This window comes from Nicotiana tabacum, chromosome 18 (genome assembly GCF_000715075.1).
Source record: "Nicotiana tabacum cultivar K326 chromosome 18, ASM71507v2, whole genome shotgun sequence".
NCBI lineage: Eukaryota > Viridiplantae > Streptophyta > Magnoliopsida > Solanales > Solanaceae > Nicotiana > Nicotiana tabacum.
In genome coordinates, this window is record NC_134097.1 from 92334886 (window position 1) to 92479064 (window position 144179).

The 144179-nt window shown below is 38.4% G+C and overlaps 3 protein-coding genes across 5 annotated transcripts in view; all 3 read left to right on the forward strand.

Moving 5' to 3' along the window:
- Positions 1 to 20782: 20782 nt before the first annotated feature.
- Positions 20783 to 65134, forward strand: LOC107781286 (phospholipase SGR2). Its single transcript, XM_075237060.1, has 22 exons — positions 20783 to 20997; positions 21428 to 21678; positions 22901 to 23001; positions 23295 to 23480; positions 40866 to 41021; positions 41348 to 41419; positions 41504 to 41656; positions 44752 to 44802; positions 47739 to 47909; positions 48848 to 48997; positions 51027 to 51092; positions 51195 to 51743; positions 51836 to 51890; positions 52027 to 52148; positions 52480 to 52552; positions 53152 to 53254; positions 53334 to 53427; positions 53513 to 53575; positions 54293 to 54341; positions 54529 to 54632; positions 62425 to 62471; positions 64286 to 65134. Exons 2-22 carry the CDS (start codon positions 21474 to 21476, stop codon positions 64521 to 64523), a joined length of 2808 nt encoding a protein of 935 aa, XP_075093161.1. The 5' UTR covers positions 20783 to 20997; positions 21428 to 21473; the 3' UTR covers positions 64524 to 65134.
- A 1510-nt stretch (positions 65135 to 66644) lies between these two features.
- Positions 66645 to 68193, forward strand: LOC107781283 (uncharacterized). Its single transcript, XM_016601970.2, has one exon. It carries the CDS (start codon positions 67251 to 67253, stop codon positions 68157 to 68159), a length of 909 nt encoding a protein of 302 aa, XP_016457456.1. The 5' UTR covers positions 66645 to 67250; the 3' UTR covers positions 68160 to 68193.
- A 65650-nt stretch (positions 68194 to 133843) lies between these two features.
- Positions 133844 to 144179, forward strand: part of LOC107802092 (biotin carboxylase 1, chloroplastic-like) — a 10566-nt gene continuing 230 nt past the window's right edge. Inside the window, exons 1-17 of one of the 3 annotated variants that reach the window (XM_016625533.2) lie at positions 133844 to 133906; positions 134195 to 134294; positions 135074 to 135399; positions 135540 to 135681; positions 135810 to 135908; positions 136045 to 136101; positions 138401 to 138472; positions 138982 to 139071; positions 139971 to 140030; positions 140319 to 140504; positions 140635 to 140727; positions 141097 to 141178; positions 141818 to 141924; positions 142571 to 142646; positions 143412 to 143458; positions 143545 to 143607; positions 144170 to 144179. The exon at positions 144170 to 144179 is cut by the window's right edge and continues 230 nt beyond it. In XM_016625533.2, the coding sequence (XP_016481019.2) occupies positions 134238 to 134294; positions 135074 to 135399; positions 135540 to 135681; positions 135810 to 135908; positions 136045 to 136101; positions 138401 to 138472; positions 138982 to 139071; positions 139971 to 140030; positions 140319 to 140504; positions 140635 to 140727; positions 141097 to 141178; positions 141818 to 141924; positions 142571 to 142646; positions 143412 to 143458; positions 143545 to 143607; positions 144170 to 144179 (1567 nt within the window). In that variant the 5' untranslated portion in view covers positions 133844 to 133906; positions 134195 to 134237. Of the gene's footprint in view, positions 134066 to 134194; positions 134295 to 135073; positions 135400 to 135539; positions 135682 to 135809; positions 135909 to 136044; positions 136102 to 138400; positions 138473 to 138981; positions 139072 to 139970; positions 140031 to 140318; positions 140505 to 140634; positions 140728 to 141096; positions 141179 to 141817; positions 141925 to 142570; positions 142647 to 143411; positions 143459 to 143544; positions 143608 to 144169 lie in introns of those variants that run through there. The other 2 variants (XM_016625532.2, NM_001325712.1) reach the window with 2 other exon arrangements.

Here is a 144179-nt window from a genome sequence, read left to right on the forward strand (position 1 = left end):
ACCACAACAATGTGTTTATTTACAGTCTTTGTATCCATGTCTACTTTAGTGCTTTTTAAATTAGTATGCTTATGTCCTACTGCATGTTTCTGCTATGAATCATCGCTCCCTATTTCCCTTTATGTGCTTTGAGTTACAGTTTAAAACATGGCAATATGCAAGTTATTGTCTATGGATTGAACTTGATCCCTTAGAGGATCCTAACCTCTAAACAATGTGTTCTAACAAGCTTATGGGTGTGCCAGCATTTCCCATTGTTGGGTATGCCCACTAGCCTCTCCTTGCCTCCTTACCACCTCCCCATTCCCTATACCCCTATGTGTATTAATGTAAACAGTTTCCCTTCCCTTTTCCCCTTTTCAGAATTTTGCACCTGCACTTGCACCCTCTCTTAGTCTCTAAGTTCTGCCCCCCTCTTGTGAGCCTTGCCTCGGGACCTTGAGTTCCTTCTGAACTTGGACACTTGAAGGCTGGCTCTTCCACACTGCACTATGTCTTCATCTATAATGCATTTGGGCGTGAGGACTGCCCGGAGTTCATATGAGGCTCTTAGGAAACTCTGACGCATCCAAATGGGAGAAAGGCTTTGAAATAAGATCTCTTGGAGTTGGTTTACTTCATACTTTAGACAGGAAGTCTGAATTAGGCTCTCCTTGGTTGTACTTTTTCTGATTGTATTTTTTCTTTACTTTACTCTTTCTAGGTTGTAATAACTTTTTAATAAAATTCTCGGGGATGGCTAGTGAAAAGGGAGGGGTAACTACGTATGCAAAAAGGGGTAGATAACCTGCCTATAAGAGTTTATGAATTTCTGCATTCTCATGTATAGATATCATGTCTATAGGAATCTTGCATTCCCATATAGATACCATGCCTATAGGTTATTTCTGAATTTCTGCATATCATATAGATATCCTGCCTATAGGAATTTCTGAATTTTCTGCATATCATATAGATATCCTGCCTATAGGTTCTTTCTGAATCTTGCATATGCATTTCTCATTAGGCAAACATGTTTATAGGTTTTAAATAATCAACCGCAATTAGATATCATGTCATAGGCTTTAAATGAAATTCAGCATCTAGATGCCATGCCTATAGGATTTTTTCATTTTTTACTATGTTTATAAAAGTGTCCAAAATTGACAACACATAGAAAGCATGCCTATAGGAGCTTTAATCGAACCTGAACCGCTTCACTCGCTTATAAGTCTAAAACCAGTAACAATGACGCATGCTCTTTTGCTAAAACTCGCTTTTCTTTAATAACAGACGATTTTTCTTAAATCAGTATGTATTCATGTTTACTTCATTGTTTCTGGAATCAGTAGATATCATGCCTATAGGGTCTTCGTCTAACACTTAGGCAAGCCATAGGGTGAAAGTTTATAAACTGAATCAGATTTTATATGCTACAACCAGCAGGCAGGCCTGATTCAGGCTTCTTATCTAAACTATGTAATAAATCAGTTCGCCTCGATCCTTTAAGTTTAATCAGACCCTAAACAGTATGTGTAAGTCATGCTAATTACTTGCTTTTCTCTGCTTAAAGGAGGTCTGTTTGAGCCTTTTCATTTGTTTATATGCTTTCACATACTTGCCATATATGTTTTGTTTGTCGCCTTAGTATATATACCTTTTGAAACCACAAGTAAGCCCAATATCCCTCCCCTTTAGGATTAGTAGTCCCAAATGCCTCCGGGACTGATAGGATTGAGGCGGGTAATAGCATGCAATAAGTAAACGAGACCATTCCGCGCTTTAATACCTCAACGGGGTAGGAAAGGGTAGATATGGATCTGATGACCACGCAATAACATCCGTGTAGCCCCTCATTGAGGAGTGATTACCGGATGTTGTGTGGGGTGATCCATATTATTTACAAACCTAGGACCCCTTTTCCTTTATTTATTTGTTTCGTTGTTTAATTTCAAACTATTTTCTTTAAAAAAATTAGCTTTTCTTTTATTTCTTTTAACTTCACCTATTTTGTAACCATTACGTGAAAATCCTCTCTTGTTTGAAGTTCTTATTTGCCTACGTGTTATTTGTACCTAAAGTTACAATAATGGTTTGGCCGGGAACCACACTAGTGGATCTTGAGGGGTGCCTAATACCTTCCCCTTGGGATAATTTCAAGCTCTTACCCAACCTCTGGTTGTTCAAATCAAACCTTTCTTAGTGTCCTAATGCACTTAAATCATTAAGTGGCGACTCTTCAATTCAAACCCAATTCTCGAAAGGGAACGAGTTGTCCTCCCAAATGTCATAAACCCGATTTGCGAGAAAAAGGAGGCGCGACAAGTTGAATTGAAGTCTTTGTAATAGAGTCATTACAAAGTGGCTTGTAATAGAGTGTTTACAAGTTAGTGAAGTTGAAAGCCTACAAGTGTAGGTCATGGTTTTTGTCCCCTTGAGTGGGATTTTTTCATGTAAAAACCCGTGTTTTATTTACTTACTGTTTCATTAGTATTCTCAGTGGAAACTCATAAAGGACCAGGTACTCTATAGTTTGGTGGACTCATATAATCTATCAATTGGTATCAGAGCAGGTTCCTCCTATCAGGCTAACACCTAGGAAAGATCTGTATGGCTGCTCCACCAAATTTTGAAGAAAGTCAATCTATGTACAGACTACCCAGGTTCAATGGGCAATACTATGGGTGGTGAAAGACAAGAATGCATGATTTTATGGCTGAAGATTCTGAGTTGTGGGATATCATATGTGATGGTCCTTACATCCCAACAAAGGCACTTGCAGAACTTCCATTCTCAATGCCAACAACTAGAAAAGAATACACCGACGCAGACAGAAAAGCTGTAGAGAACAATTTTCGTGCCAAAAAGATTTTGGTATATGGAATATGACCTGATGAATACAATAAAATTTCTGCTTGTGAAACTGCAAAGGAGATATGGGAAGCTTTGGAAACAACACATGAGGGAACCACTCAAGTAAAGCAATCTAAGATTGATATGCTCACTACCGAGTATGAACTCTTTAGGATGAAGGATGATGAATCTATTCAAGATATGCACACAAGATTCACCTCCATCATAAATGAGTTACTCTCACTTAGTGACTCCATTCCTAGGAACAAGCTAGTGAGGAAAATTCTCAGTATCCTGCCCAGTTCTTGGGAAAGCAAGGTGAATGCTACTACTGAAGTAAAGGACCTGCATGAGCTGACCGTAGACGAGCTGGTTGGAAATCTGAAGACCTATGAGATGAAGAGGAAGATAGATACTAAAAGAAGAGAACCAAAGAAAGAAAAGAACCTGGTACTCAAAGCTGATAGCAATGACTTGAGTGAGGAGGACAATGGCATTGCTTACTTAACCAAAAGATTTCAGAAGATGGTCAGAAGAAATGGAGGAATACTGAAAAAGGGCAGCTCTAGCAAACTAAAGAACTGTGATCTCTGCCATAAGTGCAGAAAGCCTGGGCACTTCATCAAAAACTGTCCTCTCCTAAAGCAAGAGTACTCCAAGTACAACCTTGAGAAAGTAGCCAAGAGGAACCTGATTCCTGACAAGGACTTCAAGAGGAAGACATCTATTGACAATGTGGTGAAACAGGCTCTTGCAGCATGAGGAGACTCTTCTAGTGAGTCTGAATATGAAACTGATGCAGGTGACAGCTCCATGATAGCAGTTGAAAGTGAGGAAAATGAATATGATTCAATATTTGCTTTGATGGCCCAATCAGATGATGATGAAGACGATGACAATAGTGAGGTAAATTTCAGGGATGTTCAGAGAAATCTAAAATCCTACTCTCCTAAGAAACTCATGTCTTTAGCTAGTGTATTGATTGATGCCTATCATAGTCTTATGGAGGATAAGGATGCCTTGACCTTAGAGCTAGGAGAAGTTGAACAATCTAAAGAAGATCTGGTAGTGTGTGTAGTTGATCTGAAGGAAACCATTTGTGAGCTGGAGAAAGAAAAATTTGTTTTAACCAAAAAAATTGCTAACATAGAACATGAAAGAGATGACATAGTGGTTGTAGTTGTTGACCATAAGGAAACTATTGAAAACTTCATAAACGAAAGAGAAACCTTGATGAAAAGAGTGACTGAGATTAAGGAAGAAAGAGATGATCTCTTGGTAGTGATTGCAGACCTAAGGGAAACAATAGAGGGACTAGGGACTGAGTCAAAACCTGGAAATTCTGGAAAAGGAAAAGAGGTAGCAAGTTAGGAAAATATTAGGCTTGAAAACGAGTTGAAGGTTGTGAGAACTAGTCTGTGTGTTGAATCTGAGAAAAACAAGCATCTCCGGATTGAACTAGAAAGAATAAAAAATGATCTTGAAAAGTCCCTAAAGTGGACCTGGTCCTCAAAAGCTATCACTGCCATGTACGTTCATAATGGTGGAAACAGGCAGGGAATAGGGTTCCAAAGAGAGAAAACTCCTTACAACCCACATAGCAAGTATGTTACTGTACCAGATAACTGGGTGTGTACCCACTGTGGGAACAATAGGCATTTCAAGGAAAATTGCCAAGCCAGGGTCCAGTCCTTTCAGAAAAACAACGTGTTTACTGAAAATATAACTACTAAAAAGGGACCAAGTTCCACCCACAAAAGCGCATATTACTTGCATGGACTAAGAGAGCTCTTATTCATCCTCTTGCCTACTACAAGGGACCCACTTGCTTGGGTTCCTAAAACTAACTCTTGATCTCCTTGTGCAGGGAACAATGAAAGGAAGCAGTCAACAATGGTTCATGGATAGTGGATGTTCAAAGCACATGACTGGGAACATCATGGAGTTTCTTTCACTAAAAGTCCTGCAAGGAGGGAGTGTATCCTTTGGGAATGGAAAGAAGGGGTACATTCTTGGAGTTGGAAAAGTCAGGAAATCACCCACTTACTCTATTGAGAATGTGTACTATGTCAATGGTCTTAAGTACAATCTCTTGAGTGTCTCTCGGATCTGTGATAAAGGAAACAAGGTGGAGTTCTTATCCAAGATATGTATAGTTACTAATCTGGTAACTAGTAAAGTGGTACTTGTGGCTAAGAGATACAAGAACATCTATGTTGCTGATTTCGAGTCCATACAAAGTGGAGATCTGAGTTGCCTGAAAGTTGTTGATGATGATGCTGAACTCTGGTACAGAAGATTGGGGCACACAAGCTTCTCTCTTCTGAACAAACTAATTCAGAAGGACTTGGTCCATGGTCTGCCTATGTCAAAGTTAAAAGTACAGAAAGTATGTGATGCTTGTGCTAGAGGAAAGCATGTGAAATCCTCTTTTAAGTCTAAAGAGGATGTAAGCACCTCAAAGCCACTCGATATTTTGCATATGGATTTATGTGGCCTTATGAGAGTGCAAAGCAGAGGAGGAAAAAGATACATATTTGTGATAGTGGATGACTACTCCAGATTCACATGGACTCTGTTTCTTAGAACTAAAGATGAAACCTTTGAGGTGTTTGTGGCTTTTGTGAAGCAAATCCGGGTGAAGATGGAGTATAGAGTAGCATGTATTAGATCAGATCATGGAACAAAAGTTGACGATGCCAAATTTGATGAGTTCTGCAATGAAAATGGCATTACTCACAACTTCTCAGCTCCAAGAACCCCCCAGTATAATGTAGTAGTGGAAAGGAAGAATAGAACTCTTGAAGAGGTTTGATATGGAAGCATCAAAAGTGATAGACACTCCAATTGCAACGGCTACTCGACTAGACATGGATGAAACCGGATCTCCTGTGAATCAAACTATGTATAGAGGCATTATTGGGTCCCTTATCTATCTCACTACCAGCATACCTAATATTGTCTTCAGTGTAGGGCTATGTGCAAGGTTTCAATCAAATCCCAAGGAATCTCATTTGAAGGCTGCCAAAAAAATTCTGAGATAGCTTAAGGGAACATAGGACCTGGTCCTATATTACCCCTCAAGTGACAGTTTTAATCTCATTGGGTATGTTGATGCTGACTATGCAGGTTATCTTGTGGACAGAAAAAGCACTTCTAGAATGGCTCACTTTCTAGGATCATGTCTCATCTCTTGGGGCACAAGGAAGCAAAACTCAGTGGCTCTTTCAACAGCTGAAGCAGAATATGTAGTTGTAGCATCCTGGTGTGCTCAACTCCTATGGATTAAGCAACAACTGGAGGATTTTAGGGTATTTACTGAGTGTGTGCCTCTTCTACGTGATAACACCAGTGCACTCAACATGGCCAAAAATTCAGTTCAACACAAAAGAACCAAGCACATTGATGTGAGACATCATTTTTTTAGGGACAATATGGAGAAAGGGTTGATTTGTATGAAGTTCTGCAGCACAGAAAACCAAATTGCAGATATCTTCACCAAAGCATTGAGTAGAGAACATTTTGAAAGAAACAGGGTGAAGCTGGGGCTATTGAAGCCCAATTGAGAACCTAATTCCTCATCAATTGGCTATGAAAATCACCTTCAGATAAAACTAGCTAAAGTGTTTTCTGGCCAAGTCTAACTCACTTCAATATTGTTGCAGGTAAACACGCATGATGAGTATATATGTTGTAGATTCATTGCATGGATGATAAAAGAGGATTGAAATTTTCAATAACAGGTCAAGAACCTGGTTCTTGTACCAAAGGTTAGTAGTTCTGCGCATTCTTTAATACACATCTTGAAAAGATACAAATATCAATTGTCATGTCATCCACCTTTTTAGACCCTGCTATCATGTCCCTTCACTTCAAATCGTTCCATCTCCCTCTGAAATGTTGCATTTTTCCAGGCACAATCGCCGTTTCTGAACCGGTTCCTATCTCTCTCTTCATAATTATCCACTCTCATTAAAACCCTTCTCCTTTCTTCACATACCACAATCATCCATTAAAACTTCTCCAAAGAACCTTATCTCTATCTCTTCAATAGCTGACGCAAACTCTGAAATCCCTGCCTCAATCGTCTCTAATACTAAAAAAACCATTGAGTCCTCCGTCCCCAATGAGTCTTCTGTAACCACTCCTGTTCTTATCTCTAAAATCACTCCTAACCCAAATTCCCAATCTCCCTTCAGTTCTAAGTTGACTATCCCAGAAACCCCAAAAATTGTTGATCCTTCTTCTCTATCTTTTGAGTTTCCCATTGATCAAGGAAAAAGTGGAGAACAAGGTAAAAGTCATGAGGTCACAGAGGTTTCCGTCATTATTGCTTCAGATTCTATGATGGCCATGGAGCCTATTGAGGAAGAAAATATCGCGACCATCTATGTGGTATCTGCTGATGGCGTCTTACATGAGATAATTTCTTAGAGGAACGAGATACAGGGTATGTGGGAAGAAGGATCCATGGTGGCTGTTGAGGGCTCTGCATTAGTAGAAACTACTGGGCCCTCTCGTGGGGAACCTGACCCCTCTCCGTAGGAAACAGGTCAGGGTTCTCACTCCCGGACCAGTTATGCTCTTGCATTTGCTATTGCTCCCTTGGACATTCAAGTCACTAAGATGAGGTTTAGTGATGAGGAGGATCTAGACAACATTGCTCTTGATGCTTTCATAGTCAAGCAAAGGGTAGTGTCCACTCCTGAGTCTTCTACTAAGCGACCTACTACTAGGTTGCAATCAAAGGTAGCTTATGACTCTGCCCTTTAAAAGAGCAGAAAAAGCAGTAAGAAGAAAAAGAGGAGATTGGTGAAAGACAATGTTATAGTGTGTGATAAGGCTCTTCTTGTGGTAGAGGTTGAGGAGGAAACAAAAGAGGAACCTAGTTCCCTAGTGAGAAGGTCTTAGAAGAAGAAAGAATCTGCTTCCATAGAGAATGTTACAACCCCCAGTTTAAAGTTGAAGGATGTTGTAAGTGAGTTCTCTGTTTCTGATGAGGATGTATTAGTCAAGTCTAAGGGAAAAGCAAAATCAAGTGGTGTGAAGTCTGGCAAACAAAAGTCTAAAACAGTTAAGGAACCTGGTTCTATGAAAAAGATGAGCAGTGAAACTAGTTCTACTTCAGAATGGTTAAGGCATCAAAAGGTCCTACTGGGTCGCACTTTCGACCCAGTAATTTCTAATATGGCTGGTATGCATCAAGTTCTTACAATGGTTGAGTTTCAACGTTAGGGGAATTTGTTCCAAATGGATGCACCCAAAGTGTATGAGGATGAGGTTCAAAGCTTTTATGACAACCTCTTTCCCATTGATACCGACCATATCTGTGCCTTGGTGATTGAGGTGGACATTGTGTTTGACATGAGTCTGCTTGGGGATATTCTAAAGGTCCCTATAGATGGTGTGTCTAGTGTGAAAGATGCATGTTAGTATAATTTTTGGAATGTTATGGTAAAGGATAATGCGAACCAAAAGGGGGACCAGATTCACAAGAAGGCATTACTCCCTATTTATTAGTTGCTCTTCGAGTTGGTGAACAAAGTTCTGTTGCCTCGTGCTGAGAGGAGGTCTATGACTTCTAAGTCTGACCTATTTCTAATGGAGCAACTGGATGGCTTTAACCCTGTCAACCTGCCTGCTATCATGATCAAACACATGCAAAAAGTAGCAACCTTCAAGGATGGTAATCATGGTCTTCCATATGGGTTTCTGCTTATACAAGTGTTTAAGTTTTTCAAGGTGTCGCTGGGGCAAGTCAAGGTAGGAACCAAGAAGCAAACCTTCTCACAAACAACGTTGGAAGAATGTGAGTGCATCAAGAAGAATGGGGGGGTTTGGCAGTACATCAACAATCTCACAGCTCATTAATGCTCAAAATAGAGCAACTGAGGAGATTCGACAGTTGAAGGCTAGGAATGCTATCCTAGAAGGTCGGTAGAACCAAGGGGCTTCGGAGTCAAATAAGGAAGTGGCTCGTTTGACAAAACAAAATGCTGATCTCAGGGCGTAAGTGGAGAACCTGAAAGCAGAACTGCTAATGAGCAAAAGTTGGCCAATGCCCGAATAGTCCTAGTTCTCCAAACTCTTGTTGCAGCTTCCAAGCCCTCTATTCCTAGTGCCCCCTAAGTATCCTCTTCAGTGACTAGTTTCGGGATTGTCTCTTTTAGTTTTTATGACTTGGCAGATGTTTTTTTGTTTCTTTTGTTTTGATGTGGTTGGGATGTATCAGTACTGCTCTCGCTTAAAAAGCAAAGGCATATGTTTTATATATAAAATCTATCCTCTTTTATTATCTTATTGCTTGTATTCTCTGTTTCTCTTCTCTATAATGTTATGTGCACATATGTGGCATGAATTAGTTAGGCTAGACTTCTTTATGTTGTTTGCCTGCTTGTGTATTTTTAATAATACCAAAAGGGGGAAGTATAATTGAAACAAGGATCTAATTAAGGGGGAAGCATAAATTCAGGGGGAACTTGTGAAGTTCTTGTTACTTCATCTGGTTATCTTTGCTCTAAATACATGTTATCAATGTCTAAGTTTGTCATCATCAAAAAGGGGGAAATTGATGGGTTTTCAATATCTTTGCCTTATGTTTTTATGATCTAATAAATTTACTGTCAAGAACCAGATAGGGAACCTGACACACTTGGTACACATTACAAATGAACGGATTCCAGCCTGGACTCCAGCTAATGTGAACTGCTGTAAGTGTATAAAATAGATAAACAAGACAAGGACCTGATACTTTGTGTTTCCCTGACAGCATTACGAAAGTCTACTGTGCACAGCTAGAAAGTGACTGCCACAAAAACAGTGCAACAGTTTTGTAGTCACTTGCCTTTGACCTACCAAGTGCTTACATCATTCAAGTGATGTCATCAAGGGTGTATTAACAAGAGCGTTATAACAAAACATCACCTGAACACTTGAGAATTCACTTCAAGCATTCAAGTCTTCTGCAAACAGTGAACTCAATTCTCAAGAGCTTGAAGAACAAAGTTAAACGCTACTATGGACCAGTTCCTAAATCTAGTATTTTGTTGTCCTTAGTTGAGTTGTAACTTTGTGATTGTTCTTATTGTAATTCCTAAATTGCTTAGGAACCCCTTTGTAAAACTATAAACTTTCTGAGTTTGTGTTGTGACTAGAGTTAGTCATAAGTTAAAGTCTTTGTAACTAGTAAGTGACAAAGTGGCTTGTGGTAAGAGTATCATAAGTTAGTTGAGTTAAAGTCTTTGTAATAGAGTCATTACAAAGTGGCTTGTAATAGAGTGTTTACAAGTTAGTGAAGTTGAAAGCCTACAAGTGTAGGTCGTGGTTTTTTTCCCCTTGAGTGGGATTTTTCCACGTAAAAATCCCGTGTCTCATTTACTTACTGTTTCATTAGTATTCTCAGTGGAAACTCATAGAGCACCAGGTACTCTATAGTTTGGTGGACTCATATAAACTAACAAAAAATGATATATATATTGGTCCAGTCACCCGCCATGTGCACCATTTACTGTTATATAATTTTAACAGATGCATCTATTGCATGGTCACATGTGCGTTTGTTATTAACTTGCAGTTTGGTTTTTGCAAGGTTGCTTGCTCAAATTATTAGAGCACAGTTCCAGAATATAAATTATGATGATTTATCTTGATAGTGCTGGTTTAAATCCAAGTTGGTTTAGCAAAAATTGTATGCCTCCAATTATAGCTAAACCATTGGTTATGAGAACAAAACTCCTAGAAAGAAATTTGGTATGAGGTATATTATTTAATAGATAGTAGCACTTGTACGCATCTAGCCATCAATTTATGATAAATACACCCTATCATAATCGGTTCAGGGTCAGGAACCAAATAATTTTTATCTAGAAATATGGATGTGTTATATGATTTGATTTTTCTACCACAATGCACAAAGATGGATCCCCAAAGAAGGTTGGGGATATGTGTTAGTGATCCCAATAATTAGGGGGAGAAAATGGGCAGCTGAAAAAGTGATACGTGGAATGAATTATTATGAGTACATCTAGATCCTCGTACAAGAAAATGTGAACTTGAAGTTCAAGTGATAATTTATTTACAAAATATTGCAGAGGCATTTGCTGACCCAAAGCTAAATGTCATATTTCAGCTGCTAATGCTCCAACTAAAATAAAGTCCATGATGGACAGGGTCTATGACACGCATAAAGCGTAATAGACTAACTGGTTCTAAAGATAAAACTTCTTGAAGAAAGAGTGGAGCAAATGATCAAGATGGGCATAATAAGGAGGCAAGTACCTCTATAAGAGCACCACGACATAACACTTTATAAGATTTCATGGGAGAGACTCAGGTACCTGAAAATAATGAGATCTCGATTAGTTATGTCTTTATTGTGTGATGACGAAACCGATGTAAAATGATCATTCGACGATATTATTGATATAATGTAGCTCAATATTATTAATATTGACGAGGATCTTGAGCTCAAATTTGTCATGGAATTTGGACAAATAAATGATTGATCAAATGAAAAATGCACAATAAAATTGACTTTATCTAAAAAATGTGAAGTTGGGCGGATAGTCCCAACACCTGAAAGTACAAAGTCAATAGAGGTACAAATATGTCCTTGTGCAAAAAGTGAAATAAAAATCAAGTCGATAGACATAAAGACGATTTGTGGCACAAGATTTTCATAAATATCCTGGCATTAGTTATATGGAGATATGTTCTCTTGTGGTGGATGAAATCGTTTCTAGGTTTTAATTAGGCAATACATGAAAAACTTGATATGCGTATAATGGAAATCCTTAAAGGATTTACATAAACTGAAGCATATTAAGGTTCCAAATAAACTTATTAATAAAGCTTCATCAAATTCTTATGTGGATTAGACCAATCATGGCGTACGTGATTTGTTTTTTGTGTCTAGTGCAATTGATGCACTAATGTATCTTGCTAGAATCATAAGTATAACAATATTCTAGCGAGATATAGTTTTACTCCTATGTATATTGATAGAAATACAATTAGTGTTATATTGCAAAAGGAATCCTTGATACAGATTTGCTTATTCTAACAAATGCTGTCAAGATTTTGTTGGTTATGCAAATGCAAGTATTTTTCTGAAGTTCGTTCTTCAAACAATCAATTTGCATGCGAGGGTTGCCATATTATTATTATTCTACAAGGCAGTTGATTGTTGATACTTATTCAAGTCATGCCAAGATAAGCAACTGATAAAGCAAGTGACTCAACACATAACAGACGTGTGGCTTTTCTTTGAAGAAAAGATTCCAATAATATTGAAGATGATGTTGTTTGTATAGCTCAATTTAAAGAAGGTATATAGAAGGAGACATAGTGAAGCAAATTTCACCATAATTTTTTTCCAGATGCATGATCTTCAATAGAATGGTGAAATTGATATTCAACAAATTCGTTCATGTGATAATTAAAATGCAAGATTGAAATGCAAGATTGATAATTTTGCTTCACTATTCAACAAATTGAGAAGTTGAAATACAAGATTGAAATGCATTGTCTTCAAGAAATAAAGTGATGTTTTCATCAGGGGGAGGCAAATACGTTGTACTCTTTTTTCCTTAGCACAAGTTTTGTCCCAATAGGTTTCTTGGCAAGGTTTTTAACGAGGCAGGAGACAATGAGTATTACATGATATGTGTACTCTTTTTCCTTCACTAGGATTTTTTCCTAGTAAGGTCTTAACGAGCCACATCATCTTTGGACATCCAAGGGGGTGTGTTATGAAATACTTGATTATGGTGGATGTCCATAACTCCTAAGGAGTGACACCCACTACTCTTCTCCATTAATCTCCCACTACTTCTTACCATTATGATTGTAACTCCAACACCTCCATGATCTCAATAGTTAATACTATGTTCATGGCATCCCTTTGTATTACCTAAAGATCATCCTATAAATTGAGGATTTGGGTATCACATTGTACACACTTGAAAAACACTTCAATACATGGAAGAAATAAGAATCTCTATTCTCTTTCTCTCTATATTTATTGTTTTTCCTTGTTTTATATTATTACTTTGAGCTAAGCTTTTAAGAGTTTTCAAAATATTTTAGTCCTTACCCTTCAAGTTGAACATCATGTAAAGAAGAAGAGTGATTTTTTTTTTGAATTTGGTAAGCGAATGTTTTATTCAAAGCGTGTTCTAATATTTAGTTTAAAATTATTGTTTAACTTATTTGTGTTTAAGTAATAAATTCTAAAAGGAAAAAAATTATAAAGTAAAATGTTAATGGATAGCCCTAGATATGAGGACTGCTTGTATATTTCAAATAAGAAAACACTTAATTAGCAAAATTTTAATTATAATCAAATTCTTAAATATTAGAAAGTAGAATGATTATTTTATCTAGTGTGAAATTAATATTTAAACGGTAAAAAAAGCGAACATCATTTCGCTAAGGGTTTTCGTGCTTTTAATATAGTACTAGTAATAAAACCCGTGCTATGCGCGGATAGTACTTTTGAAGCATTACCCACCATCAACTTTAAGTGTTATTCCCTCTTAAATATGCATAATTGGACTAATAGTTAGTGTCGCAGGTAAAGAACATTCCTTCCTCATTTAAAGGCACTGACATAATTACCAAGCTATTAATAACCTCATCGGGTATTTCATGAAAATAAACCTTGCAATTAAACACCAAAATAAGTTATACTCTATATAAATAATCATGTCAGCATCAAAATGTCCGTAAGAAGGTTTGAGAACAAAATCAAATAGCAGAACACCATCCAAGCTAGTATCAAAATGAGGGGCTTGTACAATAGCACATTGAGAATCCTGACATAATGTTCCACTAAACAGATAATAAGGGAAGTATTTGGGGCATCTTTATATAATGAGAAAAGTATATCAATACAACCATTTTTCCCTAACTGAGTCATGATAATCTAACCAAGAGTATTAGACACAACTTTGAATGGAACTATACACGTTGTTGCTGGAGGAGGTGGAGCAAGCCTTTCAGATTTTACCTCATCCAAACTATATGGAGTATCTACAGGGATTATCGAGATGTTAATCTTATTCAAACAATGTATATCATAATGGGACTTCAATATCCCATACATAAAGGTTACACTTTAGGACCCTTTCCCCATTTTATTATACTGGGAATGTTGTCCCATTTTATTGGACTTTAATATCTCATACAAAAAATATATATCAAAAGTTTGAAGTCACACAAACACAAGTAGATACAGAAATCTTAAATACACAAAGATACTTATTCAACACTTGATTCATTCACTTAACTCACATATAACATTCATAAGTTCCTTCTCATCATTCTTTGATGATATAATAGTGTAAACGTTCCCATGCGACATTAATGCGATATTTCAAAATATATGCAGTTGCACTTCTAACATAAATAAAGTTCATATCACAAAAAGTCAACTAATTTCAGATATTAAAACATGATTCTAAATGGTAGAAACCAAATTAAAATACAAATAAAAGTACTTCAAATTGTACCAAAGTACTTGCTAATGCAAGTGTACAAATAATGTCATTTAAAATGAAGTAAATGCAGCCATTTGTGGATTTTTCTCCTGTTTAATTGCGGGAGTTGCCGAAGGTCTTTCGGAAACAGTCTCTTTACTCCTTCGGGGTAGAGGTAAGGTCTACGTACACGCTACTCTCTCCAGACCCCATTAGTAAAATTTTATTGGGTTGTTGTACTTGTTGTTGTTGGTGTTAATCACTCGTTTAACCTTGTTACTTGAAAATTGTGCAAGATCATCATCAACCTCTACTACAGATGATCCATCCTCTTCTCTACTTCTCTTGGCAGAGGTCTTTGCAGGAGAAGTCATCTCATTATCAGCCATTAAATCCTACAAAGAAAAAATAAATTATTAAACCCATATTGTAGATAAGAAGCTATAAAGGTTAAGTTTGAATTATTCACCTTGAAAGTTGTGTCTGCATCATATGTTGTTCATACTTAAAATCAGGGTCCTATTAAGAAAATAATAACATAATTAATTTAAACTTGATAATCGATTATATAAAATCAATGAAAAAATTGGTATATTATGAAGTATTTAAGTAATGATCACATGCAGTGAATGTATCTACTTGTGGAGAATGACTATATTGTTGTATAAGGTTATCGTCCTTGTTGATTTTAACAACATTATAAACTTTCGCATGCACTTTAATGTTGGAACTCTTAACGGTCACTTTAAACATGATTTTTTTGTCAAGAATATCATACAACTCCACTGGATAAGAGCACTCATTAACAACACCAGATGTCTAAGACCGGATTAGTGTTAGAAGTGCTAAAACAGAAAAAAAATTAAAATAAAAAATACATCTACTAATCCATCTCTTAAATCGATAGCCTACTTTTCATGCTGGTAGACTACATTATGTCGTTTTATGCTATGCTTCTTATTTTGTTTCATTATCCAAGTTAATTTAATAGTAACAATATCATTAGTCTACACGCAATTGTTGCTGCCAAAAAATGGCAAAAGGAATGGTATCAAAAAAAATAATAAAGCTCTTCCTTTTTAGTGATATAACAAATGGTGAGTTCTAATAAATATAAGGATGTATTGAAGGTTCAAAGTTAATTTTTACTATAATTTTGCAAATTTGCCATATTTACCTTAATTGAAAAAATATATTAACAATTAATATAAAAAATATCGCTATTGAACTTTCATTTAACTCATTAGCAGACTTCCCAATGAGGTTTGTTGCTTCATGATCCCAAAGCAATCAAGATAAGCCAGTGCGATCCATTACTTGCACTTGAAGCTTGTACCCGAAAAACACGTTTAGAATAAGAAATTGAAACTTAAGTTTTATTTAATTTTTTAAATAAATAGAGAAGCTTATCAAACCTATGAGTGACAGAACTATCAAGGCGGTCACATTTCTTGCAGTGAAATTTACTTTTAATTTTATTAACCTTCTTCGAGCATCTCCTGCACCACAAATATGACCATTCTTTTTCAACTTGTAGATTCACTACAGTCGCAACAATCTAAATTTGTCCTTTCTGAAAATAAGAACTAAAGTTGTAGGCAATGTAATAAGCAAATTTACTTGTTGGAATATCAATATAAATGCCAAGGAGCATAAGCTGTGAAAATTTCATTATATTCCATTAAAAGATGATGTCCAAAACCAATAATCTTAGACATGAAAAATGATCTCCAAAAATGTTCTCGCGCGTGAAAAATATTCTTTAGAACAAACTACAAATGATTTCAAGTATACCAAAATTGCAGATGAAGAGTTAGCTTCATTCACAATTTGAGGTATCTCCATCTAGACCATAAAAATTAAAATTGCAGTTGATTAAATACACACATAACCTAATAAATTCCATAGTGCAAATCAGAAGATGGATATTGTAGTCAAATTACAGAAAAAATAAATGCAACTAAAAAAGAATGCACCTTTTCGTCTTGAATAATTAATTCAAGGGAGACGGCGTTGTTTGATTTTTTGCAGTATAGAACATGCCACAATCTCACTACTTGTACCTTCAAATTCTAAGTCATCTTGTTAGTTGATATATCGCTGACATAGTCAAATTTTGCGTCATATTTTGCCTTAGAGAAAATTGATCAAAGGATTATCTGTACTAAAAGTATATGCTCGGTGCAGCTATATATATACTGAAGACAAACCCTAAGTAGTAGTTAAATTCAAAAAAAATAAATTGCTATATATATGTAAAGTATATAATATATATTCGCATAATCTTTTTACTTGCTATAAATAAGAAACAAAATACGTGTGTTTAGGGGCATTAACTTTATGAAAAAGAAATTTCCATAAAAAGAGCCGAAAAATTCAAAAAAATTCAATTGCTATATATATGTAAAGTATATAATATATATTCGCATAATCTTTTTACTTGCTATAAATAAGAAACAAAATACGTGTAATACTTGCTCAAACATACCTCGAATTGGATTTTGGTTGGAGATGGTAAAATGTAATAGTTGATGGGAAATTGTAATTCTTTTCCAAGTAGAAATTCCTTAATTTTAGATAATAAATATTCTGACCTGATGAGGTGTTACTCATTTATGATTTTGTATAACATACCCTGTTTTTTGTTGCTTAGTTTCTTTTCATCTTTCGTGACAAAGTGATATAACAACAACAACAACAACCCAGTATAATCCCACTTAGTGGGGTCTGGGGAGGGTAGTGTGTACGCAGACCTTACCCCTACCCTAGGATAGAGAGGCTGTTTCCAAATAGACCCCCGACATCCTTCCCTCCAAGAACTTCCCACCTTTGCTCTTGGGGAGACTCGAACTCACAACTTCTCAGTTGGAAGTGGGGGTTGCTTACCATCAGAGCAATGCCTTTAATATGGGATAGAGATAACAATGGTGGGAATTGGGAGAATTGGGAACGTTAGAAAGGGATAGAGATAAAGAAGCTTGCCTTTAATATGAAAGACGATACTTTTGTTGAAAATGTGGTGCTTCTGCAATTTTTAGTATTTTTAATTTATTTAATTGAAAACAGATTATGTAATGGAAATTTTCTAGAAAAGAGGCGATAAAATTGGGTTGAAATAAGTTACCAAATATCTTGTTAATAGATTGTCACTTGGCTAAATGAGAAGGCAAACTTTCTTGCTTTAATATATATAAATTTTTTTAGTATTCTTAATTTATTTAGTTGAAAACATATTATGTAATGGAAACTTTCTAGAAAAGAGGCGATAAAATTGGGTTGAAATAAGTTGCCACTTGGCTTTTTACTAACTTGCCACTTGGCTAAATGAGAAGACAAACTTTCTTGATTTAATATATATATATATATATATATATATATATATATATATATATATATATATATATATATATATATATGTATATAGAGAGAGATATTTGTGATATGATTTAATATTTGAGGTGTAAGATGAAATACTTGAGCTTAGAGAATGATTTAGAAAACGAATAGAAATTATTTTGAAGAATTAGAACCTAGAGTTTATATTTAAGGTGAAAACTTGAAATGGGTCAACCTAAAGCTTAAAGTTCCGGGAAATTTAGGATGATTTGAGTACTAACTCACTGCCTATCTATGATATACCCGAGTTTGCACATATGAAGTCAGAGTAAATTTTAGCTCATAGATTTTTTTGCTAGATTAATAGTAACATTTTTTTTGCTAGACTAATAGTATTGGATAAAAAACTAGAAATAAATTACATTATAAAAATATTTTCTTATTCTTAATTTATTTTAATATATCTGATTAAAGGCGATGTTTTTATTTAATTAACAATTAATATAGCGTAAAATACTATTTGACAGGAAATACTTAGAGCCCGTTTGGATTAGCTGATTGTAAATTGCTGATAAACTTGAAGTGCTGAAAAGTATTTTTAAATGTCGAAACTGATTTTTTTTAATTAAGCATTTACGTGTTTGGATAGACGTGCTGAAACTAATAATAAACAGTTGATTTGTTTGGAAGAAAAGTGTTGCTAAGTTATTCTTTTATTAAAATGACTAAAATACCCTTAATTTTTTTTATAAAAAAATGTAAATTAAGAAGTGCCTTTGTAAAGAAAAGGATGAACAACGAATATGGAACGAAGAGAAAGTTAGAAAATTTATTTTGAGAAAAGTATATTGTGAATTAAAAATATTATTAAGAATAAACTAGTAAAAGCATTGGGTCACACGTCATATTGGGTCGGTTATCCACAGGGGAGGGGAGATCGACGAGGATGTCACACACCGTATTAGGGTAGGATGGATGAAGTGGAGGTTAGCATCCGGAATTTTGTGTGACAAGAGAGTGCCAAGAATACTCAAAGGTAAGTTCTATAAAGTGGTGGTTAGACCGACCATGATGTATGGGGCCGAGTGTTGGCCTGTTAAGAACTCACATATCCAAAAGATGAAAGTAGCATAAATGAGGATGTTGAGGTGGATGTGCGAGCACACTAGGATGGATAAGATTATGAATGATGATATTCGGGAGAAGGTGCACGTGGCTCCCATTGATGACAAGATGCGGGAAGCGAGACTCAGATGGTTCGGGCTAGGGGTGTTCATGGTTCGGTTTGGATCGGTTTTTCCCTAAAAAGAAACCAAACCAAGTAAGTCGTTTTTTCAAATATTAGAACCAAACCAAACCAATTAAGTCGGTTTTTCTCGATTCGGTTTATGTCGGTTTTTCGGTTATTTGTCTGGTTTTTCTTAAATATAAGATATACAAAACCAAACACATATTCCGACAACCACATTTTCAATGTAACACTATCAAATCAATTGCCTTTGAGAAATTTATTATTTACCCAAATATATTGATGATAATTGAATCAAATAGTGATGAATAATTTAAGGACTCAATTAAAAATATGTTATTTTTAACACGAAATGGACTCTTACACTAAACAAAAGAAAATTACCAATCAAACTAGAATGTAAAGGTAAAGAACTATATTAAAAGTGCAAACTATTAACATTTACCATAAAGTTTTTGAAACTTTGTATAACAATACACACACACACACACACACACATATATATATAGGTGTAATAAAATTTGAAATAGCTACTTCTATAGTCGGTTTGGTTCGGTTTTTTCTGATTAAAACCAAAACGAAACCAAATTTGATCGGTTTTTAAAATTCAAAACCAAAATCAAACCAAACCAAAAAATATCGGTTTTTTTGGTCGGTTTGATTTGGTTTTCGGTTTGGTTCGGCTTTTCGGGTATTCATGAACACCCCTATTTCGGGCATATGCAGAGGAGAAGCCCAAATGCTCCGGTAAGGAGGTGTGAGCGGCTGGTTGTGGAGGGCATGAGAAGAGGTAGATGGCGGCCTAAGAAGTATTGGGTAGAGGTGATCAGGCAGGATATGACGATGCTTCAGATTTCTGAGGACATGACACTTGATAAGAAGTTGTGGAGGTCGAGTATTACGGTTGTAGGCTAGGAGGTAGTTGAGTCTTGCCTTACTTTGTACATTTGTGAGCCTAGTCTGGTATGGTTTTTGCCTAAGTTAACCAGTGGCAATGTCGTGTCTTACTATTTTCTTTTTTCGGTGCATGACCTATTTACTAGCCATCATTTTTGCTTTGCATTTTTCTTATGCATTTTATCTTCCTATTTTTCCTATGATTTCTATAGTGAAACTAATATTGTCTCCTTTTGTCTTTTTATTCTCTTGAGCCGAGGGTCTTTCGAAAACAACCTCTTTACTCCTTCGGGTAGGGGTAAGGTCTGTGTATACACTACCCTCCACAAACCCCACTAGTGAAATTTTACTGGATTGTTATTGTTATTGTTGTAAAAACATTGGTCAAACTAAAATTGCTTATAAGCCAGTTTAACAAGCTTATAAGCTTAGCCAAACACCATCTCATTTTTGAAAAAAAAAATCAAAAGCAGTTTTGTTTCATCTTTGGACACTATAATTTTTTTCTCTTCGTATTGGCGGTATTTGTTTATTATAATTTTTAATTTACAGCTTGTTTGGATGGTTGTTACCAATTGTATTGTATCGTATTGTTACGTTAAATACAATGTTTGTTTTGATTGTTACATAAATTTTATTGTATCATATCGTTAAATCCGTCGTTACATACCGACGAAATGTGCCACTTTATGTAATGACCGATTCGGTGTGATCGCATCGTTACCTTGTCTTTTTCTCTCAATCTCACCCTTCAATATTATTAAATAATTTTATTTTATCATTTTTCTTACCTCTTTAATAATAATTTTATCATGTATTACAATTTTTCTTTATAATATTATAAGTTTATTCTTTGTATTGCTAGCTTGTGATATCACGAACCGATGTTAAATGACACAATCTATCCAAACATTGTATTTATGAAACCATAAACCAATAAATTATGAAAAGATACCTAACAACCATTCAAACAAGCTGTTAATTTCCTAATGGGGTTTAACAGAATATTCCTTCTAACCAAGCCCCTTCTCGTTATTTCTTGCCTTTCCACCCACCGTTCTTCTCATTTCGATACAATTCCATTTTCTTCTTCTTCCACACGACTCAATTTCCTCTTTTAAATTCTAAAATTGACAGAAAAAAGAGTTACAATAATATTCCTCTATAAGAAGAGAATCCAGAAAACCCTTTCGTCGTTCCTTTCAGGTAAATTTCGTCACAAAGTCTAGATGCTATCTTCAATTCAACAATTCCCGTCCAGTTTCCAACTTTCAATGTCCAAAAGCATTTTTTCTGTTGAGGGGGATGGTTTAATTCATGCCCTTGAATCAGTTAATCCTTTGTTTAATGAATTTGCAAAACAATTTCAAGAAATAAAGAAAAGCTCAAGGTTTTCAGCTGGGCAAAACCTATAATTTTTCGAGTTGATATACTTGACTGAGATTTCTGAATTGTATTTTGCTAATACCGATGATGCATACTGTTAAGTTATATGCACTGACAATGTAATAATTTTTATGCGTCAGTTTAATTTAACATGTTATAACAGGTTATTAAATAAAGTTGACTACGTTTTAAGTGACCTTATTGGGTAGATATTTTCTTACACTGTGATCTTAAACTCTTTCTTTTGAAGGTATAGTTGACTGGTAGAAAGGTGTTTGGACTTTGGGAGGTTGAGGATGGCATCTGTTTCTGGGTCTAAAGGTGGGGTGGTTGATGAAACATCTCCCGACTTGTTGAAGAACACGCCGTCAAATATTAGAAGGTTAGCAGATGAAATTGAGCACTTAGAGGGTAGGCAAAATTACCTTGCTCAGACTACAAGTCCCTCAGATGGTGGTGATGTTCGTTGGTATTTCTGCAAGTTGCCTTTGGCTGTAAATCGTATGTTTTTGCTCGAACTCTAAACCTTTTAGGTCCAAATGTTGGCATTCATCTTTGCAAATCCATCTTATAGTCATTTGAGTGCTTTGGTTTGATCTCATTGAATTTTCTTGCTGTTCGGTTCTCTGCTGGTTGAAGCAGTGACGAAACTAGGAATTTCGCTAAGGAGGTTCAAGATTTAATATGTAAAAATAAATAATTTTTGATCTATATATGCAGTATATAGATTTTTCTATATACACAATATAATTTCGGACGAAGGGTGTTTATGTGGCTCCGCTACTGTGTTGAAGTGCTTGTAGTGGATGTAGGATGTGGGACACATTCTCTTTTTTTGGTTAAGTTAGTTAAAAGGTGAAAATAGAACACAATGGAATACCACTAGCTGGAATTACGGCTTAGTTGTGTTGTTACACTTACGTTTGGTCTTCTGTTTGTTAGGAGACTTGTATGACAATGTATCATGTGAAATTTATAGAATCCCTAGCTTTAGAGAATTCATAACCCTAAAATACCTTAAAAACGGATTGTTAAAATGAAATAGGCCTGAATAAAGCTGAATGGATGTGCAAAATTCATATTGTTGTAGCCAAGTTTTGCACCGAGGCATAGTCGAGTAATTGAATAATTGAATTGAAATAGAAGGGCGTTGATACATTGGCTCAAAGGAGGACGGCCACGTATTTGGCTCATGATATCATTCCGCTTTGAGACTCTACCTTAGGAACAATCAGATGAAAAAGCAACTTGCTAGTTTTTTCTTCTGTTTATGCTTTTGCTGTTCATTCTATGGTTCGGAAGATTTGTTCTTCTCCAAATGTTGCACTCCTTTTGAAATCAATTTCTGCAGCTTCAAAATAAAAGATGCCAGGACTAAAAAAACATACATAAGCTTTCTCAGTAGAACACTGCAGATTCTATAAGTCAGCTGTAACAGTAAGTGAAATTAAAGCATAGATTCAATGTTCTGCTATGGAGTTCATCATACAATCAGAAACTTTTTTTAGTTCACTATCATACAATCAGAAACATTAATCCTGACGAGTCAGCTTGTAGTTTCTGGTATAAAATGTATTCATGAGTCAGAAATTCTGCAATAAGACGCAGATCTTCTTTAAACTTTTAAGTCTAATTATTATAGCTTTGTCAGTTACTATGAGCATGAGCTGTCGTATTCATGTATAAATCTAGGTTGTCCTTTGTGGATTTCACTTTTGCACAGAGCCAGCTGCAGCAGTCCCCCAGGCAGAGATAGTGGGGAAGGGTGATTACTTCAGATTTGGCATGAGAGATTCTCTTGCAATTGAAGCTTCATTCTTGCAGGTAATGTTTTCTGACTGGTGTTTTGTTTATTAAGACTTAAGAGTACTCCTCATCTGTAAAATAATTAATCTACGACCCAGTTAGTACATCAATTGTTGGTCGAGATAAATATTTATTGCTCCATATTTACTTCACCTCTGCCTGATTATGCAAATTTTAAGTTTAAAAATGGTCATAATGTACTTCCCCCCAAAAAGGAAGTAAAGAGCAGATAATGGTAAGACTTGTGTGGCTATTAAGTTTGAAATATCTTATGTTGATATATGAGCCATTAATTAGTTTGCACTCTGTAGAGGGAGGATGAGCTGCTTTCTTGTTGGTGGAAAGAGTATGCAGAGTGCAGTGAGGGCCCAAAGGGGGCACCAGATTTACTTAGTCCTGCATCAGAAAAATCATCTTCCGAGAGCTCTCAATTGGGTGAAGAGTATTCAGTTGAAGAAGAAAGAGTTGGGGTCCCCGTTAAGGGTGGCCTCTATGAGGTATCCTTTGTCCATACCTTCTCTCTCTCTGTGTGTGTGTGTGCACGAACAATTGTTATCGTTTATTAGTCCATCAAGGGAAAGTACATTTTGGACTGGCATAATGACTTGTGAAAGAAAAAAAAAGAACCTGTTGCAGTAAAGAATATAGACCTACTAAGAGGAGAGAGATAAGATAGAAGTTATACAGGTGTTTGCCAATGGCAAAGATCTTAGAGTAGAACATGATATATGTAAATTTTGCATGAAATTAGCATGGACTGTCGTTTTTACCTAGTACTCTTATCTGGTTCAGTAATTTGGCTTTCATGCTGCATCTGAGATTAACTGGAAGGGTTAAATTAAGAAGCAAAAAACTGGAAGGGTGTAAATACAAAATACAACTTGGTCTTACCACTTGAAGCATGAAGTATTGACTATTTACAGTTTAGTTAACCATTTTCTTAATATGTATACTTTGGTGGATGCACAGTTGAAAGACTTGTGCATGTGATTTCTGTAACTGAAGAATATAAACTTATCAGATGTATAAGATATTTTATGATATATGACTATAGATTCTTGAATTTCAGAGATGAGGAAGTTACTTTTACCTGCATTTTATGTCTTTGGGGGTAGAAGCAGTGTTTTTGAGAGCGAGAAGCGCAAAAAAGTGACGGGGGCTCGCCTTGCTTCAAAAGCGAAGGGAACCGCACGCTTCATTGAAATGAAGTGCAATTCTTAAAAAGCATAAAGTAAACCTTGCAAAGACACAATATAAATAATCAAAAAGTTCAATGTATATCCCTATTAAGATATAAGAAAAACAAACATAATGAAATAAATTGAAATCAGCAACACCTTAATTAAATTAAATTTAATGACTGAAATCAGTAACATTTCAAAGAAAAAGGAAAAAAACTGAAAAAATAATAATAATTAAGTTTAATATACTAGAATCAACAAAGCAACAACATTTCAAAATATAATAATTAAGTTTATAAATTGAAATACACACAAAAATTAATAAATAATGGCTAAATAAGAAGAATAAAAGGAAAAAAAAGGACCGCTGGAACCCTAGCAGTGAGCAGCAGTGGACGCGACGAGAAGAAGAAGAAAGAAGAGAGAAAAAAAGGTGAAGAAAAAAGGAGAAGAAGAAGAAAGAAGAAATTACCTGGACGGACTTTTGGAATTTTTTAAAATTGACCCCTTTTGACTGAAGCGATCGTGCGTCGCTTCTCTCCTCCGGTGTTGAAGTGATCACTTTTGAAAATCATGTCGCCTCAGCTTCAGAAAAGCGATGCACTGTCGCTTAGCGTCACTTTTCACTTAAAGCGATGAAGCGATTGCTTTTTTAAACACTGGGTAGAAGAATGACATTACAGCAGTTCTTGAAAAGTTGAGTTGCTAGGAAAAACATCACATCATGGTTTAACTTTGAACTTTTAATTGAATTTGAATTCTTGAAACTTGCAACAGTTATAAAAAGTTCTATTATCTGGGAAAAGTGTATCAAGAACATCACCTCACATTCTAAAAAGGGTAAATATTGTGTCAATAAAGTTATGGGCCGATTTCTACTTCTAAGGAAAATAAAACTGGTCGAAGGGGGAATTATCGTGGGTCACACAAAACTGAAGACAGTCGACGAGGCACTAGGGTAAAGACGAATGAACAAAAGGAACCGAAAAAATCTACTATGCTTTCGAAGGAAGGATTTGAATCCAGCCGCATGTCTCGTTCTCGGGGGAAACCCGAGACTATAAGGGAAGAAGTATGACAGCTCCGTCTTCGCATCCGGCGGGATTCTTTGCCGATTTCTAACGCCGGCGAGGTTGTTTCAGGTGGATACGACTGGGTGGGCCTCATAATCAAAGGATTGAGGTGGAGGGGTCTACCACAGTTTCCAAGGTGATTTCTACTGTTTCTGGTTGGAACAGTAACTCCGTCGAGAATAATTGTCAAAATTTAAATGCCAGCGAGGTCTTTTCGGGTGGAAACAGAGCGGGTGGGCCTCAGAATGATGGTATTGGGGTGGGGGGGCCTAAAGCTCAAGTCTGCAAGGTCATTCCTACTGTTTCTGGCCGGAATAGTATATCCGCCGATAATGGAATTAGTTCAGGAGGCTTGGAGGTGGTTCATTTTGAATAGGGGTCACGAGGGCGATCCACTTTTAACCTATAAAGGACTAACTTAACATAGTACTTAACACTAACATGTGACCGCTTACGTGCCCTCTCAAACTTAAGGTGAGAATCAGTTTAGGTTTGCTTATTTTGAAGCATAGACAGGTAATAATCGCTTGCAAAGTTCTGAATTCCGATCGTTCGAGTCTTACTGATAAAATTTTTGGTTGCGGAAATCTTTTTGAGGAAATTTTAAGCCATCAAAATTTTGTTGAAGAAGTTGCTATAAATAGTGAATAGGATAGTGGCCGAAAGCGGCCATTTAAGAGGCAATATCGCCAATTGATTACAAGGAAGATGCGCAGGGTGTTGGAATGGTTATTGGAAATAAGAGTGGCTCAGCTAGAACAGTCACCCAGAAAAGATGAGAATAATAATATCATAAAAGTGCAGAGCAACTTTGACTGGATAGGGGAAGTCTCTTATGTCTCCACCAGGATTGACGAAGCTTTGATATCATATTATAAAACTAGGAGAATTGAAAGAATAAATAGATAATGTGATGATAGTGAATTGTGCAAGACACCTATTTATAGATAAAGGATACAAACCACATCTTATATTACTTACAAGTACTAGCTTAACATCAACACTTTCTTTTTAAGTCAGCTTAACAGGAACACTATGCTAACTTTAACATTCTAACACCCGGTGCCGCACTGGCCCGAGCGAACCACTCTGTAACTCCTTTTTCTTTTAACTATCATGGGCCAACATGGCCGCAACTCGTAATGTACAATTGTAAGTGGGCAAATGTTATATCAATGAACCATCATTCATAAAATATGAATACATATGGGCCGTCAAGGCCTATGATATACTGTACAAAATGAACTTCTGTTTACAAAGCCTCTAAGATTATTTGACATCAAATGGGACGGGGTACCGGCTGACCCATAAGTATGTAGTAAAACTCTGACATGATGACTCATAGACTCGGCTGCACTCCGAATGAGGTGGAGTCTTACCGATCCTTTGCTGAATGCCAATCTCGTCTACTAATAGGGATCATCAAACTGATTGTCTATACCTGCGGGCATGAAACACAGCGTCCCCAGGCAAAAGGGACGTCAGCACGAAATAATGTACCGAGTATGTAAGGCAATATACTGAAAGCTGAAACTGAACTGATAATATAATAACTGCAAGTAGCTGGAAGTCAAAGAAAATCTGAAGATATGCTTACCTGCTGATACTGACTCAACTTTCTCAATATAGTAAGTAAAATAGTTGTTCGGCCCTATAAGGCTTGGTATATATATATATATATAACTGCTCTGTCGTAGTAGGCTTGCTCATACGCGCTCGACCATACTAGACTCTGTATCTCGACCATGCTGGGCTCGCTCATAGGCGCTCGGACACAGTAGGTTCGGTATATAACTTACCATCTGATCAGAGGTTGCCCAATAGGGGCCTGCCCATCGATTATAGCTCGATGGTAATGAAAATACTTTAATACTGTATATATAACTCTCTACTCTCTTGACTGGAAGAAGGAAATACTCAATTGAATATGAAGTCCCGATAAGGAGAATATTGTAACTTACAAAACTAGAAAAATATACGTAACTTGCGAGACTAACAAAATATACGTAAATTCCGGGATATGAATTTTTCTTTATACCTCGTTATCAAACTTGTGTAATGATGAATCATGCCAAAATGAAAGAAAAGCTTAGCCTTAACATACTTTAATTGTACATACGAGATCGTAGAAGGTCGCCTTCTTTAAAGCTTCCCTACATCTTACTTTAATTGAGATAATTTGATAAAAGGAACCTCCGGTTAAGATTACCGTTCGTCTTTGTGAAAATAGAAAGAAGAAACATGTGTTGGTACCAAGTGAAGCATGCTTGAGACCCCTTTTATTCATTACTACTATATTTACCAAAACATAAAAGAAAATGTACTCAATCCCTTAAGAAGGTTGTCACGCCATCCATCGTTGGGAAGAGCCACCCGGTTCACACATTATCCACCTTTGGAAAGAACCGTAGCATTAAGAAAATCAAAGGCTTATTGTTCACTCAAAACGTAAAAAAGAAGCTATCACTATTCATCGGGCCATAACTCTGGCATCCAGCGGTGGATTGTCGCAATTTTGGTGTCAAAAGAAGCATCTACTCTTTGCGCACAATCCCCAATTGGTTTCATCCCCAAATTCATAACTAATTTTTCCAGATCTTAATTTTTATTTTTGCGATTACTGTAGCACGCAGAATTTTTTGGTTAGATTCTTCTGCTTCTTCACGTCAATGGAGTGTTGAAGAGTTTCATGACTGCTGCGTCCTCTCCCAGCCTTTGGCTGTGGGAGAGCCATCTATTAAACCAACATATGCTGCTCAGATCCAATCCAAATCACCAACATAAATTGCAACAAAAACAGTTTTGAAATCGATTCAATATGTACATGGCGAACCAACTGTTTGTTTTACCATGGAGGAAAGATTTGAATTTGCAATGGAGGAGGGATTACACCAATCTGTTGTTTTTAAACTCTCCTCGGGTGCACCAGATCTCAAAGAGCTGAGAATCTTACTTCCAAAACATCTAGGAACAAAAGGTCGATGCCTCGTAGGTTCACTCGCACCAAGGCAAATTCTGTTAGGTTCGATCAAAATGAAGATTATGTACAGGCTTTAGCTCGTGCAGTAAATTACTTATCATGGAATGGCGAAGAACACCAGTATAGAGTCTTTCCATGGACAATTGGATTTAATCCAAATGAGGAAACTACAATGGCAGTAGTTTGGATTTCATTGCCGAATCTGTCACCGGAGTTATTTGCAATGCGTTCGGTGTTATCAATCGCTTCTGCTGCTAGTAAACCTATTGCCATTGATAAAGCGACGCAACTTAAATCCAGACCAAGCACAGCGAGGGTAAAGGTAATCTTAGACCTAATGAACAAGCATCCCAAGCGTGTGAGGATCCAAAGCTTGGATAAAATCTCTGGAAAAATCATTGAAGTGTTTCAGGAAATTGTTTATGACAATATGCCTTTGTACTGTAACTGTTGCAAACACCAGGGCCACGACGAGAAAACATGTCGATATATATCGAAAAAGACTCACAACCCAGCTGCGATTGATGAACTTGAAGTTTTTCAAGAACAAACTACTGGGGAAAAGTACACTGGTGATTTACGTCAACTTCTGAATGAGAAGAGGGGAGTGAATGAAGGGGATCGATTTGCTGGAGAACAAAATAGTTTGGCGAAAAAGAAAATGGGTGAAAATCAAATTGGGATTCATGAACATGGTGAAAGTTCAGTCAAGATATCACATATAGGTGGTGTTCCTAGTACTACTGTAGTGCATGTTGAAGCAGCTAATACTTTAGTGAATAATGCTGCTTTGAAAGCAACTTGGGATCGAGCTGCAGTAGTGGAAGCAGTGGAGAAATCAAACGTGCAAAAACTGAGTGATGCTTCAAAATTTGATATGAATCCTGGGCTACAGGGAGGTGTTGAGCTAAATAAAGTTTCAGCTGTTATTACTTCTAAGGATGAAAAACGACCAGTTCATGTAGGCTCACAATTGGAGGGTAAGTATGCAACAATAGCAGTTGTAGAGCATCATAAAAATGCTGGACAAGAACCAGCTACTGTTGGTTCTAAGCTGGAGGCAACTGTTGATCGACATCCTGTTGGGATTGCTAATCATAACGCTGCAATTGGTGATACAAGGTTGAAGGATATCCCTGCCTCTACAGATTTTACAAGGATGTACTCAGCTACTGCTGGTGCGTTGAAGGTTGCTGCCGATCGAGCGGATACTTCTAACAAGCCTGATATGGTTCAACAGCAGTTTGGAGCATCAGGTACAGCTGCTGATGTACATAAGGAGCAACAAGAACTGGAATGTGTTGGTGTTGAACAAGCTAAACACTCTCCAAAAGGTGTAAGGCAACAACCAGCTGCACACACACTTGCTGATGATCAGCAGAAAACTGCAGAGAAAATCTCTGACAAAACAGCTACTGCCCAGAACTCTGATAATGAAAACATTGGGACTAAGAGCGTATTGAGGGAAAATCAAAATGGGAAGGTGATCGGGGATGTTAAGAAAGCTGACATGAACAAAAAGGAAGGAGATTGGAGCTTGGTAACAAATAGGAAAACACCCACAAAGAGGCAGGTCTCACCAAAACAACAGAATAAAAATGTTCGAGGAACAGACTTCAATGTTGGTTCCAGCACAAATAATTTCGAGGTTCTTAATGGGGGACTCTGAAATTGATGCAAAAGGTGTACTTGATAGTGGAATGTCCAAACATTTAGTTCCAACGCCCAGTAATGAACGAGGAGGGCAAGACAGTCACGACTTGGCTGAAAATTTGGGCTTTCGACGAAAAGACTCCAACAACAATTTGGGGAATGAACTTATAGGCATCCAAGCTCACAGTTCCAAAGTTCCTACACTACATTTTTCCAATCCTCAGGTAGAACAAATAATCAAGAATGCTGAGAATGAAATGATGAGGAACTCCACAATGGTTAAACAACCTTTGGTCACATTAAATACCTCTGTATTTGATGTTCCATCACAATCAGTTGAATCCTATGGCGAGTTTGAAGGTGAAGCGGGGCAGCTTATTCTGTCAACTGGAAACAATGATGAATTTATCCAAGCAAAGGTGATCAAATCTAAACTTTGGTTACAACAACGTGAAGAGGATGACGAAGACGAGGATTGGGGTGATGGTCATGCAGGGTATTCATCTGAAGAAGCTGATGAGGAGGTCGATCAAGAGAGTGCAGGTGAAGATCTTGACTGTCTAGCAATGGCAAAATATGATGAGGGACCAGCAGCAAGTCATAAGAGCAAATTGAACATCAATGCTCCAATTTTTTTGCCCAGAAATTCTCCAACTGGAAGCTTGAAGCGAACTGCAGCAACACATACAAAGCAATTAGTCCCAGCTGCAATTGATCAAACAGTAGCTACAATAAAATCTGGGCAGCAGCATACTGTAACAGATAATCCAATCTTCGATGCAATGGAGCAGCAGCTTAATCAAAATGATCCAGTTATTAAACCTACTGTTGATCGTCCATCAACAGTAACAGCAATTTCTGGGCAGCAACAAATTGTGACAACCACTCCTATTACACCAGCGGAAAGAAAGCTATTGGATGCAATGGATGGAAACAGTGTGGTAATTCAAGAACATGTTCAAGACATGCAAAATCGGGTGCTTGTGGGCAGAGATACATATGAAATAGGTGAGGAAGATGATATTCTAAATCAATGCAGGGCAGAGGCAACAAGAAAAGGTGATTTGTCACCTATGCATGCGGAAAAAATAGGAAATCTCATACAAGGAAAAATAGTTGGGACGACAAGGTTAGTGATTTTTTAAATGTTAGGCGACTTCCAATGAGAGTTGCCAAACAAAAGAAGGCCGCCCCAACTACATCTACAAAGTCCAATCGTTCAAAAAAGAAATCATGAATTTTGAATACATCTTGAAGAATTGGGATTGTGATGAAAAAGAGTTACAAATTGAAGAAATTACAAGTTCGGACAAGAAGGGACAACATTTTAATTCCTTCATCATTTTATTCTACCATTATATTAGTATTCTCATTTGTAATATCATCACAGAGTATGTTATAAACTCTATGATGATCATTGAATATTTGGTACTTTTCAGTTCTTATTTTTTACATGCATGTTAGTAGGTGAGGCTATTTAAAGCCTCAATAGGAATAGTAAGGTAAGGTTTAGCCCAGTTCACCTTGGTCCTATGCCTTTGGAAAATATCCACACGGCTATGAGATTATATGCCCTCGTGAGACTTTGCCGGCAGCTACCCCATGAATCCTCTACATGAGTCTGCCATCATAAGGCAATGTGAGGCGCAGAGGAGTGATTATATAGCCAAGGCATATGGGTAACAAAACCGGTGCTATTGTCCCCCTTATTTGTACTTTTCCGAATTGTTGTATTTTCTTTTCTTTTTATTAATAAAAACTAGCCCTAGGCGCTTGCCTAGCGGATTGCCAAAAAAAAAAGAAGTTATACTACTAAGGCAAATCAAACTAAAGAAGCTATGAAATAAACTACAAAAAGCGAGATGAATGAATATACAAACTAAAGTCAAATGAATATATACATAAGGGAAATGAACATCTACATCAAATGGGAAGAATATAAACATACCAAAAGGAAAATAAAGATGAAAGGAAAATAGTATCATAGTTATTACAGCCCAAATGTCAAATACTCAGAATAGACCACCGCCAGATGAAAAATAAGAATTGTCCCCAATGCTTAACAAAAATAAGAACAGGGAAAGGGTAGAGAGTTAAGAGAACTCCCTATGTGGTCTCAGTCTGCATAGGATCATCAGCAACCTCAGCTTCAAGCTGTATCTCATCATCACCCGGCTGAGGGACAACTAGGTTGCTGAGCATCTGGATCATCTCCTCAGCAGTGTGGGAAGTGGCAACCGGTTCCTCAGACTAGCCGGTTGCTGCTTCTGGTGCTGTCTGTGCTGTTAGGACTGCCTGTGCTGCTGGGGTGCTGTCTCCATGAGCAGGTCCAGTGGTAGATCACCGGCGGATGTAGTCTTCTCAATCTCTTTTCTCAGCTTATCCACCGATTTCTTTGATGCCTGAGATCTCCGCATCTTCTTGACATGTTTTCCCAAATCCTCAATAACTTTCCCTTGTGCCTCCATCTTATCCATGATAGTCTTCTGGTCAGCCATAATCTTCTTCAAGGCTTCCTCCACTGACGGAGGTACCTGTGGCTCTACTGGGGCTGAGGACTGTGTTGCAATAACACTGGATATATCAGTCAGCTTTGTAGTAGCTGCCTGTATCCAGTTGTTGAGACTCGTCAATGTCTGGAGACTTGCAGCGCAGTCTGAGGATAGGTAGATGAAGTGGCACTAGTAATGGAATTGATACTCTAGAAGAAGCTGGTGGACCGAAGGATGAATATGGTAGCATGCTGCTATCCCGGTGGAAGTACTGGCTGCTGTGGAAGGCTCAGAAATTGAATCAGTAACATACTATGAGGGATCGTCAAATTGATTGTCTATACCTGCAGGCATGAAATGCAGCTTCCCCAGGCAAAAGGGACGTCAACACGAAATAATGTACCGAGTATGTAAGGCAATATACTGAAAGCTGAAACTGAACTGATAATATAATAACTGCAAGTAGCTGGAAGTCAAAGAAAATCTGAAGATATGCTTACCTGCTGATACTGACTCAACTCTCTCACTATAGTAAGTAAAATAGTTGTTCGGCCCTATAAGGCTCGGTATATATATATATATATATAACTGCTCTGTCGTAGTAGGCTCGCTCATACGTGCTCGGCCATACTAGGCTCTGTATCTTGACCATGCTGGGCTCGCTCATAGGCGCTCGGCCACAGTAGGATCGGTATATAACTTATCATCTGATCAGAGGTTGCCCAATAGGGGCCTGCCCATCGATTATAGCTCGATGGTAATGAAAATACTTTAATACTGTATATATAACTCTTTGCTCTCTTGACTGGAAGAAGGAAATACTCAATTGAATATGAAGTCCCGATAAGGAGAATATTGTAACTTACAAAACTAGAAAAATATATGTAACTTGCGAGACTAGCAAAATATACGTAAATTTCGGGATATGAATTTTTCTTTATACCTCGTTATCAAACTTGTGTAATGACGACATTATGCCAAAATGAAAGAAAAGCTTAGCCTTAACATACTTTAATTGCTCATACGAGATCGTAGAAGGTCGCCTTCTTTAAAGCTTCCCTACATCTTACTTTAATTGAGATAATTTGATAAAAGGAACCTCCGGTTAAGATTACCGTTCTTCTTTGTGAAAATAGAAAGAAGAAACAAGACTTCGTTTCTTGTACTTTTTGATTTTTGAAAAGAAGTGAAATGCTGATTGCTACTTATTGATTTATAATTGTTAGAGATAGCTATGTAATTGTCCCACATTGGAATAGGAGTAGTATCCCCTTTGTATAGAGTAACTATAAATAACACCTCTTGTATTGCATCACATACAACAATATCAATATATCATATTTTCTCTCGTGCCTTCTCAAATGGTATCAGAGCTATCGGGAGAGATTTATCGCTGTGCATAAATTCCAACGATTCCGGGAAGTAAAATCAGTCATCGGAACCCTTTTTTTCCGGCGACTTTCAAAGTTGTTTTGCGTCTGCTTTGTCTCGGTCAGTGTTGTGCACAAAATCCAACACTACCACAAGAGTAGTCACTGTCCGGGGACCAAATCCCAGTGAAAATCTCCGGCGGTACTGTAGCTGTCCAAAGAAAATTTTCCGGCGAAGTTCCAACGTTGCGTGGGCCACCTTCCGGCCATTTTTTGGCGACGACTCTTCAGGACAGATTGTTTCCCTTGCAATTCCGAGCCTACCCATCCAGGTTACACCAAATTCCGACCACTTTTTTATTTTTCCGGCATGAATAGTGATTTCAAAAAGTTGACTTCCGGCCATTTTTTGAAAAAGTTCCTTCAGAACAGTTGGGTCTTCTGGTAATTCCGATCCTACCCCTACTGTTTTTTATTTCATTCCGACCACTTTGAATATTTTCCGGCTGCAACAGTAACTTTCCAACTGCTACAGTAGTTTACTATTCTGGTTCAGTGTTCCTTACTCTATTTTCAGTGGATTACAGTTGATTATTTCTCTTATTTGGTAATAATTTACAAGATGTTTTTGGGAATTGATGTTTTTGGGTCTAAAAGCATGAGTTCTGGAAACTCTAATGTTATGATTACCTCGGAACCTTTAATGGGAGGTTCAAACTACTTAGCTTGGGCTTCATCTGTCGAGTTGTGGTGTAAAGGTCAAGGTGTGCAAGATCATCTGATTAAACAGTCTAGCGAAGGAGATGAAAAGGCGATAGCGCTTTGGGCAAAAATTGATGCTCAATTATGTAGCATCTTGTGGTGTTCTATTGATTCTAAGTTGATGCCTTTGTTTCGCCCATTCCAGACATGTTATTTGGTTTGGGCAAAGGCTCGTACGTTATACACTAATGATATATCTCGCTTCTATGATGTGATATCACGGATGACAAACTTAAAGAAGCAAGAATTAGATATGTCTACTTACTTGGGTCAGGTACAGGCAGTCATGGAGCAATTTGAGACATTGATGCCAGTTTCTGCTAGTGTGTCAAAACAACAAGAGCAGCGACATAAAATGTTTCTAGTTCTTACACTCGCTGGACTTCCTCATGATCTTGATTCAGTACGAGACCAGATTTTGGCGAGTCCGACTGTCCCTACAGTTGATGAATTATTCTCTCGATTACTTCGCCTTGCTGCAGCACCAAGTCACCCAGTGATTTCTTCACAGATACTTGATTCCTCTGTTCTTGCATCCCAGACAGTGGATATTCGGGCATCTCAAGCTATGGAGAATAGACGAGGAGGCGGTCGTTTTGGGAGATCTAGACCCAAGTGTTCTTATTGTCACAACCTTGGACACACTCGCGAAATGTGTTATTCCTTAAATGGCCGTCTACCCAAAAATGCCTACGTTGCTCAGAGCGAGACTATAGGTAACCAGGGCTTTTCTGTATCTAAAGAAGAAAGCTCCTTCAGTATCGAGCAAGTAAGCAAACATCTCCACAAGTAGCCTCAGTTGCCCAGACTGACACTCCTATTGCTGGTAATTCTTTTGCTTGTGTTTCCCAGTCTAGTACTCTTGGACCATGGGTCATGGACTCAAGCGCTTCTGATCATATCTCTGGTAATAAATCACTTTTGTCGAATATTGTATATTCACAGTCTCTTCTTACTGTTACTTTAGCCAATGGATGTCAAACTAAGGCACAAGGAGCTGGACAAGCCAACCCATTGTCTTCTATCACCCTAGATTCCGTTCTTTATGTTCCTGGTTGTCCTTTTAGTCTTGCATCTGTTAGTCGTTTGACTCGTGCCCTCAATTGTGGTATATATTTTATTGATGATTCTTTTATTATGCAGGACCGCAGTACGGGACAGACAATTGGTACAGGTCGTGAATCAGAAGGTCTTTACTACCTTAACTCGCTCGGTCCTTCCACAACATGTCTAGTTACAGATCCTCCAGATCTAATCCACAGACATTTAGGACATCCGAGTTTATCCAAACTTCAAAAGATGGTGCCTAATTTATCCAGTTTGTCTAGATTAGATTGTGAGTCGTGTCAGCTTGGGAAACATACCCGAGCTTCCTTTACGCGTAGTGTTGAGAGTCATGCAGAGTCTGTTTTCTCCTTGGTTCATTCTGATATATGGGGTCCTAGTAGAGTCAGTTCAACCTTGGGATTTTGTTATTTTGTTAGCTTTATTGATGATTACTCAAGATGTACTTGGCTTTTCTTAATGAAAGATCGTTCTGAGTTATTCTCTATATTCCAGAGTTTTTGTGCTGAAATCAAAAACCAATTTGGTGTCTCTATCCGCATTTTTCGCAGTGATAATGCCTTAGAATATGTATCTTCTCAGTTTCAGCAGTTTATGTCTTCTCATGGAATTATTCATCAGACATCTTGTCCTTATACCCCTCAGCAAAATGGGGTTGCAGAAAGAAAGAATAGGCACCTTCTTGAGACTGCTCGCACACTTCTAATTGAGTCTCGTGTTCCGCTGCGTTTTTGGGGCGATGCAGTTCTCACAGCTTGCTATTTGATTAATAGGATGCCCTCATCTCCCATCAAGGGTCAGATTCCACATTCAATATTGTTTCTTCAGTCAGCCTTATACCCTCTTCCACCTCGGGTTTTTGGGAGCACACGTTTTGTTCATAACTTAGCCCCGGGGAAAGATAAGTTAGCTCCTCGTGCTCTCAAGTGTGTCTTCCTTGGTTATTCTCGTGTTCAGAAGGGATATCGTTGTTATTCACCTGATCTTCATAGGTACCTTATGTCAGCTGACGTCACATTTTTCGAGTCTAACCCTTTCTTCACAACTGATGTTACTTCTGCTGACCACCATGACATATCTGAGGTCTTACCTATACCGACTTTTGAGGAGTTTAGTAATCCTCCTCCACCTTCAACCACAGAGGTTTCACCCATACCAACTTTTGAGGAGTCCAGTGTTATCCCTCCTAGTTCCCCAGCCACAGGAACACCACTCTTGACTTATCATCGTCGTTCGCGCCCTACATCAGGCCCATCTGGTTCTCGTCCTGCACCTGACACGGCTCCTACTGCGGATCCTGCTCCTAGTACACCGATTGTACTTCGAAAAGGTATACGGACCACACTAAACCCTAATCCTCATTATGTTGGTTTGAGTTATCATCGTCTGGCATCTCCCCATTATGCTTTTATATCTTCATTGTCCTCGGTTTCCATCCCTAAGTCTACAGGTGAAGCATTGTCTCATCCAGGATGGCGACATGCTATGAGTGACGAGATGTCTGCTTTACATACAAGTGGTACATGGGAGCTTGTTCCTCTTCCTTCAGGTAAATCTACCGTTGGTTGTCGTTGGGTTTATGCAGTCAAAGTTGGTCCCGATGGCCAGATTGATCGACTTAAGGCACGTCTTGTTGCCAAAGGATACACTCAAATATTTGGGCTAGATTACAGTGATACCTTCTCTCCAGTGGCTAAAGTGGCATCAGTTCGCCTTTTTCTATCCATGGCTGCAGTTCGTCATTGGCCCCTCTATCAGTTGGACATTAAGAATGCCTTTTTTCATGGTGATCTTGAGGATGAGGTTTATATGGAGCAACCACCTGGTTTTATTGCTCAGGGGAGTCTCGTAGCCTTGTATGTCGCTTGCGTCGGTCACTTTATGGTCTAAAGCAGTCTCCTCGAGCCTGGTTTGGTAAGTTCAGCACGGTTATCTAGGAGTTTGGCATGACTCGTAGTGAAGCTGATCACTCTGTGTTTTATTGCCACCCTGCTTCAAGTCTATGTATTTATCTGGTAGTCTATGTTGATGATATTGTTATTACGGGCAATGATCAGGATGGTATTACTAATCTGAAGCAGCATCTCTTCCAGCACTTTCAAACTAAGGATCTAGGCAGATTGAAGTACTTTCTAGGTATTGAGGTTGCTCAATCTAGCTCAGGTATTGTTATTTCTCAAAGGAAATATGTGTTAGACATTCTTGAGGAAACAGGGATGACAGGTTGCAGACCTGTTGACACGCCGATGGATCCGAATTCTAAACTTCTGCCTGGACAGGGGGAGCCGCTTAGCGATCCTGCAAGCTATAGGCGGCTGGTTGGTAAATTAAATTATCTCACAGTGACTAGGCCCGACATTTCTTATCCTGTGAGTGTTGTAAGTCAGTTTATGAATTCTCCCTGTGATAGTCATTGGGATGCAGTTGTCCGCATTATCCGGTATATAAAATCAGCTCCAGGTAAAGGATTACTGTTTGAGGATCGAGGTCATGAGCAGATCGTTGGGTACTCGGATGCTGATTGGGCAGGATCACCTTTTGATAGACGTTCTACATCTGGATATTGTGTTTTAGTAGGAGGAAATTTGGTGTCCTGGAAAAGTAAGAAACAGAATGTAGTTGCTCGGTCTAGTGCAGAAGCAGAATACCGAGCAATGGCTATGGCAACATGTGAACTAGTCTTGACCAAACAATTGCTCAAGGAGTTGAAATTTGGTGAAATCGGTCGGATGGAACTTGTGTGCGATAATCAAGCTGCACTTCATATTGCATCAAATCCGGTGTTTCATGAGAGAACTAAACACATTGAGACTGATTGTCATTTCGTTAGAGAAAAGATACTCTCAGGAGATATTACTACGAAGTTTGTGAGATCGAATGATCAACTTGCAGATATTTTCACCAAGTCCCTCACTAGTCCTCGCATTGATTATATATGTAACAAGCTCGGTACATATGATTTATATGCTCCGGCTTGAGGGGGAGTGTTAGAGATAGCTATGTAATTGTCCCACATTGGAATAGGAGTAGTATCCCCTTTGTATAGAGTAGCTATAAATAGCACCTCTTGTATTGCATCACATACAACAATATCAATATATCATATTTTCTCCCGTGCCTTCTCACAATAATGAAGGAAAAGAAAGGATATGATGCAACATTAATTATCCTTGGCGGTGGAAACCTGTCTAATTAGATAAAGAGAGAACTTTTCATACATGTTGGACATGTGTCACCAAAAGTTAATGCTTACCACCTTACTTTATGCCAAGTGGCAACTACAAGGACATTCTTATCCACAATTTCTTAATTAGCTACAAAGATGCCACCTAGTTAAAAAAAAGGACTTATGAGTCGCTACGAATTCCTTCCATTTGTGGCTATCTTGCAAGTTTTAACTTTAAGAGCCATCTAATTGGTATTGTATGGTTGCCACGTGGGGATGGGATAGGAATTTGGTGTTGAATGTGAAAATGCTATACTTAATTGTCTAACTTCTTGTTCATGTGGCAATGTTTGAACAGTGGCAATGTTTGCAGAGAATGATCAAGTTCTACTTTTTGCTATTCTAATGACTATGAGACAACTATTTGACAAATGTTTAAGATTTGACAACCTCCTTTGCATAAGCTCTACGTGTAACTTCAATGCTTAGCAAGCCTTCTCAAAAAGTGACACCACCTAGTATTCACTTATTAGTCATACATTACTTTAGTTGTCATGGTCCCACGTGGACAAGACAATTCTTAAACTTACCCACAATTTTCTAAGATGCCACCTCCATGATGACTTGTATTAGTCACTTGTTGCTCCTTACTATGTAGTCACGTGGTGACATCCTAGTCACCTTGCAATCCTCCATAAATCATCATCCTAAAGTACTACTATAAAAATATTTTTAAGAAGAATTATGGTACTATATCAAAATGTATCTAACAGTATCAAGGTTGTTAAACTTACGGGGTCTTACAATAATATTGTCACAAATCCTCTATAACCTCATGAATGACTTTAATCCCTTTTAAGCTCGTATGGATATTACGACTCATCCTAGTACTAAAGTACGGGATGTCATACTACTAACATTAAAGACTTCCTTTCCATTCTACACGTGTAATCTTCTAGGTGCACATCTAGTGACTCATAACCAAACTTTACACGTGTAAACCATGCACTTTAAGTGCTATGACTCATATATGTACACTTAGTGCCACCCTTGCTCATATTAATTCCATGTGGCAGCCCATTAATGTTCCTCTTTAAATGTGTCATCCTTTGGTCAATCCTTTCATTACATGAAGACACCACATATTTTTGCGTGTATGGATATATAACATTTACTACCACTTGTCCACATCCCACATGGCTTATGTCCCACGTACCGCTTATTCAATAGTCCTAATAAATTTCTAGTCTTACACTACAACCTTCCAATTAACCAACTACACACATAATTAATTCTAGCACTCAATTTTCTTAAATACTAATATACGTCATATACTTTACTATTATGATCATGTGGTATAGCACTAGTCCATAAATATGGGGTATTATAGCTTGGACCTTATTTCACCTCAAAATGTCAAACTTCGACGATACTCAATTTCTTCGATTCGTTTACCCTCTGATCTTCATGACACTTATCACTTGTTTGGAATATCACAAATACTTATAATCTCAAAAATAGTCTTGTCCATGAACTTAAATAAACTATCTTATGACAAATCCAATATAGAAAAGTACGGGATGTAACACTTCCAAAACTTTGTGGGTGTCTTAATAGAAAAAGGAGAGGAAAGAAAATAGTTTGTGGGTGCATGCATGATTAGCTTATTGCTTCTATTGTGGTAAATCCACTTCTGTTTCTTCGCTCGTGCTAAGTAGACTACTTTCCAGAATGAAGTCTTGAAACTCTTTGTGACGGTGATCAAGATTGGCACTGCATTGTGTCGGACCTTGGGAAAGGCCTATGATTATGTGAATTGGTAATTCTTGGATTTTTTGATGATGAGATTGGAATCAGTGAATTTTTGGTTCAATAATGAGGTCCCTGTTAGTCTTGATGATCGAGTATCATTTGTAGTGAATCATATCTTTTTTGTAGTCCACTGCTCTTTTTGTGTACCACTTGTATAGTGGTAATTTCCCATGATGTCAATATAACTATTACTTTATCGATAATAACAAAATAAAAATCTTCTTGTTATGGTTCTCTAAAATGTCTTGCAGGCTTCTCCTCTCCCAGATCCTCTTCCTGCTTTAAAAGAAAATAAATTCCTGAATAATGGATATCCTCATCATTGCAGGTAGATTTGGTAAAGAGACATTGTTTTCCTGTTTACTGGACCGGAGAAAACCGTCGTGTCTTAAGAGGTCACTGGTTTGCTCGTAAAGGGGGTTTGGATTGGCTTCCGCTGCGTGAAGATGTTGCTGAACAGTTGGAGTTTGCATATCGCAGTAAGGTAATCGGCATCACTAAGAGTGGCACATCTTATGTATGCTCATCTGATGTTGACTGCAAAAATTTATATGTAACTGTTCTAATGTGCGTTGTTTCTACATGTTCCATTAGTGAATATCAGGCAGCATGCGGCAGATGTTGCGCTTCTACTACTTACTGCCAAAAATAAAATGCATGTGAAAATTGTACCTTGTTATCTGTTCGTTTACTAATCCAAGATGTGCAATTTTCTTTTTGAATAAATCTTTTACTCTCCTTTTCATTTTTTCTTGACCATCCAAAATTTTCCCTCAATACAAGTTGATGAGTTTTAGCTGGCTGCCACAGGTTTGGCATAGAAGAAGCTTTCAGCCATCAGGGCTCTATGCAGCTCGGATCGATATGCAGGGCTTCAGCCCAGTATGAGTTTGCTGAATTTATGGAGCTTTTGCATTTGTTTTTTGAGTCGTACTGTTAGTGATGCACTTGCTTACCACAATGCAGGGACTGCATGCTATTTTCACTGGAGAAGATGATACTTGGGAAGCCTGGCTAAATGCTGATGCGTCTGGTTTCTCTAGTGCTATGGGATTTGGGGGGAATGGCGTTAAGTTAAGGCGTGGATATGCTACTCCTCAGTCATCGAAACCAACACAGGCACTCATTTACACACTATCAAGTTTACTACTGTTGGTTCTCTTTGTTCTGATATCAAGTTTACCGATGTTGGTTTCCTTTGTTACTGATGATCTTATGGTGCTCAGTCTCATTGCATCTTCTCTTTTTTAAGTGGCCACGGTGGGGGAGGAGTAGCTTGAAAGACTTAAATTGTTTGATACAAATGCTATAAAAGGAAGAGAGAAAATGTCCTTGCTTCCCCCTCCAGTTAAAACTGGAAAATAAAAAAGAAAGTAAAAAAAAAAAGGTTCAAGTGAAATAGCTAGTATTTGGGAAAATTTGGGTTGGGACTGCATGCATGTAGACTTGATCACTTGGTTCATAAAATGTTATATTCCATCTATGCTGGAAATTCAAATGAGTGTCGTGAAGCTTGTAGCAGCTTTCTGATTGCAAAAAGCTGCTGGCTTGGAAATTGCAGAAGCTAAGTTAGTAGGAGGAGGTAAGTCATGCTAATATCCTCCTTTGTGGGTCTTCTTGTTTTTATCTGTCGATTGTGAGAAAATGATAAAACAGAGCTTGTATTGAATTAATTATGAAAGCCATACAGAAGGGCTCCTTGCATAGGAGTTTACACTTTAGGACTAAGAAAAGTTTATAATGTTGTAAATTATGTAACAGAGAAATTAATTAAATAAGGCATACTTAATTTGAGATTTCTACTTATGATAGGAGTAAGAAAATTTATAATATTGTAATTATGTAAAAGAGAAGGTAATTAAATAAAGAATATTTGAATACTGAGAGTTCTACTTATGATAGGGTTGACAAGAATGTTAGATATTATTAACCTGAACAGATGAAACAAATCTAGAACATTTTAACATATACATCACCATTTCGTTTTATGTGACCCTTGTTTGATTGAGTATGGAGTTTAAGAAAGAAAAGAACTTAAACATGCCATAACATTTGTGTTGCTATAAGACTTCTGAACCTTGTGGTTTTAAATATAACATTACATTTGTTTGGCTATAATGCTTGTCATTAAGGGTAAAAGGGGAAGTGTAAGTTAAATTGTTTCCAAAGTTAGAGTGGTCATTCTTTTTGGAAGAGAGTAATAGACTGAAGAGCAAATAGTGTTACATAAACTGGAATGGAGGGAGTAGTTGATTCGATTTCTTGACTTCTAATACTCCCTCTAAAACTTGAGATAATTAAACAACTTGAGTTTGCGAATCAAAACTAAAAAGTGGAGTCGAGTATGACAAGAGGAGCTACTGTTTGAAGATGTGGCACTTGTGATTAGACAATGATATGACGATTGATTGGATAGTTGCGTGGCCATCGTTGAATTGTGTGATCAGTGCATCTGAAAGTTTTAGCTATTAGAGAGAATTTTAATTGATTTATTTTATGTCTATACTGCCCCATCGTATGGTGCGCGATTCTTTTTATTGGGCCAAGCACTTGAGAATATTTTCTTTTTCTGTTTATGGTTGACACTCTCTCCAATAGCTTAAGTTTTTAGATGAGTTGATCACATAATTCAATGTGGTACCAACAAAATAGAGGTTCCTGAATTCAGTTCTTATTTGTCCCCATTGACAAAATATTACGAGCTGCTTGGCCCAATAGAAAGAATAGGGTCAGATGTAAGTGGGTGTGTTATAGACGTAAAGTAAGTAATAGAAGTGTCCTTTTAAGAACAATTAAATGGATAGTGACATGGCGCTGAATGGCTTATGTGTCTAAGGTGACACTGACTAGACAATGGTGTGTTGTTGAACGGCAGCACTATGCTGACTAAAACGGATTAATCAACTTAACAGGTTAACGGGTTCAGACAACTAACTTGTCTTGACAGGTTAGCTGTTGGGTGTTACTTGATAGGTTAGCTGAAATTGATGGATAAATCAACCCTAGACATATTTGCAATTCGCTGCCATAAATTTAGGACGGCGTAGTGGCTAGAGAACACCAGAACAGTGATGGGGATGCTAGAGTCATCATTGGTAAGAAGAGTAGTGTCACTCAAATGGTCATACAAATTAGGTGAGACTACTAAATTTGTGGAGCGATTGTGAGTTTTTTAGCAGGGTAGGCAGAACAGCTTAAGTCTCTCTCAGAATTGTAGAGGCCCTGATATATTTTAAAGTATAAGAGAATAAAAGAGAGTACTTTCATAGAGTTGATTGTTAACAACATACACGAGGCTTTTTATACAGAAGCTTAGGCTATTAAAGATGAGGATTTTTTTTTCAAATATCGGGGTACCTAATTATCACGATAGTTGTTTTGATGGGGGAAAAAGATCCTATTACTACTTATATGAAATACAGATGTATTTATAACTTTAGTATTTTGGCTGAATGAATTTTTGGTAATTTTCATAACAGATACCCTGGACTTGTTGGGCTCCCTTATTTTGTTTAAACAAGTTCAGATTTTTGTGATGTTTTTGGTATCTTCTTGGTACTGTTATTGCATACAAAATTACAAATACTTCACCTTATCAAATAAAAGATACATCACAATTCAGGAGAACATCCTATAGTATTAACCTATATGCATAGAGTGATTCTAGAACCAACATATACTTATAGGCTACAACATTCTCTTGACTTTCATTGGCTTGTACTACTAAATTAGTTGCTAAGATGTTTTTAAGGAAGGAATAATTATTTGCTGGTTCAAGTGAGGAGTTAGAGAAAGGTTGACAAGCTTTAAAGAAATTATACACATACATGAACAATAATCCGGTCAGTCGTGTGTTTACGTCTGTGTTTAGCTTTTGGATAGTGAGGATTTATGTGGCATGCCACAACTAGCTTGGGATTGAGATTATTTTTGTATATTGCTTTTGGATCAATTATTATACTAAAAAGCCTTCACTATGACATGCATATGCTAAAGTTTTATTATCTCGAAAAGAGATTTGCTTTTCCTTTTAGTAGGTATCTTTCATGTGTTCTTCAGTGGTATCCTTGATAAGAAGTTGTTTATGAGCCTTTTGTGCTAAGATCATTTAGAGTGCACACTGACTTTGGTGCACAGGGGGGATATTTAGGATTTAATCTATTTTCTCTTGTTCCTCACTGCTGAAATTGCACTCATGCATCTGTTTCTTTTAGGACGAATTACGTCAACAAAAGGAGGAAGAAATGGATGATTACTGCTCACAGGTAGTCCAAATGCTTCCTGTTCACTATACAAGTGTATGTGTTGTGATTATATAACTCATCAAGCAAATGGCATATAAACTAGGGAATACCTGTCTTGACCTTAAAATATTAACCTATCATGTAGGCTTGTATTAGTTGTTCTTGATTGAGAAAGTAGATATGAAAGGCATCAAAAGTACTAAGTTAATGGTACTTGGTACTTTGAAAATTGGTAAGATTCTTATGGTTTGGCAGGTTTTGCCCCTCTAAACTAAATTGCGACCAGTCACTTCGGTTTGCAGGATCAAGAAAATAACTAATTTTAAATGCTAACCTCACTCAGTGAACTGTAAATACTCCGTTCTATTATATTAGACTATGCTGTGAGTGCAGTAAATGAGTCTTCTTTCACTACCTTTTCTTAAATTATTACGAAATAACCATAATGTGGCCTTTTAAACTGTAAACTTATTCGAAATCATGTCAGGAAATACAATAACAAGTGTATTATGTACTTGACCAGCATAAATAGACGGTCAGTTTCTTTTGACTCTTGTGTGCATATTTTGGGACATTCTTTTTTAAATATAAAAGGATAACAAAATCAGGACATAAGGAGCTATACTACATTTATTTTGTGGAAGGGGAGCCTTGGCTTAACTGGTAAAGTTGCTGCCATGTGACCATGAGGTTACGGGCTCGAGCCGTGGAAACAGCCTCTTGCAAAAATGTAGGGTAAGGCTGCATACGATAGACCTTTGTGATCCGGCCCTTCCCCGGATCCCGCGCATAGCGGGAGCTTAGTGCAACTGCACCGGGCTGCCCTACTACATTTATTTTGTAGGACCTCTGAAATTGCTTTTCTTTGCCGGTTAGCAATTAAATAACAAGTTTGGAAATTACCTTTATGGTTGTCCTTACTAATCTTTAAGTTTGTGTGAACTTCTTGGAATATTTTACCTTGCTAGGCTCTTATGTTAGACCCACTCATGTTATTTACTATATGTTCATTTGCAACTGAACTGTGCAGCGGTTTTATTAAGTATTCAAGGATCTTTTCTTTTTCTGTTAACATCAGATCAGTTTTTGGCTTCAAACACTGGGATTTGGTCAAACAAAGTCATGAAGTTATTGATAAGGCAAATCCAGGAACTGTGCAAGCTCGAGAAAAATACTAGGCTAAAGTAGGGATTTGATCTGAACATAAACCTTGAGATTAATAACCAACAAGTACTTCTGTATTGATACGGAAGATGATCATAGCTGCAGTGCACTGAAAAATATTGCACCACTAACTCCTATCTTATCCTAAACCATAACAAACTCTGTGGACCCATCATCATCCTGTGCTTACAACATAAAATTGCATGACCTGTTTTAATTCCTAAGTCCCGCCAGTTTATAGCAGCAATATTTCCCCCATAAACCAACCGTTTTCCTCAAAGTTTGAATAAGAAATTTTGTACACAAAGAGTGGAAGTTCTGCCTTGTTGCATGCTCTGGTGTTGTTGACTACCATTGAACCAAGACTTTTGGAACAACCTTGTTCCCTTCTTGACAAGCCGGCAATCAAGGATGGCAATGGGTTGAGGGCAATGTGGGCCAGTGATGTTAATAACAGGAGGGTAGTTATTTTGAGCCATAGTTTTATGGCAAGGTTTGGGTTGAGAGACATGGAAGGTAGGGAGAAGAAGCTATAGGGCCAACTTTCTGCAAAATTTGGTGAGAGTTGTATTTTGAAGCGAGCTTATGAAATGGCTTTTGTGTTATGTAAAGGCATGTTTTCAGATCCGAGCCATTGAAATGAGGGAATTCCAACTTAGAAGAACGAGTCAACATGGTGTTACCTTGCTGGTAACATGAGCTGTGCGTCATCTTGCTCTCTGTGTGCACATGGCATCGCTCTTCGAGAACAAGTCTTGCCTGAAATTCCAGGGGAAGCTGGCTCCTCAACTCTATCTAGTCTTGCTCAATACCTTTGAACTCAACAAAGGCTTGCTCCATCTGATTTTGCCTCAAAAGCAAATTCTGCAGAGAGTTTTTGTAACAAATCTGTTAGATCTTTCGTCTCCGACGCTATTTACAATCAATACCAACTGAGCCAAGGACCTCTAGCTCTGATACCAAATGAAAAAACACATTTAGGAACTATGTAAGCTCGAGAAAATGCTAAGCTAAAGTAGGGAATCAATCCGAACGCAAAGCTTAAGAGTAATATCTAAGAGCTAATTGTGTATTGATCTGGAAGATGATCACAGCTTTAGCACACTGAAAAATGTCTAAATTGGCTGATATGTGCTATGTTGCATCGCTAACATACACCGTTATTTTATCCTACACCATAACAAGCTCTGGGACGGGTCAGCATACTGTGCTTACAACATAAGAGCTGCATGACCTATTTTAATTTTTCAGTATTCTTGCATCAGTTATTTCCCTTAGGGAGAGAATGCTACATAGTAAAATGACCACAGAAGCAAAAGTTCTTTTAGAAGTAAAGGTTCATTTATTTAGCTAGTTCAACCTCTGTATACGGTCTTGTGCTTTGCCCTTTGCCTATCTCTTCATCTTTGTGCATGAATTCACATTATCTTTTTATTAAAAATGATGATAGTATATGTGAAGAAAAGACGAACTAATCTTGTCCATTTTCATTGAGGCGGTTCTATCTGCATGATATGTCTTTATCCATATTCTTTAGAATTTAACAATTACTTGTTTAATCAATTTTCCCCTAACTTCATTTTTGTTTTTGTTTTTCCTTTTTCTTTGCTGATCAAGTTAGTCGCAATTCTTAATGTTTCCTGAAAGAAGTTATCCATAAACTTGTTCGTGATCTAATTGTAGATACCAGACTCTCATCTTTTCCACTTTTGACATCCTTAAAGAATGGTCTCCTTATTAGTTCTAAGGTAGCTTTTTGGTACAACCTTTATATCTGGATCCTGCTGGTATAGGTCCCTGTTCGACATCTGGTGTTCATGGTTCATGGTATTGGTCAAAGGTTGGAAAAATCAAATCTTGTGGATGATGTTAGTGACTTTCGTCATATCACGTCAATCCTTGCTGAACGACATTTAACCTCGTACCAACGTGGCACTCAGAGAGTCCTCTTTATCCCATGCCAGGTAAAGCTTTCATAGTTGGTCTATTAAATTTCTTATTTTGGGGTATGTTGTTATGAAAACAATCATTCGTCCTTGTGATGGAAAGAGTTCAGAAATTGTTTTTGACGCTACCTTGGACTATAACTATAGAGATCTCAACCATATTTTGTTTTATAAAACTACTTTATCGGAAGATCTCAATCAATAAAAGGCATCCCCGATTTGCTTGGAAGAGCCTTCAAAATGCTCCCAGGCACATTTCCCGAGTCTAGTTCCTTTTAGCTTTTCATGTCATTCGAGTCAACTTTCAAGGAGGATATTTCAGTAACTTGACCGGAATCTTTAGGTTTCATAATCCAAAGTTAAGTTCAACATAATATGGGAGAAGATACCATTTATTACAACTCAGGTTTTAAATCTTATGATTTTTAGAAATAGCTTGGGGCAGGAAGTATGGTTTGTTTGGATCCAGCATAGCAGGAATTTTATGAAGCAAGTAACGAATGTTTTATATAACAATGAGCATTAGAAGCATCTAAAATTAGTAAGTAGAATCATCTACTGGACATGTGATTCGGGGCCTAGCGATCTGAGACCATTTGTGATCTGCCCTCTGGTTGGTGGTCTTCCTTGAGATCATAAAAGGCTGAAGTAGGCCAAATCGAGGGTACCAAGGTTGTTTATGCTTAGTGGTGCTCAATAGAATTATTTCTGATTATCACCTTTGCTGCAGCTCTAAGATTTCCTGTTATATTCTTTTGATTTAACATTTCTTGTTAATTACAAGAATGCCTTTTCCCCCCTTGTCCCTTAGCATGTTTAAGTTTATCTTCTGCATTCCTGTTATATGATATTTTGGGTTTTTCTTTTGCATAAGTCTGTCCATTGCTGTTTCCTGTTGATTTGTGAATGTGAACTAACACCAGTTGTTTTTATGTTTCGACTGTGGGTACCACCAGTGGAGAAAGGGCTTAAAGCTTAGTGGTGAGACCACAGTTGAAAAAATTACTTTAGATGGTGTGCGAGGATTGCGTGAGGTGTTGAGTGCAACAGTGCATGATGTGCTGTATTACATGAGCCCCATTTACTGCCAGGCGATTATTGACTCGGTACCTCAAATTTGATTTCTGCTGTTCAAGTTTTCTCCCGCTGTCCTTTCCTCTTCCTGATGTTGCTTTGCTCTTTTGTTTGATTTACTGCCTATTTTCTTCTTTTCAAACTGGTGTTGTCTTTCTTAAATCCTATCCTAATAACAACTTAACTGGAAAAAAGAAAGAAAAATTCCGCCGTAATAACACTATTTACACTTGGCAGTGGTTCACTTCCTGGCTGTTGATATGTGAACCAACTGGTGCACATAACCTACTGCTTTCCTATTAATTGTAAAATGTCAGGAAAATAACTGTGCTCTTATGGTCTTATATTTGTTAAATTTTCAGAAGATGGGTAAATTAATATAATCGAAAAGGGTCATATTTGTCCCTCTACTATCGAAAATAAGCTCCATCTACCCTCCGTTTCAGTTTCTTAGTATAGCTACTCCTACCGTCATACTTTTAGACCGTATTCACCCCTCACCCGTTAAATCCTTCATCCCAACCTAAAAAAATACACGTGGCTAATCCTGGTTGGATAAAAGAACCCGCCAATCAAACCCACCCTGAAAGGAAATATCTGATAATATGTATCCCTATACGCCCGTTCACTTAATAAAATTTTATGCTTTATTAAGAAAAAGGGAATCCCTTTCTTCTTTGAATCTCTACTGTATGTTTAGCTTTCTTAAATATTTGCTGTGATGGGAGGAATTGCCCAGTAGCATTTGTCATGACGAAATCCTGCATATGCCGGATGACTAGTGTCAGTATATTATCTTCCAATGTTGCAAAGAAATAGTTCCTTTTTAAATGAAACGATACACGTGTAAATCACTCAAAGAAGTTATAAGTTAATATATTCTAAACTATTTACTGAATTTTAACTACAAATCATAATATAACTTATACAACAACAACAATAACATACCAAGTATTATCCGGGTAATACAAATTGAGAAAGTAACTTATATTTGAGAAAATTTTCTGTTATACAAATAATGTTGCTTCTAGGAAAACTGAGTGGGCACTAGGCATGCAGGATAAATCTTAATGCTGGAATAGAAATGTGGAAAAAAATATATCAAATGTAGTTTATTCTAACTTGAGGGATCGAAGGTTCTGCTTGTCAAAAAAAGAAAAAGAAAAAAAGAGAGAGACATGTAATGGAACAGCACTAAAGGCACCACAAATGATTCAACCAGTTTTACCAAATGAAAATGACAAAATACAAGGCTTCCCAAGCGTAAGGATAGTGACACAACTAGAAAGTGACTCTTAATGTCCTTCCTGCGGGACTTAGGGTATTGCATGAGTAGCATGACTTTCTGCAAAGAATTTGGTCACGAGCCTTTTATTATGTTTTATGAATTATCTATATTTACCCCTCATTTTGCTGTGTCGTTAATGTTTGGTTTCAATACCTATAAAGACATCCAAATGCACCGCTCTATGGGTGTGTGTAACCATGATGATTGGAAGTGTTAAATGGGGATGAGGTCATGAGGCAGACCTAAACTTGCATGGAAAGAAAGTTTGTCCCAAAAGATCTTTAATCTCTCAAAATCCATGCAAACTTGGCAGAAATAGAACAGAATGGAAGCAAAAGATCCATATAGGCGATACCACCTAGTTGGGGTTAAAGCTTAGTCACTATAATAGACTAAAATTTGGTTCAGCATTTGCTAGGATTTTTTTAGTTTAAGATTAATGTGTTAGTAGAAATTGTAGTAAACCTCTAATATTAACTGTTGAATAATGAATACTGGAAATGGAATGGTTCAAATTGAGTGAAATGGACAATCATGTAGCTTGAACCCAACTTCCTACGGGTTGAGGCATAGTTGTTATCCTCTTCGTTTCTGTGAGTACATTCTGTAGATGCCATTTTAGCATATTAACCCATTAATTTTCCTTTGCTTCATGTGATATGCATTAGCACTCATTATGGTCTATCAACTGCCTACTTTTAAATGTCTTTGGAACAAATCAATAAAAATAATTTTCATTAGTGTCTGGAGCTAATTGTTTATTCTCTATTCAGGTCTCCAACCAATTGAATAAGTTATACTTAAAGTTTCTTAAGAGGAATCCCGGTTATAGCGGAAAGGTATAGAGATGATTGAACCTGCAAAGTTTTCCTTGCTTATTGTTTAAGAACTCAATGTAAACAGATCATATTAAAGATATTAAAATTTCGTAAAATTTTCAGATTTCCTTATATGGTCATTCCCTTGGGAGTGTCTTGTCATATGATATCCTATGCCACCAAATAAAACTTTCCTCCCCTTTTCCCATGGAGTGGTTGTACAAAGAACAAAATGAGAATAAATCATCTCAGCCGGATCAGAGCAACCTATCTTTCGACCACAACTCTGCCTCCAGTTTAGATGATGAAAGCTTTACTAGGGGAGAAAATAAGAGTAATCTGTCAGATAAAGACAAAATGAAGGCAGAACCTAGTTCCTCAGACCCCCTGGAAGCTTGCACAGAGGATTTCTGTCATCCAGTGGGTCCTCCTGCTTCATCAGACTCAGACGAACCAGTTGCAACCGATGATTTCAAGCAATCTAATGATTCCTCAGCGACTGAAAATTATCGTGAGCCTCCTATTGATTGGACACATAATATCTATGAGAGGGACACGATAATTGATGCCGAGAAAATGGAAGATGCAATAGTTGAGTTTGATCAAAAGACAATTGATGAGGGAGCATCTGAAAGTGACAAAGATAGAACAATCAATTCACTGAGGGAAGAGGTAGTGTGACATTTCATTTTCTGCATGAAATTTCTCATTTGTTTTAATCTGTTATATCTACTTATTTTTCTTCGTCAATGAGACTGGCCCAGATTGATATGCTGAGAGCGAAAATCCAAGAGTTAGAATCTGAGTATGTAAAGAAAGGTACGGCTACACAGAATAAATAACCATTTATGGAGCTTGTTTTTTAACTTTCCAAAACTTCAAGCATATTTTCCTTGAGTATCAAAGTAAATGAACTTTATAAATTTCCTTGGAATGGGATGTGTAATGTAAGCAGAAAATGGAGGAACAAACACAGTTACAAGAAATCAATCTACTTCTGAAAGGCTTTCTCACGAGGAGAGTGATTCACCGAAGAGTTATACTCCACAAATAAGATACACAAAGTTGAAATTTAAGGTAATACTTCTCCATTGTAAGATTCTACTATTTTCTGGGGTGTGTTTGGCTAGTCTTGGTTGGACGTTGCAGTTGGACTTTCAATGTTCTTTAAATGCTTCCAGAATAAAGTCGTTAACCTTATTGAACTAAATGCTTGTATTATGCTTTCATCATTTCTCTAGTAGAAGATGTTTTGCTATATAGTGTAATTATCAATTTTCTTTGAATCCATAAACTTGTTTCTGATAATTTGATCTTTTAATTTTCGCGATTATTCTCCGTCCATTCTAGAAGCTCCAAGACATCTTCTAACTTTGGCTGTTCCGTTCTTTGGTTCTTTTATGAGAAGGTCGATACATATTTCGCTGTTGGATCCCCTCTTGGTGTATTTCTTTCTCTTCGCAATGCTCGTATTGGGATCGGTAATTCTTCTGCTGCCTATATTTAAGTGCATGTTGATTTTATTGCTTATTTTTACTCTGAATCTTGTGGAGGCAGTGGGGTATATACTCTGTACTTCTGTGATGAGCCTCTTGAATATATTACCAGTAAGCCTGTAAGGTTCTTGTCTGTTTGCATGAATGTTTCAGTAAGACATCTAGTGTTAGTTTTCATAGATCAAGTAAGTTTAATTTAACTAACATCAAAATCTGCTGACCTGTGTGCAGTATCAACCTAATCTTTATTTATCATGCAGCAGAAAGATTATCCTTCTTTTTACTTGTGTAACATTAAAAAATGTTTGTCAACTCCTCCTGGTGCATTGTGTTGCCTTTAGTTTTGCAAGTTCCAAGTATCCTATGGATCCTATAAACTCTGTCTGTTGGGGGTGGCTGGTGTCTTTTGATGCCTTGTTTACTTTATATGGGAGATATCTTAACTCATTTTCTTTTGGTACTAGGCAACTCAAGTTTGGAGTATGAAATATGCCAGTTCTTTTCTTCTCTCTGTTAAAGATGGTGGTGCATCTGGTTGCACTTAGTTATCATTTTTTATTTTCTGTTTTATCCTGGTATGGCAGGCAAGGGGAAAGATTACTGGGAAGAGGATAACATACTCGAAGAGATGCCAGCTTGTCGACAAATGTTCAACATTTTCCACCCTTGTGATCCCGTGGCATACAGGTTTCATAGTCGACATTGTTGCTATGTTTTGTCAATTTTTTTGTTAAACAAGCTCATGCCTGCTTCTCTCCTAGTTCAGATTAGAACCACTTGTCTGTAAAGAATATCTCAACAAACGCCCCGTCATAATACCCTATCACAGAGGTGGGAAACGACTGCATATTGGTTTTCAGGTAAGGCCTCCATAGTTACATAATTAACGTGTTAGGTTCCTTCTACCATCTGTATTAATGTGCATCCTGTTACTGTTTGGTGCAGGAATTTAAAGAAGAAGTAGCTTTGCGTTCACAGGCTTTTGCAAACAATATAAATTCTGTAAAGGTGTGTTTTTAATTTTTCTCCCTAGTTGTTTGTGTTACGATACATGTACGTAAGGGTTGTCTGTTTAATTGAGATGATAAGATTTGATATCACTCATTAAGAAGTTTGATGTCCTGTAACCTTGCAAAGATAGACACATGAAGAGTTAAATCTTCGGCTTGCTGCTAATGTCTTATGCTGGTTGAATTACAAATGACCTTAACAAATTTCAGAGAATAGCTGTTTAAAGCAGAGATCCTCGTATGACCTTACGATATCAATGAATGGCTGGTTAAACTAGAGATCCTTGCTGACTTGATTGCTTGAAATGGAGAACAGTTATTTGTTTAGTTTTATATCAGCTTATTGTTGAAACCATGAACTGAACGACTTGGATTATGCTTCTATAACTTGATACTCTCCTTCCAATTATCATGCTGAAAATGTGTCTTCTTCATATTTAGCTTTTTATGACATGCTTTTTTCCCCCACAAGTGCGATGTTTTGAATCTTTAAATATCATCATATCTGTAGGGGAAATGAGGTTTCCACGTTTTCTTTTTTCGTCCTTATTTGGTTGGTGTGGCATGAACTCATCTGTCATTCAAAGTCATTTACAAAGATTGGTGGATTTGCTCGTTTTATTGTTTAGCCTTATTTTCTATGGTTAGTTTATGGTTTTCGATTATGTCTCATGATGCCAATGAGTTTTGGATCTTAATGACAATTTTTAATCAGGTAAAGGTGATTACTCTTTGTCAATCAAGATACAACAATGGCGAAGATGGTAATAGAAGCAAGCATTTCTTATTCGTCTGCTTTCTTCATTTTAGATTATAGAACTTCCTCTTCCTTTTTCTCAGTCACAGAAGCTATCAGCTCTGAATCAAGCTGGAGCCTCCATCTCCCCAAAAAAACAAAAACACACTTTAGCTTCCTATCTTTCTAGGTACTGATGTGGCACTTTTTTGCAGAGGAGTCCCAAGAGTACCAGGAGAAAGAAGAGAGGTCGTATGGTTCAATTATGATGGAGAGATTAACTGGAAGTGCAGATGGTCGAATAGATCATGTTTTACAAGTAAGTTCATTCGCCATTAGACCTTGAAACAATTGTGCAATTAACATTTTGTCTTCCCAGCTTCTTGTGCAATTGAAGGCTTAATATTTTGTGTGGGGTCTTTCTTTCTACATGGCTATTCTTCTTGATTTTTCTACCCTTTCATTGTTTTCACTGTAGCCGTTCTAGTCATTTGGTGTTCATACTCTGTTATGTATGCTTCATAGATGCGGACACCAATGGCTTGTGTTATAAACCAAAGAAGTTCTATATTTCATATCTAGAAGAGAAGATTACAAGGCCTATTTATAATACTAATTCACCTAATCTATTAGTTGCCATACACCTAATTACACCTACTATACAACTCATATACATGTGCTAGCTATGATGTAGTACATGTGTATACATGTGCTACACAACTTGTATTACACCTACTATACAACTCATATACATGTGCTAGCTATGATGTAGTACATGTGTATACATGTGCTAGACAACTTGTATGTCAACACTCCCCCTCAAGTTGGAGCATATATATTGATCATGCCCAACTTGTTACAGATATATTCAACTCGAGCTCCATTCAAAGCTTTTGTGAAAATGTCTCCCAATTGATCTCCAGTTCTAACATGACCTGTAGAGATGAGCTTTTGTTGAATCTTTTCACGAACAAAGTGACAATCTATTTCAATGTACTTAGTCCTTTCGTGAAATACAGGATTAGAGGAGATATGAAGAGCAGCTTGATTATCACACCATAACTTTGCTGTCAATGTAGTTTGGAAGCCAACTTCACTTAATAGTTGATGTACCCATACAACCTCACACACAGATTGTGCCATAGCTCTGTATTCTGCTTCCGCACTAGATCGAGATACGACATTTTGTTTCTTACTTTTCCACGAAATCAAGTTTCCACCAACAAAAACGCAATATCCTGTCGTGGATCTCCTATCGGCTTTTGACCCTGCCCAATCTGCATCTGTGAAACACTCAATGTTAGTGTGTTCATTATTCTTATATATTAGACCCCGTCCTGGAGATCCCTTTAGATAACAAAGAATCTGCTCCAGAGCCGCCCAATGCCTGACTGTTGGGGAAGACATAAACTGACTCACAATGCTGACAGAGTATGCGATATCGGGACGAGTTACTGTAAGATAGTTCAGTTTCCCAACCAATCTCCTATATTTCTCTGGATCTTCGAATAACTCACCGTCTTCTTTCACGAGTTGTGTGTTAGGAACCATTGGCATGCTGCATGGTTTAGATCCCAACTTTCCAGTTTCAGCTAACAAGTCAAGAGTATATTTCCTTTGGGACAAGAAGATGCCTTTCTTGCTCCGTGTAACTTCAACTCCCAAAAAATACTTTAGTTGCCCTAAATCTTTCGTCTGAAATTGAGTGTGAAGGAAAGACTTTAGAGTTGAAATTCCTGTAATATCACTTCCAGTAATAACGATGTCATCAACATATACTACCAATAAAAGAATACCATCATCAGACTTTTTATAAAACACCGTATGATCGCAATTGCTTTTCTTCATCCCATATTCTAGAACAGCCTCACTAAATCTGCCAAACCAAGCACGGGGACTCTGTTTCAGCCCATAAAGAGATTTTCGAAGACGACATACCTTTCCACACTCCCCCTGAGCAACAAACCCAGGTGGTTGCTCCATATATACTTCTTCCTGAAGATCTCCATGTAGAAAAGCATTCTTTATATCAAGCTGATGCAGAGGCCAATCATAAGTAGCTGCCATGGAAATGAATAATCGAACAGAAGCTAACTTGGCGACCGGGGAAAAAGTATCCAAATAGTCGACTCCATAGGTCTGTGCATACCCTTTTGCAACAAGATGTGCCTTAAGGCGAGCTACTGTCCCATCGGAGTTAAACTTAACAGCAAATACCCACTTGCACCCAATAGCCTTTTTGTTAGTGGGCAGATCGGCCAACTCCCAAGTACCATTCTCATCTAAAGCCATCATCTCTTCTATCATTGCATCATGCCAACCTGGGTGGGACAATGCTTCACGAACAGTTTTAGGTATCCTAGCAGAATCTAATGATGCAATAAACGAGCTAGAAGAAGTAGACAAATGGTCATAAGACACAAAAGAAGAAATAGGATAAGTACATTGTCGTGTACCTTTGCGAATGGCAATAGGAAGATCCAAACTAGGATCTGAAACACAGGAGGTTGGATCTACCGACGAAGCAGAAGTAGGTAAAGGATCGGGTTCTGAGGTTTGTTGTCGCCTGGTATACACACGAAGAACAGGTGGCTGCTCGGATGGTCGATCGAGGGAAACGGGTGACTGAGGAAGAGGTGTTGGAGAACTAACTGGATGTGTGACAGTGTAGACCAAAGTATCATCTTCTTCCTCAGGACTGTTATAAACATATGAAGAAAAGAACGGATAATTTTCATGGAATGTGACATCGGCAGACACTAAGTACCTTTTGAGATCTGGAGAATAACACCGATAACCTTTCTGAAGACGTGAGTACCCTAAGAACACACACTTAAGGGCCTTTGGATCTAATTTAGTTACCTGTGGACGAACATCACGAACAAAACAAGTACAACCAAATATTTTGGGTTCAATAGGAAATAATGGCTTAGAGGAAAAAAGAATGTTGTAAGGAATATTACCATGAAGTACAGAAGACGGCATACGATTTATTAAAAAACAAGTTGTAGAGACGGCATCAGCCCAAAAACATTTTGGCACTTTCATTTGAAAGAGGAGTGCTCGGCCTACTTCAAGAAGATGTCTATTTTTTCGTTCCGCAACCCCATTTTGAGAAGGGGTGTCAACACAAGAAGATTGATGTAGAATACCATTTGTAGCCATATAATCTTTAAACAAATCTGAAAAATATTTTTTTGCATTGTCACTTCTTAAATTACGAACGGAAACATTAAAATGAGTTTTTATTTCATCACAAAAAGCACAAAAAATTGAAAACAACTCCGAACGATTTTTCATTAAATATAACCAAGTAACACGAGAATGATCATCCACAAAGGTAACCAAATATCTAAAACCAGTTTTAGAGATAATAGGACATGGACCCCAAACATCGGTGTGAACTAACTCAAAAGGTAAGTCGACCCGTTTATTGACTCTAGAAACTTTAGGAAGGCGATGATGTTTAGCAAACTGACATGACTCACAATCTAAAGAGGAAATACTCTGAAACTGAGGATATAACTTCTTCAAACTAGACAAGGATGGATGACCCAATCGACAGTGTACATCAAAGAGAGACAACACAGTTGAACAAGAAATGGATTTTGGCACCTGTGATTCAAGAACATAGAGACCCCCAGACTCAGAACCTTTACCAATAATCTGCTTCGTCGTAAGATCCTGAAAAAGACAATAATTGGGAAAACATGAGACACAACAATTTAGTGTACGAGTAAGTTTACTGACAGATATTAGATTGAAAGAAAAATCAGGCAAATTTAAGACGGAACTAAGGGAAAGAGAAGATGTTGGGTTAACAGTGCCAGACCCTAAAACATATGAGGTAGACCCATCGGCTAAAGTAACTGTGGAACATTGGGTATGTGACTGAAAAGTGGAAAAAAGTTTAGAGTTACCTGTCATATGATCTGTGGCACCAGAATCAATGACTCATTTGGATGACGAAGAGAGGAGACACTTAGTGGTTTTACCTGACTCGGGGATAGTATTGATAGGAGGAGATGATGACTGAGATGGTGAAATAGTCTCGGAAGTGGCGATGTTGGCATACTGAGATCTTTTGTTCTTATTCTGAAGCTTCACACAATAACGTATGGTATGACCGAGCTCATGACAATAAAAACATTCAACTTCCCCTTGCTTTAGGTCTCGACTATCGCTACTCCGATTGCGATTACTATGACTCCTATTCTTTTGGACGCGGCTAAGCAGAGCACCACTATCGATCGTGGCTGTCGGACCTGGATGAGACTTTTCAGTACGCAACACTCTTGTAAAGGCCTCTTTCAAGGAAGAGATAGCAGTCCCAGATAAAATCTGCGATTTGGCCCCTTCAAATTCGGGAGAAAGACCAGAAAGGAAACTCATGACCGCCAGTTGTTCACGCTGAGCCTGTTGTACCTTCACATCTGGACTAAACGGCAATATAACATTAAGCTCATCATACACCTTCTTAAACTCTGAGAAGTAAGTGGTGAGAGAGCGATCTTGCATGGATGGATGGTAAAATGTCTGGCACACATCATACATGCGAGACAAGTTTCCTTTGCCAGAGTACAAAAAATCTAAATAATCCATTAGATCCTTCACATAATCACAATGAGAAACTAGATCATTTACCTCACTGTGCATCGAATTCTTGATTTGGAGAAACAATTTTGCATCCTCCTTTAACCACACTGATTTAGTCTCATCCTTGGGTGGATCATCAACCAAGTGGTTCTCTTTGTTAATGCTCCGCAAATAGAGACGGATCGTCTTACTCCAATCCATGTAATTGGAACCCATGAACTTATTCTCCGTAATTTTGGACATAACCGGAATGACATCAACGGTAGGTTTCGTTTCAGTCATCACTTTGGTCGGAATAGTGAGTAGAAAAATTTGTAAAGAAGCAGCCGGGGCAAAAAATGGCCGGAAATAGTGAAATAGAATCAAAGCAGCGAAAGACCGTTCTGAACAAAAATAATTCGAACGGGGAAAAAAAAATTCCCAACAACAAACTGATGAAAAAACTTCAATGCTCTGATACCATGTTATAAACCAAAGAAGTTCTATATTTCATATCTAGAAGAGAAGATTACAAGGCCTATTTATAATACTAATTCACCTAATCTATTAGTTGCCATACACCTAATTACACCTACTATACAACTCATATACATGTGCTAGCTATGATGTAGTACATGTGTATACATGTGCTACACAACTTGTATTACACCTACTATACAACTCATATACATGTGCTAGCTATGATGTAGTACATGTGTATACATGTGCTAGACAACTTGTATGTCAACAGCTTGTATTCATTTGTTCCCTTAAATAGCAATTTACAATGCCAAGTTATCTTTCGTTTATAGTCACACATTGGTTTATGATTTGTTGTTGTATCCTTATATAATTCAGACAATTTTCACCTCATGAACCAAGTTTTGGGGTTGAGTTAGGCACAACTTCTATTTTCTTAACATGGTATTAGAGGGATAGTTAGGTTCAAGGTTCATTTTCTTAAGATGGTGTTAGCGGAAACACATGTATTCTTGTTTACTCAATGTTGGACCCCAATGTTATGTTGTCCATGTGTGGGGAGTTTTAAATATCCCACATTGGTTGAGGGAATAGACTGTTGTCTCCTTATGGTGCTGAACAATTCTCATATTATGAGCTAGCTTTTACGGTCGATTTAGGCCCAAGGTCCATTTTCTATCCATGGCCAGACCCATCCTTATTCTTGATTTACTGAGTTTGGGCTCCCGTGCTATTTTATCTACGCTCTAGATGCCCGGTGAAAAATTGCTACTTGCCATTTGCTTTTCCCTAGAAAAAATAAAGAATAACTTCTAAATGCTCATTTGCAGCAGAAAATCTTTCATAAGAAAAAACTAATTGTCGAGTTCCCACATCGGTAGGGATGTAGATGATTTGCCTCCTTATATGTTGTTGGGAAATGCTTAGTGGATTGTTTGCTCTGGCTACACAACGCTGGAGGAAATTTTATCCAATATTTAATTCATAGTTTAGGTGTAATTTTTTTTTCTACTTGATAGTCCTATTTCATTTGTTCAATTTTAACTTGACCAATCTTATATTTGGTCACAATTAAGTGGAGAAGGGTAGAATGGCAGACCTATTATCCTCCGAGTGTCGAACCGTGCACCACTAGCCCTCGGGGATTTTTTTGTTACTGGAAAAATCAATTCCTAGCCAATTAAAATGCCAACCTCTTCTAGTTTGGTTTTTGGCATAAAATCGTCGACAGATCAATTGAGAATTGAATCTAGATTGTAGCTTAGGATGTTATCCAGACTTCTAGAGGTTTTGGCCAACATTGTAGATGGAGCTATGCAAGCAATTATTTGAAGTTCTATATTATCTCTTTTATATTTGGGAAAACTAATTAAACTTCATAGAATTCTTTTTTCTTTTCTCCTTATTTAACTATTGCAAAAACCAATGAGTACTCACGGCTATCTGTTGGTGTCTAAAACAAGATTGAGCAAAAGCACTGTTGGTATGCTTTTCTCTGGATCTCGAAGGTTGTACTACGTAAATCATCGAGTACCTCTCTTTCTTGTTCATCTCTTAGGTTATTCACTCTAGGTATGGAGTACAAGGAGAAGTAGTTTGGACAAGGACTAGGCTGATGAAAATACCCTCCATCTTCAACCTTGAGGTTGGGGATCTGAATCACTAAGCGAGCAATGTGAGAAAGGGCCACTGTTGGCTCCTAAGTCGAAGCAGTTGAGGATTTTAGCAACTCCATTCAGAAAATCAAAATGAACTGTTTAGTACTTTTTCTTTTTTGGTGTAAAGAATTCCCTGTAAATGATAGTGACTCCATACTTGATATCATAGAATCCTTGTAAGTTTTTGTAGTGGGGAATTCTTTTACTTTTTGGGGGATGTATTCTGTCACTTTTAGCAGCACAAACTTTGTGCTGTTTTATATTTATAAAATGTTATCATTCTCAAAAAAAAAAGAAGATTTTTATTGTAAAAGATAGAAATTTGCATTATGCTGCTTCTAGGATCCTCCCCCTCGAAGAAATTTAGCAGGAGGTGGCTTTGCTGTTTTAAATCCAAAATAAACTTGATGGCTTTCAGAAGTTTTGGGAGTTCACATTCTCCACATGTGAAATAAGGTGGTGAGCATGTCACTGTGAATCGATAAACTGGACATTCCAAGCAGAATTTTCAACATTGAGTAATTATCTGGTTGAAGATATAGAGCAAGTGGTGAATTGTAGAATTGCACAAGTCCCAGTTATGTTAAGGAAGGAGATCTCGATTAGCTAGTTCTCCCCAATGGGTTTGCATGTGCCAAGGTATGTGAAAAACTGTTTATCCAAGGGGAGTCATACAAGGGAGTGCTGACAGGCTCACTGGCTCAGATAGGGAATGGGTTGAACAGAATCGTTCTCCATGGTGACTCACAGATGGTGAATGGGTCGAATTGAATTGGTTCTCAACATGTTTACTGTTGCTTGACTCAGCTTTTGTAGAAGCTTTATCACCTAAAAAGGGCAGCCCGGTGCACTAAGCTCCCGCTATGAGCGGGGTATGGGGAAGGGCCGGACCACAAGGGTCTATTGTACGCAGCCTTACCCTGCATTTCTGCAAGAGACTGTTTCCACGGCTTGAACCAGTGACCTCCTGGTCACATGGCAGCAACTTTACCAGTTATGCCAAGGCTCCTCTTCAAGCTTTATCACCTAACTATATTACAAATTCTTGTACACTCAGAATTGGTAAATTCTCGCATTGAATGGAAAACAAAATATTCTGCTTTATTATCTCTTAATGTTGTGAACTTCAGTTCTAGATCCAAGTTGTTGTTCTTTTTGAAATTCACACGATTGTAAAAATGAACATAAGTCTTGTAGCCGTTTCCCAATCCACATGATTAATTGAACTTCATTTTGTGTGTGTACATCAGTTTTTTTAATTATAAATATGTTTGTACATATCATATGGTTCTTCGTATGTGTTTCTTTCATTAACATCTTGCAGTGTCCGTGCATGCGTTACTGTATTTTATACTTACCAGTCCCAATTGCCTTTTGTTTTTATCTGTTCTTTCGCAGGATAAAACATTTCGGCATGCATACATTTCAACCCTTGGAGCGCACACGTAAGTATCCTTATCAGAGTCAATTAAGTCAATTGCTTGTTTCCCCTCAATACTAATCGAAAGTGCTTTTAGAAACCAAAAACTTCTCTTTGCACAAATGAAGAAAGGGTTGATGTTCTAAAGTGTTTTAGTGAGAAATAATCTTCTCTATGTTCATAGTGTCTTTTCATATTTTAAAACTTGTATAATATGCAAAATGACAACAGCTCTAGAGGAGTCTGAATTAAGTATTAGGGACAGAAGAGCTTAATGGTTATGGCAGTTCAACCAGTGTCAATTTGCTCCACTACTTAAGGTCCTTACCCTAGGAATTTCCAGTACTTCTCATTAAGGAACTCTTTCAAATCTTTGCTTGCCATGGTGGACATTTTCTGTAACTCAATATAGTTTTCTTATGCAATAGGGAACCCTGATAGACTCGTCAATTAAAGCTCTCAAAGCAAAAAATATGAATTTATCTGCTTTGTGGCTGTGTCAATCGAACTTTTTGGAAGCAAAATTTGTTCAGGATGGTTTCGTTGTTGGCTGGAATGCATGTTTAAGTCAACCATCCCTGTCAATCATAGAGCTCGATTGAGCAAAAGTTTGGTCAATTTATCCTAAAAGCTTTTTCTTCCTTGTCATTTTCGTTACCTACTGTTCTTGACTAGTTACTCGGATATGGGTGTGGGCACCCGACACGGGTGTGGATCTAGAAATTGGATTTTTCATCATTTTTAGATCTTCGAAAAAAAAAAAAGCATATTTAAAATGGTTTTCCCTTGAATTTGTTTAGTTTGCAAACCTGAAAGTAAGTCATTGTATAACGAAAGTTGACTTGTGTTCAGACATGAATTTCACTTGGAATAAGAATGAGTTTTCTCAGTGAAAACCATTATTTCACTTAAAATACTCATCAAATTTTCAACTTCAAATGCTCTATTTCAAGTAGATATGGACAAAATTGTAAAACGAACATTGGTTTGCAAATAATATTTGAATATTACAAATAATATTTGCAAATAATGTATTTCCAAACGCCTACTTAATTGAGCAGTTAGCTAATCAGAAAACGTACATTTGACTTTCTGTGTATAATGAACCCTGACATATTCTAGTAGCATGTATGTGGGCTTTTCTTCTTATTGTCCCTTGTTTGTGGACCATGGAGAATGTGGTCTCATGTTGCCTATCCTGTATGATTTTCTTGCTTCGGATTCCTTTAGGAGATTGTTGAAGCTTCTTGAGTCATAACCAACAGTTCTTTCGAACAAGCTTGGTATACTTACATTGTTGCCGACCTCTCAGACATCCTTGGACAACTCTGTTAATAGTCTCATATTTTCAAATGCCATTTGTTGCATTCTTCTACATAGATGGGGAGGGTTTTTAAGAAAGCTGAATCAAACTTGACCATATAATAAGCTTTTTTAGTTTAGGTTTTGCTACTTCAAACGATTTGGTATAGTTTTTACTCTTTATTTTTTGGATAACGGTGGTGTTTAGGCAATTTATGCGTACCTCAACTAATCCATCGGGTACCTGCAACCTCCCACCAGCAAAAGTATATCATTATCGACCAAGGGTAGATGGATATGAGGGAATATCTCCTAGGGTTATTTGCCTCTACTAGGATTTGAACCCTTCCCTCCTATGGTTCATTTTTACTATGTTGCAGATCGTTTTGTTGCGAGGCATTGTCAGGTCAAAAATGCTTGCTGACCCATAGAAGTTTGTTTAATGAATTTTGTCTTTATCGCAGCTTTTGTTAGCAAAGATTTTCCTCTTGTTCTATTGTGAATTGATATTTTTCAAATGATTTACTTTTTTTTCAGGAACTACTGGAGAGATAATGATACAGCTCTTTTTATTCTGAAACACTTGTATCGGGATATACCAGAGGATTCCTACTCGTCCCGTGAACCTTTGGAGGGAAAGTCAAAAGATAATAGTAATACAGGGGCCTGGTGTGATCAAAGAGAGGAGGCTGACGAGGAACTTCCATTAACATTTGCAGACAAAGTCACTGTAAAGAGCTTCTCTCACAAAGCCCGAAAAACTCTGAAGTGGTGAATGATGCTGATCTCCTAACCAATTCTGGATTTGCTTCAACACCAACCGGTAAAAGCACAAATTTTTTCCATACCAGAGCTCAAACAAGGAGTGTTGAAGGTATACTTACCATGTACTATGCTCAAAGTATCCTCTTGGGATCATTTCTGAACCATGTTCTGGAGAATATATTACACTGGTTTCAGAATTTGATGTGAACCGAGGCATTTCTCCACATCCGCGATGTTCAACTCTAGTATCAGACTGATCTCCATCTTAAACGGAAAATGAGGAACATAAGCAAGGTCCTCCAGTATATACGGTGAAAGGGGATATGCATAGCGACTTGAGCCATTTGTGAATACTTGTTTTTAGTTGTAGATTTCTGGCATTGACATGTAAATATATGTGGCTCTCAGAAAGTTCTAATGTGCCACTTAATTTATATTTTATTGTCATTTCTTCGTTGGACATTTCCCCAGTTCTTTTTTAAATCCTCCATTATCCGTATCAGAGATGGCTGGAGCATGGGTTCAATGTGTTGTTTTAGGCACAGAGTAAATATTAAACACTAAACTTATAATTTTAGAAGTGCAATGAGTATAGTGGTAAGAATTTAGAGGTTGAAGTCATTAGGTTTAAATTTCAGACTTGCCCCTGTTTCTTGGTGAAAACGCTTAGTGCATATAAGTTAAATCCAAAATGTAATTGTCTATAAACGGCCAGAGGAGTCCTTTGACTCTTAACTGCTTTACTTCCATTTTCGGTTTTTTCTATTATTATTATTATTATTATTATTATTATTATTATTATTATTATTATTATTATTATTATTATTATTATTATTATTATTATTATTATTATTATTATTATTATTATTATTATTATTATTATTATTATTATTATTATTATTATTGCATACATGTGAGGATGTGGCTTCCTCTTCCTGCACCCACAGCAAGTCGAGTTTGCTCCTCTTTCTTCTCTCTGCGGTCTTCCTTGCAGATTTGTATTTAATGTGAATTTATCACGCAATACAGAACTATATATCTCTCTTTGTGCTCTAAATTCTATTTTACTTTGATTTCAACTCAGTTGATTTCTAGTATTTTATTTTGCTGTTATATATAAGTAAACTGATAATTTATTCAATTCCAGAGTTCCAAACGACAGAGCATTATGTAGCGTGCAAAAAGTATTGCCTTTGTTGTATACTTCTCAAGCAACCAACTTCTCTAAAAGTCGTACTATATTAGAAGTACGATATAAGAAGATACTTAACCTACAGAAAATATAAATCGCTATTGTTCCTAATAAAATGTTTTAAACAAACCTGATTTGCAATCATTACTGATTCATTATTATTTGTATTTGATGTAAACGATAGTAACTATACTTATATTTTTGGCATATTTTCTTCATAAAAAGGTAAACTAATTAAGTAGTATATTTTATTCTCTAGTCCGGAATTTATTCAAGAAAAATTACTAGAACGTAAAACTTATTTACATAAAGCAATTTTTGAACCCACTTTATCACTACATTATAGTGCCGTTTTGGACATAAGAATTGTAAAATTTCAAAATAGGAGGAAAAAATTTTTCAAGTGAAAATGGTATTTGAAATTTAGAGTTGTGTTTGGACATGAATATAATTTTGGGTTATTTTTGAAGTTCTGTGAGTGATTTGAGTGAATTTTGAAAACCAGCTTTTTGGAGTTTTTCAAATTTTTGAAAAATTCCAAAATGCATCTTCAAGTGAAAATTAGAAATTTTATGAACAAATGCTGATTTCGGAAAAAAGTGAAAATCTTTTTAAAAAAAGGGAAAAATTATGACAAGGGAATTCAAAAGCTTATATCTAGTTTACACAGTAGCTGGTATGTGGGATTTTAACCTTATCGCTCATATGATTGAATTGTAAGAATATACAAATTAAAAGGTCTTAAAAGTCACAATTAGAGAAAATGACAAGGACACAGGTTAAGAATGTAAAATATTTTGAAACTGAACTCTTAGGACATGCAGCTCTTATGAACACATGTTGTTTGATCTGATTGGATGACAAAGGTAATTTAAGGGCTAAGATGACTTTGTACTTCACAAGTACCAAACACAAGCATCAATTCTACTTCCTCTCTTCTTGACTTTACTCTCTCAAAATTTTGATAGTATTATGCACATTTGATAATTCAAGATGGTTCTGTTGAATAGGATTTCTGATGCTTTACAAGTGATTGAATCCAAGAAATGTGGCCTCAGAAAAGCACTTTTAACATTGTTGTTAGAGTGGAAAGATTTTGAACAACACTTAGATTTGAGCCAAACATGTTTTCAAGAATGTTTTGCCGAGCTGGAATCCAGGGAGAAGCATCTGTGTTCTATTCAAGAATCAGTAAGTGAGAGCTCAAAGGAACTTGAATTAATAAGAGAATCACTAAACTTGAAGCGCAAACAAGTTGAGGATAAAGAAACCGAGATTTTAGAATATGTTGAAAACTTGAAACTAAGGGAGCACAAATTCAGTGTCGTTCAAGAGGAGGCTGTCAAACAACTTCATCTCAGAGAGGAGGAATTGGACGAGAAAGAGAATTTGATTCGACGTATTTTCGCCAAAGTGAGATATGAGCAACAAAAATTTGAGAATGTGATTGACAAAAGGCTTAAGGAGATTGCTATCAAAGAAGACAAGTTGAAGCAACAAGGCTGCAGTTAACAGAAACCAAAAGAACTTGACTTGAGCAAAACTATGAAAAGATGCAGCAGGCCTTATTGTTCTGAGAATCCCTTGAAAAAGTCAAAGGCAGAAAAATCATCTGAATACAGTAAAGAGGAGCAAAATCTTAACCAAAGTATACACGAGAGAGACATCATGTCAAGCAAGCAAATAAGCTGTCCTGATAGGAATGTCAACTCAGGTTCAAAATCGGACACAGACAACGATAAGGGTGTCATAAGTCTAGAAGTGTATTGTCCTCGCGCAGAATTTCATGATTTTGATAAGGATAAAGAAGAAGGAAATTTTGACATCGACCAAATTTGGGCATGTTATGACAATTTAGATGGTATGCCTAGACTTTACGCCCAAGTTAAAAAGGTTTTTACTCCTAAATTTAAGCTACAAATGGTCTGGTTAGAGGCTGTTGATCGGACAAATCATGACTTACAGGCAATAAGTTGTGGTAGATTTAAACTCGGGAGCTCTGTAGACATTTCGAATCGTTATATATTCTCTCATCAAGTGAAATGCAAAAGGGAAATGCAGGATTATTATCTGATATATCCTATGAAAGGGGAGATTTGGGCTGTTTACAGAGACTGTCGACCGTTTAAATATGAGATTGTAGAGGTATTGTATGATTTTGTTGATGATGTTGGCGTAAAGGTACATTATCTGGAAAAAGTCAGTGGATTTATGAGCATTTTTAAAAGGGGAAACTGTGGGACTGACTCATTTGCGATACCAGCAAGTGAATTATACAGATTTTCTCACAAAGTTCCCTTATTTAAATTGACACAAACTATAAGAGAATGTTTGATGGATGAATATTTTGAACTTGATCCTGCTTCTCTACCTAATTATCAAGATAATGCATGTTACAATAACAAGGTTAAGGTTGATTATGAGGAAGTTGACGATGTCTCTACCTTGAAGTAAGAAGGAAATTGAAGGCCTTATTCTCCATCATTCCTATGAGGTAATTATTTTCATTAGATATTACAGTTCTTGAAATTATCCATATAATGCATGTTACAATTACAAGGTTTAGCTCCATATTCTGTTATGCTATATGTATTACATTAAAATGAGAAATTACTTGTTTGGGGGGAGGGGGAAGTAAAATGGAGATGCTTTAATCTAAGTTGTCTGGACACGGGTGCGGATCTAAAGGTTGGATCCTTCGAGATGTAAATTCGAAGATTCGGAGATACGGATTCTACTATAGATATGGGTGTGGGGATTCGGCTAAAAATAATTTTAAAAAATAAAAATATAATAATATCTCTAAATTATGAGAAAAATTTATGGAATACTTATGTGCCGTGTCGAAGCAACTTAGGCTTTAATTAAGGAAAGTGTAGAATATGTATAGAGCAGGCTATTGCTGCAGTTGGTAGTAGATCCTATGCTTACAAATAAAGTTCTTTGAAATTATATTTCCTGTATGCCAATTGTGGTTTCTGAAATCAAGTGTTGAAAAGTTGCTAGTTGTTTCTTGTTATTCAATTCTTTTCCATCCAACAGCTATAGTCCATGACACGATGCTCTTTCCTTATATAAGATTTCAATGACAATGATCAAGAATTAATAGTTAGTAGTGTAAGTAGATATAGAATACAGAAAGTCCGGTAGGTATAGGAACTGTATTAATTTTTTCAAACTATAATTAGTTTTAAGGATGGTTTGATTGGATCGGTTTAAATGTGAGCTACCATATCATAAGCTTTACTCAGACAAAAAGAGTTGTAAAATGTGAGTTTGATGATCCCTCAAAGTAACTTCTTTGGCTGTTTTTCTATAGTTTTATACAAATTTATTATTTATAATATTCCTTGAAATAAAGAAAAGAAAAGGAATTTGCATTAAGACTTAGTCTTTACAATTTATTGACAGTAAAATCTCGTTAAATTTCCTCTTGCTGTTCTTTGGAGGGAAATAGAATTAGTTGGTGATTAATTAGGTTATTGATCTTTTTAGTGGAAATAATTTATTAGAGATTCTTTGCAATTTTTTGCAGTAATAAGTCCGGTGCTTCTCAGATAGACTTTCTTTCAACCGCTTGCGCGTCTTCTTTGTGAAACTGTAGCTATTTTCAAAAGAAGGATTAAAGGAATTAGCTTCTATCTTTTGAATTTTTTTAGATTTTAATGTTATATACTGTTGATACGCAGAACTTCATAAGAAAATATGACGATGAAAATAGTATTAAAGGAGATCGGCATGTTGAGAAAAACTGAAGCTCTACAACTTGGATGCTAACCAAATCAGAGGACCAATTCCTTTCAAGCTTGGCAAAATATTGTGCATTTGCTGCAAAATAAAATTGCTTTCTTTATTAAATGTGAAGAATGATTAAATATGATAGTGTACCTTTAACTCAAACTCCTTACATAAGGAGCTTCGGTTAGAATATTACTAATAACTAGTTTTCAAGTACGTGTACCGTATATGTGCACGAGAACTCATCATTTTATGCATTGAAATAGATGTAGAAATCGAAATTACTTTCGAAATGATGGGGATTAAACACTAACAAGAGGGATCCACTAAGAAGAAACTATCCTATTGAGCTTCTCAAAGCTTTGTCATATTAGATTCAAATACTTGCCTTGAATCAACTTCCAATTCATAATTGCTCTTGTAGATAACTAAATAAATACATAAATGTGAGAAAGAATAATAGAAGAGAAACAAACATAGACCGTATAACAAATCCAATTTTTGTATAAAATGGATACAAAAAGATTAATATGAGGTAAAATTTATTTATTTTTTCATTTTTTTCATATGATTGATAAAATGCAAGAACTGGAAAAGATTTCGTATTTATCACTTCATACATATTTAAATGAATACTTTCTTATTACTGATTAACTCTTATCTACTCAATGGACTCAAGCATCCACGCTCTTTAGCACAAGATTGTGAATCTCTTGTGTTTGCTATTTCACCATCAAGGCATCTTGAACATGAATCATATTCAATGAATATGATATCTATCTAGTAAGCGAACTAAATAAAATGGAACAATATTTTTTTTAGGGTGAGGGTTCCTAAGATTTAAGACTAAGCTCGGGGTTCTCAAGAAACCCTCCCTCTTTGGCATTTTAAAAGAAACTTTTTTTTGTAAGTTTGATCGGTATGGTGAAGAGTTAATAAGAATTCCAAGCGAAAAAATTTCCGGTTAGAGTTTGAAACATGAATTATTGTTTTTATAGTTTTTCACATGTACATTACATAGTAAAGATATTGGTGAATATTCCTACATAATTCGTGCTCAAAGTAGATATTTTGGGACACATGGTTAGCATTTTCGTCCACTGTTTAGCATTAATTTTTGTTAGCAACTGAGTGTAATTTCATTGATTGCCTCGTAACTAAAACATAAATTGACTTGTATGACCAATTATAAATATACACTTGTAGTATAATTATCATAGTATTTTCGCTCACTTTTTCTAGAGTATTGCAAAATTTCAACCAACAACTCATCGTCATAAATATGTACCCTTGTACAACGAACAAAAAGGATATATTAGCGTATAGAAATAACTTTCAAATACAAAAAAAATTACCACATCACTAGGCTTACACCTTGCGATGCAATATGCCAAGCAATTAGTCTTATTTAACTGAAATTAGAAAACTAGCACTTTTGATCCCTAAAAATTTGAAATAGGACCTAAAACTACAATCACAAAAGAAATTTAGATTTATTACTTGTTCGTCTCAATTTATGTAAAAGATCAAATTTTTTTGAAACACCTATGTAAGCGCGTGATTTTTGCCCTATGAAAGAATTACTCCCAAAAATTCAAAATAAAACAATTTTCCTTTGTGTACAATTTTTGTTATTTTGTGGTATTTTTGTATAATTATTTGTATTTTTATGAGTGCATGTTTATTTGTTTTAATTAATAAAAATATAAAATATATCACATTTTCATTTAGTATTTAATTAAGTTTGTTTTGCAAAAATAAAAGTCACAAAAAATAAGAATATTTTGCATTGTTAGCATTTAATGTCAAATTATGCAATTTTGTTTTAATTGGTGTTTAATTGTGTATGATAATTGTTGTTAGGAGTTTAATTAGTATTTTTGGAGTTAATTTAGTTTGTAGCTCAATTTAGAATTTTAGTTTTATCAAAAAAAAAAAGAGGGCTACAAAACGTTAATATTTGAATTGAGTCTAATATAGCTATTTTGACTATTTTACTTTATTTCTTCGCAAAAGAAAAATTACAAAAAATATATATGTAAATTTTAGCTTATGTATTTCTCATAAACTTGAAAAAATACAAAAAAAATAGTACCTTATTTTTGTACTTTATATAATTTCGAAAATTATAAAAAATGTAGTTTTATTAATGTTTTGTAGTCATTTTAAACTTAAAAATATAGAAATAGTACTTTATATTTTTATCGTTGTATAATTCCGAAAATTACAAAAAAAAAGGAGTTATTAACGTTTTGTAGCCATTTTAATCTTGAAAAATACAAAAAATAGTACTTTATATTTTATCTTTATATAAAACGAAAATGACAAAAATAGTTTTATTTATGCTTTGTAGCTATTTTAAAAATAGTTTTGTTTTAAATGTTAGTCTTATTTTGGTAGTTATTTTGCTTGCATAGGATTAATTGAATAATATCGTGTTCTATTCTCGGGTCTGGACAAAGAATAATATTTGGGTTCAAACTGCTCGTTTTTAGGCCTAATTTTCGGACCTACCCCGTAATAATTCGAGCCCACCACACATGGGGGACACGCGTGGGGAACACGGACGGAACACCACACACGGGGAACCCCACCACGCATGGGGGACACAAGTCTTAGACCCCTACACACGTAAGGTCCATGTTCTTTGAACAAAGACAAAACACACGAGGGAGGGTGGATTTTAAAGGAGAAAAATTGGAAAGGAACGTGGGGGAAAAAATTTCTGAAAAATTGAAGAAGGCACTGTTCACTTTCTTCTTCATTTTGAACGGAAGAAAAACGAAAAAAAAAAACGAAAAGCCTAGCCTGAGGTTCCTCCATCCTCACCCAACGACCACTGCTTCGTCCTCCATAGCCATAACCAGTCCAAACAACCAGTTTTACCCCCGTCGCCTGCTTCACGTCGACCAAACCCTACTACCCCGTCGCCTGCTTCACGTCGACCAAACCCCACTGCCTAACACCCACCAGCCACCCCACTTCTTCATGTCGACCAAACCCCACTGCCCAACACCCACCAGCCACCCCATTGCTTCACGTCGACCAGCGACCACTGCCGCTGCCGCTCCCTATCGACCATGGCAGCAGCGAGTCCAGCTGCTGTCGCTGCTGTTCCTCGACGCCTCACCACCCTCGTCCCTCTATCTAGTCCGCCATAGGCCAAACGACCAGCTTCTGCTTCGTCCTTTTTTGACGTCCACAAAACAGTCCGTTCGACCTCCAATAGTTCAACTCCGAGTTCGACTTGGGTTCGTTCAAGTGTCAGATTTTTCTTTCAAGATTATTTAGTTCATTTGATTTATTTTCTATTATGGTTTTTGGTTTTAAGTGTTGTTCATAATCTTGTTTTGTTCATTCTATTTTTCGGATTATTGAATCTTTGTTTAAAGTGTTATTTTTGTAAATCTTGTCTTGTTCATTAGTTCTCCTTCTTCTTCAAGACCTTTTATTTGGTCAAGGTTTTTCTTCTGTTTGTTTGAGTGTGCGTTATAAGCGACCTTCGATTTGAACAACTTCGTCGAATAGTTAGTTTATGACTGCTTTGTTTGGACTAGTACAACCCGAATCTTTTCTTTGGTCTGTTTTGATGCTTGAATCATTTGTTTGAATTTGACTTAAGGATTGGTTGTAGCTGTGTAGTGATTTGGTGTAGTTGTAAATCAGAGAGGTTTAAATACAGATTGCTAAGAGTGAGGGTAAGGCAATAATAATAGGGGATTTTCAGGGGTATTTTTGGGTGTTTAAAAGATTTAAAATGTTTAGTGTTAGTAGTCTGCCAGTTGAATATTCAGTGTATAATTAAATTAATGAATTATTTAATGAAAAGGGAATTAGTAGTGCAGAATACACCCTTTCTGGTATCTTTAAGGGTGGGAAATCAGAAAATAAGCATGGGATTAATGATAAAAGTGTATACATGCACATGGGAGGGAATATACAGGCTGAAAGTGAAAAACTTTGAATAAATAATGTTTTGTTCTAACCTATAAATAGGAGGAGTTGATATAGAAATAGGGGACTGAAAATTTAGAGAAGAAAAATATTCAGAACTTAAAAGGGAGAAATATGCTAATTTTTTAGAACTAAAAATCAGTCTTTGAGAGTTAAAAACTGAAAGTGAGGTCCTTTTCTTGACTACTGAAATCAGAACTTTGTTACTGCCTCTGTGGATTGCGTTTAGTGCTACTGATTTTCAGTCAGGCTTTTCGGGGTTTTTCAGTTTGGTTCTAACCATTGTTACACTGGTTATTGCTGGTTTTTGTTGCTGTTATTTGCTGTGGGATTCTGTTGTTGTGCTATTGCTGTACATTGTTGCTCCTGACCTCTTTTCTCTATTTGTAATTCAAATTTCAGGTACACATTCGAATCTTGTAGTGATAAAGCTTTGAAGTTGAAATGCAACAATAAAATCCAACCGCTTCAATAAAGTAGATAGTAGACAATCTGGTCTATTTAGTTTTTTTCTTTGTGAACTGTTTTAATTTTTTTTTGTATAATTGGACTGAAAAGAGAAGGAATCGTATAAATGGTCATGCGCTGATATAACATGAACCTTTCAATTTTGTTAGATTAATGGGGTAAATCATGATAAGTAGCATATCTCTAGTTAGTTGTTTGTTTCCATGCATATATTTAAGTAGTCCATAAACGAGATAGAGTACTTAGTCAAAACCCGATTAGTATTTCGTTTAGATAGTTAAAACTAATTTCCATTAGTCCTCTTAAGTGATTATACTCTCATCAGTATTGGCATTAATTCATGTTACAAATAATCTCACATAGATAGATTGTGGACTTGATAAAAATGTAAATGTAAGGTGGTTGGGTAGTGTCAACATTATAGCTCCAATAATAATAATAAAAGTAAATAAATAAATAAACAAATAAAGGTCGTAGTCGATAATTTTATGTATTAATAATTAAGTATACTTACACTAATGTAGAGTAGTTTCAATAAAGTATAGTTAAATTGTGAATCCATTAGGGTTAATGAATTAGTGAATTATTTGATCATTTAGTTAACCTCACCACAGTTATAAATGGCTAATTGTAGTAACGTTAGTCAATCTTGTACGTTTTTTATATACATAATTCCATTTTTAGTAATATTAGCTTATGGAATAAGGCGCGAAACAATTTTCCATTTTTACAAGTTCAAGTATAATTTTCGTTAGCATCTGTTCTAATCTATTAATTAAATAAGTTACGGTTTTTTTTAGCATGTAATTAACCAGGATTTTTCTTTATTTAGAGACAAATAAAAATAGAAATGTAGTTACTTTCCTTTTAATAAATAAATAAATAAATAAATAAATGAGACGAGCTTCGTCAAATAAAAACAAAAAAAAAATAATAAAAAAAAAATTGCAGGACCCTCAGTAAAGGTTTAAGAAATTTTTTAGAAGTCGGGAAGGGCCGTTTAGCGAATTTCACGGCCCTCCCAAAATATAATAATGTGTTAGAATCTTTAGGCGCGGCTTTAGTAAATTACATTCCTAAATATGGGTGGGCATTTTATGCGGCCCGAATCCAAATCCTAAGACGTTGAATAGAGTGTGCCTAAGATTGCGGGTTCATTTGATGCGGCGCAATCCGAAAACATACTTTAAACGGCGTTCACTCTCTCGAATAAATATGTATATGTAAAAGCAATAAAAAGTAGAATCAGCACATAGGTTATTCATGTAAAAATCAGATAATAGCTAAATGCAACAGTTGAGCGATTGTGCTAGAACCACGGAACTCGGGAATGCCTAACACCTTCTCCCGGGTTAACAGAATTCCTTATCCGGATTTCTGGTTCGCAGACTGTTAAACAGAGTCATTCTTTTCCTCGATTCGGGATTAAATTGGTGACTTGGGACACCCTAAATCTCCCAAGTGGCGACTCTGAAATAAATAAACAAATTTCGTTTCGATTGTCCTTTAATTGGAAAAACTCCTTCACCCCTCGCGGGGGCGGAAAAAGGAGGTGTGACAGCTCTGGCGACTCTGCTGGGGATAAACACCCAGAATCTCTGGTTCAGGGTTCAGAATTCGAGCTTGGAATAATTGTTGTATTCAGCTTTATCAGATTTTGTTACATGATCTGTGCATACTGTGCTAACTAACTGCTTTTACTGCTTTGATATTTTGTGAATTGTATATAAGCTGTGCCGAAACCCATCTCCTCTCTGAGTTTTCTGAATTGTGAAGAAGGGTGTACTGTGTACGACTTCTTTTCTGTTTAAGTGTCAAGTCCCAATTTAGAACGAGGTTTGGATAAGTCGCAAAGCCGGTGAAGCTTCTGTATTCCCGGACTGCCGCCTCCTCCTCGGCTCGAGTTGTCCGCTCGGGTAAGCCAGGTCTAGAACAAACACCTAGGTTTTGAACCTAGAATAACTCAGCCTCATGCCATATCCCTAGTAGGAACGCTTGTTTGCTTCATGTGCATTTTGACTTAGGGGACTCAACACAGGGGTTGGGTCCGTCTAGGGCTAGCAACCTGAAATGCAAAGGTCATCCTGATGCATCCTAATTGTTTTGTGTGCATTTATTTGCTCTGGCCTGGATGTTGACCGTTTTTTTTTTGAATTTCGGGAATGTTAGAAAATTAAGAAAAAGAGAAAAATAGCAGTTGGAGAGTTAACCAATGGTTTTGAAAAAAAAATGCCCAAGTACTGTCGGAACTCTGGAAAATAAAATAAAATAAAAATATTTATTTTTTGGTTTGTTTTACTTAAAAAAAAAAGAGCAAAAAAAAAAAGAAAAAGAGTTGTTTTTTTGGTTCGAAAAATAGGCTGTTATATTGTTTGTCAAAAAAAAAGATTTTTTTTTAATTGGAAAATAGGTTGTCTGAAAAAAAAGGGTCTTGTTTTAAAAAGTAGTTTTTTTTATATTTGTGCTTATGAAATGTCAAAAATAAAAATGAAAAAAGAATCCTATTTTAAAATAGTGCGGTTAATTCTCCCGAACTACGCGGGTTTGATTCTCACCGGATGTGAGATACGTAGACAACCCTCATCGGGTCCAACCCCACCTTTTGCTAAAATAGCCAAAAACAAATAAATAATAAAAAAAACATGTCAAAATTTTAGTTCTGTCATAAATAAGTCGGGTGATGCTGTTTTTGTCACAAATAGCCGAATGTTCCCGAAAAGGACGCCGGAGGGCTGACTTTGCATAAACAGCCACCTTTGGGTCATTTTTAAGATTTGGTCCAGTTGACTCACACAGCCTTAAAAATCTTCATCCCCGAGACGTTGAAAGGTCGTGTTTGCAATATTGAGTTTTCTAATTTGAAAAACGATAAAAAGAGTCATAAATAAGTCAGGTGATGTTGTTTTGTCATAAATAGCCGAATGTTCCCGAAAGGGACGCCGAAAGGCTGACTTTGCATAAACAGCCACTTTTTGGGTCATGTTTAGGATTTTGGTCCAGTTGACCCACACAGCCTTAAAATCTTTGTCCCCGAGACGCTGAAAGGCTGTGTTTGCAACAGCAGGTCTTTTATTTTAATTTTTTTTTTAAAAATAACAAAAATAAACAAAGAGTCAGCGGTCAGGTGAATACCGTTTGGAGTTTTAGTCAAAATAAGCCGAGCCAGCTTCGGCAGTGTCTTAAACCGTTATTGCCGAAATAGCCTTAGAATATCTTTCAGTTGTCGAAAGGCTATTTTCGTAAAAGAACGGACAAGTTTGTAAAGTGTCATAAAATAATCCTCCTCGGCCTCAAAATTCATGTGAAATTTGGAAGGGGCCACATTTGCAAAAAATAACCGTTTGGTTGCATTTGTCGAAGAGAGAAAGGAAGCTGGCCGTTTGTTTTTGAGTTTGTAAAACTTTTGATTAGAATATGTGGGTCATTTGATTTTCAAGTTTGTATGGTCATCTTTAAACCTTTGAAACCCAGTTTATTTTATTATGAAAATTGATAATTCCAAAAAAAAGGAAAAAAAAAGAAGAAAATATAAAAATAAAATACAGGGGTTCCCAAAGTACTTTAAAGGGGCAAATAAGCGAGCCGGGATGACGCATGTGTTTGAAGCAAAGCATGTTAGAAATGGTTAACTGCCTAGGAGCATTGCATCCCCAATGTGCTATCATCAAATCTGTTAAACTCTAACGCTAACAAGTTTGTTGTTTTCCACAAATATCAGACAGTTAGTTGTTAAAGCATTCTGGCAACACACCCTTACCAAACCAGATCCAAAGGACCGGTAACAACGAGCATGCCTACTTCAGAAAATAGTACCGAGGAAGAAAGGCCGTTGAGCCAGTTGTTAAAAGAAGCGATGGAGAAAATAGAAAGGATGAGACTAGAGATGAATGCAATGCAGTTAGCTCTGGCCAAAGCACAAAAGAGCGCTGAACCACTGGGGCATATGCCGGAATACCCTCACTCTGGCCCTTCAACAAGCCTCCCGAATCACCGTTATCTTCAGGAGAGAAGCCCCCATGATTCCCAAGCTCCACCACCCCATCAACCTCTCCCAACACCAAATGTTCCCATTTTTATGGGACCCACATCAGCCACCCTGCAAAGATCAACCAACGAGCCGTTGTTTCAGGCTCACAATACGCAATACTATCCCCCTGAGCCCACATTCCATGCACCAGAACCCCATACCTACAATCCGCACTTGGAGGTACCGGTAGAGATTGAAAAGCCGGTTAAGGTCCCAGAATAAGATGAGGTAATGAGGAAGTTCAAAATCCTGGAGCAGTCCTTCAGGAACCTGCACAGATTGGGCAACCAGGTCAGCGTGGCCTACAAGGATCTATGCCCTTTCCCGGACGTCCAACTCCCGGCTGGGTTCAAGATGCCTAAGTTTGATTTATATGAAGGGCACAGTGATCCCATGGCATATTTGCGGGGCTTTTGTAGCAAGATGAGAGGGGCAGGCGGCAAAGACGAGCTACTGATAGCTTATTTCGGTCAAAGCTTGAGTGGATCGACACTGGAATGGTATACCAGGCAGGATTCCAGCAGATGGTACACTTGGGATGATCTGGAGCAGGCTTTCGCGGGTCACTTTCAATACAATCTCGAGATAGTCCCTGACCGTCTCACATTGCTGAGGACCGGAAAGAAGCCTGGGGAAAGCTTTTGTGAGTTTGGTTTCCGCTGGAGAGAACAAGCAGCCAGAGTTGATCCTGCCATGAGAGAGGGAGAAATGGTGGACTACTTCTTGCAAACACTGGATCCAACTTACTTTGGTCACTTGGTGACGATGGTTGGAAAATCCTTCAATGAAGTAGTAAAGATAGGGGTCATGATAGAAGAGGGTCTGAGGTCTGACAAAATCCTGAATTACTCGGCGCTCAAGGCAACGACCCAGGCTATTCAGAGCGGCACGGGAGGTGCGTTGGGAAGGAGGAAGAAAGAAGAAATTGCCACGATTGAGGCAAGCAATTGGTCCAGGTCCGGCAAACTATACTACAACCAACCCAGACCCCACAGGACAAACTACCCATACAGCCCACCACAGCACTATTATCCACCTCAAGAACCACACTTCTCCGTGCACCAAGCCCAGACATACACTCAGCCTCCGGCTCGCCCGCAATGGCGTGCGCCGGCTCCCTAGAACACACATGCACCACCGCAAAACACCTATCCTCCACCAAGGGCATACAGAAACCCTCCAGGGGCGGGCTTTCGGGGAAATCAAGCTGCTAGAAATGATAGGCTACAGAGGCATAGAGTTTTTACTGAGTTGGGAGAAACCTACACCGCCTTGTTCCACAAATTGAGGCAATTAGGTTTGGTTAGTCCTGTCGAGACTAGAGGACCAAATCCTCCACCCCAAAATTTGGACCGATCAATAAGCTGTGAGTACTGCTCAGGAATACTGGGGCATGATACCGAAAAGTGTTGGAAGTTAAGGCATGCAATACAAGATCTTATTGATGCCAATAAGATCGAAGTCCAGACGCCGGAGGCGCCCAACATCAACCAAAACCCATTGCCAGTACACCACGAAGCTCACATGATCGAGCTGGTATTGAGGGAGGAGAGCCGAGGAAGCCCTCACAGACAGTGATGATGATCCAGGCCGTTCCGAAAGAAGGATCGACCGGCGGAAGACCAGGGGTACATTTGAAAGGGGAAGGTGTCAATCCAGTGGTGATCTTGGGAAAGAGTCCGTCCACCGCAACAAAGAAACCGGAGCCAGCCAAATTAGTAATATCAGGGACACCACCCACACCCGCAGTTGTGTTGAAAGGAGTATGCAGGGAACTGGTCACCATAAAGCCGGTAGTCCAATTGCCCATGATTGATAGCAAGGTCATGCCTTGGAAGTATGAGAAGGCAGTGGTGATGTACAGGGGAAAACCAGTGGAGGAGGATAGTTGTGAGGCGCAGGGACTAACTCGATCAGGACGGTGTTTTGCTCCAGTGGAGTTGAGAAGACCCAACCCAGCTACAACAAAGAAACCTGTGTCAGAAGAAGAAGTTGAGGAATTCTTGAAGAAGATGAAAGTGTAGGATTACTCCGTGGTCGAACAGTTGAAGAAAACACCGGCACAGATCTCGCTGTTATCATTACTGATCCATTCAGATGAACATCGTCGGGCCTTGATGAAGATACTGAATGAAGCTCATGTGCCCAACGAGATTTCTGTAAATCACCTGGAAACGACTGCCAACAAAATTTTCGAGGTGAACAGGGTAACATTTTCAGATGATGATCTGCCAATGGAGGGCACGGAGCATAATAAAGCTCTCTACCTAACTGTCAAATGCGAAGATTCGGCAGTTACTCGGGCATTGGTGGATAACGGCTCAAGTGCCTATATTTGTCCATTATCCACCCTGAACCAGTTAAAGATCAACCATGGAAGAATCCACAAGAATAGCATTTGCGTCCGAGGATTTGACGGAAATGGAACAGCCACCATGGGGGATATTGTACTTGAATTGACCATCGGTCCAGTCCAGTTTACCATGGAGTTCCAGGTATTAGATGTTGCGGTATCTTATAACCTTCTGTTGGGGCAACCATGGATCCACGTAGCTAAAGCAGTGCCTTCCACCTTACATCAGATGGTCAAGTTCGAGTGGGATAGACAAGAGGTCGTACTGCACGGCGAGGACACTGCGTGCACCATGGGAAGCGCCATTGTGCCCTTCATAGAGACCAATGATGACAAAGATCCCTGCGTTTACCAGATTTTCGATGCAGTGTCGGCAAATAGGATTTCCGAGGGTGAGATCATTCAGCACCCTAGGGTAGCTTCCGCAACGGTCATGATGGTTTCGGAAATGTTGGGTAATGGGTTTGTGCCGGGAAAAGGCCTGGGGGTTGAGCTTCAGGGGATTGTCCAACCTGTTTCCTTGCCCAAGAATTTAGAGACCTTTGGGTTGGGGTTCAAACCGACTGCGGCAGATGTAAAGCGAGCGCGGAAAATGAAGAAGAAAGTTTGGTTTCTTCCCAAACCTGTGCCACGTATCTCAAGATCTTTTGTTAGAGCAAATGCCAAGGGGTCACCGGTCCTAAAAATTCTCGGACCATTGATTGGGATGGACGGAGATTTGAATCAGAGTTTCGAGAGGCTATTCACTGATGTCAATATGGTAGAAGTTGGAGAGAGTTCCAGCGGAGCAGACGTACCTTTTGTGGGGCCTGAGGCCAAAACCAACAATTGGACGGTTACTCCTCTTCCTATCCGGGGGGAGTCCTGGTAGTAGGTTTTGATTTTTGCTTTCTTGTTTCGGATTATTCTAGGGTGTAATCCAAATTTTATTTTTTTTATTATTATTTTTTGTAAAAGTGTGAACCCTGTTATCCCAAATTTTAATAAAATTCTCTTCTTTTGCCTCATTTTGATTTCTGTTTTGTTCTTTTTCTTTCTGAACAGTTCTTTTTTTACTCGTTCTAATGACATGGCATGCACAGCGGATCTTCGACCTAGTCTAATAAATCAATCCGACTCTGACTTAATGATACAAGAGGTCGATCGTGGCAATGAGTCTGAATATGACGAGGATGAAGCCTTCGAAGAAATAAACCGAGAACTATTCCAATTTGAAGAGAAACCCAAGCCTAATCTGAATGACACTGAGGCTGTGAATCTAGGGGACACAGATAATGTCAGAGAAACCAAAATCAGCATCCACATTGAGCCAAATGTCAGGGAGGAATTGATCAAAACCCTCGTGGAATTCAAAGATGTTTTCGCATGGTCATATGATGATATGCCGGGATTAAGCACCAATCTAGTGGTTCACAAATTGCCCACTGACCCGGCATACCCTCCGGTCAAGCAAAAGCTAAGGAAATTTAAAACAGAGATGAGTGTGAAGATCAAAGAAGAGGTGGTTAAGCAGCTGCAGGCGAAGGTCATTCGGGTCACTCGATATCCCGAGTGGTTGGCCAATGTGGTACCAGTGCCGAAGAAGGATGGGAAAATCAGGGTATGCGTCGACTACCGCAATCTCAACAAAGCAAGTCCTAAGGATAATTTTCCATTGCCCAACATCCATATCCTGATCGATAATTGCGCTGGGTGCGAGATCAGATCCTTTGTGGACTGCTTTGCAAGATATCATCAGATCTTAATGGACGAAGAAGATGCGGAAAAGACAGCTTTCATCACACCATGGGGGACTTACTGCTACCGGGTCATGCCGTTCGGACTGAAGAATGCTGGGGCAACGTACATGCGAGCAATGACTACTGTGTTTCACGACATGATACACAAAGAAATTGAAGTGTACGTAGATGATGTGATCATAAAGTCTTGGTGTCAGGAAGACCATATAGCAGACCTAAGGAGATTTTTTCAAAGACTTCGAAGGTATGATATTAAGCTCAACCCAGCCAAATGCGCCTTTGGGGTTCCATCAGGAAAGCTGTTAGGATTCATCCTCAGTCGACGGAGTATTGAATTGGATCCATCCAAGATCAAATCCATCCAAGATTTACCACCGCCAAAGAACAAAACAGAGGTAATGAGTCTGTTGGGGAGACTAAATTACATCAGCAGGTTCATCGCTCAACTCACGGCGACTTGTGAACCCATATTTCGGCTGTTGAAGAAAGACGTTGTGGTAGACTGGACGGCGGAGTGTCAAGAGGCTTTCAACCATATTAAAGGGTATCTGTCCAATCCACCTGTGTTGGTTCCACCTGAGCCAGGGAGGCCATTAATTCTTTATCTGACAGTCCTGGAGAATTCGTTTGGTTGCGTGTTGGGGCAACACGACATCACAGGAAGGAAAGAGCAAGCCATCTATTATCTCAGCAAGAAGTTTACAGTCTATGAGAATAAGTACACTCAACTTGAGAAGACATGTTGTGCTCTAACTTGGGTAGCACAGAAGTTTAAGCATTATCTGTCGTCACATACTACTTACCTTATTTCACGCCTGGATCCTTTGAAGTATATTTTCCAGAAGCCTATGCCTACAGGAAGATTGGCAAAATGGTAGATATTACTCACAGAGTTCGACATTGTCTATGTGACGAGGACGGCCATGAAAGCCCAAGCATTGGCCGATCACTTGGCTGAGAATCCTATTGATGAAGAATACGAGCCTTTGAGGACGTATTTTCCAGATGAAGAAGTGATGCATATAGAGGAGTTAGAACTGAAGGAGGAACCGGGGTGGAAGCTTTTCTTCGATGGGGCTGTGAATGCAAAAGGAGTTGGAATAGGAGCAGTACTTATTTCGGAAACAGGACATCACTATCCTGTTACAGCTCAGCTACGTTTCTATTGTACCAACAACATGGCTGAATATGAGGCATGCATTTTGGGCCTACGATTGGCTGCAGACATGGATGTTCAGGACGTCTTGGTCTTGGGAGACTCGGACCTCCTAGTACATCAGATCCAGGGTGAATGGGAAACACGGGATTTAAAGCTTATACCATATCGACAATGTTTGCACGATCTGAGCAAGCGATTTCGATCAGTGGAGTTCAGACACATCCCGAGAGTTCACAATGAGGTTGTCGATGCCTTGGCCACTTTAGCATCGATGTTGCACCATCCAGACAAGATCCATGTTGACCCGTTGCATATTTAGGTTCGTGATCAACATGCTTATTGCAACATGATAGAGGAATAAGTGGATGGCGAGCCATGGTTTTATGACATCAAGGAATACCTCAGGATGGTGATATATCCGAAGCAGGCAACCAGAGACCAAAAGAGAGCCATTCGACGACTGGCAAATGGATTTTTCCTCAGTGGAGGAATGTTGTACAAAAGAACCCCAGATCTGGGATTGCTGAGATGTATTGATGTCGGTCAAGCCACGATAGTGATGACAGAGGTACATGCTGGAGTCTGTGGGCCCCATATGAGCGGATATGTATTGGCAAAGAAGATTCTGCGAGCGAGATATTATTGGCTCACTATGGAGCATGATTGTATCAGTTTCGTACGAAAATGCCATCAGTACCAGATACACGGAGATCTGATGCATTCTCCACCAATGGAACTACACACAATGTCAGCACCATGGCCATTTGTGGCATGGGGCATGGATGTCATTGGGCCTATTGAGCCGGCAGCTTTGAACGGTCACAGGTTCATTCTGGTAACCATCGATTATTTCACTAAGTGGGTTGAAGCCAAAACTTTCAAATCAGTAACCAAGAAGGCAGTGGTGGATTTTGTCCATTCCCATATCATCTGTAGATTTGGGATCCCGAAAGTGATAATCACGGACAATGGTGCTAATCTTAACAGCAACTTGATGAGAGAAGTATGTGAACAATTTAAGATTACACACCGTAATTCCACCCCGTATCGGCCCAAGGCAAATGGAGCGGTTGAGGCAGCCAACAAAAACATAAAGAAGATATTGAGGAAAATGGTTGAAGGATCCAGACAATGGCATGAAAAGCTACCATTTGCATTGTTGGGATACCGCACTACTGTTCGTACTTCAATAGGTGCAACTCTTTATTTGTTGGTATACGGAACTGAAGCAGTAATACCAGCAGAGATTGAAATTCCATCCCTCCAAATTGCCACTGAAGCCGGGATTGACGACGATGAATGGGTCAAAGCTCGACTAGAACAGCTGAGCTTGATAGACGAAAAAAGATTGGCAGCAGTGTGTCATGGTCAGTTGTATCAGAAAAGAATGGCAAGAGCATACAATAAGAAGGTGCGCCCCAGAAAATTTGAAGTAGGGCAGCAAGTATTGAAACAGATCCTCCCGCATCAGGTCGAAGCAAAAGGAAAGTTCGCCCCAAATTGGCAAGGGCCTTATATCGTGACCAGAGTGTTGTCCAACGGTGCTTTGTGTCTAACAGATATCGAGGGAAGATGTGTCGACATGACTATCAATTCTGATGCAGTCAAAAGATATTATGCGTAATTTCTTTGATTATGGTAGTTATTGGTTCGTTTGTTTGTATTTGGTACCTATTGGATAATGAAATGACGGAGGCAATTCTTTCTTCTATCCAAACACTTTTAACCCTTGCTTCCCCCTTTTTGAGCCTTAAGTTATTCTTTCGTACCCCTCTTTTGGAATCACTAATGGGAAAAGATATGAAAAAGAAGAAGAAGAAAAATTTAAAAGAAAAATGAAAAAAAAAGAAAGAAAGATAAAGATCACAAGAAAAACAAAAGCAGTGGGAACTACGTTTGACCTGATTCCTCAAAGAGGATACGTAGGCGCCTCACGGCTCGGTCACAGTGTGCATAGTTCAACATAGTATAACAAAAATAAAATCCCCCAAGCAAAGAAAACTGGGGCAGAAGTTAGGTTTTAAAGTTTCAAAAAAGGTTTGATTCCAAGAGTTGTAGTAGTTCACCCATCAAAGTTATTTTGAAATTTTGATAGCCTTTCTTTTAGCCCCACGCCGAAACCAACATCGATGTCCAAAAAAGACCTCCCGATCAATATCCGAGAGGTGGCAAGTCAGGCAAATGAAAGCCGACAATAATGCACTGATCCCCAGCAAGAAGAGGATCATAAACTGGAAATGAATTGATAGCCGAAAAGAATTTCCAGAAGAGAGAGTCATATCGGCAACACTCCAATTCCCCGCTGAAAAAATAAAATGAGAGAGTCTTATCGGTGAAAACCTTCACAGGCACCATAAGGCGACGAAAGATGAGAGAAATGAAACGAGAGAGTCTTATCGGTGAAAACCTTCACAGGCACCATAAGGCGACGGGAGCTGAGGGAAAGGAGAGAGTCTTATTAGTGAAAACCCCTCGAAGGGCAATATAAGGCAACAAGATAGATTGGCAAAAAGGGTCTGGATTTGCGAAGAGGTGAGCACCTATTTATCCCCAACAAGTGAGGCCATTAGGAAGATTAATTGATACAAATAGACTGAGTTGATTAATCCATAATGCATGACATAATCTTTGAGACCAGTCATACCGTCCAGATAAGTTCTTTCCTTTTCTTCTCCCCCAACGTTTGCTCAGGAAGATTTTTTTTTCTCTTTTTCTATCTTTTCATTTTCTTCGTCTAAAAAGATTTTTTTCCAGAAATTTGTTTCGAAAAGGATTTTTCAGAGTTTACTACCATGGGCCGAAAGAGTACAAGGCAAAATACGAAGGGGACAGGCCAAAGTCAAAACAATAAGACAAAAGGTGTTTGTTGCAAAACCAAATGACAAACTGTCCTGGAAAGTTAAGAGGAACATGAAGAAAAGCGGGAATCAGAGGTTTAAAGACTTATGAACCAAGTTCCAAAAAGATCCCCGGCAGAACTTCGATAGATCACTGACCAAGGTCCAAGGGGGTCAGACAAAATAGAAAGGGGGAAAGAGGGAGAGAGAATTAATCCGCAACAAGATAACCCTAACAGTCTTATCCTCAATAACGTTATCCCCAGATGATAACATTTTATGCCCTGCAGTGCTGGGAGAAAATAAACTTTTAAGGGAGTAGTTTTGGAGTTGAAGAGAACTCCCCCAGCATGTTTTGAAACAAAAGCGGGGAAGAGATAAATGAAATACCATCCCCAGCAGGAATATCATCCCCAGCAAGCAACTTTATCCCCAACCAGTTTTGGGAGCACAGAGCAAGGGAAAAGGAAAGGAAAAATCATCCCCCAGCAGGAGTGACATCATCACTCACCATGTTAAAACTAACAAAGTTTTCTTTGATTTTTACAGGAAAATAAAGGTTGATGATGGCAGAAAAACACGCCACAAAGAAGGTCACCAAAACCGAGGCAGAAAATTTTCTGTCGTTGTTAAAAATTTTCTCGGAGGAACGAGGAAACAAATCCAAATACATTTTTTTTTATTTTTTTTTCATGTCCTAGGTCGCCCACCAGTATAATGAGAGGAATACATTTCAGTCTTCATTTCATGTCCTAGGTCGCCCACCAGTATAATGAGGGTACGCATTTTTTATTCCATGTCCTAGGTCGCCCACCAGTATAATGAGGGTATGCATTTTTCATTTCATGTCCTAGGTCGCCCACCAGTATAATGAGGGTATGCATTTTTCATTTCCTGTCCTAGGTCGCCCACCAGTATAATGAGGGTATGCATTTTTCATTTCCTGTCCTAGGTCGCCCACCAGTATAATGAGGGTATGCATTTTTCATTCCATGTCCTAGGTCGCCCACCAGTATAATGAGGGTATGCATTTTTCATTTCCTGTCCTAGGTCGCCCACCAATATAATGAGGGTATGCATTTTTCATTTCCTGTCCTAGGTCGCCCACCAGTATAATGAGGGTATGCATTTCTGTTTTCATTTCCTGTCCTAGGTCTCCCACCAGTATAATGAGGGTATACATTTCTGTTTTCATTTCATTGATCAGGCGCCCACCTGTATAACGAGAGGAATACTTTTCAGTCTTTACATTTTATGTATCAGGCGCCCACCTGTATAACGAGAGGAATACTTTTCAGTCTTTACATTTCATGTATCAGGCGCCCACCTGTATAACGAGAGGAATACTTTTCAGTCTTTACATTTTATGTATCAGGCGCCCACCTGTATAACGAGAGGAATACTTTTCAGTCTTTACATTTTATGTATCAGGCGCCCACCTGTATAACGAGAGGAATACTTTTCAGTCTTTACATTTCATGTATCAGGCGCCCACCTGTATAACGAGAGGAATACTTTTTAGCCTTTACATTTTATGTATCAGGCGCCCACCTGTATAACGAGAGGAATACTTTTCAGTCTTTATATTTTATGTATCAGGCGCCCACCTGTATAACGAGAGGAATACTTTTCAGTCTTTACATTTCATGTATCAGGCTCCCACCTGTATAACGAGAGGAATACTTTTCAGTCTTTACATTTCATGTATCAGGCGCCCACCTGTATAATGAGAGGAATACTTTTCAGTCTTATACTTCAGGTTTTGAAATCAGTAACCCCTCCAAAAGGCAGAAGGTTACAACAGGAATCTCCAGCAGGAAACAATAAAAAAACCCAACACCGGGAAACAGAAGGTTGCAACAAAAGGTCCTAGCATAAGTCCAAATTCAGAAATCAGAAAGAAGACAGAAGGTTGCAACGAGAAGTCCAGCACAAATTCAAGCGCATGAGTCAAAGGGAAAATAAGACAAAAAAAAGCGGCCTTTGAACCTCAATTGATCCCAGCATAACAAATCTGACGAAGAAAAGCTGTATCCCCAGAGAAACCTTTGAATGTTTAGGGGAGGAAGCCATATCCCAGCGGACCGAACAAGATAGTGAGAACTGGGATTCAGAAAAGCAAAAGGCCAGTGCCATCCCCAAGTTTTCGGAAGAAAGAAGCGCCGGAAGAAACGCAAGCCGACAAGAAAGCAAGACAGCAAAGACAAGTTGAAAATAGATAAGATCTTGTGATCCATAGGCTAGCCTAGCTTCTGATTTTCTTGTTTTCTTTTGGATACGGTGTAATAAGGAGATCAGTAAGGCAGTGGTAACAGTATACAACAGCAGTAACAGCAGAACCACAGTTCTCTGGTAGTCCCAGCTACCAAAACTTCCCGAACTATATTGACCTAATTCCTGTTTGGCCCAGGATATGTAGGAAACCTCTGAAGCAAAGGTTCGGTCAAATCTTTCAAAAAATGCTTCACGCGGAGTACTCGGATGGGCAAAAACCGCTCACTTTATCTTTGCACGAAAACCCTTCGTGTTTTTCGGGCAAAGAGGGGCAGCTGTAAGCACGTGATTTTTGCCCTATGAAAGAATTACTCCCAAAAATTCAAAATAAAACAATTTTCCTTTGTGTGTAATTTTTGTTATTTTGTGGTATTTTTGTATAATTATTTGTATTTTTATGAGTGCATGTTTATTTGTTTTAATTAATAAAAATATAAAATATATCACATTTTCATTTAGTATTTAATTAAGTTTGTTTTGCAAAAATGAAAGTCACAAAAAATAGGAATATTTTGCATTTTTAGCATTTAATGTCAAATTATGCAATTTTGTTTTAATTGGTGTTTAATTGTGTATGATAATTGTTGCTAGGAGTTTAATTAGTATTTTTGGAGTTAATTTAGTTTGTAGCTCAATTTAGAATTTTAGTTTTATCAAAAAAAAAAGAAAAAAAAGAGGGCTACAAAACGTTAATATTTGAATTGAGTCTAATATAGCTATTTTGACTATTTTATTTTATTTCTTCGCAAAAGAAAAATTATAAAAAATATATATGTAAATTTTAGCTTATGTATTTCTCATAAACTTGAAAAAATACAAAAAAAAAATAGTACCTTATTTTTGTACTTTATATAATTTCGAAAATTATAAAAAATGTAGTTTTATTAATGTTTTGTAGGCATTTTAAACTTAAAAATATAGAAATAGTACTTTATATTTTTATCGTTGTATAATTCCGAAAATTACAAAAAAAAGAGTATATTAACGTTTTGTAGCCATTTTAATCTTGAAAAATACAAAAAATAGTACTTTATATTTTATCTTTATATAAAAACGAAAATAACAAAAATAGTTTTATTTATGCTTTGTAGCTATTTTAAAAATAGTTTTGTTTTAAATGTTAGTCTTATTTTGGTAGTTATTTTGCTTGCATAGGATTAATTGAATAATATCGTGTTCTATTCTCGGGTCTGGACAAAGAATAATATTTGGGTTCAAACTACCCGTTTTTAGGCCTAATTTTCGGACCTAGCCCGTAATAATCCGAGCCCACCACACATGGGGGTCACGCGTGGGGAACTCGGACGGAACACCACACACGGGGAACCCCACCATACATGGGGGACATAAGTCTTGGACCCCTACACACGTGAGGTCCATGTTCTTTGAACAAAGACAAAACACACGAGGGAGGGTGGATTTTAAAGGAGAAAAATTGGAAAGGAACGTGGGGGAAAAAATTCTGAAAAATTGAAGAAGGCACTGTTCACCTTCTTCTTCATTTTGAACAGAAGAAAAACGAAAAAAAAAATGAAAAGCCTAGCCCGAGGTTCCTCCATCCTCACCCAACGACCACTGCTTTGTCCTCCATAGCCATAACCAGTCCAAACAACCAGTTTTACCCCCGTCGCCTGCTTCACGTCGATTAAACCCCACTACCCCTGTCGCCTGCTTCACGTCGACCAAACTCCACTGCCCAACACCCACCAGCCACCCCACTGCTTCACGTCGACCAAACCCCACTGCCCAACACCCACCAGCCACCACACTGCTTCACGTCGACCAGCGACCACTGCCGCTGCTGCTCCCCGTCGATCATGGCAACAGCGAGTCCAGCTGCTGCCACTGCTGTTCCTCGACGCCTCACCACCCTCGTCCCTCTATCTAGTCCGCCATAGGCCAAACGACTAGCTTCTGCTTCGTCCTTTTTCGACGTCCACAAAACAGTCCGTTCGACCTCCAATAGTTCAACTCCGAGTTCGACTTGGGTTCGTTCATGTGTCAGATTTTTCTTTCAAGATTATTTAGTTCATTTGATTTATTTTCTATTATGTTTTGGTTTTAAGCATTGTTCATAATCTTGTTTTGTTCATTCTATTTTTTGGATTATTGAATCTTTGTTTAAAGTGTTATTTTTGTAAATCTTGTCTTGTTCATTAGTTCTCCTTCTTCTTCAATACCTTTTATTTGGTCAAGGTTTTTCTTCTGTTTGTTTGAGTGTGCGTTATAAGCTACCTTCGATTTGAACAATTTCGTCGAATAGTTAGTTTATGACTGCTTTGTTTGGACGAGTACAACCCGAATCTTTTCTTTGGTCTGTTTTGATGCTTGAATCATTTGTGTGAATTTGACTTAAGGATTGGTTGTAGCTGTGTAGTGATTTGGTGTAGTTGTAAATCATAGAGGTTTAAATACAGATTGCTAAGAGTGAGGGCAAGGCAATAATAATAGGGGATTTTTAGGGGTATTTTTGGGTGTTTAAAAGATTTAAAATGTTTAGTGTTAGTAGTCTGCCAGTTGAATATTCAGTGTATAATTAAATTAATGAATTATTTAATGAAAAAGGAATTAGTAGTGCAGAAGACACCCTGTCTGGTATCTTTAAGGGTGGGAAATCAGAAAATAAGCATGGGATTAATGATAAAAGTGTATAGATGCACATGGGAGGGAATATACAGGCTGAAAGTGAAAAACTTTGAATAAATAATGTTTAGTTCTAGCCTATAAATAGGAGGAGTTGATATAGAAATAGGGGACTGAAAATTTAGAGAAGAAAAATTTTCAGAACTTAAAAGGGAGAAATAGGCTAATTTTTCAGAACTAAAAATCAGTCTTTGAGAGTTAAAAACTGAAAGTGAGGTCCTTTTCTTGACTACTGAAATCAGAACTTTGTTACTGCCTCTGTGGATTGCGTTTAGTGCTATTGATTTTCAGTCAGGCTTTTCGGGGTTTTTCAGTTTGGTTCTGACCATTGTTACACTGGTTATTGCTGGTTTTTGTTGCTGTTATTTGCTGTGGGATTCTGTTGTTGTGCTACTGCTGTACATTGTTGCTCCTGACCTCTTTTCTCTATTTGTAATTCGAATTTCAGGTACACATTCGAATCTTGTAGTGATAAAGCTTTGAAGTTGAAATGCAACAATAAAATCCAACCGCTTCAATAAAGTAGATAGTAGACAATCTGGTCTATTTAGTTTTTTTCTTTGTGAACTGTTTTAATTTTTTTTTGTATAATTGGACTGAAAAGAGAAGGAATCGTATAAATGGTCATGCGCTGATATAACATGAACCTTTCAATTTTGTTAGATTAATGGGGTAAATCATGATAAGTAGCATATCTCTAGTTAGTTGTTTGTTTCCATGCATATATTCAAGTAGTCCATAAACGAGATAGAGTACTTAGTCAAAACCCGATTAGTATTTCGTTTAGATGGTTAAAACTAATTTCCATTAGTCCTCTTAAGTGATTATACTCTCATCAGTATTGGCATTAATTCATGTTACAAATAATCTCACATAGATAGATTGTGGACTTGATAAAAATGTAAATGTAAGGTGGTTGGGTAGTGTCAATATTATAGCTCCAATAATAATAATAAAAGTAAATAAATAAATAAACAAATAAAGGTCGTAGTCGATAATTTTATGTATTAATAATTAAGTATACTTACACTAATGTAGAGTAGTTTCAATAAAGTATAGTTAAATTGTGAATCCATTAGGGTTAATGAATTATTTGATCATTTAGTTAACCTCACCACAGTTATAAATGGCTAATTGTAGTAACGTTAGTCAATCTTGTACGTTTTTTATATACATAATTCCATTTTTAGTAATATTAGCTTATGGAATAAGGCGCGAAACAATTTTCCATTTTTACAAGTTCAAGTATAATTTTCGTTAGCATCTGTTCTAATCTATTAATTAAATAAGTTACGGTTTTTTTAGCATGTAATTAACCAGGATTTTTCTTTATTTAGAGACAAATAAAAATAGAAATGTAGTTACTTTCCTTTTAAAAAATAAATAAATAAATAAATGAGACGAGCTTCGTCAAATAAAAACAAAAAAAAATAAAAATAAAAAATTGCAGGACCCTCAGTAAAGGTTTAAGAAATTTTTTAGAAGTCGGGAAGAGCCGTTTAGCGAATTTCACGGCCCTCCCAAAAGATAATAATGCGCTAGAATCTTTAGGCGCGGCTTTAGTAAATTACATTCCTAAATATGGGTGGGCATTTAATGCGGCCTGAATCCAAATCCTAAGACATTGAATAGAGTGTGCCTAAGATTGCGGGTTCATTTGATGCGGCGCAATCCGAAAACATACTTTAAACGACGTTCACTCTCTCGAATAAATATGTATATGTAAAAGCAATAAAAAGTAGAATCGGCACATAGGTTATTCATGTAAAAATCAGATAATAGCTAAATGCAACAGTTGAGCGATCATGCTAGAACCACGGAACTCGGGAATGTCTAACACCTTCTCCCGGGTTAACAGAATTCCTTATCCGGATTTCTGATTCGCAGACTGTTAAACAGAGTCATTCTTTTCCTCGATTCGGGATTAAATTAATGACTTGGGACACGCTAAATCTCCCAAGTGGCAACTCTGAAATAAATAAACAAATCTCGTTTCGATTGTCCTTTAATTGGAAAAACTCCTTCACCCCTCGCGGGGGCGGAAAAAGGAGGTGTGACAACCTAAACCTTTTAAAATAAAATTAAACTTGTCACGACCAGAAATTTCATCGGAGTCGTGATTGCGCTTAACACCGCTTGCTAGGTATGCCAACAATAAATATGCTAATTTCAATAATGATAAGAAATAGTCTTTAATAACGAAGTAACATAAATAAATGAAGTCATACTGACAACACAACTGAAAGCACCCAAAATCTGGTGTCACCGAGTGCATGAGCTCTATAAAGTACTGAATACAGAGTCTGAATTTTTCAATATTGTCTGAAATACTGAACAGTAATAAAAGATAGGAAGAGATGCCAAGAATTGCGATCAGGAAGCAACTCTACCTCAGTCTCAATGGCACATGATCGCATCGCTCACAATGCTCAATTGGTCTAACTCCTGAATCTAAACATAAAATATAGAGTGTAGTATGAGTACAACGGATGACATGTACTTAATAAGTAGCAAGCCTAATGTCACGCCCCAAACCTGGGGCCCGAGACTGGCACACGGTGCCTCACCTAACCTAGCGTACCAACTTGCGACTGAGGGACCCTGAACATATAATGTCATACTTTGGCCATGGGGTCACATTGCAAGACAATTTACGAAGAAAAATATAAAACTAAACGAAAACTAACACTCACTAAACATCAATATAATATTGGGTCGACAAGGCCGTCATAACTACTACAGCTGACAAACAAACAAAATATACATACAAGCTCAACATACTGCACTAACTGACAGGATATGTCTACAAGCCTCTACTGATGGATGTACTGTGATCAAACACAAAATAACATGTACGAAGCTTGATGAACAAGAAACAACAACAACAACAACAACAACAACAACAACCCAGTGTAATCCCACAAGTGGGGTCTGGGGAGGGTAATATGTACGCAGACCTTACCTCTACCCCGAGGGGCAGAGAGGCTGTTTCCAGGAGACCCTCGGCTCAAAGAGGCAACAAGAGACACTATATTAGTACTATCAATAGACTCATAATAAAACAACATAAAGTACCATAAAATCCATAACATAACATAAATACCATAAAAACAAAGTAACAACAATATAAGAGATATAGGAAATACGAGAAAGATGTAAGGTATTAATACACAGGAGATAAAGCCCATCATCAGTAGTTGATCAATAGCATCCTAAGACTACTTCCTAACTGGCTAGTCTCACTCTAGTGCGCTGTAACAAAGACATCACAATTTCCCTAACCTACCACCTTAATGCTCGATCTCCACAATTCCCTGTTTAGGGCCGTGTCCTCAGTAACCCTAAGTCGCGTCATATCCTGCCTGATCACCTCTCCCCAATACTTCTTAGGTCTCCCCCTACCTCTCCTCGTACCCACCACTGCCAGTCGTTCACACCTTCTCACCGGTGCATCAGTGTTCCTCCTCTGAATGTGCCCGAACCATCTGAGTCTTGCTTCCCGCATCTTGTCCTCCATGGGGGCCACACCCACCTTCTCTCGAATATCTTCATTTCTAATCTTATCCTTCCTTGTATGCCCGCACATCCACCTCAACATCCTCATCTCTGCAACTTTCATCCTCTGGATGTGTGAGATCTTCACCGGCCAACACTCGGTCCCATACAACATAGCAGGCCTAACCACTGCCCTATAAAATTTACCTTTCAGTAACAGTGGCACTTTCTTGTCACACAGGACTCCCGTCGCTAACCTCCATTTCATCCACCCCACCCCTATACGGTGTGTGACATCCTCGTCGATCTCCCCGGACCCCTGAATAAACGACCCCAGGTACTTGAAACTACCCCTCTTAGGGATGACTTGAGAATCAAGCCTCACTTCCACTCCCGCTTCCGTCGGCTCTGCCCCAAATTTGCACTCAAGGTATTCCGTCTTCGTCCTGCTCAACCTGAAACCTTTGGACTCAAGGGTGTGTCTCCAAACCTCTAACCTCTCGCTGACGCCGCGTCGTGTCTCGTCGATTAGAACTATGTCATCAGCAAATAGCATGCACCATGGCACCTCCCCCTGAATATGATGTGTTATAGCATCCATCACCAGGGCAAATAGGAAAGGGCTGAACGCAGACCCTTGATGCAATCCTGTAATAATCGGAAAATAATCTGAATCGCCTCCTGCTGTCCTAACCCGAGTCTTAGCTCCATCATACATGTCCTTAATCGCCCTAATGTAGGCAATCGGGACCCCTTTAGCCTCTAAGCATCTCCATAAGACCTCCCTAGGAACCTTGTCGTACGCTTTCTCTAGATCGATAAACACCATGTGGAGATCCTTCTTCTTATCCCTGTATTGTTCCATCGTCCTCCTAATAAGGTGGATAGCTTCTGTGGTAGATCGCCCCGGCATGAACCCGAACTGGTTGTCTGAAATAGACACCGTCCTTCGCACTCTCATTTCTACCACTCTCTCCCAGACTTTCATGGTATGACTTAGTAATTTAATACCCCTATAGTTGTTACAGATCTGGATATCGCCTTTGTTCTTATACAACGGGACCATAGTACTCCACCTCCACTCTTCGGGCATCCTATTAGTCTTGGATATCACATTAAGCAACTTAATAAGCCATTCCACGCCTGCTCTACCCACACACCTCCAAAGCTCAACCGGAATTTCATCTGGTCCGGTAGCTCTGCCCCTTCTCATCTTACGCATTGCCTCCATGACCTCATCGACCTCAATGTCCCGATAATCACTTAGTTCATGGGGGCTGTCGGCGTTCCTCAATTCACCTAGTACAATATCCTGATCCCCTTCCTCATTTAGAAGCTTATGAAAGTAGGTCTGCCATCTCCTCTTTATCTGGTCATCCCCCAACAAAACTTTGCCGTCCTCATCTTTTATGCACAAGATGTACACAAAACCTAGACCCTGCAACTTCGAAGGATGTGGAGCTTACTGATCAAGCTGAACTCGGGCAACACCTACTGAGGAGGTCTACCCATCTGTCTGTCTGAACGTGCACGCATGAAATGCAGCATCCCCAGAAAAGGGACGTCAGTACAAAATAATATACCGAGTATGTAAGGCAATAAAATAACTGAACGCTGATACTGAACTGATAATATAATAACTGAAAGTACTGGGAGTCAAAGATGATCTGGAGATATACTTACCTACTGATACTGACTCAACTCTCTCAATATAGTAAGTAAAATAAATGTCCAGCCCTATAAGGCTCGGAACGTGTAAATGCTCTGCCGTAGTAGGCTCGCTCATAGGCGCTCGGCCACAGTATGCTTGATATATAATTTACTATCTGATCAGAGATTGCCCAATAGGGGCCTGCCCACCGATTATAGCTCGATTATGGTGAAAATAATGTAATACTATATATATAGATCCTCTGTTCTCTTGACTAGAAGAAGACAATATTTAATTGAATATAAAGTCCCGATAAGGGAGAATATTGTAACTTATGAGACTAGGATAATGTATATAAATTTGGGAGTACGAACTTCTCTTTATGCCTCGTCATCAAACACATGTAGTTACGATATCATGCCAAAATGAAGGAAGGGTTTAGCCTGAATATGCCTTATAGCAATCTTTCCAATCACCAAGTTGAACTCGCATGTTCGCACCTTAATCTACAACAATGATAATAATACTATCATTAAGAAACGAAAGGTACAACTATCGCACAACGAACGACAAGCTTATTTTGTATTAAAACGGGCAACATCTCCCCTATAATCCTTACTTCCTTCAAGTTCAAGATAATACCAACAACACAAGAACACAATAATAACAACATATATACATTATTTACAACCTTATATACACCATAAAATACTATAAAATAGCCTAACACACCCCAATCTCTTCATACATAAGACAACCACCGTAGTAGAGTCAAACAACCCGAAAATATTACGACGACTGACCAGCCTATCACGCTGAATTTATGTGGTGTTTCTCCACACTATTACTCCTCCAAAACTCCACAAAATAGTAGTAAAACATGCAGCCCAACATCAATACAAAACAGTCCACAAAACAGTTCGTTACAAGTGAATAACTCGAACTCACGGCTTCGATCACCATCCCGTGAGTTCTTACAAATATAGAACGACTTACCATGAATTTACAGCAAAACAAATGGATGAAAGAGAGCAGTAAACTTACCTTATTTTTTGGATAACTCAGCTCCTATCTTGGTTCTTCAAACTCTAGGTTTTACCTCCAATTAGAACTTGAAAGGGAGAGAATCAATTAGGATTTGTGAAATTTTTTTAGGAGGATGTTTGCAGGGGTTTAGGTATGGTTAATTGTAGTATTTTATGAGTGTTTTATTGCAGGAGATAAGCCCTTAAATGGGCTCTTTGGCCGACACGAAATAGCCTCTTTTTGGGCTCTCATTTAAGCAAGTAGGTGACACGCCTACTTGTCACCTAGCAGCCTGCGCAGTCTCGCAAAAATGCATATATCTCTCTACTCTGATATCTTATTAATAAATGGTTTAATGCATTAGAAAATAGACTCATAGATATTCAATTTTATGGTTGGAACACCCAATAACTCTAAGTATATTGGGAGAAAATTGCAGTTACATTTGACCCAAATTTTTAGTAAAACTTATGAACGTAACTTGTGTTGACTTTCATCGACTTTTGTTCCACAACTCGCTTGTCTTCAAAAAATAACACACGACTATCATAACTCATAACATAACCTCTTTATCATGTTAATCACCCTAGTCTCACTCCAAAAGTACATATTATAACATTCCCAACTTGTCGACTTTCGACGAAACATTGTTTTCTTCACTTTCTTTAGCTTCTGAACCTTTAGACCTTCTTTGTACTTGTTGTTCATGATCTTCAATATTTGTAACCTTCAAGGTTACATGATTAACTTAATTTATATACTTTAAAATATTATCTCATTTTTGTCCTACATTAATATGCTTACGACGCAGTTTTACGTACGAAATTATAGGGTGTAACATAATTCCTCCCTTGGGAACATTAGTCCTCGAATGTTTACTCTTAGAGACTTTGGAAACTTTTTGTTACAGTCTCCTCCGTACACTAGATTAAAACTAACCTGCACGCAGCCAGAAAATATAATATGCATGCCACATATGGCCAATGTCTATAAATATCCACACTTTGCCTCACACAGCCGTAAATTATAAATACTAAAAGTCAAAAATTAAAAGCTTACCTGATGACCTATTATCTTGAATATAGTTGTGCTGTAGCATCCCATCTCGAGCTATATCTTCAATTTGAAATAGGTGGGGCTATTTAGACTTCATTTCTTCCTCCGCTTCCCACATCATCTCTTCCACATTATTGCTTCTCCATAAAACCTTCACGGAGGCTACCTCCTTATTTAGTAGCTTGCGGATTTGTTAGTCTAGGATGGAAATTGAAATTTCCTCATATGATAAGTCCTCCGTAATTTGTACATCATCTGTGGGTACCACTCATGTAAGATCGCCAATGCACTTCTGTAGCATAGATATGTGATACCTTTAAGAATACCCAATCATTAACTCCAAACTCTAAGTCTCGTCGCCGCACATCAGAATATGACTTCTGACGACTCTGAGCTGTCAATAGTCTCTCCCAGATAAGCTTTACTTTCTCTATGGCCTACTGAACAGGTCTGGCCCATGTAACCCAGATTCTCCAACATCAAACCACCCTATAGGAGATCTGCACTTACGCCCATACAAATCCTCGTACGGAGCCATCTGGATACTGGAGTGGTAACTATTATTATATGCAAACTCGATAAGAGGTAGATGTTTATCCCAACTTCTATTAAAATCCAACACACATGCTCGTAACATATCCTCGAGCGTCTGAATTGTGCGTTTGGCTTGTCCATCAGTCTGTGGATGAAAAGTTGTCCTGAGATTTACCTAAGTCCCTAGACCTCTCTGAAATGACCTCCAAAAATGTGTTGTAAACTGGGGCCCATAGTCAGATATAATAGATACTAGTACTCTGCGTAGCAGTACTATCTCATTAATATATAACTTTGCATAATCTTCTACTATATATGTAGATATGATCGGTAGGAAATAAGCTGATTTTGTGTTCCTATCTACTATCACCCATATAGAATCAAACTTACAATGAGAATGAGGTAAACCCGTGACAAAGTGCATGTTTATCGCCTCCCATTTCCACGTCAGGATCTCTATAGTCTGCATTAGCCCTCCATGCTTCTGGTGCTCTACCTTCACCTGTTGGCAACTAGGACACTAGGAGACAAACTCAGCAATGTTCTTCTTCATATTGTTCCACCAGTACATATCCTTAGTGTCATGATACATCTTCGTCGACCCAGGATGAATGGAGTACCACGAATAATGTGCCTCTGACATAATCCTGTCTCATAGCCCTGCTATATCTGGAACACACAGACGACCCATGTATCTTACAACCCCATCTCCCTTGAGCTCTAACAATGGTTTCTTCTGCTGCGGAACTCGCTCTCTCAACTTGACCAACTTTGGGTCCTCGTACTGCCTTTCCTTGACTTTATCTATGAGAGATGACTTTGCAGTATTTTGGAGTACAACTCCACCATCGTCAGAATCTACTAACCGAAACCCCAAACAATCCAATTGATTAATCTCTCTAGTTAATTGTTTTTTCTCGGCCTCTACATGTGCTAAGCTACCCATAGATCGACGACTTAAGACATCTGCTATAACATTAACTTTCCCTGGATGGTAGAGAATATTAACATCGTAATCTTTTAATAACTCAAGCCATTAACTTTGTCACAATTTCAACTCTTTTTGCTTGAAGATATATTGCAGGCTTTTATGATCTATAAATACATCAACATGAACACCATATAAATAATGCCGACATATCTTAACTGCATGAACAACTGCAGCTAACTCGAGGTCGTTGGTCGGATAATTCCTCTCATGCTTCCTCAATTGCCTTGATGCATATGCAATTACCTTCCCATGTTGCATCAAGACACACCCTAACCTGACATCTGAGGCATCACAATCTACAGCATACCCCTCTGGACCCTCTGGAAGTGTTAGAACTAGCGTTGAGGTCAACCTGTTCTTAAGCTCTTGGAAACTCCACTCACAAGCCTTCATCCACTGAAACTTAGTTGCTTTCTGGGTCTACTTCATCAATGGTTCCAAAAGGGAAGAAAAACCCTCTAAGAACCTCCAGTAGTATCTTGCTAAGCCTAGAAAGCTACGAACCTCTGTCAGAGTGGTAGGTCTAGGCCAATATTTCATGGCCTCAATCTTCTAAGTGTCTGCCTTTATACCTTCATCGGACAATACGCCCCAAGAATGCTACAGAATTCAACGAGAACTCACATTTAGAAAACTTATCATACAACTTACGATCACAAAGGGTTTGAAGTACTACTCGCAGGTGGTTCGTATACTCATCCTCTGAACGTGAATAAACCAAAGTATCATCAATAAATACTATCACGAACAGATCTAAAAATGTACGGAATAGGCTATTCATCAAGTCCATAAATACGGCGGGTGCATTTGTCAACCCGAAGGACATGATAAGGAACTCGAAGTGGCCATATCGGGTCCTGAAGCCTGTCTTGGGAATATATTTATCCCGAACTCTGATCTTATGGTACCCCGACCTGAAATCTATCTTTGAAAAGCATCTATCCCCCTGCAACTGCTCAAACTAGTCATCGATCCTTGGAAGTGGATACTTATTCTTAATAGTTACCTTGTTCAGCTGCCTATAATCGATACACATCCTCAGTGATCCATCTTTCTTTCGTACAGATAGTACTGATACACCCTAAGGTGAGGTACTGGGCCTAATGAAACCTTTCTCCAGCGAATCCTTTAACTGCTCCTTCAGCTCCTTCAATTCGGCAGGTGCCATTATATGCGAAGAGATGGATATTAGTTGAGTTCCGAAAGCAAATCGATGCTAAAATCAATCTCTCACTCTAGAGGAATACCTGAAAGCTTATCTGGAAACACATCTGCGTACTCTTTGACTACTGGAATAGACTAAAGTGTAGGTATCTCAGCATATACAACTCTAACTCACACAATATGATAAATGAACCCTTTTGCAATCATTTTCCTCGCCTTCAGATAGGAAATAAACCTACCTTTGGGTGTCACTATATTACCTACCCATTCAAGGACTGGCTTACTCGGAAAATGAAATCTAGCTGCCTTTGCTCGATAATCAATTATGGCATAGCAAGCTGCCAACCAGTCCATGCCCATGGTAGCATCAAAATCCAATATCTCTAGCTCAACTAGGTCGGCTGAGGTCTGACGATTACAAACTGTCACCGTACAACCTTGGTAAACCCATCTAGAAATAATTGGTTCTCTGACCGAGTAGATACCGCAAAAGGATCACTTAGTGTTTCAGGCACTATACCAAACTTCCCCGCGACAAATGGGGTAATATACGATAACGTAGATCTTGGGTATATCAAGGCATAGGCATCGTGAGAGCAAATGGTCAATATACCTGTCACAACGTCTGGTGAAGACTCCTGGTCTTGTCGACCCGTTAAAGCATAGATACGGTTCTAGTTACCACCTGAACTGGAACCTCTACCTTTGCCTCGACCTCTACCAGCCGAAGATTGAGACTCGTGCCCTGATGGATGCACGGGCATAGATGATCCTATTGCTTAACTCGCTAGTTGTGCCTGATCTTGCCCAAACTCACACCACAATTAGGTAGTGAGGCGATCGAAGCAATAATAAATCCAACACGAGTAGGGATCGAATCCACAGGGAGTTAGAATTTGGATTAGGTATATAACTAGAGTAGTTGTATGATATGACTCAATTTGGACTTCCACATATTCATTGGTTGTTTCTATTTCTACTTTTAGCTAAAGATTGCAAATAATAAACTAGAAGACAATGTTTTGGTTTTGGTTGTTTTTCAAATGATAAAGGAATCTAGGGTCGTGACTTCCACCTAGGTGGCTACCTAACGGGTTGTAAATAGGGCAAGTTTGATTTATTGGGATTGTGGTATAGCAATCACACGCAATTGCTCACTCTATACCTCTTGGTAGTTTGAGTGATTTTGCCTAATTTAGATTTCTCAAGCCCAAATGGGTATTGCACAAATCAAGTGATGTATGCTCAAGTCGGGTCTTACTATCTCTAGATTTGACCCTTTAATTGGGGCTATCAATTTTTTGAGTTCACCCCAATTTCTTGTTATCCAAATATTCCTAGACTTAGTCTCTCTTTCTCAAGTAGAGACTAAGTCAAATAGGCATGAATTAATGTTTGCAACCATTAATTCTAAAATTTAAGCATAAACAAGGCTAAATATCACTAACTCAATCACAAACAAGCCCTAAAATTAAATACCCATTAAGTACCCACACTAGGGTTGAGCCATAACCCTAGGTAAAGATTTAGCTACTCATGAAAAATGAAGAAATACAAGAAGAAATTAAGATAGAATGCATGATCATTGATTAAACAAAGAAAATCTAACGTTAATAAGTCAATCTTGTACAAAATTACTCAAAGAAGTAAATAAAACCGCTCAGGTGCACCTCTGCAAACTAAACTTAACCTGAAAATGATAAAAAGTTCTATTTATACTAAGCTGAAAATATTTGACAAAAATATTCCTGCGAAGGTTGTGCGGCCGCATAATTCTGGTGCGGTACGCACAATGGTCTTCTGAGGCCGCACAAAAGTGATGTGGTTCATAGTCTTGGAAATTTTGGCTTCGCACTTCAGGCTTTTGATGTCCGCATAAAAGCGGGTGAGGTCGCACTTAGGATTATGCGGCCGCAAAAGTGTTGCGATCCGCACTCCTTTACTTTCCAGCTCTTTGAATCTTCAATCCTGCGAACCGCATAATAATGGATGCGGTCGCACAATTTCAGTGCGGTCCACAATCTCTAAGTTGGCCAAAAATCCACTCTCTGAACTTTCATTCTGCGGCCGCACTAGAATTTTGCGGTTCGTACTGCTATCTCTTTTGCCCTGTTTTTGTTCTTGTTCACTTTAGACTCTTTTATGAGTTGATTTTGACTTATTTGGCTCATTTCCCAATATTTTTGCAAATAAGCACATTTCATTAGTTTCTGGGAATACCTTTAAGCATTTTTGAGCTAAAACGCAAGTAAAAGAGAGCAAATAAGGGGTCAAAATCCCTACTTATCAACTCCCCCCAAACTTAAGCCTTTTTTTGTCCTCAAGTAAATAAGACAATTCCCACCTTCACTAGAAAAAAAGGATATTTTAGCTAGCTTAAGGTGAATCAATTACACATCAATTGGGACCAACAATTATCCACAATACATATGAATTATCAACAACACCATGATATGACTTTTTGAGTACCATAGTTCTAGTGTGACTCTAGAGGATCAAGAGGTGACTCTATTCATCAAGGAAGCTCACTCTTTCATTTATGTCATTGTGGATCCCAAAATCCTCCTCATCTACTCTCCATTAGCAAATTTCACTTTAGAATGTAACACTCGAAGCAAGGATTGTGAAAAGTTCGCTCATCTCTCACAAAAGAACGTCATAAGTCCGGCTTTAAGTACCATAAGCTTGCCCCTCATGTAAATCACCACTAATATAAGCTCACTCAACTTGAATCATGTAGGGCCTTTTCGGGATTTAATGAAGGCTTTTGGATCAAGGTAGGACTTGTTGAAATATAATGGTTTCATCTTTTCTTAAGCACTCCATTTTTTCTTTTCGGCTCATACTTTCTGGACTCTTTGAGTTATTTTCTTCTTCCTCGAGGGAACTAGAGAGACGTAACATCACTCTTTCTTGAGTATGACATTTATTTTTCTCCTTTTCTATTTACTTCAGCCTTTCCTCCTTATTTTCTTTTGGGTTCCCTTCAACTCTTCACTTTATTCACTTTCTTTTTGGCATTTTTCTTTTTGTTCTTTCTTTCTTTTCTTTGCTTTCCCTTTTCTTCACTTCTTTCTCTTCTTTGTACCTTTCATCACTTTCAAACTCCTCTTCTCTCCCCCAAATTTATGTTTTTGCCAATTGTTTCTCAAGAATGCTAAGGAAAGATCGGGTGCCAAGAGAGGGTCATTACAAAACGGATGAAGGTTTATAATGAGGTTATTGAAAAAAAAGGGTTCGGCTCAAAGGGGTTGACTAAGGATATCACATTGGTAGGCCATGGAATATTTCAAGTTTCAAATTGGATCAAAGAGAGCCTACGATCATTTCTCAAGCCAAGCTACACTTAGAATTTTGCCTAGACAAACATTCGAGGCAAGTTCTAGACCATTAGCACGGGTACTTAGACTTGCAACTAAACATCTCACCTCTCACGCTTCTGGATTGCTAAAGAGAACAGAGTCGAGGGCCTACAACAACCCTATCTAAGATTGAGAATCACAAATGGCTCGATTTGAACCACTCGATGACTGCTTAAGTCAACACAAATTAAAAGAGTCACAACTAGAGCTATTTTCTGCCAACAATTTGTTTTTAACCATATGATCATATGTAAATGTGTTGGTACCAAGTGAAGCATGCTTGAGACTCCTTTTATTCATTACTACTATATTTACCAAAACATAAAAGAAAATGTACTCAATCCCTTAAGAAGGTTGTCACGCCATCCATCGTTGGGAAGAGCCACCCGGTTCACACATAATCCACCTTTGGAAAGAACCGTAGCATTAAGAAAATCAAAGGCTTATTGTTCACTCAAAACGTAAAAAGAAGTTATTAAAGTAACTAAGAAGTTATACTACTAAGGCAAATCAAACTAAAGAAGCTATGAAATAAACTACAAAAAGCGAGATAAATGAATATACAAACTGAAGTCAAATGAATATATACATAAGGGAAATGAACATCTACATCAAATGGGAAGAATATATACATACCAAAAGGAAAATAAAGATGAAAGGAAAATAGTATCATAGTTATTACAGCCCAAATGTCAAATACTTAGAATAGACCACCCCCCAAATGAAAAAATAAGAATTGTCCCTAATGCTTAACAAAATTAAGAACAAGGAAAGGGTAGAGAGTTAAGATAACTCCCTATGTGGTCTCAGTATGCATAGGATCATCAGCAACCTCAGCCTCAAGCTGTATCTCATCATCACCCGGCTGAGGGACAACTAGGTTGCTGAGCATTTGGATCATCTCCTCAGCAGTATGGGAAGTGGCAACCGGATCCTAAGACTAGCTGGCTGCTGCTTCTGGTGCTGTCTGTGCTGCTGAGGGTGCTGTCTCCATGAGCAGGTCCAGTGGTAGATCACCAACGGATGTAGTCTTCTCAATCTCTTTTCTCAGCTTATCCACTGACTTCTTTGATGCCTGAGATGTCCGTATCTTCTTGACATGTTTTCCCAAATCCTCAATAACTTTCTCTTGCGCCTCCATCTTATCCATGATAGTTTTCTGGTCAGCCATAATCTTCTTCAAGGCTTCCTCCACTGACGGAGGTACCTGTGGCTCTACTGGGGTTGTTGGGGCTGAGGACTGTGTTGCAATAACACTAGATATATCAGTCAGCTTTGTAGTAGCTGCCTGTATCCAGTTGTTGAGACTCGCCAATGTCTAGAGACTTGCAGCGTAGTCTGAGGATAGGTAGAGGAAGCTGGCGCTGGTAATGGAACTGATAATCTAGCAGAAGCTGGTGGACCAAAGGATGAAGATGGTAGCATGCTGTTATCCCGATGGAAGTACTGGCTACTGTGGAAGGCTCGGAAATTGAATCAGTAACTACTACTGATGGCTCTTTAGACTGGCCAACAGATGTAGTAGCTTTACCCTTAAACTTCGGGTTGTCAGCTCCCTGGAGGTGGTACCATGAGAAAAGCTTCTTGGCCTTCACCTTGGTGTCATAATTCTTTGGCTCTAACCCTTGATCCTTGAAGTATTCAGTGAGGAAGTTCAGGTACGAATAGGATCTCTCACCCTTCTGGACAGCTAAAGTGATGTTGGTGGACATGATGGCACCAACATTTATTGGATATCCTGCCATAATTGAAGCCACCAAGACTGCACGTGGAAATGGGAGCATATTTTTGATCGGGTCCAACCCTACACCACTACAAAGTGGCAAGAGCGGTCGATGCAGCTTTTACCCGAGATGGTCGGGATCGAATCCACAGGGAGCTAGATTGTTTGGGATTTGGATTCCTATCTAAACTAGCAGTGCGTAGTGCTCTTAATTACACTTCCAATCATAATTGTTCGTTTGTTACTTCTAATTTTATGCTAATAAGATACTAAATTAAACTAAGTATGAATGTTTGTAAGGCTTTCTAAATGGTTAAAGAGGCACTAGAGAAGTGACTTTCTACTAGGTGAATACTTGACGGGATCTAAAGCCTAAGGTAAAGTTGTTATATTGGGGATTTCGATATAGCCAATGCACGAAACTACTCACTCTATACCTCTCGGTAACTTGAGTGACTTTACTCAAATTGACTTTCTCTAGACCAATTGGATGTCAAAATTGTGCAAGCAATATAGGCTCAAGTCGGGTATTACTATCTCTAGGTTTAACCTTTTAATTGGGGCTATCAATCTCTTGAATACACTCTAATTCCTTGTTGGACTAATTTTCCTAGACTCAAGCTCACTTTCTCAAGAAGAGCCCAAGTCAAAAAGGCACAAATTAGTGTTTGCAACCACTAATTCCAAATGAAAAACACAAATCGGTACAAATATCATCTACCTATAAACATCTAAGCCTTAAAACAAAAGACTCATCAAATACCCACACTAGGGTTGAGCCACAACCCTAGCTAATGGGTCTAGCTACTCATAATAATGGAAGAAATCAAAAATTTAGATGAAGAATAACCCATATAATATGATTACAACTACTAAGATATTGAAGATTTAGTGTTAAACTAGCTACAAATTATTCAATATGGAACAAAATCGCCGTTCACGTGCTCTACTAAGATAAAGATACCCTAAAAATCTGAAAAACAACTATTTATACAAGGCTGAATTTTCTGGACAAAAATACCCCTGACGGAGACCACGGTGGCTTCACTGCGGTCTGCACAAAATGGACCGCGAACCGCAATGGCTTCCATCTTCAAAACTCCCTGCTCTCTGAATCCCCTCTCCGCGAACAGTATAAAATGGATTGTGACCGCGAAGAGGCTACTGCAGCAGCGAGAAATCCTCTGCGGACCGCAGTGCTTGAGCTTCCAAACTTGCATCTCTCTGATCTTTTCCACCGTGGACCACACTAAATGGACTACAGCCGTAGTGGTCTATTGCGGCTGTAGTGGATTTTATGCTACAACGGTGCCTTGACTTGTTCTTGGTATTTGTGCAGGTTTCACTCATTTTTTAACTGGTTTTGACTAGTTGTCACCTTTTTGACCAAACCCTGCAAACAAGCACAACATGTAAGCTTTCAGGATTACTTGTATATATTTTTAGTCCAAAACTCAAGCAAAAAGGAGTATAAAATAGACTAGAATCCCTAGTTATCAACTCTCCCAAACTTAAGCTTTTGCTTATCCTCAAGCAAACAAAATAATTCCCACCTCCTTAAGAATAAAACCAGGAAAATTCGACTGACCTAAAGTGACCTCATCTAGCATCAATTGGGACTAACAATTGACCTCAATTCAAATGAATCATTAACAACATTCGACCAACTAAACACCATGGATTTAGTGTGACATAAGAGCATCAAGAGTTGACTCAAACCATCAAAGAAACTCGTTCTACTACTTTGGTCATTGTGGAACCCAAACTCATACTCCTCAACTTTCCTTAAGCAACCCTCACTTTTAGATTGTAGCACTCAGAACGAGGAATTTGGAAAACACACTCATCTCTCTCAAAGAAAGGTTACAAGTCTGGCTCTAAGTACTATAAGTTTGCCCCTTATGTGAGTCACCACTAATGTAAGCTTCATTCAACTCAAAATCATATAGGGCTTTTGTGGAGATATAGTGAAGGCTTTTGGTTCAGGATAGGAAATATTTGGTCTAAGTAGGTTCCATCTTCCCTTAAGCACTTCATTTGCTTCATTTTGGCACACATTTTCTTGACTTTTTAAGTCATTTATTTCTTTCTTAGGAGTTAGAGAGATACACTGTCACTCTTTCATGTTTATTTCAAACCTTTTTCTCCTTTTTAAACTTTCCACACCTTTCATCTCTTTACTTTTATTGAATCCCTTCATTTCTTCTACATTGTTCATTCTTTTTGAATTTTTGATTTTCTTTCTTCTTTGTGCCTTTACTCTTCTTTATTTTGTACCTTTTACCACTTTGTTGCATTCCTCGTCTCTCCCCCCAAACTTATGTTTTTGCCTTGTGCTAAGGAAAGATCGGGTGCCAAGAGAGGATCTTTTTAAAACGGGTAAAGACTCCTTTAATGCTCGAGTTTTTCTCAACTTCTTTGTTTCCTTTGCCAGTTCCTTCAGTGTTTTTCCATGAGTACCTGCATTATCCAATATCAACTGCTGGTTCTCTAGGAGCTGCTTGAGAGTCTTCTCCACTGACTCCGGACATGTGGCTGTGAGGGTACAGATTGGGCTGCCACCGAGCTAGAAAGCACCGATAGCTTAAAAGTAGCTACATGTATCCAATTGTTGATACTGTCAAGGGTTTGACTCAAACGGTGGACAGTCAATGGGTAGGTTAAGGATGAGGGGATATCTAGATCAGTGGCAGTAGAGGGTCCTAGGGCAGTATCTGGTATGACTGTAGGTGGCTAAGAAGAAGGGGCTACCACTACTAGCTCTTCAGACTGGCCAGTAGAAGTAGTAGCTTTACCTTTAGGATCTTTTCCTTTAGGGTTGTCATCACCCTTGAGGTTGTACCAGCAGAATGGTATCTTTGGTTTCACCTTCACATCAAATCTCCTTTTTTCCACATCCTGGTCCTCAAAGTACATTGTCGGAAAATTTGGGAAGGGGTAGGTTCTATCACCTTCATTCACCACCTTTGTGATCACCCTAGACATAACATTCCCGATGTTGATCGGGTACCCCGCCATGATAGAAGCAGCCAATATATCCCGAGAGATAGGCAGAGAGTTCTCATGAGTAGTGGGGTCCAGCCTGCTGCATACGAAAGTCTCCCACCCCTTTGCTTCGAAGTTTAAAGTTATCCTTAAAATTTGGACTCCTGCTATCAACCATGCTGGGGTGGTACCCGGGAGTGCCAGCTATTCTGCCAACCACGGATGGGCTGCCCATCCAATGCTACCTTTTCTAAGTATAATATTTCATCTTCCTCCGGAAAGCCTAGGTAGTCATTGGTTGTCTTCCCATCGAACTTCACTATCAAATTCCGCATCTTAGTCAATTTACTGCCCTTTTTAATGTGGGAAACATTAGCGTAGAACTCCTTGACTAGGTGCTCATTTGCCTCATCAACGTTGCCTGTAAAATAGTCTCAATCTGGTCTCTCTCTGAATTGCCTCTGCACATTAGGGTTGTGAGGCAAAAGATCCTTATCAATGAATCTCCATTCAAGTATCAACTTCCTCTCGTGCTAACACTCTCGGAACTTGTGGTATGCTATATCACTAACAAATTTATCCTGCCAAGTATCCGGGTTTCTAGTTCTTTCCACCTCCCGGATTGGGGTTTTCACCCTCCTTCTTCAGCAATGGGATCCTCTCCGAGTGTTGAAGCTATGGGTAAAGTAGATACTGCACTATCACTACTCTCTGCTGAGCCCTCACATGACTTAGAAGAAATTTGAACTGATGCTTGAGCAGTAGGAGAGCCCGGAGGTGTATCTCTTTTGTCTACAAATAGATTTCAGTTAAAGCTTGTTAGTATCACAATACCAGGAGAAACAGTGAAGAATATAAGTGAAAACAGCTGACTGTGGACCGCATAAAAAGCAGTGTGGCCGCAAAGCAACCACCGCGGACCACACAAAATGGCACCACGGTCCGCATTGAAGTGGGGTTCAAAATACCCACTCTCTGATTCCGGGCACCGCAAACCGCAAGAAATGATGTGCGGCGCAGTAAGGCACCACGGACCGCGAAAAATCGACTGCGGCCGCGGTCCTCAATATCAACCTCTCTGAAGTTTTACCACTGTGGTTCGCACAAAATGGCATCACGTACCGCAGAGAGGCATCGCGGACCGCAAAAAATTCATACTCAGCACACCAACCTAGGGTTTCAACATTCTACTCATTTTAGCCTAAATTCACATATCATTAACCTACTAGGTATTCAATCATTATTCTTAACTAATTAACCCTAATCTAAATACATTATGCAACCCTAAGCTAAAAATTGAAAGAAAAAGGGAAGAAGAAAGAGAACTAACGAATTAAAAGAAAATAAAACAAAGTTAAAGACTAGGAAAAGATTAAAATTACCAGTAATGAGATGCAGTAAAGATGAATGAGAATCAGTGATTGAATTTGCACAGTTAGGGCTTGATGAACAGTAGTTTTTTTCTATTTAGAAAGCAAATGATCGAAAAATGTAAATGAAGGCCTGAGGTCCATTTATAAAAAAAGGACCTAGGGCCCACATTACCTACCCACCGCGGATCTCACAAAATGCATTGCAGTCCGTGGTACTTAAACATATGAAGCACTGGGGAGGCAGTCAATGCGGACAGCAAGAAATGCTCTGCGGCCACGGTAAGGCACCGTGGATTGTATAAAATGCATTGCGGTCACGGTGACAATCTTCAGAGAACCTCCACTTTTTACCATCCAGCACTACGGACCGCAATGAAATTTTTCCCCTGCAACAAGGCCATTGCGGCCGCAAAAAATGCATTGCGGCAGCAGTCCAAACTTCAGAGAGTGCATTATTTTTCCAATTTGGTCCTGCACTGCATCAAAACAACCCTACACACATCTCACAACCAGTTAGTCCAAAAGCAAATCCTACACTAAAAAGAAAATCAAAGAAAAACAAAAAGAAAGACACATGGGTTGCCTCCCAAGAAGTGCCTGATTTAACGTCACGACATGATGCAGGTTACCATCAAATCACTTTAGATGGATCAGTGCCACCACGTGGCTGTCATCAATGCCAATGTAGTGCTTGACTCTGTGCCCATTAACTCTGAAGACCTCCCCATTTTTGTTTTTCAAGTCAAGTGCACCAAACGAAGTCAAAAGTACCACTTCAAAAGGTCCACTCCATTTCGACTTAAGTTTTCCCGGAAACAGACGTAACCGAGAATTGAACAAGAGAACCAAATCACCCACTTTGAACTCCTTGCCACGAGCATACTTATCATGAAAGTACTTCATCTTGTCCTTATACAAGGATGAACTGGAGTATGCATGGAATCAGAATTCATCAAGTTCATTAAGCTGCTCCACACGAAGATTTGCTGTCACATCCCATTCAAGATTCAGCTTCCTCAAAGCCCACATGGCCTTATGCTCTAACTCAACCGGTAGATGGCAAACTTTCCCAAACACCAACCGGTATGGAGACATACCAATCAGAGTCTTGTAAGCAGTCCTATAAGAGCATCATCCCAATTTTTTTGACCAACCGGTCCTATTTGCATTGACCGTCTTTGACAATATACTCTTGATTTTCTTATTTGAGACTTCAACTTGGCCACTCGCCTGAGGATGATAAGGGGTAGAAACTTTGTGATTGACACCATAATTTGAAAGCAAAGTGTCCAAAGCTCGATTACAAAAATGAGACCCCTCATCACTTATGATTGCTCGAGGAGTGCAAAACCTAGTAAAAAAGCTCTTCTTGAGAAACGCAACAACACTCCGGGCCTCATTATTGGGTAAAGCCACAGTTTCAACTCACTTTGAAGTATAGTCAAATGCCACTAGAATGTATGTGTTCCCACACAAACTAACAAACGGGCCCATGAAATCAATGCCCCACACATAAAAAATATCAACTTCGAGAATAGTATTGAGAGACATCTCATCTTTCTTCGAAATTCCACTCGCTCTTTGACATTCGTCGCATATCTTTACAAGTTCACTTGCATCTTTGTACAAAGTTGGCCAGTAAAACCCACAACTAAGAACCTTTGAAGTTGTCCTCGCCACGCCATGATGGCCACCATAGGGAGAGGAATGACAAGCCTCTAAGATACTCAATTGTTCCTCCTCCGGGTCATACCTTCGGATCACACCATCAGTGTAGAACTTGAACAAGTATGGCTCATCCCAATAGAAGTCCAAACTATCCCGTTTGAGCTTCTTTCTTTGGTTAAAATAGAGCTCACACGAGATTATACTAGTCACAAGGAAATTAGCGACGTCCGCAAACCATGACATATCATTCACCGACACAAAAAGGAGTTGCTCATCGGAAAATGAATCATTGATCTTTAGGCCATCACAAGGCCTCCCCTCCTCTTCCAAGAGAGACAAGTGGTTCACCACTTGGTTTTCACAACCCTTCCGGTCCACAATCTCCAAATCAAACTCTTGAAGTAACAAGACCCATCGCATCAGCCTAGCTTTGGAATCCTTATTCGCCATCAAGTACCAAAGTGTGGCATGATCGGTATGAATTATGACCTTGGCACCCATGAGATACGGATGAAATGTCTCCATTGCGAACACAATAGCCAAAAGCTCTTTTTCAGTTACCGTGTAGTTCATTTGAGCATCATTCATTGTCTTGCTCGCGTAGTACACCGGGTGAAACATTTTATTCACTCTTTGACCCAAAACTGCCCCTACCGCAACATCACTCGTGTCACACATGAGCTCAAAAGGTAAGCTCCAATTGGGTGCGGTAATAATAGGAGTGGTAGTCAACTTGTGCTTGAAAAGTTCAAATGCTTACATACATCCCTCATTGAACATGAACTTCGCATCTTTTTTCGATAACTTGCACAAGGGATTAACTACTTTTGAAAAGTCCTTGATGAATCTCCGGTAGAACCCTACATGCCCAAGAAAACTTCTAACTCCCTTGACTAAAGTAGGGGGAGGGAGCCTTGAAATCACTTATATTTTAGCTTTGTCCACCTCTATACCGTGCTTTGAAATTTTATGGCCAAGGACTATGCCCTCCTCAACCATGAAGTGTCATTTCTCTTAATTAAGCACAAGGTTGGTTTCTTCACAACGGGCCAACACTCTATCAATATTTTTCAAACATTCATTAAACGAGTCACCCACAACACTGAAGTCATCCATAAACACCTCCAAAATGTCCTCCACCATGTTGGTAAATATGGCCATCATACACTGCTGAAATATAGCCGGTGCATTACACAACCCAAATGGCATCCTAAAAAAGGCAAAGGTACCATATGGACAAGTGAAGGTGGTCTTCTCCTAATCTTCCTGATCAACAAAATTTGGTTGTACCCAGAATACCCATCCAAGAAACAGTAGAAGGCACGCCTAGCAAGTCTGTCTAGCATCTAATCAAGAAAATGAAATGGAAAGTGCTCCTTGCGAGTCACTTTATTCAACTTGCGGTAGTCCATGCACACCCTCCACCCGGTGATAGTCCTAGTAGGAATCAACTCATTTTGCGCAATGGTAACCACGGCCATACCACCCTTCTTCGGCACACATTGCACCAGCAAAGTCCAAGAGCTAATTGAGATGGGGTACACAACCCCGGCATCCAACCACTTGATCACCTCCTTTTTTAAAACTTCTTGCATTGCCTCATTCAACCTCCTTTGATGTTCCAAGGAGGGCTTTGCATCATCTTCAAGAATAATCTTATGCATACAAAAGGCGGGTCTTATCCCCCAAATATCAGCTAAGGTCCATCCAATTGCCTTCTTCCGCTTTTGGAGCACCGCCAATGTGGCATCTACCTGCATGTTAGTAAGACAAGAGGAAAGAATAACTGGCAAAGTTGAACTAGGGACTAAGAATTCATACCTGAGGTGTGGAGGCAACGACTTCAACTCTAACACCGAAGGTTCCTCGATTGAGGGCTTTGTTGGTAGAGTCTTCATGTTCTCAAGATCCAAAGAGAGTTTTCTAGGCTCATAAGAGTAAGAGCCCATTCCATGTAAACCATTGACACACTCCATTCGGCCGTTATCCTCATTTACATCAAGATTCAACAATATCGTCTCTAGAGGGTCCTCCACATTGATCATTGCACTAGTATCATCAACTATTACTGTCGTGACAAGATCCACAAAAGAGCACACTTCAGAACTATTGGGATGCTTCATTGACTTGCACACATTAAAGACCACTTTCTCATCACCCGCCCGAAAGGTGAGTTTCCCTGTTTCCTTATCAACTAAGGCCTTTCTAGTTGTAAGGAAAGGTCTTTCCGATATGATCAAAACCTCATAATCTACCTCACAATCCAAGATCACAAAATCAGCTGGCAAAATGAACTTGTCCACCCGAACAAGGACATCATCTGCAATACCAAGCGGCCTCTTCATAGTTCTATCTGCCATTTGCAACCTCATGGAAGTAGCCCTAGGTTGTCCAATACCCAAAGTCTTGAAAACGGAGTAAGGCATCAAGTTGATACTTGCCCCCAAATCACATAGAGCTTTTGCAAAGTTTGCACTCCCAATGGTGCAAGGGATGGTGAAAGCACCGGGATCTTCTAGCTTTGGAGCCATCGAGTGTACTATTGCACTAACTTGGTGGGTCATCTTGATAGTTTCACAATCCATGGATCTTTTCTTTTTCACCAAGTCTTTCATGAATTTGGCGTACCCCTGCATTTGTTCTAGAGCCTCCACCAATGGCACATTAATGGATAAGCTCTTTATCATGTCAATAAATTTCTTAAACTGATTCTCATTTTTCTGTTTCACAATCCTTTGAGGATAAGGTGGAGGTGGACTTGGCAAAGGGGCCTTGGCTTTAGGCACAACCATTTCCGGCATGTCTATTACGTGTTCCCTAGACGGGTTCACGTCATTCTGAGTTTACACCTCAGCATCTTGGATATCAATCCTCACTTCCTCATTCACGTTTTCATCAATCACATTCTCAACCACCAAGGGGATCTCATCCTCTTGCAACTCAACTTTATCACTCAAAATTTCTTTTTGTTTGGAGGCATTCACATCACCGCATCGTCCACTTCTTGCAGTTACCGCCATTACATGCCTAGAATTGTTCCCACCCTTCGGTTGACTACTGTGTCGCTAGGTAGATCCCCCTTAGGGTGAGTATTCAAGGATTGTGAGATTTGGCCTAATTGAACCTCCATGTTTTTTATTGAAGTATTGTGGGAAGCCAACTGGGCATCCGAGTCAACATTCTTTTTCATCATCTGTTCAAACATCATTTCGATTCTCCCCATTTCATTATTAGAAGAACTAGGACCTTGGGATGGATATGGGGTTGGATTGTTCGGTTGTTGATACATTGGGGGCCTTTGAAAGCCTTGCCCCTAATTTCCTTGGTTGCCATTATTCCAACCACCCTGATTGTTGTTTCCACCCCAGTTGTTGTTGTTGCCACTCCAATTGCCCTGATTGTTCTGATTATTGTTTTGTTTGCCCCAATTTGTATTTTGGTTGTTGTTCCCCCAATTACTATTCCCTTGTTGTTGATTTCCCCAATTGCCTTGGGGTATCCATTGTTGTTGGTTGGAAGAATTGCCCCTTTGGCCTTGATAGTTGTTCAAGTATTGCATTTCTTCATTCTGCTCATCATACCCATCATCTTGGAACCCATCATTATCTTGGTCATATTGATCCGAACTCCTTTGGTTTTGTTGGCCTCTTTGTCTTCTTTTGTTCACTAGCATATTGACACCCTCCATAGCATTTACTTGTCGTAGAGTTTGAACCTACTGTAATTGTGCCTTTGCTAGCTGGTTCATTGTGGTTGTTGGTTCTGCTATTGCCTACCCATGATCATGAATCTCTTTGTGCAAGTGAATGACCGTGGGGTCACCTTGTGGCATATTTTCTCTACTTTGCCAAGCGGAGGACGTGTCATCCATCTTATCCAATATTTCATTAGCCTCATCATACGGTGTGTTCATGAAATTTCCCCCGGTGAGTTGGTTCACTATGCACTAATTTGTTGTGTTAATACCCCGGTAGAATATCTGTTGTATCACTGCCTCTGTCATATCATTATTTGGGCATTCCTTTACCATGTTCCGATATCTCTCCCATATCTCATGCAGTGGTTCATTCGGCTCCTGCTTGAAGGCTAAGATTTCATCCCTCAAAGTTGCCATGTGCCCCAGCGAGAAAAACTTTGCAATGAATTTATCCGCCAATTCATCCCAAGTAGTGATGGAATGGTAGGGAAGCCTTTCAAGCCAATCCAAAGCCTTCCCTCTTAAGTGAAAAAGGGAATAATCTCAACCGAAGTGCATCCTCTGACACATTTGTTTTCTTGCTCCCCCAACAGGTATCCACGAAACACTTAAGATGTTTGTAAGCATTCTGATGGGGAGCACCTGTGAAATACCCTCGCTACTCCAACAAAGTCAACATCACATTTGTAATTTGGAAATTGCCCGCCCGGATCCGGGGTAGGACAATTGCACTAGCATATCCTTGGTTTGGAAGCACCCGAGGAGCCACTCTTGGAGGTGGCGGGGGAGGGTCTGGAACATTATCATTGGCCTGGCGGGCTCTCCTTTGAGCTTGAGAAACTATAGGAACCTCATCATCAATATTGTCATCTACTCTCTCCCCCGGTGGAAGATCTCCAAGAGGTGCATTGTTGTTGTTTGCCGCCATTTTGTACTTGAATTTGCGACACTCACAAATTAGTAACACATAAGGAAAGAAAATCAATACACATAACTATTTAGATAGATAGCCAAAACCGTTAGCTCCCCGACAACGATGCCAAAACGTGATCTGGTCCAATCCTACACCACTACAAAGTGGCAAGAGCGGTCGATGCAGCTTTTACCCGGGATGGTCGGGATCGAATCCACAGGGAGCTAGATTGTTTGGGATTTGGATTCCTATCTAAACTGGCAGTGCGTAGTGCTCTTAGTTACACTTCCAATCATAATTGTTCGTTTTTTACTTCTAATTTTATGCTAATAAGATGCTAAATTAAACTAAGTATGAATACTTGTAAGGTTTTCTAAATGGTTAAAGAAGAACTAGGGAAGTGACTTTCTCCTAGGTGAATACTTGACGGGATCTAAAGCCTAAGGCAAAGTTGTTATGTTGGGGACTGCGATATAGCCAATGCACGAAACTACTCACTCTATACCTCTCGGTAACTTGAGTGACTTTACCCAAATTGACTTTCTCAAGACCAATTGAGTGTCAAAATTGTGCAAGCAATATAGGCTTAAGTCAGGTATTACTATCTCTAGGTTTAACCCTTTAATTGGGGCTATCAATCTCTTGAATACACCCCAATTCCTTGTTGTACTAATTTTCCTAGACTCAAGCTTTCTTTATCAAGAAGAGCCCAAGTCTAAAAGGCATAAATTAGTGTTTGCAACCACTAATTCCACATGGAAAATACAAATCAGTCCAAATATCAACTACCCATAAACATCTAAGCCTTAAAAAAAAAGACCCATCAAATACCCACACTAGGGTTGAGCCACAACCCTAACTAATGGGTCTAGCTACTCATAATAATGGAAGAAATCAGAAATTTAGATGAAGAAACCCATATAATATGATTACAAACTAAGATATTGAAGATTCAGTGTTAAACTAGCTACAAATTACTCAAAATGGAACAAAACCACCGTTCACGTGCTTTGCTAAGATAAAGATACCCTAAAAATCTGAAAAAGAACTATTTATACAAGGCTGAATTTTCTAGACAAAAATACCCTTGACGGAGGTACCACGGATAGCGGAAAATGCACCGCGACCGCGGTGAGGTTTTTTAGCTTCATTGATCAATCTCTGAATTTGACCATTGCTGATCGCATAAAATGCACCGCGGCCGCAATGGCTTCACTACGGTCCACACAAAATGGACCGCGGATCGCAATGGCTTCCATCTTCAAAACTCCCAGCTCTCTAAATCCCCTCTCCGTGGACCGCATAAAATGGATTGCGACCACGAAGAGGCTACTACGGTCGTGAGAAATCCTCCGCGAACCGCAATGCTTGAGCTTCCAAACTTGCATCTCTTTGATCTCTTCCACTGCGGACCGCACTAAATGGACTGCGGCCGTGGTGGATTTGTTGCGGTTGTAGTAGATTTTATGCTACAACACTTCCTTGACTTGTTCTTGGTACTTGTGCAGGTTTCACTCCTTTTTGAGCTGGTTTTGACTACTTTTCACCTTTTTGACCAAACCCTGCAAACAAGCACAACATGTAAGATTTTGGGATTACTCGTATACATTTTTAGTCCAAAACTCAAGCAAAAAGGAGTATAAAATAGACTAGAATCCCTAGTTATCAGTTTTTATTAAGGCATGGGTCAATGCGGCTACACACAAACGTTTGCCTCCCTTTTGCTTCAAAGTTTAGGGTGGCTCGGATAATTGGAACCCCTGCTGTGAGCCACAGAGGTGTTGACCCTAGGATTTCCAAAATCTCAGCCAACCACGGACGAGCTGCATCACCTATGGGTAGCTTCTCCAAATACTGCACTACCTCCACTTCTTCAAACCCCATATATTTATTCAGTGCGTAGGAGTCAAAGCAGATTTTTAGATTCTGCACTTTTGTCACCCTAGTTCCATGCTTGATGTGAGCAACATTTGCGTAGAATTCCTTGACCAAGTACTCATTTGCATCTAGGATACTGGTGGTGAATCATTTCTAACCTTTCCGCTCTTGGAATTGTCTAAGGACATTGGGTTTGTGCTTGTTCAAGTCTTTCATTAAGAATTGTCGCATAAGTGTGAACGACCTTTGTGGCCACCATTCCCTAAACTTGGCAAAGGCATTGACACTAACAAATATGTCATCCCATATCTCCGGCCTCATTGATCTTTCCAACCCTGGCACTACAGTATCGCCCCCTCTCCCATCATATAGAACATCACCATCATCTAAGTTTATTGGAGCAGTGGGGAGGTGAGGAAGAGGGCTCAAAGTTTTGGCTGCCCTCTTCCGAACCTTTAGACGAGCTGGCAAGTTAAGAAGACTCATCGACCAAATGAAATCTCCGTGGGAATCGTTGTAATTGGGCTTCTTGTTGTGATTGGGCTTCCGGTTGTGCTTGCACGGAGTTACCCTCAGAAGCTTCCCCGGATGGGACATACTCACTGGTCTCCGAGGTGTCAAGGGTTCTATTGGTTGTTGCTTTCTTGCGATAGTCTTTTGTATTGCTAGAGGTAGATTACTTTTTCTCGACCCCGGCTTCGGGAGGGCTCTTCCCTCCCTTGTGGTGTATCTCCTCTACTATATGAATGAACCACTGTCTGCAACACATAAGAACTAGAAATCGGTTACAATTGAAGCTCATAATGTATGCATAAACATGATTGGAAGTTGCAAAAAAACATTCTCAGAAGGTCAGTGCGGTCCGTACAAAAGTGAGTGCAGCCGCAGACTACCCATTGCGGACCGCACAAAAATGAGTGCGGCCACAGAGTGCCCACTGCGAACGCACAAAAATGAGTGCGGTTGTAGAGCCCCAGGTTTAGACTACTGGGGTCTCTAAAGTTCCATCATTGCGGACCAAACAAAAATGAGTGCGGCCACACAAGTTCATTGCGGCCTGCACAATTTTGAGTGTGACTGCACAAGTCAAGCACAAAATTTTCCTAACTCTGAGGGTTGTGGACCACACAAAAGTGTGTGCAGCCGCATAGCCTCTACTACGGACCGCACAAAAATGTGTGCGACCGCAAAATTCAAATTTTACTGGCACTGACCTAGGGTTCATTCATTTTTGTTCTCTGAAATGGTCATGGTTTTAGCAATCAAACATCATTAGTTACTTACCCAGACCTCAATTAATGATTAATAAGCTACCCACATGATTCTAAGCAAAAACAACTAAACATTGACAATGTTAGGCATGTAAGTAACCTTAAATCTAAGAACAAAAGCAAACAAAAAATGAAGAATCTAATGAAGAAATTAACATACCGATTATGAAAATGTAGGTGATGAAATGAGGTACTATGCAAGCTTAGTCTTTAGGGCTCAGATGATCGAAAAGTGTAAAAAGAGAAGGAAAACCCTATTTATACTAATACCCGTGGAACCCAAATTTTGACCTGAGTGCGGCCGCATAATTTTGATGCAGATCACACTCCTTACCGGACCTTGAGACGGCTGGCTACGGACCACACAAAAATGAGGGTGGCCGTAGCCTTAGTGCGGACCATACAAAAATGTGTGTGGCCGCAATTCCTTGAGCAATTTTGACAGCCCAACTTCAGAGACTATGCACTTTGACACTTAGCCAAATTTTTCATGCAGAGTCCCTGCAACGCACACCTATTCCTGCATACACTTCAAAATTTGTTAGCACAAAACCAAGCCTATCTACAAGAAGGAAAATAAAATAAAGAAAAAGATATGGGTTGCCTCCCAAAAAGCGCCTCATTTAATATCGCGGCACGACACAGATTACCAATCACTTGAAATGAAAAACCACCACAATGTGGTCATCATCAACTTTGCCAAGATAATGTTTAACCCCGTTCCCATTGAATCTAAAAACCTCATCATTCTTATTTTTCAAATCAAGAACACCAAAGGGGGTTACATTCACTACTTCAAAGGCCCCCTTCCATTTTGATTTCAACTTGCCCGGAAACATCCTTAATTGGGAATTGAACAATAGCACAAGATCACATTCTTTGAACTCCTTGTTGTGGATGTACTTGTCATGGAGGTACTTCATATTCTCCTTGTAAAGGGACAAACTTGTGTAGGCATGATATCGGAATTTATCAAGCTCATTCAAATGTGTCATTTTTAGGTTTGCAGTGACATCCCACTCAAGGTTCAACTTTTTCAACGCCCACATGGCCTTATGCTCAAGTTCTATCGAAAGATGACACGACTTCCCAAACACTAATCAATATGGAGACATCCCAATCGGCATTTTGTAGGCCGTCCTATAAGCCCAAAGAGCATCATCAAGTTTTCTTAACCAATCCATTCAGTTGACATTCACAGTCTTTAATAAAATACTCTTGATGTCCCAGTTGGAGACTTCAACCTATCTGCTTACTTGAGGATGGTAGGGGGTTAAGACTTTATGAGTGACACCATACTTGGTGAGTAAGGTATCAAAATCCCGGTTGCAAAAATGCAAACCCCCATCACTAATAATGGCCCTCGGAGTACCAAACCTTGTGAAGATGTTCTATTTCAAGAATGCCACCACACTTCGAGCTTTATTGTTGTGTAAAGCCACGGATTCACCCCATTTTGACACATAGACCATAACTACCAAAATGTAAGTGTTCCCACAAGAGCTCACGAACGGTCCCATAAAGTCAATACCTCAAACATCATAGATATTAATCTCTGAAATGGTGGTAAGTGGCATCTCATTCTTATTATAAATCCCACTGGCCCTTTGACTCTAATCACAATGCTTGAAAGGCTCACTAGCGTCCTTGTATAGGGTACGCCAATAGAATCCACAAGTCAAAACCTTTGTAGCCATTTTAGCTCCACCATGGTGACCACCATACGGTGAAGAGTGGCAAGCTTCAAGAATTCCCATTTGCTCTTTTTCCGGCACATATCGCCGAATCATACTATCGGTACATATCTGGAAAAGATACGGCTCATCCCAATAATAGTCCAAGTAATCCCATTTGATCTTCTTCCTTTGGTTTGAAGAGAACTCATTTTATACAATTCCGCTCACAAGATAATTGGCTAGATCGACGAAACATGGCATCTCAGTTATTGAAATAGATAGGAGTTGCTCGTCGGGAAATGAATCATTGATCTCAAGGCCGTCATGTGGCCTCTCCTCCTCCTCCAAACAGGATAAGTGGTCCGCCACTTGATTCTCACTACCCTTGTAGTCTTGAATCTCTAGATCAAAATCTTGCAAAAGAAGCACCCAGCGCATCAACCTTGCTTTAAAATCTTTTTTGCTCATCAAATACCGAAGTGTCGCATGGTCAGTGTGAACAATCACTTTAGTACCCATCAAATACGGCCAGAACTTCTCCATGGCAAAAACAATAGCAAGTAGCTCCTTTTCGGTTATTGTGTAGTTGACTTGGGCATCATTCATGGTCTTGCTAGCATAATAGACCGGATGGAAGATTTTGTTGATTCTTTGCCCCAACACCGTTCCAACCGTAACATCACTAGCATCACACATGATCTCAAAAGGCAAGCTCCAATTCGATGCGGTGATAATAGGAGTAGTAGTCAACTTGAACTTAAGTAACTCGAATGCCTTCACACAATCTTCATTGAAATAGAACTTGGCATCCTTCTCCAAAAGTTTACACAATGGGTTTACCACCTTGGAACTTGATGAATCGGCGATAAAAACCCGCATGACCCAAGAAGCTCCTCACTCCCTTCACGGATATAGAGGGAGGGAGTTTGTAGATCACCTCAATATTTGCCTTATCAACCTCAACACCATACTTTGAAATTTTGTGTCCAAGGACAATGTCTTCCTCGACCATAAAGTGACATTTCTCCCAATTCAACACCAAATTTGTCTCTTCACATCTAGTCAATGCCCTATCCAAATTGTTCAAACAATCTTCAAATGAATTCCCAGCCACAGAAAAATCATCCACAAAGACCTCAAGAATGTTCTCCACCATGTCCGTGAAAATAGCTATCATACACCGTTAAAAACTCGTCGGTGTATTACACAACCCAAAAAACATCCTTGAAAATGAGAAAGTACCATAAGGACATGTGAAAGTGGTCTTCTCTTGGTCCTCGGGAGCAATAAGTATTTGATTATAGCCGGAGTATCCATCAAGGAAGCAATAAAAAGTACGTTATGTCAACCTATCAAGCATCTGGTCAAGAAATGGAAGCGGGAAATGATCTTTCCAAGTAACCTTGTTGAGTTTCCTATAGTCCATACACACTCTCCACCCGGTAACGGTCCTTGTTGGGATCAATTCATTCTTGTCATTTGTTACCACAATCATGCCCCCTTTTTTGTGATACATTGCACTAGAGAGGTCCACAAGCTATCGGAAATGGGGTACACAACACCGGCATCTAACCACTTGATTATCTCCTTCTTCACCACATCTTGCATTGCTTCATTCAATCTTCTTTGATGTTCAACAGAGGGTTTGGCACCCTCCTCCAAAATAATCTTGTGCATGCAAAAGGCGGCACTTATGGCCCGGATATCCGCCAAAGTCCAACCGATTGCTTTTTTCCTCCTTTGTAGCACCTCCAATGTGGACTCTACCTGTATGTTAGTTAAGCACAAAGAAAGAATAACTAGTAAAGTAGAAGAAGGGCCAAAGAATTCATACCTGAGTTGCCAGGGCAATGGCTTTAGCTCCAAGGTAGGAGGCTCCTCGATTGAGGGCTTTGTTGGAGGAGTCTTCCGGTTCTCAAGATCCAAAGATAACTTTCGGGGCTCATAAGTGTACGACCTCATGCCTTGCAATGTATTTACACATTCTACATAGCCATCACTCTCCTCATCATCATCTAGGTTGAGCAAAACGGCTTCCAATTTGTCCTCAACATTAATTGTTGCACTAGCATCACCAACTATCATGTCGGTCACCAAATCCATAAATGAACAAACTTCATTACTATTCGGTTGCCTCATTGATTTGCACACATGGAAGACCACCTTTTCGTCACTCACCTGGAAAGTGAGCTCATCGGCTTCCACATCAACAAGAGCCTTCCCCGTAGCAAGGAAAGGTCTACCCAAAATGATAGTCACCTCATAGTCCACTTCACAATCTAGGATCACAAAATCCGCTAGGAGGATGAACTTGTCAACTCTGACCAATACATCATCAATAATACCCAAAGGCCTCTTCATTGTCCGATCTGCCATTTGCAACCTCATGGATGTGGGTCTTGGTTCCCAATTCCCAAAGTTTTGAACACCAAGTAGGGCATCAAGTTGATACTTGCCCCGAGATCACATAATGCTTTGGCAAAATCGGCGCTGCCAATAGTGCAAGGGATTGTGAAAATGCCTGGATCTTCCAACTTTGGAGGCATTGAGTGCACAATAACACTCACTTGGTGAGTCATCTTAATGGTTTCACAATTCATTGATCTTTTCTTGGTTACCAAATCTTTCATGAATTTTGCATATCCCGACATTTGTTCCAATGCCTCAACCAACGACATATTAATTGACAAACTCTTCATCATATCAATAAACTTTTTGAATTGATTTTCATTGTTTTTCTTTGCAAGTCTTTGAGGGTACGGAGGAGGAGGCCTCGGCATTGGTGCCTTAGCTTTTGGCACCACCGATTCCGGCATGTCAATCACGTGTTCCCTAGACGAGTTCACCTCGTCTTGCATCTCCTCCACACTTTCATCTATATAAATTCCCATTTTTTCATTAGCTTGAACCATATTTCTTGGGATTTCATCCTCTTGAACCACAACATCTTCATACACAATCCTTCTTTGAGGTGGTTTCATCTCCATATTTTCCACTTCTAGTAGTCACGGCCATAGCATGTCCCGTATTATTCCCACCCTTTGGGTTCACCACCGTATCACTAGATAGTGCCCCCTTAGTATGAGTGTTCAAAGCTTGTGAGTTTTAGCCTAATTGAACCTCCAAATTCCGAATAGAAGTGTTGTGCGAGGCTATTTGAGCATCGGAGTCGGCATTCTTCTCTATCATCTATTTAAACATGTTTTCAATTCTACCCGTCTCATTGGAAGAAGAGCTTGAGCCTTGAGAAGTATATAGAGGTGGATTGCTTGGTTGTTGGAACATCGGAGACCTTTGAAAACCCGACTCCCAGTTGTTGTTATTGTTCTACCCTCCATGGTTATTTCCTCCCCAATTGCTTTGATTGTTGCCACCCCAATTTCCTTGATTACCCCAATTGCCTTGATTTCCTTGATTGTTCCAATTGCCTTGATTAGAATTGCCACCACTCCAATTGCCTTGGTAGTTTTGGTTGTTCCAATTACCTTAGTTCCCTTGTGACCTCCATTATTGTTGGTTTTATCCTTGAGCATTGTTCCTTTGACCTTGATAATTGTTGACGTATTGAACTTCTTCGTTTTGATCATAACCATTATTATCTTGCATAAATTGTTCCTGACTACTTTGCATTTGTTGACCGTGTTGTCGTCTTTTGTTTACAATCATATTCACACCTTCTATTGCATGCACTTGTTTCGGCCCTTGAACTTATTGAAGCTGAGCCTTGGCCAATTGGTTCGAGGTAGTTGTCAACTCGGCAATAGCTTTCTCATGGTCATGTAGCTCCTTGTGTAGGTGAATAACATTAGGGTTACCTTGTGATACATTGGCTCTATTTTGCCACGCCGAAGAGGTATCCGCTATCTCATCAAGAATTTCACAAGCCTCGGCATATGGCGTGTTCATGAACTTCCCTCCGGCGAGTTGATTAACCATACATTGATTAGTTGTGTTGATCCCCTTGTAGAAGGTCTGTTGGATCATGGCCTCAGTCATATCATTGTTCGGGCACTCTTTAACCATGGTACGATATCTTTCCCAAATCTCGTGCAATGGTTCATTGGGTTCTTGATTGGGCAACCTCTCTAACCAGTCTAATGCTTTTCCCCATAGTGAAAATGGAAATAGCCTCAACCTCAGCGCGTCCTCAGAAACATTTGTTTGCTTGCTCCCCCAACAAGTATCGACGAACCCCTTGAGATGCTTGTAGGCATTTTGATTCGGAGTCCCGGTGAAGAAACCCTGTTGTTCTAGTAGTGTAAGCATCATGTTGGTAATTTGGAAGTTGCCCGCCCTAATGCGGGGCGAGACTATAACACTTGCATAACCCTCGTTTGGCAATTGTTGGGGGACTGCCGCTCTTGGTGGAAGTGGGGGAGGGACATGCACATTAGCGTGAGGCGGGTGGCCTCGTCTATCAGCTTGAGGTTCAATAGGAACCTCATCCATTGCATCATCGTCCACGTCCTCCCCTAATGGCACATTTCCAATGGGATCGTTGTTGAGAACCATTTTCGTACCTAAAATCAATTCAAACACAAAATTAGTGACTCGGAATGAAAGAAATAAAAAACACACAAAAACCTAGATATATAGCTAAATCCGTTTAACTCCCCGGCAACGGCGCCAAAAATTGTTCTCGCCCAAACTCACACCATAATTAGGTAGTGAGGCGGTCGAAGCAATAATAAACCCATCACGAATCGGGATTGAATCCACATGGAGTTAGAATTTGGATTAGGTATATAACTAGAGTAGTTGTATGATGTGACTCAATTTGGACTTCCACATATTCATTGATTGTTTCTATTTCTACTTTTAGCTAAAGATTGCAAAAAATAAACTAGAAGAAAATGTTTTAGTTTTGGTTGTTTTTCAAATGATAGAGGAACCTAGGGTCATGACTTCCACCTAGGTGGCTACCTAACGGGTTATAAACTATAAGGCAAGTTTGATTTATCAGGATCGTGGTATAGCAATCACATGCGATTGCTCACTCTATACCTCTCGGTAGTTTGAGTGATTTTGCCTAATTTAGATTTCTCAAGCCCAAATGGGTATTGCACAAATCAAGTGATGTATGCTCAAGTCGGGTCTTACTATCTCTAGGTTTGATCCTTTAATTGAGGATATCAATTTTTTGGGTTCACCCCAATTCCTTGTTAGCCAAGTTTTTCTAAACCTAGTCTCTCTTTCTCAAGCAAAGACTAGGTCAAATAGGCATGAATAAATATTTACAACCATTAATTATAGAATTTAAGCATAAACAAGGCCAAATACCACTAACCCAATCACAAATAAGCCCTAAAGTTAAATACCCATTAAGTACTCACACTAGGATTGAGCCACAACCCTAACTAAAGATTTAGTTACACATGAAAAATGAAGAAATACAAGAAGAAATTAAGATAGAATGCATAATTATTGATTAAACAAAGAAAATCTAATGTTAATAAGTCAATCTAGTACAAAATTACTCAAAGAAATAAAGAAAACCGCTCAGCTGCACCTCTGCAGACTAAACTTAACCTAAAAATTACAAAAAGTTCTATTTATACTAAGCTGAAAATATCTGACAAAAATATCCATGCGAAGGTTGTGCAGCCGCATAATTCTGGTGCGGTTCACATAATGGGCTTCTGCGGCTGCACAAAAGTGTTGCGGTCCGCGGTCTTGGGAATTTGGGCTTGGCACTTCAGGCTTCTGCTACCCACATAAAAGTGGGTGCAGCCGCACAAAAGTGCTGCGGTCGGCACTCCTTTACTTTCCAGCTCTCTGAATCTTCAATCTTGCGGACCACATAATAATCGATGCAGCCGCACTTGATCTCCTGCGGCCACACAATTTTAGTACGGTCTTCACTCCCTGTGTTGGCCAAAAACCACTCTCTGAATCTTCATTCTGCGTCATACTAGAATTGTGCGGTCCGCACTGCTATCTCTTTTGCCCTATTTTTGTTCTTGTTCACTTTAGACTCCTTTATGAGTTGATTTTGACTTCTTTGGCTCGTTTCCCAATATTCCTGCAAGTAAGAATATTTCGTTAGTTTCCGGAAATACCTTTAAGCATTTTTGAGCTAAAACGCAAGTAAAAGAGGGCAAATAAGCGGTCAAAATCCCTGCTTATCAGTGCCATACCCCCAAAATCTCTATTTGGGAAATCTTGCATCATATGCCCCGAATGCCCACATGTATGACAAGCATAGTAACCGGCTCGGCATTGGCCCAAGTGTCCTCTACCACATATGTCACACCGCGGTGGAAATGACCATGTCTGCCCTGAACCTCGCTGTCACCGCAAACCTGACGCCCGTGAGCTCTTACCTGGTCCTGACTAAGTATAGCGGTCATACATGTAACCCTGTAACTGAGAAGGCGGAGGCCTAGGTGGTCGTCCGAAGTACTGGGGCCTATAACTACCTTGAGACTGCTCCTGAGACCTGACAAATCTCATCCTTTTATGTTGCCCTTGCTCAGTCCTCTCTGTACCCTACTGCGATGCCTACCCCTTTCTATATCCTAGGAGAATGCCTGAATTTGGGAAATATCCATACTATCCTACAATGCAACGATGACACATGCCTTGGTCAACTCTGGGGCCAACCCTGCTATAAACTTGTGGATCCTGTCCCGCATAGTAGCAACTATGGATGGTGCAGATCTGGCCAATGAGTTAAAATGGAGGCTATATTCTGGAACACTCATATTACCCTGCTTGAGGGCTAGAAACTGATCGACTCGAGCCTGTCGTATCTCTCGCGGTAAGTACTGGTCAAGGAAGGCATCTAAAAAATTCTCCCAAATAGCTGGAGGTGCATCATGTCCCCTGGACCTCTCCCATCCCTCGTAAAAAAGGATGGATATATCTCGGAGTCAAAAAGCTACTAACTCAACTACCTTTTTCTCTATAGCATGCATAACCCAAAAGATCCTGTGAAGCTAATCTATGAAATTTTGCGGGTCCTCCATCTGATCTGTCCCCGTGAACTCTAGGGGACTCAAAGCAATAAACTTTTGGACCCTTGAACTCCCAGACCCCTCAGAAGATCTTGCACTAGCTGTTGCCCAAGCCTGTTGCTTGGTAGCTACTAACTGATGTCAACAAATGCACCGCACTCCTCAAGTCCTGATTTGATGGAAGTGGAGGTGGAACTGGATGTGCGGTATCCCTAGGAATCTCCTCGGGTGGTGGAGGAGCCGGTAATGGCTGAGTAGGAGTCTCGCTCTGGGCCTCAGACTGGGTCCCATCTATTGAGGGTACCCTGCTGGTCCCCTCACCTCTGCTGCATTTTTCCTCTGATTAGCTGTAGTTATCCTAGTCACCGTCATCTGTGTATGCAAATACCAATACATAAGTTTAACTCAAATTTCTTATAACTCAGTTCTACAACACGATTTAGATTTGAAAGAAGGGAAACCAACTCCTAAATGCCCTGTAGTTCCCTGCTTATATAATGTGGTGCACAACACATCTATAAACAAGACCCTACTAGACACGACTTGTAAACTCCCTAAGACAGAATTGCTCTGATACCAAGTTTTTCACGCCCTGAACCTGGGGGGCGAGACCGGCACCCGGTGCCTCACCTAACCTAGCGTACCAACTTGCGACTGAGGGACTCTGAACATATAATGTCATACTTTGGCCATGGGGCCACATAGCAAGACAATTTACGAAGCAAAATATAAAACTAAATGGAAAATAGCACTGACTAAACATCAATATAAAGCTGGCCGACAAGGCCGTCATAACTACTACAGCTGACAAACCAACAAAATATACATACAAGCCCAACATACTGCACTAACTGACAAGATATGTCTACAAGCCTTTACTGACAGATGTACTGTGATCGGAACAGGGGCCCGACCTACCCATAACATATATACATATATGCACAAGATGTACACAAAACTCTAAACTCGATAACTCTGAAGGACGTGGAGCTTACTGATCAAGCTGAACTCGGGCAACACCTACTGAGGAGGTCTACCCGTCTGTTTGTCTGAACCTACACGCATGGAATGTAGCATCCCCAGAAAAGGGATGCCAATACAAAATAATGTATCGAGTATGTAAGGCAATAAAATAACTGAAAGCTGAAACTGAACTGATAATATAATAACCGAAAGTACTGGGAGTCAAAGATGATATAGAGATATACTCACCTACTGATATTGAATCAACTCTCTCAATATAGTAAGTAAAATAAATGTCCAGCCCTATAAGACTCGGAACGTGTAATTGCTCTGCCGTAGTAGGCTCGATCATAGGTGCTCGGCCATACTAAGCTCTATATCTCGATCATTTTGGGCTCGTTCCCCGCTCAGCCACAATAGACTCGGTATATAACTTACCATCTTATCGGAGGTTTCCCAATAGGGGCCTACCCGCTGATTATAGCTCGATGGTGGTGAAAATACTACTCCCTTCATTCCAATTTATGTGAACCAGTTTGACTGGGCACGAAGTTTAAGAAAAAATGAAGACTTTTGGAATTCGTGGTCCTAAACAAGTCAAAAAGGGGCCCAGAATATTTGTGTGGTCATAAAAGCTTCTCATTACAGGTAGAATTGTAAGTTTAATCTAAATTATTATCAAATTGAGAAAGGGGTCATTCTTTTTGGAACGGATCAAAAAGGAAATAGGTTCACATAAGCTGGAACAGAAGGAGTATAGTAATATATACATAGACCCTCTGATCTCTTGACTGGAATAAGACAATACTCAATTGAATATAAAGTCCCGATAATGGAGAATACTGTAACTAATGAGACTAGGATAATGTATATAAATTCGAGGGTACGAACTTCTCTTTATGCCTCATCATCAAACACATGTAGTTACGAGATCATGCCAAAATGAAGGAAGGACTTAGCCTTAACATACCTTATAACAATCTTTCCAATCACCAAGTTGAACTCGCATCTTCATACCTTAATCTACAACAATGATAATAATACTATCATTAAGTTACGAAAGGTACAACTACCGCACAATGAACGACAAGCTTATTTTGTAATTAAAACGGGCAACATCTTCACTATAATCCTTACTTCCTCCAAGTTCAAGATAACACCAAAAACACAAAAATACAACAATAATAACATATATACATTATTTTTCAACCTTATATACATCACAAAATACTACAAAATATTCCAACACCCCCCAATCTCTTCATATACAAAACGACCACCGTAGTAGTGTCAAACAGCCCAAAAATGTTACGACGAATGACCAGCCCACCACCCTGCATTTACGTGGTGTTTCTCCACACCCTTCCTCCTCAAAAACTCCACAAAATAGTAGTAAAACACGCAGCCCTACAACAACACAAAACAGTCCGCTACAAGTGAATAACTCGAACTCACGGCTTTCCATCACTATCCCGTGAGTTCTTACAAATATAGAACGACTTACCATGCATTTACAGCAGATAAAATTGACTAAAAAGAGGAGTAAACTTACCTTATTTTTTGGATAACTCAGCTCCTATCTTAGTTCTTCAAACTCTAGGTTTTACCTCCAATTAAAACTTAAAAGGGAGAGAAAATCAATTAGGATTTGTGGGAAATTTTTGGGAGGATGTTTGCAGGGTTTAGGTCTGGTTATTGTGGTATTTTATGAGTGTTATATTGAAGGAGATAAGCCCTTAAATGGGCTCTTTAGCCGACCCAAAATAGCCTCTTTTTGGAGTCTCATTTAAGGAAGTAGGTGACACACCTACTTGTCACCTAGCAGCCTGTGCAGTCTCGCAAAAAATATATATCTCTCTCTACTCTGATGTCGTATTAACAAACGGTTTAATAATTTTGAAAATAGACTCATAGATTTTCAATTTTATGGGTGGAACACCCCATAACTCTAAGTATATTGGGAGAAAATTGCAGTTACATTTGACCCAAATTTTCAGTAAAACCTATGAACGTAACTTATGATGACCTTTGCCAACTTTTGTTCCACAACTCGATTGACTTAAAAACATGACACACGACTATTATACGACTAAAATAACTCATAACATAACCTCCTTATCATGTTAAACACCCTAGTCTCACCCCAAAAGTACATGTTATAACATTCCCAACTTGTCAATTTTCGATGAAACATTATTTTCTTCAATTCCTTTAACTTTTGAACCTTCCAATCCTCTTTGGAATTGTTGTTCATGATATTCAATGTTTGTAACCTCCGAGGTAAAATGAATAACTTACTTTATTTACTTTCAAATATTATATCATTTTTGGTCCTACATTAGTTTGCTTACGACACACTTTTACGTACGAAAATATAGGGTATAACACCTAACCTCGGTTTGAAAATAGTGACGAGATTAGCAAAGTCCGTTATTCACTTTCAACAGCCAACATCGACAATAACAACATAACAACAACAAAAGAAAAAGTAGTTTAAGAATATCAAGTTCAACTCACTCACAATAAGAGAAAAATAAGAACACTTTCCAAATAAATCTGTTAAGACATCAATTTCAAAGACATCAAATATCAAATAACATGAGGAAAATGTAACCCTATGCTTGCATGACAAGTATCCATGCCAAATCGATAATATCACAGTTTAATCATCAAGTAAACACAATCTTACCACGTACATAGCTCCTGACACAAGTACCCCTCAGTAATCACACGCACACTCAACATTGTACGCGTGCTTGGCATAATTTTCTCACCAAGCGCATCTTGTATGCTTGCACCCACAAGTTAATACCTAACTCCGGAAGAACGGATCCTAGCTCAAGCATTGATCGAATCTAAGTCAACGACCAATATCACTCAGCCCAAATGGGTCCTTGCACACACGCCACCTCAGTATCAATACCAACACAACTCTATGGCCGAAGATCAGTCATAAATCTCCTCAAGTCTCAATATGCCAACCTCTAATTGTATCACAAATAAAACACCGAATGGAGTATCACACAAATAAGGACACTGACAATATATGAGATAACATATAAAAGGGTGCACATAGATGGATATATAACATATGGATATAATATCATGACCGAGAAATATGACTATGGCTAAGGCAAATAACTCAACATAGCAAAAATAGCTCCATCATGTCTCAAATAGAAAAGCAATGGCCTAGACATAATTTCTAGCATGAATAGTAGCTCACGTAGTCAACAAGTCCAGAAAAATACGGTATCAATATAGCTAAACAAGGCATATTAGAGCCTAGAATCTACCCGGATCATGAATAAATACAGTGTTCATATATGTGCTCGTCACCTCGCATACGTGTCATCCCCAACATATAGCAAACATCGTCGTCTATGGGGAAATACCCTCAAAGCAAGCTTAGGCAAGACACTTACATCAAAGAGCGAGAATCAATACTCCAAAAAGCCCTACGCTCTCGAATCGGCCTCCGAACGGATCAAATCTAGCAAAAAAATAACTCAATAATGTCAGACAAGGCTATAGGAATCAGACACTTAGTTGGAAGCTTAGAAGCTTATGAACTTAAGAGAAATTCAATTGGTTTCAAAAACATTTTGAAACTTGTGTGTCTCAATTTATGTGCATTTAAGTAAAGACCCTTTTAACCTTTTTAAATAAAAATTATATATTTGAAAATTAATATGAAATGTACTATATAAATTAGTATAATTAATAATTTAAAAAATTTATTTTTTCTTAAAAAAATTACAGCTAAAGGAAAAACTGTTTGAATACTTAAAAAGTACACTTTCACAACAATTTAAACTCTGGGGACCAAATCATACCTTTGAGTAGGGGTGTTCATGGTTCGGTTTGGATTGGTTTTCCCCTAAAAAGAAACCAAACCAAATAAGTCGGTTTTTCAAATATTAGAACCAAACCAAACCAATTAAGTCGGTTGTTCTCGATTCGGTTTATGTCGGTTTTTCGATTTTTTGGTTATTTGTCGGTTTTTTCTTAAATATAAGACCTACACTACCAAACACATATTCCGGCGGCCACATTTTCAATGTAACACTATCAAATCAATTGCCCTTTGAGAAATCTATTATTTATCAAAATATATTGATGATAATTGAATCAAATAGTGATGAATAATTTAAGGACTCAATTAAAAATATGTTATTTTTAACACGGAATGGATTCTTACACTAAACAAAAGAAAACTACCAATCAAACTAGAATGTAAAGGTAAAGAACTATATTAAAAATGCAAACTATTAACATTTACCATAAATTTTTTGAAACTTTGTATAACAATATATATATATGTATAGGTGTAATAATAAATTAGAAATAGTTACTCCTATAGTTGATTTGATTCGGTTTTTTCTGATTAAAATCAAAACCAAACCAAATTTGATCGATTTTTAAAATTCAAAATCAAAACCAAATCAAACCAAAAAGTATCGATTTTTTTGATAGGTTTGATTTGATTTTCGGTTTAGTTTGATTTTTCTGGTTTTTATGAAAACCTACCTTTGAGCAACAACAATTGAAGACACCTCAGCATTGGAAGCCCCAAATGCCAAATCCACTTTTGGCGGACCATTCAATCTTGTGAAGACACTCAATAGTAAGTCTGCTTTCTTGTTTTCATCGACATCAAACTTTTCTTCACTTTCCCCACCCCCTTCAAATCTACCCCATTACCCACCTCGTCTTTTCATACCCATTCTCTCCTTCTTCCATTTCTAGCTCCGCCCTCTCTCTTTCTCTCTGTCAAAGTAAATAGGTACTGATAAAGCTAATTACAGCTTTAAAATTTCATTTTTTTCTTCATTTCTTGGTGTGCATTGTGTTATTCTTTGTGGGTGTTGAATCAATGTTCAAAAGATTTGTTTTTTTTGTTTGCTCCTTTCAGTTCTTGGCAGGAATACAGGAATTAGATTACATTGATCAGGAAAATGGACTCGGCAGCCCTGACTAGCGTTTGTGGCAAATCTGCTCTTCGCTTCACTCCGGTAAGTTCATTTCTATATCACTATATGTAATGTTTGTTAATCCCTCTGGTCCATTTTCATTTTATATAACACAACTCTTTGGTTCCATTCTAGAAAGATTGAGATTTTTTTTTCCGTTATATATTTTTGGAATCTCATTAATTTAACATCCTACTTTACCATTAAGGATATAGGGAATTAACATGACATGTTGAATACCACTAGATACTGAAAACACCCTTGGTATTTAATAATGGATTTAAGTTTTGTACACTGACAGGCGTAAAGAAATTTTTACACTATCGGTTATAGCAGGTTATCCCTCTATTTTCCAGGTTATTAATATGAAGAGTTACATATTGTGGTTGGTCATTTTAATACACCGTTAGTGCAAAGAACTTAAGCTCTTTAATAATAAGTAAATATCTTAAAGGTGCCTCTTTTTTCTTAAATTATTTGAACCATCATTATATAAAAAGGGAGGTAGGTCTGTGGGAAATATTTGCTTTTCACTTTGTTTCGATTCTTTTATGTCAGCACATTTGTTTTCTTTCTCTCAACATGTACTGATTCTTGCCCACACTCCAAGGTGAGAGTCACAGAGAGGGAATACTGTGGTGCATTTTGTTGATGGGGGTAGTCTTTCTAACTGAATTGAAATATGTGCTGCTTTTCTGCTCCTTTGTGGTCTGCCAGTAATGATCTTGATGCTATAAATAACCTTAAACTTTGTATTCTTTCAAATTCTTGTCATGGTATGCACTAAGCTACGTAATATTTGGGCGCCATGTTTATTATAGGGTTTATTTCTGGGGAGAACGAATGGTATTAGGAGCTCGCAGTGTAGCTTTATGGCAGGAAACCGGATAAACTTTCCGCGGCAGAGAGCTCAAGCATATAGAGTTAGTACTAAATCTAGCAAACGTGGTGGTGCTCTTGCTGCAACATGTCGCGCCGAGAAGATTCTGGTGGCAAATCGAGGAGAAATTGCTGTTCGTGTGATTCGAACTGCCCATGAGATGGGAATTCCTTGTGTTGCTGTTTATTCGACCATAGACAAAGATGCCTTACATGTGAAGCTAGCTGATGAATCTGTTTGCATTGGTGAAGCACCAAGCAATCAATCGTAAGTTATCACAAACTTGCTGTTCTTATTGGATAAAACGAAGTTAAATTCCTTGTATTTTGTTATCTTCAGTTGATATTCATTTCATAGTTTTCATCTCCAAGAATTATGACATTTACACCCCCATTTAACATGTACAGGTATTTAGTGATCCCAAATGTCTTATCTGCTGCTATCAGTCGTGGATGTACAATGTTGCATCCTGGATATGGTTTCCTTGCTGAGAATGCAGTTTTTGTTGAGATGTGCAGAGAACATGGAATCAACTTTATTGGGCCAAATGTAAGTTCTTACATATGTGCCATTATCTTATTACCTATATTAAACCTATAGGCATCAGTAGGTAATCCACGTTATATTCAGTAGGAAATGCAGAAACATCATTTTGAAAGATTGTCTTAAAATTGCAGCCAGACAGTATTAGAGTCATGGGTGACAAATCCACTGCCAGAGATACAATGAAGAATGCTGGTGTTCCAACTGTGCCAGGAAGTGATGGACTATTACAGGTATCATTTTGTTAAGTTTTTTGAGTCAGTTACTGTTACTTGAACATACACATGGACATATGCATGTCTATATTTGTTTGTATCTCCGTTACTGTTTCATCGTTACTTATCAATAACTAGATAATCCCCATTGTAGAGCACTGAAGAAGGTGTAAGGCTTGCTGAGGAGATTGGTTACCCTGTGATGATTAAGGTAACTTTTTTAAAACTGAAAGTAGCTTGAAACATCACATGCTCTGTACTGTGAAATATCTACTTATTGCTGTCTTATATTTCCCTCGTACTTTAGTGACTATATCAGTATACACAAAACACTTGTCTTCAAATATTTTATGCATTTGGAGACTGATTAGCTTGTTGGGTCTGCTTTTGTTAGACTTATCTCTTCAAACACTTTACTGCATTAAAGGACTAATTGACTTGTTTGTTCTACACTTGCCAGCCTTGTCTCTTTACATAGTTTTGCTGCTTTTAGCCACTAAAGTAGTGTATGTCATGAAACTTCATTTCTTGCATTCTACTTCTAGTGGACGTTAGTGTGCTAACAATGATAACTGTTCGTTCAACACTTCATTATTTGGACTTGGTGGAGCAAACTGTTCTTAAATGATAATTTTGAATAGCGGATCAAATTATCAACTTGATAGTTCTAGAATACTTAGTTGAGCAATTTCACTTTGCTTTCCAGCTACTCATTGCCATGTTACCTTCTGAATAGCAAGAGGTCTAGCTTTTTTCGAATTTTTTTGATTGTTTTCTGCATTTTGATGAATCATAAGATTAAAAAGGCCCTTTTTCTCAATTTTATCAATTATTTGATAATTATTAATACCAATTTTAGTATTTGGATTACTGTTGGTATCGATCATAACCTAGGCCAGTTAGTCATTTTCATGCTAACTCAACAATAGGATAACAGACTAAGATTTGTTGAAGTACAGTTAGTGTTTTGTGGTCTGAATTGGGAGTGAGAAGCCCAGAATGACTTGATGGCTAGTTGAGAGAAAGAAGCTTAATCACAGGCTAGCCATACGACAATGAATTCATTATAGGGCCTTGTTCACACCACCCGTAACCAGAGGGAGAAGGTAGAAAATTATTGCAATTAGGTTGTGGTTGGAGAGAAAATGTAGTACGAGCGAAAGAAAAGGTACTACAAACAGACTTTTGAAAGTGTGACTTTGTTATCATTGGAAAAAATGTGAGCATCCAATCCAAAACCACAAGGCAATGAATGGGATAGCCCAAGACCTTTATCAACCCATTTGGATGCCCCTTATATAGCCGATATGAAAGATTTTTCAAACATAACTAATTGGGCAAACTTTTATATACTTAATTTTAAAGGTATATGCATAGAAAGAGGCCAAGTAAACTACACTCTTGAGAGGAACAATTTTCATAACTTGACACAAGGAAGCCTCCATTTACTTTGCTCTTTTTGACAAGTTTACTGGACTGCTTCACTATTGGATGTTATATTCAAATCCAAGATTTTTTTAGTATGAAAGTTTACATAGTTGGCCGAAGATGAAAGTAGCAGAAATGAGGATGTTGAGGTGGATGTGCGGGCACACTAGGATTCGGGAGAAGGTGGGTTGTGAGCGTGGCTCCTATGGATGATAAGATGCGTGCAGCGAGGCTCAGATGGTTCGGGCACGTGCAGAGGAGAAGCCCAGACACCTCGGTAAGGAGGTGTGAGCGGTTGGCTTTGGCGGGTACGAGAAGAGGCAGAGGGCAGCCTAAGAAGTATTGGGAAGAGGTGATCAGGCATGACATGGCGTGGCTTCAGATTTTCGAGTATATGGCCCTTGATAGGAATGTGTGGAGGTCGAGCATTAGGGTTGTAGGCTAGGAGGTAGTTGAGCAATTTCTACTTTGTACCGGTAGTGAGGCTAGCCTAATAGGATTTCGTCTTAGATTGCTAGTGGTTAATGTCATGTTCCCACTATTCTTCCATTTTCCATAGTATAGGGCCTTATTTACTTGTTATTGTTATTGCTTTTCATCTATTTTCTGGGTCTTATGTCGCTGTTATTATTTCTATGTTTTTTGATGATGGTACTGATGTATTTGTCTCTGTCTCTGTTCGTCTTCTTGAGCCTAGGGTCTTTTGAAAATCGCCTCTCTACTCCCTCGGGGTAGGGGTAAGATACTCACTACCCTCCTAGATCCCACTTGTGGGATTTCACTGGGTTGTTGTTGTTGGAAGTTTACATAGTTGAATATCAGTACTGCGGTACAATGACATAAATCTGTTGCTATATCTAGTTCTTATCAGCCTGCTTTGATTTAGTATTGCAATGCTTAATTTTGATCAAGAATAACTTATTAAAAAACAATATTATGTTTAAGAATATAATAAAGGGAGACAAATGAAAGGACGTTTGATGCATAATTAAGGAAGCTATTGGATCGGAATGAAGTGACATGAGTTGTTGAGTGCCTGGAAGAGTTATCACTGAACTTGTGAAGCCTTTATTGTTTTGAAGGCAACAGCTGGTGGTGGTGGACGTGGAATGCGTCTTGCTAAAGAACCTGATGAGTTTGTAAAATTATTACAGGTACTTCTCTTTGCATCATATGTCGATCTTTAAGTTTCAAAAACATAGTAGGTGAAGGTTAGTCTTTTGCTTTTGACTTCTAAGTGTACCAAGACTTCCTTAGACTTTGGAGATTCATCCAGTGTGATTTTGGAATTCTTACATAGATGAAAGCTGTATTCCCTATTCCTTGTTGTCAGCGAAACTGATGTGGCTGTTGCATAGCCACTTTTGCCTCTTCCTGCACTTTCTATGTTCAGATATTACTATTATTAGTACATGAGCATTTGATAATATCTTGTATCAGCCGTGCATCCTGAACTTTCATATTATGTCTATGCATGTGACTGGAAACTCTTTCTACATAATCTGTGATTTGCATAGCATTTTTCTTCTATGATAGTTTCTGATCTTCCTTTTCTATGAATCATACATATTCTAGCAAACTCACAAACCTTATCATGAAGCATAATTGCTTTTAAGCCAGAGTTCTGAGTTTTATCTTATACTTGGTCTTTTTTCACTTTCAGCAAGCTAAAAGTGAAGCAGCTGCTGCATTTGGAAATGATGGCGTTTATCTGGAGAAGTACGTCCAAAATCCTAGGCACATTGAATTTCAGGTATTGTTACACCTTACTTCATTAACCAGAAGAATTTTCTAACTCAGGCGAGAAAGAATTTGATGCCATAGAGATTGAATTTTTACGTGAGTTCTTGGGAAGAACTTGAATGCATATATTTAAAATAAATAAACCCCTGTTTTGGAAAGAAATGGAATACATGTATCGAGTTACTGACAACTCATAGATGTTGGACATTACGTCTGACAACTGCTCATGAGCTGTTATCTCAGGCTTTATACACGCATAAAGGTCTAAGTTATGGATCTTCCTATACTGGGACTTGAAGTTCTGATATTATATTTGACAAAAAATCTTGGACAAAAAAACACCTTGCTATTGGTGTAACCATCACGAACAACTACTACAATACACACATGCACGCTGTATATGTTTGAAACATAACATTTAAAAATTGCCATCTAGTGGTGAATTTTCGTGCAATGAGATGCACAGTCAGGTCACTACGAGTGTCTTTTCGTATCTGATTTAGTGGTAGGTGCTAGACATGATGACATTTGACAATTGTTAACTATTGATGAATCTTACTGGTACTTAAGGTAATGAAGGAACATATACAAGAGTTGTACATGAAAATGATTCTTGTTTTAAAGCTTTATCATGTTCCTTGGGAACAGAAGGAAAAGGGTCTATGTCATTAACAATCTGTTGGGAGGTCTCATGGTTTTATGTATTGATATTAAGAGCTCCAGGAGCAATTCGGTTTGTGGAAGAGGGAATAAACAAACTTGTTCTGGTTCTTGATCCCTTTCTACTCCTCTTCCTTTACTTTCGGCTAGCCTGAGATCCTTGTTCTGTTTTATCTTTAACTCAACTTGCAGATTTGAGTTTTCTGTATAAGTGAATTTGGTGAGTAACTAGCTTCATGCTATATGCAGGTTTTGGCGGACAAGTATGGTAATGTTGTACACTTTGGAGAGCGTGATTGCAGTATTCAGGTAGGTACAATGCTATAGAAATATCTATTTTTTGTCTTTGACATATCTTGTGATTTTGCATGATCAGAAGTTCTTCCATATTGTAAATTCTGTTACATTGACGATGTGTCATGTTGCTGTCAAACATGTTTGGTTGAATGGTCAGACACCCGTCTTTATTCATAACTTATTTAATTTTTGGGAATTCATTACAATGTTAAGCTATCTTCTTAAGTATTTTTGTTAGGTCAAGTGCATAAAAGGGTCCACCTACAAACTGAGCGCCTTTGAAATGTCTTCTTTTTTCAGAGAAGGAACCAGAAGTTGCTGGAGGAAGCACCTTCCCCTGCATTAACACCAGAGCTAAGGAACGCCATGGGTGACGCAGCTGTTGCGGCAGCAGCATCCATAGGTTACATTGGTGTTGGTACCGTGGAGTTCCTATTGGATGAGAGAGGGTCCTTTTACTTCATGGAAATGAACACTCGTATTCAGGTGAAAGAAGCTAGCTCTGTTCAGGATTTAGGCTTTGCAGATAGTTTCAAGTTCAATGACTGTAATCTGTCTTTTTCTTTTAATATTATTTTAGCAAATAATGTAATATGTCAATTTGCTGAATATCTAGGTAGAGCATCCAGTGACAGAAATGATATCCTCTGTTGATCTGATAGAGGAACAGATCCGTGTGGCTATGGGAGAAAAGCTCCGATACAAACAGGTAACACAGAACAGTCAATTTTTCTTGAAATTGATTTCTGTTTAGGAAATGAATTACTATCAAAAGAAAACGGTCAAAATGTCGCCTTTGGACTTGCACATTATCAAAATGAGCATTCAAAACTCTGTATTACTTGAAGTAAGTGATTCCACCATTTGATGGTTGAATTGTTATTAAATTGGGTGTACAAAAGTAACTTTGCAATGTATAAAAGGGGTCCTTTTTATTGCCTTATATTTTATAACGTTGATAAAGAAATGGAGAAGAAATGATAAATGTTTTCTTTTAGAGGTGATATCTTTAAGAGTGCCAAAAACAGAATTAAGATTAATTCTTTCCTTTTGTTTATATTTGTTTTCTTGTTTACAGGAGGATATTGTGCTTAGAGGACATTCAATTGAATGCCGTATAAATGCAGAAGATGCTTTCAAAAATTTCAGACCCGGACCAGGTATTATTGAAGTTTCTGTCTAGAATAATATTTGCATTTATGTCATGTCTAATGTGACCTTCAATGTAAACTCTCTCGAATTATTTATTTGCACGATTGCAAATTAAAGTTGAATCATACTGCATTCTGATACTGATCAGTCTATGCAAGCAAATCACTTTACATTTTAAATATGGCGTACATTACATTAAAAGAATCCTTAGATGTTTTGGCAATATTGAACTGTATGTGAATGCTGCCAGAGATATTCCGCTAATGCTATAGCAATACAGACATAATTAATGTCTTCTCTATTAAATTTCTGTTAGTGTAGACTGTAGAGGCTCTAGGTAGTTGGATGACTTCCTGATTTCTGTTACGAGTGTTCCTTACCCATTATGGTGGACTTTACCCCGATTTCACCATTTCAAGAAAAGGTGCTGTTTAATTCTTGTATTCTTGAAATTTACATTGAGAACTGTCTGCATTAGAGCGGTGCTTATGAAAATAACATTTATAACATATGGCTGTATAATGCACTTTGTTGAATATGCTCTTTATGTTTCACTTGGTGAAGCCAGATGGCGAAGCAGAATAGACGTTACTTTTGCATTTAACCTGATATGTCTGGAAACTGAAGCTTGATTTCTTCATGAATAGGGAGAATCACTGCCTATTTACCAGCTGGAGGTCCATTTGTGCGTATGGATAGCCACGTTTATCCTGACTATGTGGTTCCACCTAGCTACGATTCCCTGCTAGGAAAGGTGGATTTCTTCTCTTTTTCTATCCCATTTTCCAAGGACCCTCTATTGCATTGTTTTTGGGACATGTTCTGTGGAACAGTGGGGAGGTCACTGATCTCTTCTTAAATTGCTGATGTTAATGCTTTTCCCATTTCCAACTGTCCAAGTACAATTGTCACAAAATTAAGCAGAGATCATAGAAGTTGGGACACATGTTTCCTTTTCTTATACCACAAAATGAAGGTTTAAAACTAGAAGCAAATTGGTAGGATAGAAACTTTTATGCAAATATGTGTTTTTCATGTTAGATTTATCACCAAAAAGTTTTTGGCTTAATAAATATGCAAATTCAAAGTGCAGGCTGGTATGTCTCTTATAAGACACAGAATAGATAAACTTTCGAGACTACTGATTTTGTTATTTTGGTGACTAGCATATATAAACATAAACCAGTATTCAGAAATGCCTAACAGGTCATGTAACTAATATACATTCCTTTGTGGAGGGTGCAAAGCGGGCATGATTTCTCGTGTCAATGATCTTTATTTGAAGTAAAAACACAGCTCTCAAAAGCTGATTTATCTTTATTGCAGCTTGTTCTAGTATTTTCTTTCTATTAATTACACATCTTTTTTTTTTCCTAATTTTTTTTTTTAAAAAATTGCAGCTCATCGTATGGGCTCCAACACGCGAGAGGGCTATTGAACGCATGAAAAGAGCACTTAATGACACCATAATTACTGGTAAGACCAACCTTCTATGGTTTTTCTGAATTTTATGAGTTGTTATTTGCACCGGAAGAGTTGGTAATTTAAGTTGCCATGGGAGTTTTAAAATCCACGCAGCACTCCAAATTGGGATTTTCCCATTTGCGTTTGTTTAATACTCAAAGGGGTCGTTTGGCACGCGGACTAAATTATCCCGGGATTATAGTCTTGGGATTATAATCCCTAGAATAATTTATCCCACCTGTGAGGTGGGATAAAATAATACCAAGTTTGATGGGATAAGGTGGGATAAAATGAGACTAAGTTTATACTATGTTTGGTTGACGGTATAAATTTATACAACGTTACAAATTTAGTACCACACTTTATCCCACCTTATCTTACCTTATCCCGCGTACCAAACGACCCCAAAGGGATGAAGATGAACAGTATGTGGTATCAACGAAAAACCGGTGGATGGGAGCTTAAAAGAACTATCATGAACCTTACATGGTCAAGTTCAATTATTTTGTGGTTGTATGCACACCAGCTCATTTCTGTCCTCTATAAAAACCTTCATAAAATAGATCCTCATCACTCGTCGTTTATTTCGTCCTTTTGCTTTGTGGTCAATCTTCTTTTGATCCATATTCTCTCAAAAGTCTAGTAATAGGTGCTACAGGTTAGATGTTAATACTGCTATATTGCATGTAGCGGGCTGAATTTGTTTACAGAAGTCTCATTTACCTTATGATATATGTATATCTGTTCTGTCTAAATTTTGCATTTGCTTTTTGACAGGAGTTCCTACCACAATAGAATATCATAAGCTCATCCTCGATATTGAGGTAGGTGGACTACCATGTTCTTTCCGTGCATATTTATTTAGGAGATGATGATGAAACTAAATTTGTTTTTGTCTGTTGCTTAATAGGACTTTAAGAATGGAAAGTTTGATACTGCTTTTATTCCAAAGCATGAAGAAGAATTAGCTCCGGTAAGTAGTGGAACTGACATCTTCAAGTCTTTAACCTACAACATAACCATCTTCATCGTCCGTTTTGACTGCTACTTCTTACTTGCAACTTGTAATGTATAGACGCGAAAGATTAGATAAAACATCAGTTAGAAACTTGGTGCAAGCTCTTGTAACCCTAAACTCCTAATGTTAATATTTCTCTGTTTTTGCGGTCATGTAGTTCAACTAATAACAATACTTAGGCTAAAAAGGAGCAACTTCCTTTATTTCTTTTAGAGTGTGAAAAAAATAATCTCTTTATGAAGATTCTTATACAGAAAAAAGATTTTTGAAGAATACTTAATAATCAAACCTTTAAAACTGCAATAAACTTTGACCTGAGATTTTGGTCTAAGGTAAAGAATTGGATCCTAGATAGCAATTCTATGTTTATTTATGTGTTATGCATTTGCTTATTTCAGTATTTCCCCCTTGCTATCATTGCCAATACATGTGCAACTATGTAACTCAAATTATTCTTGAAAGCAACATTGAAGCTGTAAAGTTTCATTATTTTGATATTGTAACTTTGAAATTGCAGCCCCAGCAAA

What these genes read in the sequence shown, in the direction of transcription:
- LOC107781286 (XM_075237060.1), top strand. Translation starts at nt 21,474, where the DNA reads ATGGCATCTGTTTCTGGGTCTAAAGGTGGGGTGGTTGATGAAACATCT. An exon ending in TCAATTCACTGAGGGAAGAG is followed by an intron (nt 51,744 to 51,835) that starts GTAGTGTGACAT and finishes AGACTGGCCCAG; the next exon opens with ATTGATATGCTGAGAGCGAA. An exon ending in ATCTGAGTATGTAAAGAAAG is followed by an intron (nt 51,891 to 52,026) that starts GTACGGCTACAC and finishes TAATGTAAGCAG; the next exon opens with AAAATGGAGGAACAAACACA.
- LOC107781283 (XM_016601970.2), top strand. Translation starts at nt 67,251, where the DNA reads ATGAAAAGATGCAGCAGGCCTTATTGTTCTGAGAATCCCTTGAAAAAG.